The 118,039-nt window shown below is 36.3% G+C and overlaps 1 protein-coding gene and 1 pseudogene across 3 annotated transcripts; one reads left to right on the forward strand and one right to left on the reverse strand.

Moving 5' to 3' along the window:
- Nucleotides 1-439: 439 nt before the first annotated feature.
- LOC141497858 (meprin A subunit beta-like) lies at nucleotides 440-60,937 on the reverse strand. 3 transcript variants are annotated; one of them, XM_074200709.1, is made up of 14 exons: nucleotides 56,301-60,937; nucleotides 54,176-54,226; nucleotides 54,044-54,087; nucleotides 52,521-52,596; nucleotides 42,158-42,275; nucleotides 37,845-38,023; nucleotides 32,412-32,630; nucleotides 30,971-31,123; nucleotides 28,130-28,345; nucleotides 24,760-25,200; nucleotides 21,004-21,189; nucleotides 14,049-14,184; nucleotides 9,378-9,582; nucleotides 440-2,923 (listed from the first exon to the last, which is right to left on the reverse strand). In XM_074200709.1, the coding sequence occupies exons 1-14, from the start codon at nucleotides 56,353-56,355 to the stop codon at nucleotides 2,906-2,908; spliced, it is 2,097 nt and encodes a 698-aa protein (XP_074056810.1). In that variant the 5' UTR covers nucleotides 56,356-60,937; the 3' UTR covers nucleotides 440-2,905. The 3 variants fall into 3 exon arrangements, with proteins under 3 accessions (XP_074056810.1, XP_074056812.1, XP_074056811.1); XM_074200711.1 differs by lacking the exon at nucleotides 54,044-54,087; XM_074200710.1 differs by lacking the exon at nucleotides 54,044-54,087 and having other exon boundaries at nucleotides 54,176-60,937.
- LOC141500608 (ras-related protein Rab-5C pseudogene) lies at nucleotides 43,601-44,249 on the forward strand (annotated as a pseudogene).
- Nucleotides 60,938-118,039: the final 57,102 nt, after the last annotated feature.

Here is a 118,039-nt window from a genome sequence, read left to right on the forward strand (position 1 = left end):
AATAAAGGCAAATAAAGGTATTCACTCTTCCTTCCCTATCCACCCCCCTCCAATAATAGAAGTTTGATATTAACAATTTTAAACTTTGACCTAACCACTAACTAGAAATTTTTAGTTCCTGGAATCCATATAAAATGAATTGATAAGAATTCATCAGTGTTCACATATATGCCTAGATATTCTGTTATGGGTACATTCCTATGCAAGAAACTGGAAATCTTTTCTCTTGTGGTCTTAGAACCTGAAATTTAATTCCCAAATATCCTCTCTTTCTCAAGTTCAAGTTGGAAATTACTGAATATTAAGCAATATACATACATATATATATATTTATATAAAGTTGAAAGTTGTTTTCATTTTTATTTGTATTTTTATTCTCATTATTTTTGTTTATCAAAAACCATACTAGAAGAAAGCAAGTCTAAACCCAGGGCTCACAAATAAGACAGTGAATTCTGCATTAGCAAATAAGGAAAGCACTCTAAAGCACTAGCCCAACTCAATTAGAACTGAGCCACTGAGAGTATGGGAAAAGGGATCAGGGAGAGGTCATTTGGGGTAAATGGTTCTAAGACAGGTTGTTTCATCTCAGTTACAGTTGTCAAGGAAGAAGGGGTGACCTATTCCTTTCTTCTCCTCTCCCAGCAACCCCTTCACCTCTTCTATGAAGTGGAAAATGAAGATGGTGAGCTCTGGACTCTACAGATAGGGAAGTGTATCATACCACCCCTCATCAGATTTTGGCACCTGAGACAAAGTTCCATTACCATAAAAGAAAAACTGGAATTTAAGAATATCTTAAGGAATAAGTAAATTTTTGTGTTAACAGATGGGTCTGGTTCTTGTGTTTAATAAAATGTAAGCTCTTTGAGATTTTTGCCTTTGTATCATTGGTCCCTAGCACAATGCCTGACTTGTTCATTGATTGATTGCTGTTCTGTAGTTACAGTTGAGGATATATGTGACAGCCAATCCTGGATCCTAGACTTCATCCTGATCCTGGGTCACACAGCAAGCATACTACCAGCCTAAGAACTGATCAGCTTTGTCCAAGACTTCCGACATATTGAGACCATTAAGTGATCGATTATCTTCCAAGTTTGTGTTCATTTGTACCTAGGAATAATAGTAAGTTACTCAGCTCTACATCTATATGAATATGCCAATGATTAAGAACTCAAACATACAATCAATAGGTTTATTTCCTTTGCCACATTATGGATGCAGCTGATAGATGTATACATCATCTGGACTTTTTCTGTCAATGACTCCCTAACCCTCAACATGGAGTTGAGGGGAAAGTCAAGCCTGTGTAGCTGGCACTGATCTGTTCCTTAACTGATGACATACATAATTGGAGAGACTAAAGATACTGATGAAAGCATCTTTTCTTAAACTTCTTGTCCTGAAAACAACTAAGACATAATAATAGGCAATTCCTAATAAAATACTATTGAGGTACACACAGTAGTTTCTTATACTTCAAAGTTTCTCCACAGAGAGTTTGACGAAAGACCAATTGCTCTGATCTTTTTATCAGGAATGCTTAGAAGTCCTCTATTTCATCAAAAATCCATTTTTGCTTGTATCATTATATTATACTCAAGTTTGCTAGGTAAGTTATTCTTGACTATAAGCCCATATCCTTGCACTCTTGGAGATCATATTCCAATAATGATAATTGCTAAGTCATGTGCAATTCTGACTATTTCCTGGTACTTGAATTCTTTCTTTCTGGCTGCATGCATATTTTTTCTTTGACAGGGAAATACTGCATTTTTGGCTACAATGTTTCTGAGTGGTTTTTTTGGAATTTCTTTCAGAAGAGTATTTATGGCTTCTTTCTACTTCCATTTGGCACTCTGATTCTAACAGATCTAGGCAATTTTTTAAATGATTCATTAAAATATGATGTCTAAGCTCTTGTTTTGGTTGCAGGGGTAAGGTAGTTTAATAATTCTAAAATCCTTTTTTTCCCCAATATTTTCCATGTAGGTTCTTTTTGCCGAGATATATCTTATACTTCCTTCAGTGTTTTCAGTCTTTGATTTTATTTTAACATTTCTTGACATCTCATGAAATAATTGGCTTCTATATGATCAATTCTAATTTTCACATTTGTTTCTTGAGTAAGGTTTATTAACTCTGGTGCCAAACTATGAAATCTGTTTCTAATCCTTTCTTCTGTACTTCTCATTGCTTTTCTAGGCTTAAATCCATGCTGGGGCAGAGTGAAAGAAGATGATGAAAAGAATAAAAGAGATTTTGCTGAGGTGATTTCTACTAATTGGCTATGAGATGGAAGAGAGTATAATACTCTCATTCTAAAACTAAAAAAAACTGAGGTCCCCAAAAGTATTTGCCCAAATTATAAAGAGAGTAAAATAGCAGAGCCAGGATTCCAATCCAATTCTCTGAAACCAAATTCAGGGTTCATTCCATTTATTGTTAAATCTAATCCCAAATCCTCAGCCAGAGGGAGATAGGCTTCTTCTGATCAAAGGTGGGTCAGAAGATGATTCTAAGTAACTGACACTGGAGTTGTGAAGAACAGCCATACGAGTAGGTGACTTAATAAATCAATTCTAACGTTTGAAAATTCCAATGATGGGCAGGAAGTTTCCTCGTGAAATGAGTATTTTGTATGAGAAATAGCAAGGTGATTCTTTTAAACTCATCAAAGCAATTGAAACACACTGAAATTGAATGACTTTATAAAAAAAAATCCATTGACAATACTTTCAATTATTGACTGAGGGCATGTTTTCAGCATATAACTGATTACAAAAATTGCCTATTTTCCCAGCTGAAATTTGTTCCTGGATGAATCCATGAGGAGGTAAGATATATTCCAATTTCTTTTTATTTCCAGGGTTGATACTGTTTAATATCTTCAAAACTGTTTTCAGAAAGATGTGGTATTCTAAAAAGAGAGAGGGCAAAATAGGACATAATTCATAAATGAATGAATTTGAGGAAAATGATCTAATTTTTAAATGAAGCCCTTATCAATGGTTTTCTAGAATCATCATGGCATTTAGCATTAACCACAGCTTCTGAGATTCACCAAATTCAATTAATTGATTTCAGGGCACATTTCTTAAATCTTATGAGTCAAGGCAATATGCTAAGCACTAGAGATACAAAGATGAAAAAAATCATGCTGTCTCTACCCTCAAGGACTTACAATCTTATACAATATATAAGAAAGATGTATGATATGAAAGGGACAAAGAAAAGGTAAAGAAAAGAGTTTTAGGGGGGCGGAGCCAAGATGGCAGCATGAAGGCAGCATTCCCGACAACTCAGACCCCCCAAACCCCAAAAAAACAAACAAATGAGGGCTATAGCCAAAATTTAGAGGGGCAGAACTCACAGAAAGACTGAGTGATACATTTTCCCAGTCCAAGATAACTTAGAACCTCCACAGGAAAAGTGTGCTTCACCAGGACTTGGGGTGGGGGAAAAAAGCCACTGCGCAGCCAGCACAGCTCAGCAAAGCCCAGTCCAGTGCAGCGCAGAGATCACCAGCAACAGCTTGAAGGGGAGAGGAGAGAACTCTGCTGCACCTGGGTGAGTGTGGAGTGAGAAGCACCAACCACAGAACCTGCAGCGAGAATCGGGAGAAAGCATCCTGCACCCCCCAGAGAAGGTAAGGGAAGTCTGCAGAGATCTCTCTGCTCTTCCTGGGGCAGGACTCTGCTGTTTGCCTACACTCAGACTCAGGGTGCAGTTTAGACTTCCATCCTAGACAGCTGGATCCTGCCTTATAGCCTCAGGGCAGAGGACAGTGCTGTGGTCATCTACATATCAAAGCACAAGCTAGAGAGCTTAAGACCTTGGAGGAATAAAGGTCCCAGTGGGGTGCCCCCCCAAAAAAAAAACAATCCCAAAGCCTTGGAAGTGCTGTAAATTAGCCCGGGGTTGAGGAAATAAGTAAACAACAGAAAACGAAAGATCTGACCATAGAGAATTACTTTAGTGCTATGGAAGGTCAAAACACATACTCTGTTTCCAAAACCTCCAAGAGAAAGAAAATGGGCTCAGACTGTGGATGAGCTCAAAAAAGACTTTGAAAAGCAATTCAGAGAGGTAGAGGAAAAATTGGGAGGAGAAATGAGAGCAATGTGGAAAAATCATGAAAACCAAATCAAAAGCTTGGTGAAAGGAATACAAAATAATACTGAAGAAAATAATATGTTAAAAACCAGTTTAGGCCTAATGGAAAAAGCAAAACAAAAGGCAAATGAGGAGAAGAATGCCTTAAAAAGCAGAATTGGCCAGCTGGAAAAGGAGATTTAAAAAGCCTTCTGAAGAAAGTAACTCCTTCAAATGCAAAATGAAACTAAAGGAAGCTGATGACTTTGCAAGAAATCAGGAAGAAATAAAACTCTTCCAAAAAAAGCCAAAAATTAGAAGAAAATGTGAAATATCTCATTGGAAAAACAACTGACCTTGAAAACAGATCCAGAAGAAATAATTTGAAAATTATTGGACTATCTGAAAGCCATGACCAGGAAAAGAGCCTAAACTTTATTTTTCAAGAAATAATACAGCAAAATTGCCCTGAGATCCTAGAAGCTGAAGGTAAAATAGAAATTGAGAGAATTTACCAGTCACCCCCTGAAAGGGATCCCAAAAGAAAAACTTCCAGGAATATTATAGCCAAATTCCAAAACTCCCAAATCAAAGAGAAAATTCTAAAAGCTACCAGAAACAGACAATTCAACTACCAAGGCTCCATAGTCAGGATTACACAGGATCTGGCAGCATCTACATTAAGGGCTCATAGGGATTGGAATATGATATTCCAGAAGGCAAAAGATCTTGGTTTACAACTGAGAATCAATTACCCATCAAAACTGAACATCCTCTTTTCAGGGGAAAAGATGGATTTTCAATGAAACAGGGGACTTTTAAATTTTCCTAATGAGACAACCAGAGTTGAACAGAAAGTTTGATCCCTAAGTACAGGACTCTGGTGAACCATACAGGGGTGTGGAAGAGAAGGGCTAACTATGAGGAACTTGATGATGTTGAACTGTTTGTATTCCTGCAAGGGAAGAAGATATTGATAACTCATATGAACTTTCTCATTTATAAGGGCTGTTAGAAGGAGCATATATAGATAGGACATAGGAAGGAGTGGAATATAATGGTATGATGTGGTAAAGGGATGGAGTCAATGGGCAATGGGGGAAAGTACTGGAAGTAAGGGGACGGAGATGAAGAAGAAGCTGAGAGATCTCACGTAAGAGTCAAAAAAAAGCTTTTTCAATGGAGGGGAGCGGGGAAGGCAATGGGGAATGAGTGAGCCTTCATTCTCATTGGAAATGGCTCAGGGAGGAAATGGCATACACACTTAATAAGGTGAGGAAATCTGTGTTGTCCTAGAGAAGGGAAGAAAGGGACAGGATGAGGGGAAATGGTGGGGGGGGGGGGGGGGGGAAATAGGTGACAGAAGAGAGGGCAGATCAAGGGAGAGAGTACTCAGATGCAACATGCTTTTGGACAGAGCCAGGATGAAAGGAGAGAAAGAATAGAATAAATGAGAGTGGGGAGAAAGAGTGGAGATACAGCTAGTGATAGCAACTGTGGGGAAAATATAGAAGCAACTTCTCTGGTGGACTTATGATAAAGAAAGGAACTCACCCCACAGACAGAGCCATTGGAATCTGAACACAGACTGAAATACAATTTTTTTTCTCTCTCTCTATTCTTGAGGCTTCCCATCTTCTTGGGGGGAGGGGGTTTATGTTTATTCTTATGTTTACACTTATAACATTCAATTTACATCAATGTATGGCATGGAAACAATGCAGAGACTGTCAGACAGCCTTCGGGGGGAGGGAAGGGAGGAGGGGGAAAAACTGTAGAATTCAGAGCCTTGAAAAAAATGATGGGTATAATTTACTATTGTATATAACTGTAAAACAAATAAAATGTTTTAAAAAAAAGAGCTTTAGGGAAATGTGAGACAGGAGAGATTGCCCAAATGATTAATCTGACCTGCTGGATTCACTTTAATTAGATTATGAAATGTTAGGGTAGGCATAGGTTTTGGCAGATCACTTTAAAGTCTGCTCTGTTAATAATGAGATGGCTATGAAAGTTTAAATATTGAGGTAGATTTAAGATGGCCCTTCACTTGTAGAAAAATTAAAGGATACTTTTGTTTGACAGGATAGTTCTGGATCTTGACTTAGAATCTTCCATGAAATATCCCCCATAATTTCCTTTATAATACATTTCATTCTTTCCAGGCCCAATTTACTCATTAAAATAAGGATATTAGTACTTATATTGCCTTTTTTAAGGTTATTATAAGAAAAGACCCTTGTAAATCTTAAAGCATTACATAAATATAAGTTGCTATCTATTCTTTTTTTTAATTATTTTCACTTAGTTGCAAAACATATAATCATAACACCTACCTTGGAGGGTTATTGTGATGATCAAAAGGAGATGGCATGAGTTAAGTGATTTTTCTATCATCAATAACTATATCAAATCAAGTCAGCAAGTATATATTAAACACCTACCAATTACATCCTATATACAAATGAGACAAATGCAAGAAAAGTTTATTGTAGTCCCTGATGGAAGGCACTAGCATTAAAGAAGGGAAAGGTTTTTGATGAAGGCTTTTTATTGGGGAAGGCTTTTAGTTCACATTTGAAGGAAGCCAGGGAAGCCAGAGACTGAGATGTGGAAGGAGAGTTCCAGGAATGAGGAACAGCCAGTGAAAATGAAGAGTTAGGAGATGGAGTGAGTATTTTGTATGAGAAATAGCAAGGTGTTTAGTCACTGGATTGCAGAATTCTAGGAGGGAAATGAGGTCTAATAAGATGGGAAGGGTTAGAAGGGGCCATGTTATGAAGAGCCTTTAAAGCCAAAGGATTTTTCATTTGATCCTAGAGGTGAGGAGTCACTTAAATTTGTTAAATGAAGGTGGTGAGTTATGTGTGATATGGTCTGACCTGTGCTGACAGCTGCCTGAGTGGGGAAAGATTAGATACAGGAAAATCAATCAAAAGGTTATTACAGTAGCACAGGTGTCAGTTAAGGAGGTCCTGATACAGGGGAGTGGCAATGTTGGGATATAGGTGAGATATTACAAAGGTAGAATTTTCAGGACTTAGAAGATGAAAGTATATGGGGAGTAAGAGAGTGAAAAGTTTAGTATGGAACCTAGGTTCTGAACCCGGATGAATGGAAGAATAGTGGCCCCTTCAAACAGGGAAATTATAAAAAGAAGAGAATTTAGGGAGAAAGATAATGAGTTCAGTATATATACATTCTGATGATGATGATGATGATGATGATGATGATGATGATGATATCTATTTTATTGCCTAGACTAGAGCCTTTTCATATCTTAAGTAATGCTTTCTTACTAGTAAATGTCTTAGCTTAACCTTTCTGCAGCTTTGATTCCATTAAATCCTATTGACCTTCCAACCTTAGTTTCAGGAAGAAGTTTCAAGATATTTACTCACTTTTTCCAGTATCAGCATATATAAAATCTCTTGGCATAGGATTTAACATCCATAAAGGAATTTGTAGACACTGTAAAATTTTTATCTCTAAGACAATAAGCCTGTCAACTAAAAAGATTGTTTTGCTATGCCTTGCTTTTTGATAAGCTTAGAAATATTTTCTGACATAACTTTAGATAAATCAACTATAAAATGGGATGTGAAAAAAATGACTCTCTTTCTGGCCAATGTATAATTGCCCCCTGAGGAGCTTCTCTCTCCATATTCTTTTGATTCTCTCTAGTTTCTATTATCTAATTTTCATTTCTGTTCAGATGACTTCAAATACACATATATATGTATATATGTGTATATATATATATATATATATACATATACATATGTATTTAGTATTATGTTAAATAACTTGCCCAGGGTCATTATAGCAAATACAGAGCTAGAGAAGAAATAGAGAGTTGGACAAGAAAATTTCAAATGGAGGCAGCTAGGTGGCATAGTGGATAAAGCCCCGGCCTTGGAGTCAGGAGTACCTAGGTTCAAATCCGGTCTCAGACACTTAATAATTACCTAGCTGTGTGGCCTTGGGCAAGCCACTTAACCCCATTTGCCTTGCAAAAAAAAAATTTCAAATGGAGTCATGAAGAGTCAGATACAATTGAAAAATGGCTAAACAACAATTTCCCAACTCCAAATCCAGGACTTTATTCCACTGTACCACGGTAGCCAACTTTCACTTGGATTTTTGCTATGACTTCCTAATTAATCTTCTTCCCTTTATTTTTCTTCCTTTTTCAATTCATTAACCATATGATTTTTAATTTATATAGCTGCCAACATGTAGACTAAAAATCACATGCTGCCTCCTCCCACTCAAAAATTTTCTATGGCTCTAAGTTAATGCTTTTAGTCATTTAGTCATCTGACTCCTGCCAAGTCTCCAGTTTCATTCACAATATTCTCCTTCATGAAATCCCTATTATAGCAAAGTGGTCTGCAAACTCTTCTACATATGTGATTCATACATGATGTTCTTTCTGCTACTTCTGTACCTTTCAACAAATGGTCCCTTGCACCTGCCATATTCCTTATACTGTCTTAGAGAATTCCCCATTTAATGTAAAATCCAATTTAGGTGCCATATCTTACAAGTCAAGTAATAACCTGACTTGATCAATATCCTAGGCTTTTTTAGCTCTATCTCTTTCTTCCTTCCTTTCTAGTTATATAATATAAGCTGGTCTTATATGTTTAAAAACAACTAAGTGGTCCAGAATATAGTACACTGAGTCGAGAGTCAGAATAATCTGTCTCATTTCCTTCATTTGTAAAATGAGGATAGTAATACCCACCCATCAAAAATTCTTACAAATAGGAAGGAAAAAATTCTTAGAAGCTAGCAAGAAATTCTGGAAACCCTGTATTTACAATCTGTGTCCTTTTTTTTTTAAGTTTTTGCAAGGCAGTGGGGTTAAGTGGCTTGCCAAGGCCACACAGCTAGGTAATTATTAAGTGTCTGAGGCCAGATTTGAACTCAAGTACTCCTGACTCCAGGGCTGGTGATCTACTGCACCACCTAGCTGCCCCAATCTGTGTCTTTCTTTTTTAAAAATAAGTTCCATAGATGAATGCTTTCAATTTTTTTGATAAATCTCTTTCCTTCCAACACTGAACCCTCACTTACAACAAAGAAAAGATATCATGTAAAAGCAAACACTATAATAAGTATTTTTTCTTTCCCCTTTGTCCCAAACATCTGGGCCAAAAGGAGGAGGCAGATACATCTTTACCTATTCCCCAAAACTAAGATTATACTTTATTATGACTCAGAGCATGGTTTCTTTTTAGCATTTTTATTCTTTTACATTATTGCATACTTACATTTTCTAAGGTCATATTCGATGTATTGATATTGTTCCTTTTTTTGTATTTCCTTTTCACACAGTAGACACTCACAAGGGTCACTATCAGCATAGCAGCAAATACAGCTGCAGTTGATGAAACTGCTATAACTATAGTGTCTTTGGTGGAGCCCTTAGTCTCACATTTTTCTCCAACATACCACCAGTCTTTCCCTGATTGACACCTAGAGATTAAGAAATAGACTCTGAAATATTTTAACAAGATATACTTAAAAGTTATTAGGTTAACATTCAACATGCTCATTTTCAGAGTATCAATAACTCAGCAGAAAAGACTACTGGGAAAACACATATTTGCTAAGTTGAAATTGTTTAATTGGTTTATATCTGACTATGATTTTGAAAGCCTAGAAAAGAGAACTATGTATTATTCCATCCCTGATTTGTGGAAAGATGCAGCAAGTTATAGGATGCCAGGGCCTATAATGGGAAAAGTAATAAATAGATCTGAACCTAAATGTCCATAGCTTGGGTTCTGTTATAGAAACCATAGAGAAGCAATGAATCAGAGAGAATAAAATTACTCTCCAGTTGGTACTAGAAAAATTTCAAGACTCAAATAAAATTAGCAAATGAATGGAACTGCTATCTGTAGCAAACTCTGCAAAAACATTCTTACACACACGTACACACATACACAAACATATCATGCTCTACAGTTGTGATCTTTTCTCGTCAAGGAAGCACAGTGTGGTATACCCAAAAGAGCTCACTCTGTGAGTAGAATTAAGAATTTTGAGCTAAAAGGGATTTTTGATTCTCTATTTCATTCCTTTTTTTAGCAAAAAAAAAAAAATTCACAGAAATTTTGTGAGCTTTTTTTTAACTACTTTGTAACTGTGTGACTTAACAGGTTGATAAATACAACTCTTAAAAGTTTCATCTTTTTCAAACCCCCCCCCCGAAAAAGATTCTCATTTCATAGAGGAGGAAACTAAGTCCCAAGGGGTTGAAATGGCTTCTCGAAAGTCACATACTCAATAAATAAATCAGAAGTATCCTTCTTTCTCCCTGCCTCATATCTTCCACCAGTACATCCTACTTGCTGCTGCCCGAGTAACTTTCCTTAAGAGTAGACTATATGACGCCCATATTTATCCAAGTGCAGTGGCTTCCTGTTGCCTTTGGGACACATTATAAACTCCACTGTTTAACTTTTAAAGGCCTGCCCAGTCTGGCCCCAGCTTTTCTTTACAGCTTCATTAGATGGTACATCCCCTCCTACAGTGTGATTTCTAGACAAAATGACAGTGCAGTGTCCCACCTCTAGGCCCTCTGAATGGTCATTCCTCATCCCTGGAATGCTCTTCCCCCTCATCTCTTCATAGAGTTCCCCTGAATGAAGTTCAGGCCCTATCTTCTACATGAAACTTTTTCTGATCTTCCCAATTGCTAGTATTTAACATTTGCATGTATTTATATTTATATTTATTCATTGTATATTTCTTCTATGCATATTTTTACATACAGATATTATTTCTACTATTAGAACAAAAGCTTATTAAGAGTAGGGATTGCTTTATTATGTGCACTTGTATACCTAGCAGAGTCTGGCATATAGTAATGCTTAATACATACCTGTTGATTGATTTATTGATCCTGATCTCTGAGAACATCTATCAATCTTCCTTTTTGACAAGGAAGTACTCATCTTTCTAAACTGCCTTAGGGTGATGTGCCCTTTTTTATTAATATTGAATTATATTATTAATATTGCATAAATGTGTGTTTGGATGCTTTTTAAAATTATAATTATACTTTTTAGAATAGGGATAGTGACTAACCTTGGTATTCTATTGAAAAAAAAGTCTCAATCAGATAAAGAAGCTCTCTATAATCCAGGTCAGCTTCCTCCAGAAGTTAGAGTCTTAGAGAGTTATCTAGACTCTAGACTCCTGAGAGGTCAAATGACTTACCAAGGGTCATGTAGCCAGTATTCATCTGAGACAGGATTTGAAATAATTAAGACTTCCTAACTTTAAGGAAAGTTCTTTATCCATCATTGCTCTAAACATGCTTTTTCCATTTCCCTTTGGGGTGATTACCCATTAGAAGTCAAGACTGATACTGTGGTTCAGAAATTGGATTTCTGAGAGAATGATGTCATTCATGACAGTAATGAGAAAGTTGAACCCATGGGATCAGATGAGCATACCAAAAGAGATAGTATCAAGGAAAAAGAGAAGAGGGCCCCTTGCAAGGTTAACAGGGCCACTCATATTTAGGGACATCTACAGTTGCTGGGCAAGACATAGGGGAAGATTTAGCAAAGATGTCTGAAGAGGTAAAGGGAGTTAAGCTTCTGGACTATACTAAGTCACAATTTTGTATTAATTTTATTTGAGGAGGATTTTTTTAAGCACATGGGATTGTGATGCTATAACCCTTTTATTCCCCCAAAAAAAGTAATTTCAAGGAGAAGAATTTTTTTTAAAACAATATGACATCACCTTTTATGTCTAAATGTAGCCATTGCAACCTTATCTTGGTATAGGGTATGAGATGTTGGTCTATATCTAGTTTCTGCCATACTAATTTTTAGTTTTCCCAGAAATTTTTATCAAAGAATAAGTTTTTATCGAAGCTGGAGACTTTGGGTTTAATCATACAGTAGATTATTATAGTCATTGACTACTATTTCTTTTGCACCTAATCTATTACACTGATCTACCATTCTATTTCTTAACCAGCATCTAAAAGTTTTGATGATTGCTGTTTTACGAAATAATTTTAACTCTGTTACAGCTGTCATTTTCATTTGCATTTTTATTAATCTTTTTGATATTCTTGACTTTTTATTCCTCCATATGAATTTTGTCACAATTTTTCCCTAGCTCAATAAAATAATTTTTAGTAGTTTGATTGGTATGAATAAATAATTTAATTTAAATAGAATTGTCATTTGTATTATATTAGCTTGATCAAGCCATGAGCAATTGACATTTGTCCAGTTATTTAGATCTGATTTTATTTTTGTGAAGTGTTTTGTAATTGTTTTCATATAGTTTCTAAGTTTATCTTGGCAGGTAGACTCCCAGGTATTTTGTATACAGCTACTTTATTTTTTTTCTTGCAAGGTAGTGAGGTTAACTGACTTGCCTGAGGTCATACAGCTGAGTAATTATTAAGTGTCTGAGGCTGAATTTGAACTCAGATCCTCCTGTCTCCAGGGCCTAGCAATCCCTCTACAGTTACTTTAAATAGAATTTCTCTTTTTATCTCTTGCTGCAGTGTTTTGTTGATAATAAATAGAAATGCTAATAACTTATGTAAGTTTACTTTATATCCTGCTACTGTGCTAAAGTTGCTAATTGTTTCAAGTAATTTTTTAGTTGATTTTCTAGGAGTCTCTAAGTATACCATTATATTATCTGCAAAGAGTAAGAATTTTGTTTCCTCATTTCTTTAATTTCTTTTTCCTTCTCTTATTCCTAAAGCTAACATTTCTAATACAATACTGAATAATAGTGGTGATAATGGACATCCTTGTTGCACCCCTGACCTTACTGGGAATGCTTATCCTTTTACATATAATGCTTGCTGATGGTTTTAGATAGATACTACTTATCATTTTAAGGAAAACTCCATTTATTCTTAGGCTCTCTAATATTTTTAATAGGAATGGGTGCTGTAGTTTGTCAAAAGGTTTTTCAGTATCTATTGAAAATATCATATGATTTCTGATAGTTTTGTTACTTATATGGCCAATTGTGCTGCTAGTTTTTCTATTAAACCAATCCTGTATATCTGTTATATTACCTAACTGATCATATTGTATTATCATAGTGATAACTTGCTGTAAACATCTTGTTAATATTTTATTTAAAAATTGTATAACAATATTCATTAGGGAAATTGGTCTGTAATTTTCTTTCTCTGTTTTGACTCTTCCTGGTTTTTCCCTCTCATGATTCCCCCCCCCTTCTTTTTCTGATTCTTCTTTCATAACATGATTAATGTGGATTTTAATTTAGCATAGTTTACATTTATAACCTATATTAGATTGCTCTCTGTCAAGAGGAAAGGGAGGGAATAGAAGGAGGAAGAAAACTGTGAAACACAAAGCCTTAACAAAAAAATGATTGTTGCAAACAATCTTTACATGTAGTTGGAAAAAGAACTAAAATAATTTTTAAAAAGCAATATTGGCAAAAATGACTATTTTATTTAGATAAGGGATAAATTTTCTTCATAAAGGAAAAAATAAAACTTAATTTGAATTAAAACTTGGACTATTTTTCATTATTTCATAAACAATATTATTCTCTTCATTATTAACCCCTGGAGGACATAAAATGAATTAAGTACAATGGTACCTGCAATAGACAACATACTGTATTTGGATTCAAAGGATTTAGCTTCAAATTCTAAATCTGCATCTTTGACCTGTGTGACTTTTGGGGGGCCTTAGTTTCCTCATATATAAAATCAGAAGGTTGGATTCAATGACACCTCCAACTGTAAATCTGTGATGTTAAGATTCTATGAATATTATGTGGACAGCATTGCAGGGGTTATAGACATGGAAGATATCTTGCATTAATTTCCAAATATCTTTTTTGCAACTGGACACTCCACAAAGAAACCATATTAGTCAAAGTATACCTAGAGATACAAGCTGTCTTTTTACCTGCATTCTGCTTTGTCATTGCGGATAACACAAATGCCATCATTCTGACAGTTGAAGTTTTCACAGAGATCTGCTTGAGGATTTGTTGGAGTTATCATTGAAGGTGATGGCTCAGTAGAAATAAGATTTGATATATCTAAAGGAGAAAAGGGTTCATGAATAGAGTTGGTTTTTATTTCTATAACCATGTAATCTTAAGTTTTCAAATTATAGTTATGGTAGAACACTCAGATCCACTGAGAAATTGAGGAATAGTCAATTAGTCAACTTGCATTTATTAAACATATACATATATATATATATATATATATATATATATATATATATGCCAGTCTGCCAGGGAAATAAATAAAAGGAAATGAAAAATGTCCTTACCATCAAGGAGTATACATTCTTTTGGAAAGAATATATAACATGCAAATAACGAAATACGTAGAAGAAATGAACAACATCAATAGAAGGTGATCAAAAAGATCACTAACAACTGAATTTCCCAACACTGGGGGTTTTTCAAGGGGTAGCTAGATGACCATTTGATGAGGATATTATAGAAGAGATAGACAGACCAATGCAGAAAGTTATGATGTGCTTCAACTAAAGTTAAAAAAAAAAAAGAGGGAGCAATCCTGATCTCAGACAAGGCAAACACAAAAATAAATCTAATTAAAAGAGATAAGAAAGGAGAAAGACATTATAAATCTAAAGTTAACTAATAGATGTATTTGTGAAAAATATTCTTTATAATGTCCATCAATTGAGAAAAGGTGGCACAAGCTATGATATATGAATGTCATAGAGAACTATTGTTCTGTAAGAAATCAAGAACAATAGGATTTCAGAAACACCTGGAAAGACTTGCTTGAACTAATGCTGAAGGAAGTGAACAGAACCATAAGAACATTGTATATACTAACAGCAACATTGTGAGATGATTAATTAAGATAAAAGCAACTTCTCTTAGCAATTCAGGGATCTAGGACCATCCTGAGAGACCTGTTAAGGAAAACTCTATCTACATCCAGAGGAGAAATTATGGAGTCTAAATGCAGAGCAAAGATATTATGTTCATTTATTGGAACTTCTTTTATGTTTTTTCTTTCCTTTTTTAGATTTTTGCAAGGCAATGGGGTTAAGTGGCTTGCCCAAGGTCACACAGCTAGGTAATTTTTAAGTGTCTGAGGCCAGATTTGAACTCAGGTACTACTGACTCCAGGGCCAGTGCTCTATCCACTGAGCCACCTAGCCACCCCTATGTTTTTTCTTTCTTTTTCACAGTTCCTCCATCCTTAGTTCTAATTCTTCTTTCACAACATGACCAATTTGGAAATATATTAACACAATTGTACATGTACAATGTATGTGATTGTTTGCTACCTTGGGGAGGAGGAGTGTGTTTCAGGAGGTTTCAGAGTAAGGAAATTGGCAGAGATAAATCTGTGCAAGCTCAAAGCTAATACATTTTACCTGCTTTTATTAATCAACAAGAAAGAAACTGTTTCTTAAGCTCCAACTATGTACCAGCCAACAGGGATACAAAGATAAAGTTATAAATGTGCAACTAATAAGAATTTATGAAATTGTCACTTTCATTGCCTGTACTAAAATATGATCTCTCTCCAGAAGAATAGGACAATGCTAAGGGATGCATGTCAAGGAATATATGAAAAACGAAATACTCCCAACGCTTTGAACTGAGCCACTTGCTATCACAAGGTCTCTTCTTATCAATTCTTAAGTCAAAAAGATCAAAAATTAGAATATGTTAGAGCCAAGAACCTTAAATAATAGAAAGTCCCATCTTGCTCATTTTACAGATAAGGAAATTGAAACCCAGAGAAGATATAAGGCAAGGTGGGTGTTTTGGTATAAACTTATAATTAGAGCACTGAAAGGTTAAGGATTTTGCCCAAGGTCATCTGGCCAGGATGAGTAGGAGGTAAGAGTTAGATCCAGGTCATCCTGACTCCCATGTCTGTTCTCTATCCTTTGTCATGCTGTTTCCCATGAGTTGTTCACAACATAAAAATTACAATATATATAAAATTATACCATATAAATTTTAAATAAATTATGGATCTAATTAATAAAATATGAGAATTATTGATATTGAAATATGAAATATATTCTCATGCCTCATCAAACCAAGGTAGTTAAAGGCAACATCAATAGAGTACAAGCTCTGACAGATCCAGGAGTGGAATGGAGTCAGTAGAAACAAGCTCATAACGAGTGATTGTTAAATTTTCATTATAAGCATTTACACTTCAGAAACAGCAAATGCTTCAGATCAGGACTTGATTTATGGTTTTGTTGATTGTATATCTTTAAAGAGTAATGGAGAAATGTTAACCATTCAGATTAAACTTAAAAACATGCTTTACATTCATTTATTTATTTTCTGAAGTCAGTTGTTAAACATCGACTACCCACCCAGCTAAAAAGATTACCAGTGAGTCCATTGCCCAAGTCCAGTCCTAAACTTGGAGAAGTTCAGCATCAGAAGACTAAGTACCAAGTAATAATTTTATTGGGAACAGAAGTTATAAGATACATAAGAGGGTTACAACTCATATCATTGGAGATGATATGAGCCTGAAATCATGGATCTTTTGATACTGATATACATTTATCAACTGGCAAAGCTCAAATGTTTCAAGAAGTAAATGGATTTTTTTTATTAGAAACATAGGCAAAGAAAAACACAGAGATATATATGTGTGTGTGTGTTTATTGTTTAGTCATTTTCAGTTGTTTTCATGACCCCTTTTGAGAGTTTTCTTGTCAAAGATACTAGAGCAGTTTGCCATTTCCTTCTCCAGATCATTGTACAAATGAGGAAACTGAGGTAAATGATGCTAAATGGCTTGCCCACCTAGATGGAGCAATGGATGGAACACCACCATCAGGAAGATCTGAGTTCAAATGTGACCTCAGATGCTTACTAGCTGTGTGACCCTGGGCAAGTCATTTAACCTTGGTGGGGTTTTTTTGTTTCATCCTCTATAAAATGGGGATTCACTAGAAAAGGAAATGGCAAATCACTAGAAAAGGAAATGGCAAACCACTTTCTTTATCAAGAAAATCCCATAGACAAAATTACATGGGGTCACATAGAGTCACACATAACTGAACAATAACAACTATATGTATGTGTATATGCATGCACATGTATATATGAATGTATATGTATTTATAGCCATATACATATTATAGGGCAGCTAGGTAGCACAGTGGATAGAGTCAGGAGGATTCAGGAGGACCATAGTTCGAATGTGACCTCAGACAACTGACACCAACTAGCTGTGTGACCCTGGGCAAGTCACTTAACCTGATGGCCTCACATCCAAGGTCATCTCCAGTCATCCTAATTCATATCTGGCCACTGGATCTAGATGACTCTGGAGGAGAAAAATGAGGCTGTTGAGATTAACACAGCACCCTCTCATTCAAATTCAGTTCATGTGTTGTCATAGCATCACCTCCCTGATGTCATGGTCTTCTTCAAGAATGAAGGGCAAGGGCGGCTAGGTGGCGCAGTGGATAGAGAACCAGCCCTGGAATAAGGAGTACCTGAGTTCAAATCTGGCCTCAGACAATTAATAATTACCTAGCTGTGTGGCCTTGGGCAAGCCACTTAACCCCATTTGCCTTGCTAAAAAGAAAAAAAAACACAAAACTCAAAAAAAAAAAAAGAAAGAAACAAAGAGTCCAGCTATTGGGATAAAAACTCTCTCTTTGATAAAAACTGCTGGGAAAATTGGAAGTTAGCATGGAAGAAACTTAGATTAGACAAACACGTCACACCCTTTACCAAGATAAGATCCAAATGGTTACAGGATTTAGACATAAAAAACAATACTATAAGCAAATTAGAAGATGAAGGACTAGTTTACCTGTCAGATCTGTGGAAAGGGGAGCAGTTTATGACTAAGGAAGAGTTGGAGAACATCACCAAAAACCAATTAGATGATTTCAATTACATTAAATTAAAAAGCTTTTGCATAAATAAAACCACTGTAACCAAGATCAAAAGAAATGTAGTAAATTGGGAAATAATCTTTACAACTAATAATTCTGACAAAGGACTCATTTCTAAAATATACAGAGAACTGAGTCATATTTTTAAAACAAAAAGCCATTCCCCAATTGACAAATGGTCAAAGGATATGCAAAGGCAATTTACAGATGAGGAGATCAAAGCAATCCATAGCCATATGAAAAAATGCTCTAAATCATTAATTATTAGAGAAATGCAAATTAAAGCTTCCCTGAAGTACCACCTCACACCTCTCAGATTGGCCAATATGACCAGAAAGGATAATGATCATTGGTGGAAGGGTTGTGGGAAATCTGGGACACTATGACACTGTTGGTGGAGCTGTGAACTCATCCAACCTTTCTGGAGAGAAATTTGTAACTACGCCCAAAGGGCAACAAAAATGTGCATACCCTTTGACCCAGCAATACCACTACTGGGTCTATACCCTGAAGAGATAATGAAAAAGGGTAAAAACATCACTTGTACAAAAATATTTATAGCTGCCCTGTTTGTGGTGGCAAAGAATTGGAAATCAAGTAAATGTCCTTCAATTGGGGAATAGCTTGGCAAACTGTGGTATATGTATGTCATGGAACACTATTGTTCTATTAGAAACCAGGAGGAGGGACGGCTAGGTGGCGCAGTGGATAAAGCACCGGCCCTGGAGTCAGGAGTACCTGGATTCAAATCCAGTCCCAGACACTTAATAATTACCTAGCTGTGTGGCCTTGGGCAAGCCACTTAACCCCATTCGCCTTGCAAAAATCTAAACAAAACAAAACAAAACAAAACAGGAGGAAAGGGAATTCAGGGAAGCCTGGAGGGATTTGCATGAACTGATGCTGAGTGAGATGAGCAGAACCAGAAAAACACTGTACACCCTAACAGCAACACGGGGGTGATGTTCAACCTTGAAGGACTCACTCATTCCATCAGTGCAACAATCGGGAACAATTTTAGGCTGTCTGCAAAGGAGAGTGCCATCTGTATCCAGATAAAGAGCCATGGAGTTTGAAAAAAGTTCAAAGACTATTCCCTCTAATTTAGAAAAAAAACTGATATCTTATTGCCGGATCTTGTTATTTCTTAGACTTCTTGTCTCTTCCTTAAGGACATGATTTCTCTCATCACACTCAATTTGGATCAGTGTACAACATGGAAACAAAGTAAAGACTGACAGATTCCTTTCAGTGGGGGGGGGAGTAAGATTGGGGGGAAAATTGTAAAACTCAAATAATATCTTAAATAAAAATAAATTTAAAAAAAGAATGAAGGGCAAACATTATTATATACATATATATATATATATATATATATATATATATATATATATATTGTGCATAAAAACTTCCACAAATAGCAATGCTATAAAAAAACAAAAGGTATCACTAAAATAAATTTACTTTTTTTTTTTTAGTTTTTGCAAGGCAGTGGGGGTTAAGTGGCTTGCCCAAGGCCACACAGCTAGGTAATTATTATGTGTCTGAGGTCACATTTGAACTCAGGTACTCCTGACTCCAGGGCCAGTGCTCTATCCACTGCGCCACCTAGCCGCCCCTAAAATAAGGGAATTGGTTTTTTATAAGTTTTTTTTTGCAAGGTAATGGGGTTAAGTGGCTTGCCCAAGGCCACACAGTGGTTGAGGTTGGATTTGAACTTCAGGTCCTCCAGACTTCAGGGTCGGTGCTCTGTCCGCTGCGCCACTTAACTGCCCCATAAATTTACTTTTTAAAAAATAAATTAATGTTTTGGACTATGGGTAACTTAACAGATAGAAAGTTTTTAACCTTTACCATGTCTCAAATTCCTCTGACAGTCTGATGAAGCCTAGGAACTTTAAACCAAGACTTTAACCTAGTTAAAAATGAGCATGTCTCTAGAAATCTCCTAAAAAAGCAATTTCAATGATGGGAATTACGATGCTCAGTGGAGAAGATATTTTGAGATAGGGATTTTGGTATCCCTTCACCAACTCAAGCTATAGAGTGGGTCAACAGTACAGTAACAATCTTCACACATCTGGAGTATCTACATAGGATTACAAATTAAGACGATTACATTAAAATCCAGCTATCAAAGTTTTTTAAAAAAGATTTAGATACATATATATCTATATTTATATTTTCATATATATATATATGTATGTATATAAAATTTCAGGTTTGTTTGTTTGTTGCAAGGCAATGGAATTAAGTGACTTGCGAAAGGTCATACAGCTAAGTAATTATTAAGTGTGTGAGGTAGGATTTGAACTCAGGTCCTCCTGACTCCAGGGCTAGTGCTCTATCCACCATGCCACCCAGCTATCCTAGATTTCAAGTTTTTTAAGACAAAAATATCATTTATATATATATATATATATATATATATATATATAATATATGCATTGTCTTCTTTTCTTCTTAATTTTCCTACAACAAACCTAAGACAACCAATGCTTTTCCATCTTTATGTTTAATTAGCTAGAGGTAAAAAAAGATCTCAGAGATAATCTAGTCCAATTTTCTCATTTGTAGTTAGGGAAACTGAGGCTGAGTACTAGAGTACTACTAAGTCACACAGAGAATTAATAGCAGAGCTGAGATTAAAACCCAGGAGTACCAACTCTCAGACCAGGGGTCTTGCCTACATGCAGCCCTGTCTCCCAATTTATTAGCTGCAAGATCTGTGTATGTTGAACACATTCTTTCTTGCTCTAGGAAACTCCACTGCACTATAATTGAATTATTTGATTCATACTATAAACATCTCAAGAAGGTCCAAAAATGTCTTCTGTCCTCCCCTCTCCCACCCCTGTGCCTTTTTCCAAAAACACATTTCATTCACCTGAAAATAGAACATAGAAACTACACTGTAAGTCATTTGTGGCACATAAAGAAAAACATTCTTTTCAGGAGTCACCTTGTACTGACATACCTTCCACAGTTAGAAGCATGTAAACATCATCTCCTTTAATAAAATCTCTGCCTCTCATCCTTTGGTGAGTTATGTAGACACTGGTTCCATATTCTGTACCTTTCCAATATGATGTTCCATTAGGGAAAGTTGCTGTCACTCCTACTTTGGAGGGTTTGTCCCACAAAAAAGTTTCATTATTACCAGCTGAAAAAGCAATTCATATTTATAGGTCATGTTCAGTAAGGCCAGATTTTTGCATCTAAGCAATAGGTTAGGTGGAGTCAAGCAATTAAATGGAGCTTACAGACTGAGATGCTCCAGATGTGTGGAGGTTGTTACTATACTATTGACCCACTCTATAGCCTGAGTTGGTGAAGAAGTAGCAAAATCCCTATCTCAAAATATCTACTCCACTGATCATTGTAATTCCCACCATTGAAATTGCTTTTTTTAGGAGATTTCTAGAGACATGATCATTTTTAACTAGGTTAAAGACTTATGATAGCTTGGTAGAATAACATATTAGTACAGATTAATTTATTTTGTTTAATTAGTCTGATTGTCATTGCTAGGGAACTAAGTTACGAGGGAATCTGACAATAAGAAAAAAGAACAATATGCCAATGAGGAGGCTTAGATGGAGAGGACCCAAGTCATCTAGGAGTATTTATAGAATACTTGGGTGGAACCCAAAGGAACCAGGGAAGAAAAGAATGGAAGCGATTATCCAAAAAATGAAATTTTGCCTATGATGGTACTGAGTTCCATCTTCCCCAATATGATCTCAAAAATTAAAAAAAAAAAAAATTTAAACACAGAGTCCAGTGAATCCTATGAAGTCTACTGAAGGTAGAAAGATGAAAGGAGACATTTCCTATTTGTACCCCTGTTAATAATCCATATGAATAAAATTCAGAAAAATATCCTGATACTCAAAAAAGAATCAACTTTTTTAATTTATTTTCTCTTTATTCTGGTTGGATCTTTTTTCAAACTGAACCAGTCACACCTATATTACTATAGCATGTAATATTTGTGCTGTGACTGTGGAAATAACATAATTTTCCCAGGATCATACAGAGAGTATGTATGTCTTAAGTTCATTATTTCCATTATGAATTAAGTTCTGATCCCAAGATGATTTGGGTTGAGAAAACACAGAGAAATTAATACTGAGTCCGTGGAAGATAGCTTCATTCCTTTCTCTGTGGCTGTAAAGATGGCATATTCTGCTGAGATTTCCAGCTCACCCTCCTCTTGCCCTGTCCTGAGTCCAGTGTTCAGTAACATTGGAGTATGAGAAAAATATGGGGGAGGTACTGCCCTTGGAAGAATGTACCACTCAATATCTCTGGGTCATTCTTACATGTAATTTGGGGAAGAATGATTTTTCAGTTTTTTTTCAGAACATTTTATCCTAAAACACCTGAGCAATGGTCATTTCACTCCTATCTCAACTATCTATCCAGATTTCTCTATCTCCTCCCTAGTTGTCTTGTCTGCTTGGTAGATCTTTCTTCTCCCATCCTCACTCTCTAATTTGTCTTTCTTCATTAGAATGGAAGATCTTGTTACTAAAGACTTTTTTTACATTTCTTATATTTGTATACACAACACTTGCCATTTGAACATAATAAGGGCTTATCTGCTCACTGTTGATCTACCATGTGCAGATTTCTGCACATGGGTTCTGTGCAATTATCTCTCTCTAACATTATTATGCCTTTTACCTTCTCTATCACAAAAATCCAGCTTTTTTTATAATAAAGTTCAAAATTTTAGCTTAACAGTAATTCTTTGGGATACCCTTCCTCTTTCTCATTCTGAAGTGTCCATAAAATAGATAAAAATAATTAAGTCAGATTATTCCTGAAAATGATGAGTTTAGGAACTACAAGAAAATCTCAACATTTCCCTCTAATCAACTTTAAAATAATTTTTCAAATCTAATTCTGGAGTGACAAAGCCAACAAAGTGAGACATTTTTCCAGCCCGAGACAACTTAGGACATCAAAAGGAGATACTGGATTGAGAGACAATGCAGAGCCCACATGCAAGCAACATTAGCTATGGGACTTGAAGGTGGCCTGCAACATCAGTCACCAGTATCAGAAGCTCTCAAGCTGGAGAGGGTAAGAGGATCAGGCACCTAGTCAGAAGGAGATTGCATAGGACCCCTTCACTAGCATTAAGCACTGCACCAAGTGATGTTTGGTAACTTCAGTGACCATACTCACTTCACAGTTCCAGGGTGAAAACATGGCCCCAAGGGAACAGGAGGCCTAAGAAGCGGTAACACTTTCAGTCCCAAGGGATCAGGGACTCTAAGAATTAGTACTGCTTACAGTGACAATGGTAAGAATAATGCAGTTCAGGAGGGTAGTAACTACACCTCTCCCCAGACCACACCACCTTGGAAGCACAAAAAAATTCTAAAATCCCAGAACTATCTCTGAAAACTGTCCTTTGAAAAAACCCAAAGCATGGGAAAGTGCCCCTCTCCCTAAGAACTGAGCCCAATTTTAACATAAATTTCAATATCAAGAAACAGACTATAAAATGTGCAAACCAAAAGAAAAAATGATATCATTAAAAATCTACTTTGGTAATAAGAAAGATCAAGATACAAATTCAGAAGAAGAAATGATATCAAAATAACTATGAGAAAAGCCTCAGATGAGGGGGAGGGGGAATGGGAAATGTAAATTAGACAAAAGTCCAACAGGAATTCCTAGAACTAAAAAGCAGTATTCAAAATTAATTAAGAATGGTAGAGGAAAAATTATAAAAAGAAATGGAAATTGCAAGAAAATTATGAAAAGACAATTAACATAGCAAAACAAGCACAAAAAATGCTAAAGTAAGTAAAATCTTAAAAATAGAACTGGCCAAATGATAAAAGAGATACAAAACTTCACTGGTGAAAATAACTCCTTAAAAAAGCAGTCTTGGCCAAATTTGGGGGGGGGGGCGGGAATTGGAAGAAAGGGGAAGAACAAAAGTTCACATGAGAAAATAATTCCTTGAAAATTAGAACTGAGCAAGTCAAAGTTAATGATTCTATGAGACAGCAAGGAATAATAATGTCTAAAGTGAAAAATATAAAAAAATGTGAAATATCTCATCAGAAAAACAACTACCCTGATAAATAAATCAGGGAGAAATAATTTAAGATTTATTAGATTACCTGAAAGCCATGATCAAAGAAACATCATATTTCAAGAAATTATCAAGGAAAAACTGCCCTAATAATGTAGAGGATAAAATAGAAATCGAAAGAAAATCACCTCTTGCAAGTGATGCCAAAATTAAAACTCCCAAGAATACTATAGTCAAATTTCAGAGCTCCCAGGTAAAAAAGAAAGTACCATTAAAAGGAAATCATTAAAATGCCATAGATCTACAGTCAGATTACATAATATTTAACAGCTACCATATTAAAGAAGCAAAGGACTTGGAATATGATAATCTCAAAGGGAAAGAAAATAGGATTACAACCAAGAATAAACTACCAAGAAAAACTTATTATAATCCTTCTGGGGGAGTAGAGGTGGATATTTAATGAAATAGAAGGTTTTCAAGCATTCCTAATGAATAGAAGAAAGAAAAATAGAAAATCTGACTTTCATTTACAAGATTCAAGAGAAGCACAAAAAGATTAACATAAAACAGATTCATTTTCAACCTTTCCTCCCTCTTTTCTTTTCTCCCCCCCCCACCTCCTCAGGCTAAAGAAAATGTTGTATCAGGAATAAAGAAAAAATAATCACAAACCAAATGTCTCGAATGGATCCGTAGTCACACTCCTCTGGTTAGACATGCGTTGACGAATATCAGGATTTTGATCCAATAGTGTCATTGTAGCTTGCTGCCATGGACATGGCCATTGTAATTGGTCATCATTGGCTCCAGAGATCAGGGAGAAATATATTCCTATATTAGTCTGACTACTTACATCTAACCTAACCTGAAAGGCATAGCCTAGATGAGAATAAAACGGAGGGCTAATGATGTCATTACTTGAGCTACTGAGTTGTGTAAAATTGCTTATCTTCCATGTGTAATGAGGACAACGTGTTTCTGAAAGGTTGATGTCATCGATGGAGAGACCACCAATTGATGAACCAATACCTCGTGTTCCTTCAAACACCACCCTGAATTTGGTGGTAACTGCCAATGATACATGGTAAAGTTGCCAGCTCCCGATGGTTGCATCTGTAATAGAAAAGAACAGTCAGATTTTCAAAGTTAGACAATTACAGAGTCGTATACTAATGACTAAGAATAGTTCATAACCTCCATGACTAAATGTTAATTCAAAATTTCCAAACTTCCCTATGCTCATGCCAGATTATATGACCTGAGAGAATGCTTGAGTATATTTCTAGCCATCTATGAAGTTGCCTACCCTTTTCCAGGGTTACAGAACTAAATAAGAAACTATATTCAGCAATAAAATTTTACCTCTGTTCTTCTTACAAGAATGTAAGAACTAATACTAATAACAGCTAGAATATAAATAGCACTTTAAGATTTCCAAAACTCTTTACAAATAGCTCATTTGATCCTTGGAGGTAGGCATTTATTATTCTTCTCATTTTATAGATGAGAATATTAAGGAAGACAGAAACTATATGCTCTACCCATATTTACACAGCTAGCAAATATCTGAAACTGAATTTGAACTCGGGATTTTGAACTTCCAGACTGAGAGCAATGGTCCTTTTGCTTCCTTGTTCACAGACACATCAGAGATTATGTCAAAGAAGTGTTCTAATAGGTTCATATATTTAGAGTTAGAAGATCCATTCATTTTATAGATCCAAAAGTTAAGGCTCTCAGGAATTAGGTTTACCCTTAACTATCAACTAGTAAGTGATAGTGTCACAATTTGGACCCAGGTTCTCTGATCAGTAATCCAACACCATGTTATTTAGGTCCTGTAACATGCTCTTCAAAGTCTAGTGATAGGATCAGAATATTCCTGGTTCTCTTTTTGTGGTCCTATCATGTCCAAAATTAGCTAAACAGGCCATGAGACTGTTTATATTTTGGGTCAATATAGGACTCTAAGATGCTGCTAACTTTCAAGTTCTAGAAATTTATGAATTACTAGGGAAAAAATTTAGCAGTACTACCAGTTACTCAGTGATAATAATTGATTGATACCAGTCCTTACAAAAACTACTTTCTGAAATCTTTTTCCCAAGAAATTCATCTCAATGTCTTGATATTTGGGCAATTTATCTGGCCTACTACCACAAGAAAAGGGGGGAACAAGCATTTATTAAAGATCACTATGACGCCTTGGAAGTAGCTACTCAGACCTATTTTATAGCTATGAAAAATGAGGCAGCTAGAGGTTAAATGTGGTCAGGGTGACACACATATAAGTATCTGAGATTGTCTTCCTAACTAGTCTCAGTGTTCTATCTACCATTCCATCCCTTGCTCTAACTATGTATATAGAAATAGATATCTTGATAAGGGTGCAGTGAGGTGGTGTGAAATATAGATTGTAGGAACTGAAGTCAGGAAGATTCATCTTCCTGAATTCAAATCTAACCTTAGATATTTAACTCACCCTAACCCTGGGTAAGTCGCTAAACCCTGTTTGCCTCAGTTTTCTCATCTGTAAAATGAACTAGAGAAGGAAATGGCAAGCCACTCCAATATCCTTGCCAAGAAAAATGGGGCCATGAAGAGTCAGACACAACTGAGATGACAGAACAATAACAGCAAAAAAAAAAAAAAATCTTATAGAACTATAAACAGAATGAGAAAGAAGATAGAGGTCTTCTAGCCCAATCCCTATCCAAATCATTAATTCTAGCTGTTGCATTCTCCAAAATGGTCATTCAGTGTCTGTATTGATAGGGTGCTTACTGTTTGCCCCTTCTCTCCAAGTCAGTTCAATCTATTTTTGGACTTTCCTAATTATTAAAAATTAAAATTTTTCCTTTAACTTTTCATAAAAGCAATCCTACCTTGCTAGGGTTCTATGCCCAAGTCCCTTGAATATCACCACACATTATGCCTTCTTACCTCATTCTCTCTTACCACTTCCCCAAGAGGAAGAAGGAAAGGGTATAAAATAAAGGCCTCCAAGAAATCCATAGTCAATCACAAATTGAACTAAGGAACTCATGTTATGAAGCAGTAAATAGAAAGGACTACTATAAAATGAGTGGAAAGGGAAAGTATGGCATTTTTAGCTACAGAGCCAGCCTTGATTTCAAGGCCTGTCTTGAACACATACTTGTTATGTGGTCCTGGGCAAGTCCCTGAAATATGCCCAGGCACCTCAAGATAAATTCAGTGCTGTGGCTGATTTGAATTGATGAGGGAGAGGAGGATTTCCTTATCAAAAGTCCCTGACAAACGGGTGTCCCTGCACCACAAGTGCAGAGTAACATAAAATAAAGTATCAGACCTGGCATTTGGTAAGATGCTTGACTGATCAGACAGATTCCCCTCAACTATAAGAAATCACTACCTAGGGGCAGCTAGGTGGCACAGTGGATAAAGCACCAACCCTGGAATCAGGAGAACCTGAATTCAAATCTGGCCCTCAGATATTTAATAATTACCTAGCTGTGTGACCTTGGACAAGTCATTTAACCCCAATGCCTTGCAAAAACTAAAAAAAAAAATACTACCTAGTCATACTCTATCCTAGACTAAAGGGTTTCTGGAGTCCAGCAGGTTTCAGAGAGACTGAACCCTGAATTATTCAAGAAGTAGCAGTTTGAGATCTAACCTCAAACTCTTCAAAAGAACTTGAAAGCAAAATAAATTTTTAATAAATAAATAAAAGTTCTTGAAAGGTTCCTTTAGTCTTTGGTTAATTGGCAGATCTTTTGGTCAAGTGTTTGTTCTCTGATTTGTAAAAAATAAAGATGCTTGGTATAACAAACCCAAGCAAGGAAAAGAGAAGACAATTAAAAAAAATGAAAGTCCTAGATCAGATAATCACTAGGGTCTCTTCCAGTTGAGAAGCCTACATGTATCTCAAACTATCAGAAGACCAAAGCACATTATTATAAAGGAGGAAAGACCCAGGTATTGGAGAGAGGTAAGCAAAAAGCTACAGAAGGTCTCAAATCAAAGTCAAGCATAATTATCTGAGAATTAAATCTCATACCTTTCACTTCATCCACCAGAGTAAGAGAGCTAGTCCCATCTTCTGAGATATACTTCCTAATATAGATCCTGAGCTGGTCATCTTTGTTACCACTGTTGTAGTAATAAAACTGCAAGCACTGAAAATCTCTCTTGGGATAAAATATTCGGCTTTCCAGGACTGCACTTCCCCCCTCCGTCACAGAGTTTCTATCAAAGTGCATAAAGAAACCAGAACCTGGGAAAAGATAAAGAAATTAGATTAGGCCTTGGCTTTAGAAGGAAAAAATTCACTGGCGGATGTTTAATATTAATACATGAAACCATAAAAGGGTCAATATTTTTTCATATCATACAACCTAAGCTACAGTAAAGCCTTGAAAAACTACCTCATTGAGTCGATGTTAAATTAAATATTAGTAACATGTGGAAGAAAAGACATTTAGAGTAGCAAAACACATGACTCTATGACTAATCACATTTGGCAAGAGGGGAAACTGAGGCAAAAGATAATCACAAATACCAACAAGTAGTCAGGCAGAGTGGGGCAGGTTCAGGTATGTGCTGATAAATTGGGAGTTTGGGGGGAATATCTTGCATAAATGACACATTTTTATATTTAATCTGAATTAGCATTTTTCCCATTACTTTTTTAAGTCTAGAGTCTCTCTGAAAGGACTCCTTCCAAATCTGCACTCAAACACACACCTTCCTTTCTCCACAGAAGGAAAAGAAGTGCTCTGGGAATGTGCCTCTAAGGGTATACATCAGGAATATAAAAAAAATAAGAAGAGAAATCAAATCAGGAAAGGGACTCCAGAAGGTTCTAAACTGCATAAATTGCTTCAGTTTCTGAGTCTCCGTTTTCTTATTTGTAAAAATTATCAGTTTATAAAACCTCTAGATATTCTCAAAGTTCCTTTCCGTTTTAATATTCCATCATTGGGACTTCTGCTCAATATGGTGGAGAAAAGACAGGCACAGTACTAAGTCTCCTGATCTTTAATATTCCATCATTATAATTCCTAACTACTCAACCTTCTGAGTAAAATTTACCTCAGGGTGATTAAGGGGCTGGTCAGAGTGGGTTATTTGCTTCTTAATAGCTACTTATGGGTTTCTTCATTAGTTTTTGTTCAATACCAGCTATGTTCAAAGTGAAGAATGATAGCTCTAAAATATGCTTCCTGTCCTTTATAAGTTTACATCTTATGGCAGAGATAATATAGTTGTAGAAGGAAAAATCAGTCCTATCACATTATCTCTGATTACAAGCAATAACAATTCTCAAGCAAAAGAAAAAAACAACCTTGAGTTCAGTTACTTGCTTCAACCTGCCCCACCTTCCCTAAACTTCTTTACCCCTCCACACAAGAACAATTTTCCCTTTCATTTGTCATATTCTCCCATTATTACCCAAAGATCATTCCCTAACAAGGTTAAGAGTGGGAGCTCCCAAGACCCTCTCCTTAGATTGCTTACAATTTATAATTATATATAGTAATTACTTAAGACTTTACAGTGGAAAGAACATTGGCTCAAAAGCCAGAGGCAGATTCAAATCCTACTTCTGACACTGCCCCGTGACCTTGAGCAAATCCATTACTTCTGAACCACAGAAAACTCAAATGTAAAATGAAGATGTTGAACAAGATGACTTCTGAGACTGCTTCTAACTCTGAACTTATAGTCTTAGGAGTCCTGACCTAACCTTTTGAGCTAGCTATTATACTAGTTTTAACATTTGGTTTTATTTGGGTTTTTTTTTTAACATTTAGAAAGACATCAAGTAAATCTATGACTTGTAATGTGGTATTTTAGGACCATTTTACATCAAACCAAACTGCAATGGGAAACATGAAATAAATAAATAATTGGGAAGTCTTCTACCAAGATTTTTACCTAGCTTTGATCATCTGAGGTCAGATTCTTCAAGGATAAAAAAATATATGCATTCTATTCTCTTTCCCTCTCCCTCTCTTCCCTCTCCCTCTCCCTCTCTCTCTCCTCCCTCTGCCTCCCCCTCTCCCTCTCTCTGTCTCTCTGTCTCTCTCTCTGTCTCTCTCTCTCTCTCTCTCTCTCTCTCTCTCTCTCTCTCTCTCTCTCTCTCTCTCACACACACACACATACACACACACACACACACACACACACACACACACACACACAAATATACTTGCTGAAGACATCTCAGGTTAGTAATCTGAGATCTGAAATATAAATCAAAAATCTAGACCCCTGAAGGCATCAAAGGTTTAAGTGACTTATAGATAGTAAAATCACAGGGGGATTTGAATCTAGAACCTTCTAAAATCACTGTTCTTTTGGACTTACCATAGTCCTAACTCAATGAGATTTTATATATATATATATATGTATATATATATATATATATTTATGAGGGCTAAGGAAAAGGACCTTAAATCATCTTAATTTACTACAATAAGTGACACTCCCAAACTGCTCTTAAATATGAACTTAAACAAACTTAATAATGCTTACAAAACTTTGAAATAAAACCTCATTCTGTCTTTAGTCAACATTCAGCCTCATCGTTTAGGGAAGCAGTCTGGTATAGGAGATAATCTTGGACTGGGAATCAGGAAGACCTGAGTTCCCATCAGGCTTCAGGCATTTGGTATTTTTGTGAAAATGAGCATGTCACCCAAACTTTGTGAACTTCAGTTCTCTCATTTGCAAAATGAGGAAGTTGAATTAGATGCTCTCTGAGGTCATTTGCAGCTCCAACTTTACAATCATATCATAGATATATCAAGAATGATATGCTAATAAAAGCAAAGACTGAGAGGGTTACTGAAGAAAGAAAAGCAAAAGTCATTTGGTCCCCCACCATGGTAGCTACCTTTGCACTTGCCCATGTTGGATTGATCAGTGTCTGGGCCACCAGGCACCTGTGAAACCCTCTGCCAGTCTGTTTCATCTTCTGAATTTTGAATCATGCCACAGATATTTTCCAATTCAAAATCACATGAGTCCATAAAGGTTAAGGAAGATGCTAGAGAAGACAAAAATCTTTGAATGACTCATTAGTCTGGGAAAAATGTTATTCTATTTTTTAAAATAACTAAAACTATTTTTAGTTCATTATATAATTGAATTGAAGAAGAAGGAAGGCAACCCAGCAAGTCTTGGGTAATGAGTGCTCAAAAGAGTTTGATTAATGCCAGCCTAAACAGCCAAAATAGAAAGGCATCCCACAACTAGGTAGAGTTGAGCTGTTCATTAAAGGATGTGTTGAATCAAACCATACTTCCTTCAATCATTCTCAAATTACTGTGCTGCTGAGCCATACTTCAACTTCTTTCATTACCCCTCCTTAGGAATATATGCATTTTGCTGTTATTCAGGTACTGTTTCAAAACACCTTCAATATGTCAAATATACCTATTCCTGGTCTTGAAACAATCCTTTAGAAATCTGTCTGATGAATCTTGATGTCAAATTTACATTTGCAAGAGAAATATAAATCTATAGCCCACAAAGCTCCAGATGTGTTTTCAGATCATAAAGATCTATTTAGAAGAAAACCTTTTGAGTGACTACTTGAAGTCACATAATGTTTAAGGTAGTCAGTGCAACATAGTGGCTAGAGAGTGAGTTTAGAAATCAGGAGTATCTATGGTCAGTCCTGCTTCTGACACACAAAACTTGTGTTAGTCAATCAATCATCAGCTGATTGCTATGAAGCAATGTTTGAAGCATCTGGTCCATAAAGACAGGCAAAAATCTCAAACATTAACTGATCTCATCTAATGGATGCTACCTTGGGCAAATTATTTAACTTCTCAGTACCCCAAGACAGAATTCTAAGACTATATAAATCATAGAATAAACATCAAGCTTAACTAGTAGTCTTCCCACTGAGGGAGTTCCCTCTGCCAATGAAATCTCATTCCAATAATGATGGTCCAATAATAGCTCACCGTTATGTAGAGATTTAGAATTTATATAGCTTTTCTCACAACAAATCTATGAGATTGCTGGTACAAATATTATCTCCATTTTATAGAGGAGGAAATAGAGGTAAATGATTTCCCAAACTGATATAGTTAATAAATAGCTGAGCCACAACTTGGTTCTTGGTTTTCTGACTTCAAGTCCACTGCTCCAAACTGCCTACATAAAACATTATGTATTTATAAAGTAGATTTAATTCTTATTATTCTTTCCCCATTTTATATAATGACTAAACTTTTTCTAACTACAAGAACCAAGCTGGTTGACACTTTTCCTTTCTGAGTTGGGGAAAATATCCATGGTTCCCTAGAGGCCAAGATACTAACAGCAATTATAGAGTCGACTCAATTTTTCAAGGTCGTATTCACTGAAATCCATTCGTTGTCCAATCACATCCAAGAAATCAGGGATTCTTGTCACAATCGTTGGTTCTGTTCCATTTTGGAAGGCTGTTTTGCTGTAGTGCATCACAGATGTGTAATCATAGGGAACATTCAGAGAATCTGATACTTTATCATCATAAGTATTGAAATTGTGCTCTTTGCCTAAAATAAAAATAGCATAAATAACATAAAATATAAATAATATGAAATTGTTAAAACAGAGTTTATGAACCTTAAGTTATCCTATAGCAAATGTAAGACAGCTGTGAATAATATTCTCTTACATTGTTCTATTGGTACATGCCTCTGATTTCATCAGTGTGAGATGCTTCCAATGAAAAAACTCCTCTCACTTGGGTAGATCAGCAACCTAAATCTACTTTATTTCCCTAAGGAATTACTTGGAGGCACTGAGAGCCTCAGTGATTTGTCCTTGCTCATAGAGCCTGGTGTGTTTCAGAAATTAATAATGAATTCAAGTTTTCCTGACTCCCAGGCCCACATTCTACCTACTATACTAGGTTGCATATACTATATAACATAACATTTCAAAGTGTGTGATATGCACCTGCACTTCATATGTAATACAACAGAAATGTGTCTTGCTTGATTGGACCTATTTGTTTCCAAAGTATGATTTTAATTGGAGTTCCTCAAGGGTAGAAACTACCTTTTTTCTTTTCTTTGTTTCCACAGTGCTTGGCACATAGTAGATGATCAATATATAGTCATGAACTGAGTGAAGTATTGTAGAAATAGTGAAAGTTGTAAGGAGGGCAATGATAATGTTGCAAAAAAAGGAAAGGAAAAATCAATGAACATTTTTTAAATATTCAGAAGAGAGCAAGGGATAATTCAAAAAGGGAATATAAACAAGGGCAGAATTTTTACTACCAATGTTAAATAGAATGTATACTTTAAAAAAAACAAGTTTTTTTGTTCTATGCTTTTTCTTTTTCTCATGGTTTTTTTCCCCATTAGTTCTGATTCTTCTTTAACAATATGACTAATATTTTTTCTCTTAAGGATATGATTTCTCTATCATCACATTCAACTTAGATCAATGTATACCATGGAAACAATATAAAGACTAACAGACTGCCTTCCATGGGGGGGTGGGAAGAGAGATTAGGGGAAAAATTGTAAAATTCAAAATAAATAAAAGAATCAGGATTTGAAAAAAACAATATGACTAATAAAGAAATATATTAAACATGACTGTACATGAATAACCTATATCAGATTACTCACTATTATAGAGAAGAGAGAGGGAGGAAGAAAAATACAGAACTGAAAAGCTTACAAAAAGATGAATGTTGAAAAATATCTTACATGTAATTGAAGACAATAAAATGAAATAACTTTCAAAAGAACACAAAAAGTTTTACAGATTTACATTTTAAAATTAAGATAAGCTGAGAAACAAGGATATGATTGTGATTAACTTATTAATGAAGCTAACAGGAACCAATAAATTGTGTCAATGGACTTGCTTAATGACAAAACACCCCAAGTAGGACTCACCAGTATTAATATAGGTTTGTAGAGTAAAGAATTAGTTGTAGGATAGATAGTATTGTGGAGTTAAGGACAACATGATTGGTTATTTTAGAGGAAAGCAAACTAGCACACTGGTGCTAGCAACCACACCTTTCTGACAAATCAAGAATGTTCATCAGTCTCCTCTAGGCTTTATTAGTTGACCTGAGTAAGCAGACTCACTGGCACCTCAAAGGATTTGTTATGAAGATAAGAATGATGCAAGAATGGGCAATATACCTTTTGGGATGATAACAAGTTAACTTGTAACTAAGTCAAAGAAGCTCACTGGGGATGTGGAAATGTGGACTGAGCAATTATATACAATGGGGCCGTAATATAGAATAGGGACAATTTACAGATTATTATAAATTATTAAATGATACAAAAAATTTTAATTTCTCAACATATATTTATGGATTCATGTGTAATCCTCTTTTTATGCCCTCTGAATATAAAAATGTTCATGTTTCTTGATAATTATGTTTATAATTTAAAAGATTATTTAAAAATTAAAAATTCTATATAATACAAATACATTATGAGATATAACTGATATCTTTATTGTGCCTTACAATAAAGAGGACTTTAAGTACATTATTTCATTTGGATCCTCAATGGCTAACACAGTACAATATATATTCCCAATTTTATAAATCAGGAAACTAAAGTTCTGTGTAATTAAATGACTGCTGGAGATCACAGAACTGTAAATTTGGAAGGGGCCTCAGTGATCATCTAGTTCAACCCAGTGAATATTATTTAGCCATACAGTGACAAGTCTAAGTCTTCTGATTCTTAAACTAATGATCTTTCCATATTATCACTACCACTCTCAGGTCATTTCTAGCTCTGAAATTTTATGATTCTTATTGTTCCATATACTTTCTGTCATACCTCCCAAAATAAAATCCTAGACTTGGAATCAGTAGGACTTGGGTTTAAGAACATTGTATATATCAATGGACAAATCCCTTAAACCCCCAATGTTCCCTGGCAACTCTCTAAGACAATAAGTTGTAGACAAGTTACCTATCTGCACTGATAAATAAATTTCCCTACAATCGTAAAATCTGACCAAAATAAAAATCTTATAATTTTATGTAAACCTAGGATTATATAAAGTCGAGAATTGTGGTGTTATGAGGATATGTTGACTTTCATCACACTTCAAGTCTAAAACATCATCTTTTGACTCATAAATGAATTATATTAGAACAGCTCCATAAGTCATTGTGTGGCAATAAAGTTACTTAAAACCCTCAGGAGTGAAGGTGAAACAGTTCTAGAAGTAGTGAATAAGCACAGAGGTCCATCCTTGATCTTCAAAGCTATGTAGATTCTAATATCTCTATCCTTTCTTTCCCAGGAAGTACCTATCCTATAGAAGGAAAGCAAAAGATGATAAAGAAGTGGATTTGGGGGAAACATAATCTTGAAAGGTGCAAACAATTGAAAACTGAAAAGAATATACTGGAAAAGTCCTTTTGAAAAATTTTGGATCACTGGTAAACAAAAATGTATATGAGAAGGCAGTGATAGGATAAGAGAAAGTTGAATCAGAAAGGAATGACAGAATCAGGAGAATTTTGCAGTGAATAACAGTTTCTGAAATATGAGCTACAATATATTTACTTCAGTTCTTCAATGGGATTTCATTGGTGTAGATTCTCCCTCTACCACTATAGTTTACAAACCCACAACTATCTAAGCAAATGATCTTCAAGAGCAAACTTAGTTTAAAAAAAATTCATCTCCCAGTGGTCAACCTTCTGATGATAACTTAGCTCAGATGCTCCATGGGTGACCCAATTCATTGCCAGGGATATATCTAAGTTGATAGCCCTTGAATCTTGCAGAGCTTGTGGTCCAATAATGTAGACATCAAGAGTCCAGTATAAATCCCACATCAAAAAGAAGTGTGGAAGTAGAATTTTAGTAACATATAAAAATATTTAAAATTAACCACATTTGGATAGGGATTCAGTTGTCCAAGATCTTAAATTCTCTAAAATGTGATTTATTAAAATCTGACATACAATTTTTTTTATTTTCAAATTCTAAATCTTTTTTATAAGGGTTACCTCCTATAACAGCCAAATTAAATGAAGGAAAGCTTCCTCAGAAACAGAACAGGCAGAGGCCTAAGGCAGTAGTCTCTAACATAAAGTTAAATATTCATCTCACTAAGCATATTATTTAGAGTCCTAGTCCCTATTCTCTGTCTCCCAGTAGGTCAATTCTTCCTGCCAGCTGGGCCAAAAAGACAGGAATATTTCCACACAGTGTATATTCATTACATTCATCTACTTAATATTCACATTGTATACAATATTATTATAAAGAATATATGTTATACTATATAAAGTGTGATACACAAACATTATATAGATATTATCTACATATGACAGCATGAAATAATAGAAAATGTCATAATTGGTTTCTAATTCTGTCTCTGCCATTGACTAGTGGGCTATGTGCCACTGAATATCTATTAAACTTGCTGAGATTCAGTTTCTTCATGTCTCCTCACAGCTGTCCAAATGAATTTTTTAACCTCCACTCTCTCATTAATCTTCCATTTCTTCCTGTCAACCAGATACTTCCCTGCAATTTAAAAACCATCTATATCTCACCCTTATGTGATCTAACTATCCTCACTAGCTCCTATACTTCTCCTATACACTCTTTCTTTTTTGCTGTTAAATATCTTTTAAACTTTTCCTTTGTTTTCTCTCCTCTCACTCTTTTCTTAACTCTGAAGTCTGGATGACCTCATCATTCAAATGAAATTAATTGCTCTCTCTAAAGTTACCAGTGATCTCTTAATTTCCATATCTAATTTTTTCATCAATTTTATTATTTTTTACTTCTTTAAAGCCTTTGATACTACTGATCATCCTCTATACTCTCCCCTTTCGAGGATTTCATAAGGTTACTCTCTCTTGGTTCTCCTCCTGCTGATCTGACTGTTCTTTATTAATCTCCTTTGTTGTACTATCATCCAATAATGATCATTGACACTGAATGTCCCCAGAAGTCTCATATTCACTAAGCAGATGATTCCCATATTTATTTATCCAGGTCCCTATTACCCATGGAAGAATATAAAATCCTTTATTTGGCTTTTAAAGTTCTTTGTAATCTGACCTCTTCCTACTTTTACATCTTTTTCTTATTCCCCTTCATATTCTCCATGATCTATCAATGGTCTTCTTATTGTTCCTTAGGTAATTATTAAGTGTCTAAGACAGGATTTGAACCCAGGTACTCCTGACTCCAGGGCTGGTGCTTTATCCACTGCGCCACCTAGCCGCCCCATCCTTCCATGCCATTTTACTTGGAATACTCTTGGAATACTATACCTGGAATACTCATCCTCCTTATCTCAGCTTCCTGTTTTCCCTAGCTGTCTTCAAGATTTAGCTCAAATCATACCTTCTCTAACTGGTTTTTCTCTTCATCACTATTACCTTCTTGATTTATACTAAACACACACACACACACACACACACACACACACACACACAGATAGATGATAGATAGATAGATAGATAGATAGATAGATAGATAGATAGATAGATAGATAGATAGACAGATAGATAAGATAACCTACAAATAGTTGTTTACATGTCATCTCCTCCATCAGACCTTCAGGGCAGGGACCACCATTTTGCTTTTCTTTGATTGCTTTACATAATCCTTGACCCATAATAAGTGTTTAACAAAGATTTGTTGATCCACTAATGACAGAAGGAAGGTAGAACCATTTGGCTTAGTCTTAAACTCTTAACAAAAAAAAAAAAAAAAAAAAAAAAACAAGCCAGAAATTCATACCTTCCTGAATTCTGTCCTTCATTATCATGACATAGTCATCTCGATCTGAACGGGACTGCTCATGCCAGAATCCCAGGGCATGGAGGAACTCATGTTGAATTGTTGCTATTCTATCACAGTTGGCTCCTATGGAAAGCATCTGTTTGCCAATACGTCTATTTCCTACTGAAGAATAACATCTAAAAACAAGGTACAAAGTGGTAAGATGATTGACACTAAAATGCAGAGGTTACATATCTGCTGAAGATGACAGTAAAAGTTATGATTATTTGGTGTGATTAAGCACCAACAATTTAGCCCCCCCAAAAAAGTTCATAGACAGATTAATCATACGGCCATAGACAATTCAGAGATAACTATGGCCCACAAAGTTCTCCATCTTAAAGGGAACAAGAGCATGGGGCTCCCACATTAAAACTAGGTCAGGCCAGGTGCCCAGATTTCAAAGTTCCTAATTCTCTGTCCTGAGATGTCAAAGAAAGTCATGAAGATTCAGTACTCTGAAGGAGGACCTGAAACCTCCTCAAGTTAGTGTGAACATGAGTGTAAACACTATTTGAAGGTGAAGATCAACCCAGGAATCCAAGTGACCCAGATTGAGACTTATCAGAGTGGATGATCCCAACAAAACCCAAGTAAAACTGACAAAAAGTGGTAATTCAGGAACAAAGGCAAAAATAATAAATTAACAGAAGACACAGACCACAATAAAAGTACTATATAGATCCAGATATAACCCCAAATCTACTCTACAAGGAGAATGTATCTGTATAAGAAATGTTCAAAGATAAAATGCATTTTCTAGAATGATCACATGAATGCCTAGAAGAAAGGAAGACCAAGATAAAAGATGAGATGAAAACTCTGGAAGAAAGAATTAGAAGAACTTTATTTTAAATGAGAATGTGTTAAGCCATAAACTTGTAACACTCTCTGAAAATTAGAATAAACCAAAAAGAGATCAGTGACCCCAGGAAGTAATAAGAAAATAATGGAACAAAATCAAGAAATTTTTTAAAAGAAGAAAAAAATTCAGATACCTAATATTAAAAAAAACTGATGGGGAAAAAAGTCAATTAAATATAATTTAAGAATCATTGGTGTTCCTGAAAACTATGACAAAAGGGGGTGGAGGTGGCCAAGCACTGTGTTTCAAGAAATCATAAAAGAAAACTGCACAGATCAAATACTGATAGAAAAATGATAGATGAGATATAAAGGAGAAAAATCTTTTAACATGGATACTATATAGATCTGTTTTGATTAACTGTGCTTATTTGATGCAAGGGTTGGATATTTTTTGGTTTTAAATGGTAAGGGAAGAAGAGAACAAATACTAATAATGGTGATGCTAAAAGAAAAAGAAAATTAGAAAAGAAAAAAAAAAGATTAATGAAACATTTTTAAAAGGACCCAGAGGAGACCAGCAGGGAATTCAAAAGGAGGCACAAACAGGTAAGTTTTAAATATAAGGTACTGAATTTAATACATACATTTTTAAGAAAATCAAGAAATATGGAATATATAAATTTATGGTTTCATATAAAATCATTTTTGATATATCAAAATGTTTAATTTGAGGGTATTTGTTAAGTTCAGGCTTAAAAAAGGAAAATTTTTTGAAAGGATAAAAGTAGGAAACTAAGATTATTTTAAGAAGTTCCTAGATCAAGGTCTTGTACCTTATGGACAATCAATAAACCTTTGCTTGATTAAATGATTAAGTCAACTTTACAGAGTAAACGAGTAAAACTTGTCTAAATTTTAAGAAAACATTTAATAAAACTTTCTGATGGCAAATTATCTTTTGAGAAATAAGTGGTATCAGGGCAGCAAGGTGGCACAGTGGATCTTGCACAGACCCTGGATCAAGAGGACCTGAGTTCAAATCCAGCCTTAGATACTTAATACTTACTTAGCTATAAGACCTTGGGCAAGTCACTTAACCCCATTGTCTTTCAAAAACAAAGAAAGAAAGAAAGAAAGAAAGAAAGAAAGAAAGAAAGAAAGAAAGAAAGAAAGAAAGAAAGGAAGGAAGGAAGGAAGGAAGGAAGGAAGGAAGGAAGGAAGGAAGGAAGGAAGGAAGGAAGGAAGGAAGGAAGGAAGGAAGGAAGGAAGGAAATAAGTGATATCGAGTAGAAATAGAAATGAAAAGAATCACCCAGACTTAAAAGAGTTACCAAGATAGTTAAAGCTCAAAACAAAATGAGTCTTTCAAAAAAAATCAAAGTAAATTAGAGAGTTTGGATAAAGAACAAACAAAAGTGAAACTCATTGATTAAAGTGGAGAGAACAGATGCTAATAAATAACAGGGAAAAAGAAACTTTTTTTTCTATTATAGAGGCTAATCTTCTAAATGAAGAGAATAGAACAAAAATGGATAAAAAGAAGTTAAATCTCAAGACAGGCAAAATTACTATGTGAGATTAGGTGGAAAACTGAAAATTTTTGCAGATGTGAGTGATCAACATCTAGGAGTGACCTTTGAGAAACTCTCATAAACCAGAAGAGATGACAAGGGACTAGAAACAAACCATTATCTTCTCTTTTTCAAAGGGATAGAAAACAGATGCTGAAAACTATAGAATAATGAACTGAAATCAAGATCAACAATGTATGAAGTTCTAGAATGAATTATTAAATGTGTGGTCTGAAAGAATTTAGGAAAACTTTATTGAATATGGACCAACATTGGCTTATTACAAACAAGAAACACAAGAATAAACTCATTTCTTTTTTGACCAAACTACTCTCTATTTTCCGTCTATTTTCCATCCAGCTCTGATTGTTTGAACCTGTGCAGAGTATGTCCCTTCTTCCTTCTGAGAATAACCTTCTCCCATTTGGAGAAGGTGGAGACCATCTTTTCTTTTTCTTATTTGTTTCCCCAGAACTTAGTACAGTTTTTGGCACATAGTAGTTGTTTATTGTTTATTGAATTAAATGCTTTTTGACTTGACTTTCAGCAAGTCATTGGACAAAGTCCCTCAAATAATGCTTGTAGGAATAGGAACTGTCCTCTTTTATCTAGGGAACTCTCAAATGAGGAAACTCTTTTCACCAATATGGGTAGAAACAGAGGCCACTAAACCATATATAAGGGGGCAGCTAAGTGATGCAGTGAATAGAGCACTGGTCCTGGGGTTAGGAGGACCTGAGTTCAAATCCAACCTCAGACATATAATACTTTTTAGCTGTCTAGCAGTGTGACCTTGAGCAAGTCACTTAACTCCAATGCTCCATACTCTCCAGAAAAAAAAAGTATTCTTGACTTACAAAACATATTAGCTATCCATATTTTATTATATCTTGATTTAGTTAAATCTTACCCTAATACATTTTAATCTGATTCAAGTTAGACTGGGGATGTTTGAAAAATATGATGTTTGAAAATTTTGAGCTAAAGGACTCAACAGTTAAGTGAATTTGCCCTGTGTCTCACAGCCATTAGCAAAACTTGAACCCTGGCATTCCTGGCCTCAAGATCAGTTCTGTAGTCAATATATCATATTGACTCTTGTAGACAAAATTTGAAAAGATTTCATTTGGTTCAAAAAACAATTATTGAAGTTAATTGAGGATTTGGGCTGATTACAGTTATGTGGTATGTAATTCATTAAATGACAAGTCATAAGAGTATTGTTTAATGAAATAATGTCAGACTTCATGGAAAGATTCCATCCTCATTATCTTTGCATCCTTATCATGTCTAACATAGTTCTGTCCACATAGTACGTGCTTAATAAATGGGCAAAATCAGATCAGAATGAACATCTATAGCAGTCAAAGACATAGATATAGATATAGATAGATACATAGATACAAAAAAGAGAGGAAGGAAAATTCCTCCTTCCCTTGGGTTTTGGGACTATAAGTATATAATAAACCTCAGGGTTTTCTTTGTTCAGGCTTATTGTTTTCTGTTTATTAGTTTGTTTTAACAAAATCTGTGCCATCTCCTCCTTACCTATCTCCCTGCACTACTTTCCAAATACAAGCCAAACACTTTGTGGTTCAGTTGAATCTGACTCCTCATCACCCCATTTAGGCCATTTTCTAGATGAAAACTAGGACAATAGGATTAAGTGACTTGCCCAAAGTCACACAGCTTGTAAGAGCCTGAAGTCAGATGTGAGCTCAGAAAGATGAGTCTTCCTGACTCTAGTTCCATAATCTATCCACTATGCCACCTTGCTGTCCAAGTCAAACATAGGTAATGCAAAAAGGATCTGGGGCTAATCACTCTGATTTACAGCATGCTAAAGATCTTCATTTTTTAGGAAGTTCTTAAAATGTCAGAACTTTCTCTTACCCACTTCCTTTGAATACTGAAATATAGTTGTCTTCCCCTTCCCAAGGCTTAAAGTCAATGCAGGTTTTTAAACGGTACCGTTCAAATGCATTCAGGATAACTCCTTTGGCATTTATTTCTGGAGGGGTAAAAAAAGAGAGGAAAAATAAGTAAATTCCAATAGAATCCTGGATTTAGAGGGGACATTCCCCCCCAACCTCCCCACCAATGACCAAATCCAAAGCTCCATTTTCAGTTCTCATCTTTCTTGAATACTCTTTAGTTTTTGATACTATAATGATACTTCCTTTCTCCTCCTTGGTTTCAAAGATACCATGTCCTCCTAGTTTTCTTGCTATCTCTAACCTTTCTTTCTCTATCTTCTTTGCTTGTTCCCTACCCTCATCATAATACTCTAACATGGTTATTCTGCATTAATCTGTCCTTGGACCCCTTCTCTTTCTCTCCTTTGGCAGACTCATTAAGTTCCTTAGCTTCAATTTCTTCCTGTTAGGTAGTTTGCCGCTAAAAGTAGCCCCCCATCCTTTATATCTAGAAACACCCCTCCATCCGTTTTGCAGCTAGCAGACTCCTCCCATGGTGTGTTGTTAGAAACAGTAGCTAGAAACCCTCCAGGCAAGATGTGTGGTTTGCAACACTCCATCTCCTCGTTGCCCAAAGACAACAGTCTAATCCATCTCCCATAGTCTCTGTAGGCAAGGAACTTTCTCTTGACCAGCACAAGCACAGCTGCTCTCCCACCTAATTGATATTTACCTTTAAGATGTTTCGCCCTTCATTAATATATCATTATATCCATGCTTCCCAATTACTGACTCATCCAGGAACTAGAGTTGGACACACCCCATTCAGTCTTCAACTCCTCCCCTGGGTAGAATTTCCTTCCCCAGTGTCTCCCTTGGGGTGGAGTTTTCATTTCTCTTCCTCTTTCAAGCCCATAAAAAAGACCATCACTCCTAAATTCACCAACCATCTACCTTGGTTTTCCTTTGATTTTTGCATCAATAAAAGCCTCACTCACAAGTGAATTACCTCTCTGCAATTCTTACCATCAAACCAACTCTCCCACTGCACTGGTAAATATTTAAAAACCAGATCTCCCACAGCCTCTACAGATCAGTCCTAAACATTATCATCCTCATTTATATGGTCCTTCCTACAATACTAAGCAACCTAGTATACTGCGCTAAGCATTTTCACGATTTTCTCATTTGATCTTCACAATATCCTTGCGAGATAGGTGCTTACTGTGATCATAAATTGACAGTTAAGAAAGCTAAGAGAAGGGGAGAGGAGCGGAACCAGCCTGCAGGGCCGGCCCCAGCAGCCCCGCCGCCCCGGAGCCTCACTGGAGGCCTCCTCTCCCCACTAAGTGCCTCTGCGCTCAGTGTTGGGCTCCCAGCCCAACCCCACGCGCACTGGTGCCACTGCTGTGGGACGGCCATGGCGGGTCGGGGAGGCGCAGCACGACCCAATGGACCAGCTGCTGGTAACAAAATCTGCCAATTTAAACTGGTCTTACTGGGGGAGTCAGCTGTGGGCAAGTCAAGCCTCGTCCTCCGCTTCGTCAAGGGACAGTTTCACGAATACCAGGAGAGCACAACTGGAGCGGCCTTCCTCACACAGAGGTCTGCTTGGATGACACAACGGTCAAGTCTGAGATCTGGGACGCAGCAGGACAAGCGCGGTATCACAGCCTGGCCCCCAGGCACTATCGGGGCGCCCAGGCAGCATTGTGGTCTACGACATCACAAATACAGATACATTTGCACGGGCCAAGAACTGGGTGAAAGAGCTGCAGCCGCAGGCTAGTCCCAACATAGTCATTGCACTCGCGCGCAACAAGGCTGACCTGGCCTGCAAGAGAGCTGTGGATTTCCAAGAAGCACAAGCCTATGCAGATGACAACAGCTTGCTCTTCATGGAAGCATCAGCAAAGACAGCAATGAATGTGAATGAAATTTTCATGGCAATAGCTAAGAAGTTGCCCAAGAATGAGCACCAGAATGAACCTGGTGCCCCGGGCCGGAATCGGGGTGTGGACCTCCAGGAAAACAGTCAAACCAACAGGAGCCAGTGCTGCAGCAACTGAGCACCCACTTGCCCGCCCACTGCCCCCCACCTCTGCCTGCCTGAACAACCTGGCTGGAATCCACTCTAACCAACGGCACTTAGAGAGAGCGAGCCGCCGCCCTGGGGGGGCCTGCCGTGATTTCTCCATATATTTTTTGATCATAGGCTGGAGGGAGCTATTCCACCCGCACCTTTCTGTACAAATACTAATTCAATTTTAAGTCTTAAGTCACTTTTTTAATATATATGAACTTCAGCTCTTCCTACCCCTCCCCTCATTCTTTTCTGGTGGTAGCTGCATGTCCCAATTCTTCTCCCTACCCTTGTATTTTTTAGGGGTGGGGGGGATAGGGAAGTGGTTACCCTTCCTGGCCCTTTTGCTGATTGGGAGAATTGTTGGTAGCACCTCAGTCTCATATCCTCACCCACCACCTTGGAGTGGGTTTTGTTTATCTTAGGTTGAAGGAAAGCCCTGGGTGGGGAAGGGGACTAGGAGGGTTTTCCTTCAGCTGGTTCTTATTGGGGCCACCCTACTCCTTTACCCCACCCAACTGACTCACAGCCCAGAGAGAAACAGCATTATTATGGCAGCCGAGAACCCTTTTCCCAAATCTCCTGCTACCACCTGGACCTCTGGCTTTGAGCCCTATTTTGACCAAATCATAATGATGAGTATTTGGGGGGTGGGGAGAAGAGAATGGAACCAACTTTTTTCTGTATTTTGTATTGTATGTTTTCTTCAACATGTAACCAATCAGTATCTTGTCAATATAGTACACCGATCGACCTCTCACTTGACTCTTTTATTGTTCTCTCTTATTTACAAAAGATCCTAGTAGCTTCTGAGATGAAAAGAAAACTAAGAGAAACCAAAGTTAAGTGACTTGCCCAAGATCACCTAGGGACACATTTGATTTCTTAGATAAAGAATTCTTCATAGATAAAAACTCATATCTCTTGTCTACAGGCTCTCCCTACTTGAACATTTCAATTGCATCTCAGATTCAACCCATCCAAAAATGAACTTGTCATCTTCCCTCTAAACCTGTTCCTCCTTTTTACATTATTATAACTGTCAGCAGTATCATCACCTATTTTTTTCCCATTTTGTTACCTTGGGATTAACTTTGATTCTTCCTTCTCCACCTCACAATTCTCATTTATTCAATCATTTCTGACCCCATTTGGGGTTTTCTTGTAAAGAAAGTGGAATGGTTTTCCATTTCCTTCTCTGGGACCTTTTGTAGATGAAGAAACTGAGGCAAATGAGGTTAAGTAACTTGTCCAAGGTCGCACAGCTAATAAGTATGAGGCAAGGTAGCTGCCCCTCTAGTTCGAGTCCCACTTGAGAAATAACTAAAGGCCCTTGAACAAGTCACATAGCCTCTCAGTGGTCTAATCAATTCTCTAAGACTAAATTGCAAAGAAAGTAACAGTTCCTATAGAGGGAGCTTCATAAATTGGAAATTCTCTATACCAATGAAATCACAAAAAAGAACAGAACCCTCCGGGTTGGAGGGGCAGCCCACCAGAGGGGTGGTGCACCAGAGCAAAAGAACTTCAGCCTCCGGGAGGCAGCCCCAGGGCTCTGGGAGCTGCAGCTCACAACAGTGGGGGGAGTCTCCTGAGCTATGCCCCGGGGAGCTGCAGGCACAAATGGGGGAAAAGCTGGGGGCCCTTTGCCAGAGTGAGCAGGTGAAGTCCAGCCCTCAGGGCACACAATGAGCAATGTGGCTGCAACAGCCCAGATCCAGGAAACAGAAGTGAGCAGAGGCAGTAAGCAGTTATTGAGGAGAAGAATGCTTTAAGGAGCAAAATTGGCCAGATGGAAAAAGAGATAAGAAAACTCTGTGAGGAGAACAAATCCTTCAGACAAAGAATAGAACTCAGAGAGACTGATGAATTTATGAGAAATCAGGACTCAATACTTCAAAACCAAAAAAATGAAAAATTAGAAGAAAATGTGAAACATCTCATTGAAAAAACAAACAACTGATATGGAAAACAGACTTGGAAAAGATAATTTTAAAATTATTGGAATACCTGAAAGTCATGATCAGGAAAAGAGCCTTGACATCATTTTCAAAGAATTACTACAGGAAAATTGCCCTAATATATCCTAAAAGCAGAGGGCAAAATAGAAATGTAGAGAATCCACCAATCCCCCCGAGAAAGAGATCCCAAAAAACCAATCCCTAGGAATATTATAGCCAAATTCCAGAACTCCCAAGTCAAAGAGAAAATATTACAAGCAGCCAGAAGAACACAATTCAAATATCATGGAGCTGCAGTCAAGATCACAAAGGACTTAGCAGCAACTACATTGGAAGCTTGTAGGGCTTGAAATATAATATACTGGAAGGCAAAAGAGCTTAGAATGCAACCGAGAATCAACTACCCAGAAAAATTGAACATCCTCTTCCAGGGAAAAAGATGAACTTTCAATGAACCAGGGGAATTTCAAATGTTCCTGTTGGAATGGCCAGAGCTGAACAGAAGGTTTGATCTTCAAATACAGGACTCAGGTGAATCATAGAGAGTGGAGGAGAAGGGGAAAATATGAGGAACTTAATGATGATGAACTGCATGTATTCCTGCATAGAAAAATGACACTGATAATACTCATATGAACCTTCTCAGTTAATAGAGCAAATAGAAGGAGCTTTTATAGTTGAAGCACAGGAGAAAGCTGAATTTGAAGATAAAATATGGTGTAAAAATGGAGTCAATCAAAAAAAGGGAAATGTAATGGGAGAAAGAAAAAGGAGAGGAGGAATAGGCCAAGATATTTCATATAATAATATTTTTCTGTATTACAGTGAGCTATTGCAATGATATGGAAGGGGGAAGGCAAGGGGGAATGAGAGAGTCTTCGCTCTCATCAGAGGTGGCTAGGAGAGGAAACAGCATATATACTCAATGGGGTATAGACATCTGGAGTCAGAAGAAAAGGGGGGCATAGGGGGAAGGGGGGGATGTGAGTGATGGAGGAGATGATGGACCATGGGGGGAGAGTTGTCAGATATAACATATTTTCTTTTTTTACTTCTTGCAAGGGGCTGGGATTGGATGGCCTGTCCGGGACCATAGAGCCAGGTGAATGATGGGCCTAAGGGGTGGTAGGGGGGCTCGGGTCCTCTTGGCCCCAGGGACAGGGATCTGTCTGCTGCGCCACTCAGATACCCTACAGCAGAGTCAGAGTGAAAGGAGAGAGAAAATATAGTACATGGTAGTGGAGAAGTACGAAAGGAGGGAGTCACGATCAGCAATGGCAACAGTGGAAAAATATGGAAGTAACTTTCACGATGGACTTATAAAGAATATGATCCACCCACGACAGAGTTGGTGGTGTTGGAACAAAAACTGAAGCACATTTTTTATTATTATTATTTGGGGGCGGAGTGCAGGGCAAATGGGGCTGGGTGGCCTGCCTGGGGCCGTATAGCAGGGTGATCATTGGGTGTCTGAGGCCACATTTGGACCCAGGTGCTCCTGGCTCAAGGACCAATGCTCTGTCCTCCACCCAGTCACCCCTACTATTATTACTATTTTATTTAATTTTGGGTCTTTTTTGCTTTTTTTTTTTTTTTTGGTTTTTGCAAGGCAGTGGGGTTGGGGTGGCTTGCATGGGGTCACACAGCTGGGTTAGTGTTGGGTGTACAGGGCCAGATATGGGCTTGAGTGCTCCTGGCTCCAGGGCTGGTGCTTCGTCCATTGCTGCACCTGGCCATACCTACAATTATTACTATTATTTTTTTTAATTTTAATTTTTTCTCTCCCCTTTACTTTATCGCTCAAGTGAGTCTGTATTTTTTGGGGGGAGGGGTATTTTGTTTACTCTTAAACAAGAATATTTTAATCGTGTATAAAAAACATTATTTGTACAAAATGAGAATAAATAAATATTAAATATTAAAAAAGACTCAAGTTTTCAAATCCAACATTTGTAAGAGACCTTTCTAAATTCCCCACCCCACTCCCAATCCATCCAATTCAAGTGACTTCTCTCTAAGATTACTTTCCATTTATACTGAAAATATCTTGTATGAAAATTTATTTTGGCTATTGTGCCCCCCATTAAAATGAGAGCTTCTTGAAGGCAGGTATCATATTTGTATCTTTCTTTGAATCATCAGAGTTTAGCACAGTATGTCTCTCCTTAATTCACCCTACCTCTACTGATTATTTCAAATATATCCTGCATAGAGTTCAATTGTGCATAGTTCAATTCGCCCCCATTCTTCAAGTCATACATTTATTTTTCTTTGTATCCCCAGTGGCACAATACCTTACATATAGCAAGGATTTAATAAATGTTTATCAACTTACTGAAACATACTTATTGACTATTATTAAATTCTCCATTGCCTCATTGAACAAAATAGATTTAGCATAATTAAAAATATATAGTCCTTAATTCCTAATGATTATATAGCTATTACATGTATACATTTTAGTTACTCTAATCTATATAAATATATAGACCCATAACAATATCCTTTCATTATAGCTATTCTATTCTATATAGAGAATAGGTAAAAAATTGTATTTCTCTCCTCTTTGCAGGGGAGAGGCAAGGCAGATTTAGAATGTTGCTTAAACTGTTAGACAAGGTCTATGTGTTGATTGGTTCTGTTTATTAATTTTTCTTTGGGGGAGGTACTCATTGTGAATGATAAGGAAGAAAATCTCAGAAATAATAATGATATAAAAAGAAAATTTATCAATAAAAAATTTAGAGAATTTTAATTCCAATGCAATTCCTGGAATAATAAAAGAATTAAGCTATTATTATTTTTAAAAATCTGATTTGATCTATATATATATATATGAATATAATTCAATTCATTAATATTACATAGGGTTAAAGATGGTATGGATAATGCTTTGCTTAAAATATTATTTAAGTCTTATAGAATCCTATTAAAGTTCAATTTGCCTCAGTTTTTCTCATCTATAAAAATGGGAAAAAAAATAGTACCTATCTCCCAAGACTGCTGTAAGGATAAAATGAGAAGTTATTTGGGAAAAAACCTTGGTAAACCCCAAAATACTATATAAATGTCATATTATTGTTATTAAAATTAAGAATTACTAAAAATATTCTGAGAAAAGCTGAATACTATAGCTTTCTAAAGTTAAATTTTCATCTCCAAGCTACAGGAAGAGACTTAGTAAAATGCCTCTTCGTGGCATGGAAAAGGCCCTAAGTTTTGGGAATGGAAAATGATAAACAATGGAACGTGAGTACTGGTATGATGTACAAGCGAGAAAAATATTTGCTATAGTAATGGAAACAAAATGTGCTTGTCTATGCACCAGATTGGCTGAGTAATCATCACCAAGTTGGAACTGGACATGGCATCTCATAAAACAAAGAAAAATACAAAATGGCTCTTCATCCTGAGCCAACCCCTTCCCCTTCTCTATTGAAGGTGATAAAGGGCAAAGAAGAAGATAAAAGGTAAAAATAATCACAACTTTTAGAAGATTCACAACAGCTTAAATCTAACTTGTTAGAAGTCTAAAAAGGAGACTTTTGTCATTGACCACTAAGTTGATGGACTACTAGAGAAACTGAACATCACTGTGAATTAAAGTAGAAAATATAAAGAAGTCAGAGCTAAATGAAAGGACTACTCACAGATTCTCCAGCAGCCAGCACAGTGATCTCTTTGCTGAACAGAAAGACTTGGTAACCAAGGATAAAACACTTTTGAGTATGTTCATTTGCAAAATATGATAAAGTCAAATAAGATAAAACTTAGAGCAAAATGAAAACAAACCCAAGGAAGTTTGGAAATTCCAAGATTAATTTGGAGGAAGTACAATATATGGATGCCACATGGCTTTGACAATATTCTCTAATATTCTATTTCATGATCGTTGATGGTAGACCCACCACATTTGAACTCTAACAATTCATACTCAATGTGACATATGAAGAATAGTACTTAAGAAAATAAAGTCATGAAGAGTTTCTGAACTGGACAAGATGTATTGAGAAGAAATTCATGCTGAACATAATATCATTTTAAAAGCACTTAGTGGTTGATATTCAATATATCTCAGATGGGAGAAAATTTGAAAAGAAAAAAAGATTATCAAAAGTATTGTTACACACACACACACACACACACACACACACACACACACACACACACACACACTCCCCCAAAGACAACCAAGTAGATAGCAACAGTTGGATCATGTTTACTTTCTCATTTCTATGAAATCTTTATAAAAATATACTATGCTCCTTAATGATATCCTTAATAGAAATATGAAATGGGCAAAGGCAAACTTTCACAGATGATCTTCTACAAGAAAAGTACATCTTCACAGCCTCATAATAGATGGAAAGGTGAAGATATTACATGATCTTGCTTTGTTTATTGATTATCAAAAATAATTATTCTACCCACAGTTGGTAATGCAAAATACAAACTTAAAGACTCTCTTCTAGCAAAGAATCTCACATTCAAAAATTACTATAAAACAAAATTCCTTGACATATGGATACAATGAAATTTATGGCTATTCCAAAAAGATCAGTTATTGATTTTTACACAAGAAAAAATCAGGGGGAAAAAACTATATATTAATAAGATAATGACATGGAATTAAATTTAAAGCTTAATGCAAATGGAAAATGAGTTGAGTCTAGAACTAAAGAAGACAAAGATCACAGACTGAAGATTTGGAAGATTATACAGTACTTTAAATTATCTTAAACCTCTCCCTGACTCTAAAATGAATATTTTGGAACCACAATTTTTCAGCATCCAAGTGATGCTAAAAGCCTAATAAATCATGAAGGATCATAGTCTCCAACAAATCAAAAGATAAAACGTTTGGGTATGTGGGCTGCAATATACAACCAGTAATGACTTATGGACAAGATTTCGCTTAAGATACATCAGCTAGAAGATATTCATTGGAAGAGGAGGATGATTTGTCAGATATCAAAAAGAAGATATAGTATATAGACAGCCCAAGAATTGCACTTACATCTATACAATGTTAAGAGATCTAGAGGAAGTCATCTAGTCTCCAGAGGATAGCTTTTTCATATAATACTGAGAGGCCTTGGAAAACAATCCCACATAATTGGAGGAAGTAGAAAAGTTAACATTCTCACAACAAGGAGCTCATGGGATCTAAACTATGTTATTTCTTTTTTTTTTTTTTTAGTTTTTTGCAAGGCAAATGGGGTTAAGTGGCTTGCCCAAGGCCACACAGCTAGGTAATTATTAAGTATCTGAAGCTGGATTTGAACTCAGATACTCCTGACTCCAGGGCCAGTGCTCTATTCACTGCACCACCTAGTCTCCCCTAAACTGTTATTTCAATCAAAAAATAATATAAAATATCAGATTACTTGCTGTCAAGGGAAGGAAGGGAGAGATGGAGGGGAAAATGTGCAACTCAAAATCTTATCAAAAAATGAATGTTGAAAACTAAAAAAAAAAAATGGTATAAAAGTACCATCCCTGGATTGACCAAGCCTCAATATAAATTCCTCAGCAAAATAAATTTTTATTCCTTGCTTTCTTTTAATTTCTCTAAATTCCAGCATTATGAGATAATACTTGTAAATCAGATTGCAAAGTTAAACATAACATATAAATGGTAACTACTATTGCCCCAGGTCACACAAGCAGTAAATGGCAGAATCAGAATTTGAACTCAAGTCCGTGGATCCCTATGAGTTCAGTATGCTTTCCACTGCACTATACTGATTTCTGATGTCCAAAGGAAGAAGAGGAAAATTTTTACCAGCTACTCCAATTTTAAAAAGTTCTTTCAATAATAATAAGCAGATAGAAGTTCCAATAGGCTCCTCTGGTAGTTGCTTTGAAAGAGTAATAAAAAAAAATTTTGTTAATTTTAAATAGAAATACATTTGTAGTTATGCTTCTCGGTATTTATATCCAATGTACCTGACCAGTCAAGTCAGGCTTCCACTTAACTGACTTTAGAGAGGAGCCATATATCTTATAAGTCATAGGATTTAGAGATCTCAGAACTAAGAGGGACCAAGGCAATCATAGCTTCCTTTTATAAAGCCAAATAACAGACACATTTATGTTTTTTATGCCTGTCTCCATTTCTCCTCAAGTACATATTCATTCTGAGATGAAAAAAAAAAAGTCTGTTAATCAACTAAAGGAAATCTGGGTTCAACAGCTTCTGTGCTTCTGTCCTCTACAGTCTGGAGTTTGAATGAGGTCAGAGACAGGGATAGAGATTGAAGGGACAAGAACTCTACCCAAAATGATATACTTACCCAGACTGTCTTCAAGGACATAAGGGATGATGTGAGGCCATCTAAATTGATCACCAATAATAGAATTCCTGTCTCTCTGAAAAGTAAAATTAACATAGAATGTATTCAGGAAAAAAGACAGTTTAGGAATCTCTCAAACACCAAGAAAAACAAATCATCCAAGGATGTATGAATGAATGTTGTTTTCCAGCAATTGGTAAGAGTTCAGGAGTAGAATAATGCATCTGTTGTACTGATTTTGGGGAAGAAAGTTTGGAAAAGCAGCAAGCAAATATCTAGTAATTATGGGAGAAATCTAATCACCATTGGCAAGAAAATTGCAATGAGGTTTCTTGCACCCAGTATAATTAAAAAATTATATGCAAGTAGTAAAAGTACATTCACTTGAGCTACACTATTTCAGGATTCAGGATGCTTCAGACATAAATATCTGAGTTAAAGTCTATCACTGTACTGTGAAAATAGAATTTTCTAAATATATAAATATTTAAAAGAGAGAGCTATATGTTTACATTGGTTACAGAAATAAACAATACTCAAGCACTCTTAAAACTGTTATGGTTGCTCCTATTTTTATTAAACAATGTGTCAATTACTGATTGACTGACTATTATATTTCTATTATTCATGACTATTCATTATATGGATCTGATAGGATCTCTACGAAGCAATATTTTATTAGCTTAGTTTTTGTTATTGTAGAACATAAAATTCTTCAGGGTAGAGACATTTTCATTTTTGTTTTTATATCCCTAACTCTTGGCACAAATATAGAGATTAGGTAATGATTGCTGATTGATAGACATTATTGAAATTAATAATCTATGCCCTTTCAAAGTATTTTCATATTTAGACTTTTTAAAAAATTATTTTAACTGACCTTTCTTTAATTCATCTGAATTGGTATGGTTTTACTATATAATTAAAATCTTCCGGGTTGAGAAACTGATATAATTATACTAAGCTTATATGTAATTATGACTAAGATGCTTGGTCCTGGAAAAGAGTTGAGAAAATATATGGTTAGTTTTGTTAAATTGCTTTTTTCCCCCTCCCTCTTTTTTCTTCTTTGTTACAAAGAACAATGGGCAGGGCAAGGGGGAGAGGTATATACACACATATATATATATATATATATATATATATATATATAGATATATATATATATATTTGGAAATGAAAGCAATGTAAAAATACAAATTATAAATAAAAAAATTTAATCCCATCAAGTCTAGATCAATTTAGTTCTATTGCATATGTCTAATGGTATTGGAAATAATTTACAGCAAATCACAATAAGGAAAAGATGATGGTATTATGATGAATCAAATCAATTTTCCCAGAATAATATACTTGAAAATCTTGTGCAAATGTACTACTAAATGATTCCTTTTGATACTGCGCCACCCAGGATATTTAGGGTTAAAATACCCCCCATATTGGTAGATTAGCTTCAGAGAAGCAGTATTTTAGCTTGCATTGGCCAATAGAAACATTGATATGACTACATTATGCCAACTCACCCCATGAAGATTGATGTCTCCCTCAAAAAGGTTCAGTCCCAAAGCTAAGTGGCAAGACAAGACCTGACATTAGCAAATGGGTAGAACACTACACAAGCATGTGGGATTTTCAAAGGAAAGAAATGCACAAACCTTCATTGATGTCAAATATGTCATTGTCCTTGCCACCATCTACATCTATTACTAAAAAGACAAAAAAGAAAAATAGAAGAAAAAAGATTAATCTTGGTTTACATGTTTAAGAGGAGAGAAAAATCTTGTGGTCACCTCCCATAAAATTCTGTCTCATCCTACTAGGGTCAAAGCATGTACTCTAGCTTGTCTTACTAAGGACAAGTGATGTACCCTGTTTTCCTATTTCCCTAGAGTATTAACTGACTCCAAGAATAAATCAATAAAGTTGATAACAAATGGGCCCCTTTGGGCAAGATGGAAGTCTGATTTGGAAGAGGTTCCATTGACACAAATAGACTGTTGGAACCAAATGCTGGGGGGGGCTGATGCAGTCAGCCTTGACTCGTCCATATGTGAACACTTCAATACAGACTGGAATTTTTAGTAAATGGCACAGACCAAAGCTTGCAGGATAAGCTTGAATTGCCTTCTAAATTTCTAGTGGGGGAAGCAGTTTTTCTGATGACTGTATATGAGTACAACTGAATAGTAATGGAATGCAATATTTGGTCCATCTAATCCAACAGAACCATCTTTCCAGCATTTTTTTTCCTGTGGAGGAGTTTGAGTGATATAACTGTCCAACAAACTCACATACTATTTAGAAGCTACAAGAAAATGAGTTATCATGATATACCATGATATGCCAATAATTTTAAGGGATTGCATAGTATAGTAGATGGAGCACGAGACTTGGAGTCAGACAGTCTATATTTAAATATAACCTCACACACTAGCTGTGTGACCTTAGACTAGTTCTTTAACCTAAGTCTCAGTTTCCTCAATTGCAAAATAGGGATAATAATATCTTACAAGTAGGACAGGTAGTGGAGGACCTGGAATTGGGAAGACTTATCTTCCTGAGTTCAAATTTAACCTCAGACATTTACTGGCTTTGTGACTCTGGGCAAGTCACTTAATCCTGTTTACCTCAGTTTCCTCATCTATAAAATGAAGTGTAGAAGGAAATTGCAAATCACTCCAGTATCTCTGCCAAGAAAACTCCTATTGGGGTCATAAAATGTCAAACGTGACTGAAACAACTGAACAATGATCACAAAATAAGTAGATATGATAATAGCATCTAATTTATAAGTAATCATTAAATACACATGATACTTATTAAATTATAATATTTATAAGATATTTACACAGTGCCTAGCATAGTATAGGCTCTAGATAAATGTTTAATCCCTCTCCTTTGCCCCTACAAGATTGTTATGAAGATCAGATGAAATAAAATATATGAAGTACCATGCAAACCTCAAAATGACATAAAAGTACAATTTGTTGTTATTATTATTATTATTATTATTATTATTACTATTACTATTACTATTATTGCCTCAACTCAGTGTTTTGATCCAATCACCATTCAACCACAATCATGTGTCCCTAAATTGTTAATACTTACTGCTAAAGTTCTGGTTCATAGAATGGAGTCATTCAGCTTTGTGGTACAGTATTTAAATGTTCATGAGGAATGATGTTGGTTATAATGAAGGAATTATTTTCTTTTTCACCTAACATAAAAAAAGACCAGAACTCCCTCAACTTAACTCATACTCTGGTGTCTCATCATGTTCTAAATGTGACCCTGGGTTTTCAATGCTTCTTTGTGATGGACCCAGCAGTCTGTGATCTAGCTAAGTATGGAGAGGCTTCTGGACATAGGATTGTCCTCTGAGTGATGAAGTTTGGGACCCTAGGTAACACTGAAGTTATTCACAGAGTTGTTTCAACATGTACCAGTGGAGGAATAATAATAATAATAATTTTATTATTATTATTATATTTACATAATTCATTAAGTATTATAAAGTGCTTTACAGATTTTATCTCACTTGATTCAACCTCAAAGCAACTCTAGGAGGCTAATGAAAATATTCCCATTTTACAGATAAGGAAACTGAGGTTAAAAAAAAAGGTTAAGTGACTTCCCCAGGGTCAAACAGATAGGAAGTACCTGATAAAGTAATTGAACTCATTTTTTATTCCAAATCTAGTATTCTACCAATTGTACTATCTAGCAGCCACACTGTCACTGGAAGTACTGAAGAAGAGAAATCAATTCATGACTCACCAATGTTTTCTGAGATTGACTGAGGAACAAAAAAGAGAAAAGAACACATTATCATGATATATAAGATTTATCAGTGCTTCTCTTGATTTATTGTTCTATATAGTACTAAAAGCATTTATTTTTGTTGCCTTTGACATCTAACCTTAATGAAATTTGAGAACCTAACATGAGTTTTTAACTTTAATGATTGTCATTAAAAAAAAAATTTTAACCATGGGGTACATTAATGTAAACTTGATGAGTCCAGCACTTGATGCAACCATTCAGGAAAATAATTTGGAATAATTTGAAAGTAGAAAAAATGTCTTATACCCTTTGACTCTGGCATATAACCAATAGACCCCCACATATATACACCAAATATTTAAAGCAGTATTTTTTAAAATACCAAAGAACAATATTAATAATCATATATTGAAAAAATTTTGACCACATCATAGCATAAGAAAGTAATGGAATATTGCTATTCTCTAAAATCTTTTAATATGACTATAGACAAATGTAGGAAAATTTCTATAAACCAAGAATAATATTCATAATTCTTATCAATATAAAATCACAAGAGCCAAAACATTTGAAACTGAATGCTGTAAAATTATAATGATGAACCTCAACCTCAAAGAAGTGAGAGAAGGTATACCCTCTTTCTTTGAAGAGGTGGGAGACTATGGGTGTAGAAAACTTCATTTAACATCATAATTTTTTATTTTATTCAATGTTGCTAAGGTGATTTTTTTCTTTTTCTCATCTTTATTCTTTATTAATAGGTAGTGTCTCTCATGGTAAGGGAAGAAAATACAAGAAATGCAACATAGAAAAAAGACATAGCAACAAAATATATTTTTATTTGGGCAAAAATCGAAATTAACTTTCTACATTAAAAAGAATCTCATTTAGGTAAGAATGAGTAAACAACAAGGGGGTGATAGCTCCATTTTCATTTTCTCTTGGACACCATTTGAAGTTCAGTTAGAGGTATACATTTTAGGAAGAACACTGACTACATAGAGAGATTCAGAGGACAATGACATTAATAGTGAAAGGTCTGAAGATTATTATTCAAGGATTGATTGAAAGACATGAAAATGATTAATCTGAGGCATATCTAAAGAGAAAAGGAGGGCGGCTAGGTGGCGCAGTGGATAAAGCATGGGCCCTGGAGTCAGGAGTACCTGGGTTCAAATCCGATCTCAGACACTTGATTACCTAGCTGTGTGGCCTTGGGCAAGCCACTTAACCCTATTTGCCTTTAAAAAAAAAAAAAAGAATGTAAAGAGAAAAGGAAGAAAATTTGCCTTGATTTGAAGAGCTGCAATATATAATTCAAATTAGATTTGGTCTGCTTGGTGTTAAAAGCAGAAATATGAGCATTTGGGAGCATCTTTCAGTTAATTCAAAAACAGACTTCCAAAAATAAGAATTGTCCAAAAACAAAAAAAATCACTTGAAGAAGTGATAAATTCATACTGGGAGGTCTTTTTTCAGAGGTTCATGTAAAGCTAAATAATCCAAAAAGGTTCATTCCTCAAATGGAAATTACAGTGGTGGACTATTTGTGCCCAACTCATGAAAGATTATTCAGAGATCATATTGGTCTGATCAGCCACAGTCAGACATACTGTAACTTGTCTCTAACATAGTTCTTTAACATAATTTTAGTCTTCTTTGACAAAGAATGACAAGAACAACAAGAACAGGGTGAAAGAACACTAAATGTGGGGCTGCTAGGTGGAGCAGTGGATAGAGCACTGGGCCTGGAGTCAGGAGTACCTGAGTTCAAATGCGGCCTCAGACACTTAATATAATTACCTACCCATGTGGCCTTGGGCAACCCACTTAACCCATTGCCTTGCAAAAAATCTAAAAAACAAAAAACAAAGAAAGAACACTAAATGTGAAGACAGAAAACTTGTAATTCTGTTACTTACTACCTGTGACACCTTGGGGATAAATCACAACTTTTCTGAAGCTCAGTTTCCTAATCTGTGAAACTGGAATAATGGAATGATCTTTACAGGGAATAAACAAAATAAGGTACATGAAAGAGTTTTGTTATCAGCAAGTTACAAAACAAAAGAAATTAACTCCTATTTTTTTTTAAATATGCTGTGCAGGGGTAGAGCCAAGATGGCTGAATGAAGGCAGGAATTCTTGGAAACTCATTCCCAAAAAACTCCAAAAGCTATCAAATTATTGCTCTAGCCAAAATTTAGAGGGGCAGAACCCACAGAAAGACTGAGTGAAACAATTTCCCAGTCCAGGAAAATTTAAAATTTCCACCGGAAAAGTCTATTTCACCAGAACCAGAGGTTGGAAAAAAGCTGCAGCTGCAGCGCAGCCACAGCATAACTGGGCCCAGTGCCTAGATCCCTGGGGATGCCTAGGTCCATGGCAGAAGGAGCAGTTTCCAGACCTCCTGGCCAAGGGATCACTAGAACAGCTTGAAGGGGTGGTAAGAAAACTCCACCACACCAGGGTGAGTACAGAGCCCGTGCAGACCTCAGAGCAGCCTTGCAGCAAGACCCTGCAGCAGGAACTCAGGAAGCCAGCCTGCACCTCCAGAGTACATCCCACAGACAGTAAGAGAGTCAGGGGAGACTGCAGAGGCTCTCTCTGCTCTCCCTGGGGCAGGACTCTGCTGGTTGACTGCACTCAGATTTAAACTGCAGTTTGGGCTCCCTTATCATCATAGCCAAGCAGGGACCCTCCTCACAGATCCAGAGCAGAGGGGAGAGCCTGTGGTCATCCACATACCAAAGCACAGAGCAGTCAAAGCCTACCATAAGACCTTGGAGGAATTAAGGTCCCTATGGGTTGTTCCAAAAAAAAAAAAACCCAAAGCCTTAGAAGTGCAGTAAATCAGTCATAGGCTGAGGAAATGAGGAAACAAAAGAGAAAGAAGAATCTGACCATAGAAAATTACTTTGGACTCATGGAAGATTCAGAAGATGACAGAACCAAAGCTTCTATATCCAAAACCTCCAAGAGAAATAGAAAATGGGATCAGGCTATGGATGAGCTCAAAAAAAAGGACTTTGAAAAGCAATTAAGGGAGGTAGAGGAAAAATTGGGAGGAGAAATGAGAGCAATGTAGATAAATCATGAAAATCAAATCAGCAGCTTGGTGAAAGAAATATAAAAAAATACTGAAGAAAATAGTATGTTAAAAACCAGTTTAGGGGCACCTAGATGGCACAATATAGAGTATCAGCCCTGGAGTAAGGAGAACCTGAGTTCAAATCTGGCCTCAGATACTTAATAATTGCCTATCTGTGTGACCTTGAGCAAGTCACTTAACTCCATTGCCTTAAATAAATAAAAATGTAAAAAAAAAAATTAGGCCAAATGGAAAAGGAAACACAAAAGGCAAATAAGGAGAAGAATGCCTTAAAAAGCAGAATTGGCCAGCCGGAAAAGGAGATAAAAAAAAGCTCTCTGAAGAAAATAACTCTTGGGGCAGCTAGGTGGCACAGTGGATAGAGTACCAGCCCTGGAGTCAGGAGTACCTGAGTTCAAATCTGGCCTCAGACACTTAATAATTATTTAGCTGTGTGGCCTTGGGCAAGCCACTTAACCCCATTGCCTTGCAAAAACCTAAAAAAATAAAAAAAAAATAACTCTTACAAATGCAGACTGGAACTAAAGGAAGCCGATGACTTTGCAAGAAATCAGAAATAAATAAAAACTATTCAAAAAACCCCAAAATTAGAAGAAAATGTGAAATATTTCATGGGAAAAACAATTGACCTCTAAAAATAGATCCAGAGGAGATAATTTAAATATTATTGGGCTACCTGCAAGTCACAACCAGGAAAAGAACCTGGACTTCATTTTTCAAGAAATAATACAACAAAATTGCCCTGAGATACTAGAAGCAGATGGTGAAATAGAAATTGAGGGAATTTACCCATCTCCTCCTGAAAGAAATCCCAAAAGAGAAACTTCCAGAAATATTATAGCCAAATTTCAAAACTCCCAAGTCAAAGAGAAAATACTAAAAGTTCCCAGAAACAAATAATTCAACTACTATGGCTCTATAGTCAGGATTACACAGGACCTGACAGTATCTACATTAAGTGCTCATAGGACTTGGAATATGATTTTCCAGAAGAAAAGATCTTGGTTACAACTGAGAATCAACTACCCAGAAAAACTGAACATCCTCTTTCACGGGAAGATGACTTTCAATGAAACCAGGGACTTTCAAACTTTCCTATTGAAACAACCAAAGCTGAGCAGAAAGTTTGATCTCCAAATACAGGACTCAGGTGAACCATAGAGAGGGCAGACAAGAAGGACTAACTATGAGAAACTTAATGATGTTGAACTGTTTATATTCCTGCATGGGAAGAAGATAATGATAACTCATATGAACTTTCTCATTCATAAGAGCAGTTTAGGAACATATATAGACAAGGCGCAGGAAGGAGCTTAATATAATGGTATAATATAGTAAAAATATGGAGTCAATGGGTGATAAAGAAAAGTACTGGGAGGAAGAGGAAAGGAAAGGAAGAAAGAGCTAAGATATTTCACATAAGAGTCAAGGAAAAGCTTTTTCAATGGAGTGGAATGGGGAAAGGTGAGGAGAAATGAGCCTTCATTCTCATCAAAAATGGCTCAGAGAAGAAATAACATACACACTTAACAGGGTATAGAAATCTATCTTACCTTAGAGAAAAAAGAATAGAAAGTGATGGAATGAGGGGGGGATGGGGGAGGGGGGAGGGAAGGGGGAGTAGGTGATAGAAGAGAGGAAAGATCATGGGAGAGGATACTCAGATACAACACACTTTTGAACAGGGACAAGGTGAAAGGAGAGAGAGAGAACAGAATGAATGAGAATGGGAAGGAATAGAGTAGAGGGAAATACAGCTAGTAATAGCAACTATGGGATAAATATTGAAGCAACCTCTTTGGTGGATTTATGATAAAGAAGGCAACTCATTCCAGAGACAGAGCCATTGGAATCTGAACACAGGTTGAAGTACATTTTTTCTCTCTCTCACTATTCTTGAGGCTTCTCATCAGGTTTATGTTTTTTTTCACAATAAGATTATTGATTATTGTAATAATATAAAATAAATAAACAAAAAATATGCTATGCATAAAAAAGTAATGAATGTCTCAAAACCTACTACTCAATAGATTTTACAGTCATGTTTTCTTCAGGTCGCTTTAGACAATCCAATTTTTTTTAATTAATTAGTATCTGAAGAATAAAATGAAATTTTTGAAAACAGGCTCAAAATGCCAAATCAAAATCAGACTCCACAAGAGATAAAAATCACATTAATTGAAAAGATGTTTTTAGCATTATTACATTCATCAATCAAATTTTAAAAGACAAGGGACATGTTGGCAATTGGACTACCTTCCTAGAGCAGAGGAGACGAATGTTCATGATGTCAAATAATAAGACAGAGAAATACAGGAGGGAGAGAGTGTGGTGCTTACTTTAATAATATCTTAGCTAATCTCATTTTCTTATTTGAGAATATGCATTCCTCTAGCATAACATAAACTCCCTGAGAGAAGGGCCTGTTCAAGCTTTTGCCTTTATGACTCTCATGGCTAATGTGTCTGTGTTATACTTAGTTGAAGTTTAATAGACATTTGTTGAATTGCATTGGCTTTATAGACACAGAATTTTCCAGGGTGGGACAGTAAGATGGGTCTTTTATCCCCACCTAATCTATCCTACTTGTCCATCTACTTTTTACTCCTTCCCATTGTCTTCTTTCTTACATCCCACTTTTCTTCTTCCATTTTCTTTCACCTTCAAATTTCCTCCCTCTCCTTTCTCTGAGCCCAGCATCATTCAAAGAAAATTTTCTTGCTAGCATCTTCGTGTTCACTCTCCAGATGATCCAAAACAACATCAACATCAGTGACTTCACCCAACTGTTGTGGTGCAAAAAAAGGGAAATAATCCTCGAATTAATGGAAGTGGCAGAAGCTGAACAAGCCTTGAAGGAAGACAAAATCACTACCATCATAAGCATTAGTGATGAAAGTAGTCTGAATCCATTGATGAGAAACAAAAGATAGGAACTCAAGGAAGGTCTGAATGAAATCAAGGGTGACTGCTGTTGATATCTCCCATTCAGTCAAGAAGACTCCTACTCATACATTTTATGTAGCCCAATTCTTACCACAGGCTTAAATCAAAACCAAACCCATCAGGTTCTGGTGCATTTGAATATTTTTTTGAGTACTGTACCACAATTAGCTTGACCACGAATCAATCAGTCAGTTGTTGAGATGTCCCAAAATAACAAATTGGTTATGCCTCAGTTCATTTCTTTGGTTCATATAACCATGATATGAAATATAAAATCATTGTCAATCTGTAGTTATTTTAAGAAAAAGAAGAGTTGGCAGTTTTGGCTAATGTTATAAAATGACTCTCCACTGCACACAATATATCATCACATTTGACATTAATATGTTGTCTTACCCATTCATATGTGTATATATAGAAATATACAGCTGCACAAATATACATATACCATATGTGTTGAATAGTTGGTTTTGAGGAATTCGGTTCCTTTAGATATAGCATTTCTTTTAAAAGAGAGAATAATTTTATTATATTTATATTATGCTTTACCTTTATACAAACAAATACACTGGAATTCCAATCCATTCCATTTTTTAAATGGCTACCATATTTTAATTCCTGCTTATGTTCTTAAAAAAATTCATTCTTCTCAATTCTTGAGTGACAAGTTTTAGACTGTGAATTCTATTTGTTAATTTGGCTGCTATTTTAAATTGTAACTACAGACTTCTCTCCAAACCTTTGAAATATAATTTAGTACTTAGTCCATATTCATCTGGTACAAGGTGCCTTTCTACCTCCACATCAAACTAAAAAGCTAATAAGGGAGCAGAAAAGAATTCTTACTCTGCTGGACTCTTCATAGTCTTGCAGCCCATACACTCAGATTGAGATTATTAGTCAAGTAATGTTAAAAAAAAAAAAGAATGTAAATCATCCATCAATACCTTAACAAAAATAAATTTCCCCCTTTTCCCCCCATATTAATAAAAACTAGTTTTGAAACAGGGAAGCAAAAACAAAACCAGCCCATCACACCAAAGTTTCTTAGCCCCTATCTCTCTCGGATCTTTCCTTTTCTCCAGTTCCCTGCAATTAGTAAATTTATTCTCAATTTTCCCTACTAACCCTGAAAAAATCATTAATTTCATTAAACCTGCCTGATTCATATGAAAGAAAACCAATGATTAAACAAGCTTTAATAGTATCATCGCCCCATCTGCCCACCAGTATGCTTATTAGTTTTGCTTTCCTTTCCGAACGTATAGCTTGAAGTTCATGACTTCTGATTGCTTACCAGGCCAAAGAACACAAAGAGAACCTCACCCAGCAGAAGCCAAGGCAAACACCATGAATGCATGTTGCATTCCTAGCTGAGAGTTGCAAACTACAAAATTCCAAATGGATTTTAGTTATAAAGAGGCAAGCATCATAAATCAGAACCTTTGCCCTCTGTAAGGCATAATGTAGATTAAAGTCCATCAAACTTAGCACTGTTCTGAAGGTGCATAGTTTATCCCCTTTCAAGAGACAAGTGCTTTGGTGATACCATCCTGGGAGGCAAGATATCTAATCTTTATGTCCTGGTAAATGATAGTAAAACATATGTGATAAAAAAAAAAAGTCAGCAATTAATTTTAAACTACATATCTATCTTTAGTTCAGCAAATCATCAGTATTGATCAGTGAAGGGTCCAATAAATAATTGTTGACTGACTAGCTGATGATCATTGGTTGATTGTAAAGCTAATAAAAATGTAATGCATGGCAAATCTTGGTGACTTAAGCCAAATGCAAGTCCTTATCTAATCAAGGTGAGCAGATAGTTTCAAATGAATCCCATCCTCTTTGCTTCCTAGGTTCTTTATTCAGAGAGATCAAAGGAATGCTGAGGAGACTTGGAGAGACATATAAACAAATTTACATTTACAACAAATGTACAGCCTTGGCCCCAAGCATCCTCACATAATTTATCTGCATAACCCAAGTTTGTTTATCAGTTCCCCAAGTTCCTAGTCTGCTTCTCCTGTTGTGTATTTACTGGCTGCTACTGCCTACACTGCAGGGTCTGCTCCCTAACTGCCCTGTAGCTTGGACAGTTATAGGAACAGAGAACAAAACTGGCATCATCCAAGTCTGAGACTTACATAAGTATCATCAACTTATGTATCAAACAAGGTGGGTAACTGGTTCTATGCCCAAATAAGGATTGCACATCCAGACTAATTATATAACCATATATTGACCTTACCGAGCCATACTGGGCCACTGTGATTAAGGGAAAATCATATTCCAATTCTGACTGAATGATTTACTTTACATTGATATTATAGAGGAGGTGAGTCCATGAGGGACTTTTTTTTATATCATTTTATAGAAACTATACAGATCCACTGGGGGATGAATTACTTACCTTGTGGTGTGGTGTGTGCAGTCATACACATTGCTTTTTTTAGACTTCCTTTGTGCTGGGCTTATAAAAAAAGGAATCAACTGAAGAGTTGACCTTTCTTTTTTTTTCCTTTTAAGGAAGAGGGAGAGAGAAATGAAATCAAAGGCATAAGAAGGCAAAAATTAGAGGGGGAAAAAAACTTATGGGTCAGTCCAAATGTCTCATTTCATAAGCTTGGAAATTAGACCCAGGGAGTTAAGAAACTTGCCCAAAGTCATACAAATAATAAGTAGCAGAGTTGAGGCTCAACCCAAGTCCACTTACTCCAAATTCTGATCTCTAGATAAAGAGATAGTTATAGGGAAAGAGAAGAATGAGATAGAGAATAAAGGTAAAGAATGACCAGGTGATTAAAAAATGTATCTGTTGCCTCTGTACAAGTTTTGTGCCACTTGTTACCTATGAGAATTTTCAGAAATGAAACGTTATAATTTTCTATCCCACATTCTTAAGTTCTAGAGACCCATTATGTCATTGTATAAACATTTTTCAAAATATAAAAACCGTTTGATATTATGAACAGAGTACTTTTTTAAAAGGGTCAAACAGAAAATTCCATGATCAATTTAATAGTGTTATAAATGGGAGAACTTTTGTTTGAGACTTTGATCTGAATATCCCTGTGTAGGTCGCATGGATTAACTCAGGATAAATTGGTTGGCTAGAGCTGTGGTGGGCCAGAGCCATCTCTTTGCCCTGGGCCTGTAAAAAGTAGAATAAAATCCTGTTTACCTTTCTTGTCCTTGTTGGAGAAGATCCTCAGGGGAAATGGGACCAAACCTGAGGGTGGACTTAGTCTGAAGGGGATTATCCATCCCCTTCACCTTAATCCCAGAGACAGCAACAGATAAAAACAATGGTAGAATGAATGTTCCTATACCTTGCACCCAGTCATGGAGAGGTAGCAATTGAGATCTATTGCAGTTGCATATATAATCAACCATATGTCCCAGGATGAGGAAACCAAGTGGTCAAAAGGTTGGAGTACTTAAACTCTAGCCTTTTAGATAAAGAAGGGGTGGAATTTCTTAGTAGTATCAACTCTAGAGAGACTTAAGTCCCATCCTTCAGTTTAGAAAAGGAAGACTACTTGGATAAGACCAATCTCTTAGAAGAGAATACTGGGATCCTAGTCTTCCAGGGAGGGAAGGAGGAGCTCCTTGAACAGGAGCAGTCCTTAAATGTACAAAGCTAGACACCCAAAAGCAGTATAAATATACAACTACTATTTATCTCTACCACTACTATTTATCTCTGCCTATATCCATGGTTGGATGCAGGAACTGTAAGATTATTATTACTATTTTATAGTCAAGGAAACCCAGGTACAAATGTTTTAAGTGATGTGGTCAGGATCACATAAGGAGTAAATAACTGAGGCAGGAGTCAGATTCAGATCTTACTGACTCTAAGTCTAACACTCTATCCATTGTGACTCCAAGCTGCCTCTCTGCCATGATGTGGGCATCTCCCCACAAACCAAATACCCAGTGCCCTGCCAGATCCTTCCAGAGGGAAAAAGTCTGACTCTGTAGCTGGTCCTCCTCCCCCTCTTTATAAGCTCTGGCTCACAAAAAGTTTTTTTTCCTTCCTTTTTATAAGCTTGAGCTCACAAAAATGCATACCAGTTAATTCACCATAGATACAAGCACACAGCCTCCACAGGGATAATCTATCCCACCTCTTTGTAACCTCATCAAGTTGAACTGAGAACCAGATCAGTCCCATCTATATGCACCTACTGTATGCATAACACTGCAGTTTTGATATTTCCAATTATGTTCATTACTTACTCAATGAATAATTCCCAATGAGTCAATAGAGCTTGAGAAGATAGGGTAACAAATGGCAGTATATTTCATTTCTAAACATTCCCATTGCACTGCTGCAGACACAAAGACATAAATTCAAGGCAACTAGTGAATTTTCCAAATATCTAACAATTCATCCCTTTATTCTTTACCTCATCTTTTTCTCTTTGTCTATTATTATTCATCTTTTAATTCAGATTTTCTAACTCCTTTGGAAGTCTGGTAAAGTTTCTGAATTTCTATTCAAAGTAATTCTCTTGAAGCAAATTTTTTTAAAAAATTAATAGATATAGGCAGCCAGGTGACAGAGTGGATAGAGCACTAGACTTGGAGTAAGAAGGATCTGAGTTCAAATCCAATCTCAGATTGAATACTTAGCTGTGTGACCTTAATCCATTGCCTTGCAAAAAAATAAAGTTAATATATATCCCAGGTAAAGAATCCCTACTTTAATTCATCTACAATTACCTTAATTTAATGAGTTCACTCTCTGAGTTGAAGAAAACTAATTATATTTTTGACCTGGAAAAATGCCAAGAGGCATCAGGGAGGATGACAAGAAGACATCCCTGTGATATCTTAAATCACTAAAAAGAACTAATGACAAACAGATATGAACTTTGAAATTGTTTTAACCTTCTATACACTGCAAAACCATAGAGAGATTGTAGGTCAAGCAAATTCAAAAATAAAAATGCTATTGAAAGACTGAGATGAACTATGATCTAAAACCAAAGTATAATCATGTTATGGTGCAATGATTAAAAGGTTTACTCAATGTTCATTCCATTTAGAGTAGATAGGAAAGCAGTTTATTACTAATGGAAAATCTCAGTCCTCCAGAAGCCATATCTACTTCATCCAAAATTCGCTTTATATTTATCCTGATACTTGAACACATTTAGGGATCGCTAAAAATCTCTACGTATGGGCTACTATGGAGTCCATCAGCTTCCACAGCACCTGTGATTAGGTAGCAATGGTTGCTATGGTTGGCTGCCAAGTTAAAAAGCCATCTCTGATCTTAATCAACAAGCTTAGATACAAGTATGGACAGGATGGCAAACTCCATGGCAAATCCACTGTGCCACTCTGGGAACTGCCCAATCTGCCAGGGGAAAAAAACAGTTCTAAGCAAACCTACAGACTTTGATTCAAATAAGCTGTGATATTTCATGGGGAAAAAAAAAAAAAAAAGATGTCTGACTTTTAAATGAGTTTCAGTCAAGTAACCCAGTGAAAAAGAGACAGGGACTGGACCTGTGATTTCCCTGATTACAGAAACCCATGGAGGCCCTCTACAAAGGTTGAAACCTTTTCTGGGATTCAGAGTTGCCTAGAGCAGAAGTGTCAGACATGCTGCCTAGGGAACAGTGCCAAAAGCAAAACTGACCAGCACTAGATAGAAATGTAACCGAGAAATATTTAACAAAATAAATAGAAGTCAGTATGCAATCCAAAGGGATCTTTAGGAATGATTAAGTGGGTTGTTTCTGTTTGCTTTTGACACCAATTGAGAGATTGTGATTAAAGACTTGAAACCAAGCCTTGCTAGCTCTATATTCACTGTCTTTCTGCCTCTCTGACATCATAAAAAAAGAAAAGTGTCAAAGGACTTCCCAACCTTCTCTCAAATACATTGTCATTCATTCTTAACTTTATACAAAAAAAAAAACTTTGATTCTAGGTGAATTTCTGCATTTTGAGCTTCCCAATACCAATTATCTTGCAGAAAGAATTCTGTTTCTTGGGGAGATTCCATAAATGGAAACTGAAAAGAAGCAAAAGTGAATCTAGGACAGAAAAAGGAGCCAAGATCGGAAACAGGCATTTCTTTTTACTTCACAAGACTCAGATTCTTCCCCACAATGAAGACCAGATCAAGGTCAAATCTGCTAAGGAACCTAATGGAATAAAGGAGAGAAAAATTTTGGAGTTCCACTATGAGGGAAGACAGGAGGTTATATCAAATGTGGTAGGTTTCTTAGCCATGGACTTAAATTTATTTAATTAGTCCCTTCCCCAGACTTAAAGCACAAATCCCCCAGTTCTATCCCTGAGTTCCAATATCTAATAACCATCATCAAAACTTGCCTTCATCTCCAAAAATATAATTGTTTCCGTAACTTGCTTCTCTCTCTTTTTTTTTTCTGGGCATTACAGATTTCTCTGTTTAAGTAACTAGCCCCTGGGCTCCTAAGAACTGTTTATAAAAGGAATCAAGACAACTCCACCCCCAAACCATGGTGTCTACATGCATACTATTCACCAAGCTCTCTGTCCTAATTCAGATCTAGGAAAAATGACCCCATGGAAGCCCCTCACCATGATATAAAATAAGCATTAAAAAAATAGTTTCCTATACTCTGTGTACACCATATGTCCTTGGCTTATGAGATCATAATAAGATAATAATCATATAAGATCTAATAAGAATTAGAAAGAACTTCAGATTCCTTTTATTAATTTTAAATATTCAGGGCTCAGGGTCATTCCTCCTACAATTTTTAGTTAACCAAAAAATTATCTTTTGTTAAAGTTAACCCTACCTAACCACAATCTGATTTCTGTAATAATGATAAGGGAAGGTCAAAGTTATTTCCCCTAGATGAGAAGTAGTTGAGAAGATTGAAATCTGTTCCTTGGAATGTGAAAATTTACTTGGGGCCTTAAGCATTTCTTAGATAAAAAGCCAGAGGAAAATTCTGAATTGTATCCAGAAATTTGGCAGTAGAAAAATCCCTTCTCCCTCTTAGAATAATTGTGAACTCTCTAAATGTAGTTTAATCTATAATTAGATTTATTTTATCTATATAGTCCCTTTAACTATGTTTACTTGGGAGATGTATGAGATTATGACTTGCTTAACTAAGCTCATCCAACTTTTATGACAAGGGATTATGCAAAAATTTATGACATGAGAGGAAAGTACAAGATTAGTATATGTAAAAGAATTATTTCTCTCACTCTGACATAATTTTGTCTTTGAGAAGCCTCTTTTAGATCTTAATTGAGGCTCAGTTTTTTTTCTGAGATCTGAACCTATGTTTAAGAATGAGAACCCTACATTTTTCTTAGTTTTATAACTTCTATATTGTCATGAATTTATTTTGGCAGCACATGAACTCAAAGAGAAGATATTTCTTCCATAATGGATCAAATCTCCACATTCTACTTATGAGCAAACTAAGGCCCAAGGAATGACTTTGATCAAAGAGGTAATAAGCAGGGCAGCTAGGTGGAGCAGTGGATAAAGCACTGGCCTTGGAGTCAGGAGTACCTGGGTTCAAATCTGGTCTCAGACACTTAATAATTACCTAGCTGTATGGCCTTGGGCAAGCCACTTAACTTCATTTGCCTCACAAAAACCTTAAAAAAAAAAAGAGAGAGAGAGAAAGAGAGGTAATAAGCATTAGAGGTGAGATTTGGACCCAGATCCTTTGACTACAGAGCCAGTCCTTTTTGCACTACACCATGCTGTTGTCTTCCCTCAATTTTCATGTACTATGTAAAATGATGAAACTAAAAGCAAGGCATATTTATCAGAGTGGGGCACATATTATGAGAATTGACTGCAAATTTTTTTCAATCAGAGTCTGGCCTTGGGGGGGGGGGGGGGCCAGAAGGGACCCTGAAGAGCACCTCTTGATAATGGAAGCCTGCTTCTTAAAATGCTCACTAAAGAGGGCAATTATAGAAGATTTCTTAGGCCATGATAGCACTGAACATATGTAACTCCCTTTTTAGGATAAGCATATATTGCTGAATTAAACACTTATTTTTGGTTTTTGTAGATAAGGGTAAGAGGAAGATTAAGTTAGACCTATTAAAGGGAACCCATATTCCAGAAGGTGAATAAATTCCTTAGATAAAACTTGCAAAAAATTATATAAAATTTTCAAAATGATACAGAATCTATCTCAAGGGCCCTTATTTAAGCCAATAGAATAGCAGCAACATTTGACAGGTTTCCATAACACTGAGAAAGCTGCTGAGATGGACCTACCAGACTTCTGAAATCACCTATCTTATATCCACATTTTCCACCTGATGCTCATCTCATGAATGAGGTCTCTTCGAACTATGGCAAGTGAAATTCCACAAAAAGGTAAATTGAGAAATGATTCTCCAAACAAAATGGCAAAATAGGGAGTGAAGCTAGGAATGAGTTCAAAGACAAACGTTACTTAAGCAATTACAGGACAAAATCAATTAATTAAAATAGGATCCAAAAAAAGATACTATTAATTTTAATCTTCTCACAACCCTGAATATATTTTTCCATAAAATGAGTAACAGATAATAAGAACAGAGTCAGAAAGTTGAAATGATTTAGTCAAGATCACAGAAGTATTAAAATGACAACCACTAGAATTTGACACACCCCCCCCCAGTTCTTTCTTTCCAAATTCTTTTGACTATATTCGGCTTATTTTTGTCTAGTTGATTAGATGAAATAAGGTGTCCTGAAGTCATAAAGAATGAAAAACCATTCATTTGTCACTCCTGGAGAGAAGAAGGGGGTAAAATTGGTAGGAATAGGAACAATATCTCCTGCTTCCACCTAAACCTACTAGGAAGTTCCAGGTTTGGATCTGTCACCCCAAAATCCCTTTTGTGAATTTAAAGGATATTTTATTCCATCAGATGGAAAGTATCATCTTGACAGGGCTCTGCTGACACAAAGAGAAAGGTAAAGAAAAGAACATAATTCAAAAACAAAAAGACTGGCAGCTGTCTACTTCACCTGCTTCCTCCATAATCATAAACCCTGCCATCCACAAACTGCTCTATACTTGGACCTCTAAGATGGAAAAGGAAAACCTTAAAGTATGTACTAAATTTCATCATTATATAAATATTTTCCACAAGATAGGTTATAAAGTCTCCAATTCCCCAGTGAAGACTAGTGTTACTGTCACTGCTCTGGCCTGAGGTAGACCTCAGCAATGTGTGTAGGAGGTAATTTTATAGCACCTTTACATAGAAATATTTATGACAACTACCTGCCTACCTTCTCTCCCTCCAACAATTGCACAAGTACAGTCAATAATTATTGTCATTTCTATCATAAATTATTACTTACCACAAGCATCTGAGATTTTACACAAGGTTAAGTCACAAGGGATTGTTTTCAGCTTCTGGAACATAACTCCCAGCTCCCACATTAAAGAAGACCAAAGACTAACAAGACAGCTCTCAAAGTTCAGTTTCTAGATTGGAATGAAATTAAACACTTACATCCCATCTCAGAATTAGAAAAAGCAGGCTTGTTTAGGCATAAGCAAAAGGAAAACTGTTTGGGGGGGGGGGGGGTAACCAGGTTGATTAAACTGAGCTCAGTTTTCCAGCATCAATATTGGTCATGCTATCAATCTCTTAGTCAGAAGTCTGAGGGTAGACACAGGTGACTATATACTTGTCCCTAAAGCACCGGAAGCTATATCAGCTATAACTGCCCAAACCTTTAGTGTCTTGAGACAATTCAACCTCAAAACAGTTTCAATACATCTTAAGGGGGAAAAAATCAGTTTAGCTCACATGGTGTGGGGACTTCAAAATTTATTCCCCATACCACAAAGGTATGTAGAACTAGTTTTTTTTTTTACTTATACAAGATCATAAATTGAGTGCAGTAGTACATGTTCACCTCAAAAAAGGAATTACATATGTCATGGCTTATGAAAGCCTCCACAATCTCTACCTTTAGTAATCATTTTAAGAAATATCTTTCCTTAGGAAAAAAAAAAAGACTTGTGGTGTCATTCCCTTTGGCCAACTAAAATCAACATGTGAATCCTCAATTAATACAATGCAAGCAAACTATGATTGACCAGGAATGTGTCCAACAATTAACATACATTGTTTTCAACTACATCCTTTCACATAAACTATGTCATTTAAGTAAAGGTGCTTTTCTAAGCATTGGGAAGTAGGAAATGATCTTGCCTTGATTTTAAGACCTAAATTCAAATTCTGTCTTCAATGTCTGCTCCAGTCACTTTCAATAGCCCTTGGAACAATTTTCTCTCATCCAGTCATCTCTTCTGGAAGTCTTCACATGCTTGGGATAGACATTTCCCTAACTCACTGAAGGAATTAGGGCTTGTTAATTACCCTCAACCTGGTTTAACCCATCTATTGAATAGTTTTAGCCACTATGCATGCTACAGCTTCTTGGAGCCACAGATGAGAGTTGGATGGCAAGTGAACATTAAAAGCGGATGAGGAGGCGGAGCCAAGATGGCTACATGAAGGGATCGAGTCTTAGGTGCTCTCTGATAAAAACTCATAAACTAAGGACTCTAACTAAACTTTCAAGAGACAGAACCCAGAAAGGGACCCATTGAGGCAGTTCTCCTACTCAAGGTAACCTGGAAAAGAGCAGAAAGGCTCTGCTCCCCGGGGTCGGAGGGGCGGCCCACCAGAGGGGTGGCCCACCAGAGCCAAAGAACTTCAGCCTGCTGGAGGCAGCCCCAGGGCACTGGGAGCTGCGGCTCACAGCAGCGGAGGAGTCTCCTGAGCTGCACCCAGGGGAGCACCGGGAACAAAGTGGGGGAACAGTGGGGGACCTCTGCCAGAGTGAGCACCTGGAGCCCAGTCCTCAGGGCACACAGCTAGCAGCTTGGTCTTTAGGCAGCCCAGATCAGGAAACAGAAGCAGGTGGAGCCAGTAAGCAGGAGCCCCCAGGGCATGAGCCCATTGAGCTGAGGGAGGGGAGTGAAGAGAGACTGCAGAGCTCTGTCCTCTGCCCCTGGAACAGGACTCTGGGGCTCTGACCACATTCAGATCCTGTTCACAGTCTAGGCCCCCCCATAGAAAAACAGGGACCCCCCACCTCAGCCCCGTGGCAGAGGGGGGCGCTTATGGTCATTCACAGACCAGGAGGAAGGACAGAGCCTCACACACTGAGACCCTTGTGGGAGTGTCCCAAAAGCTCAGGAAGCACTCCAAAAAACAGGCTTAGGCTGGGAAAATGAGCAAGCAAAGAAATAAGAGGAACACCATTGAGAAATATTTTGCAAATGAGCCCAAGAAGGATCAAAATACTCAGTCTGAAGATGAGGAAGCACAAGCTCCTGCATCTAAAGACTCCAAGAAAAAACAGAAATTGGGCTCAGGCTGTGACAGAGCTCAAAAAAGACTTTGAAAATCAAATGAGGGAGTTAGAAGAAAAACTGGGAAAAGAAAGGAGAGAGATGCAGGAAAAACATGAAAATGAAGTCAGCAGCCTAGTCAAGGAAATCCAAAAAAATGCTGAAGAAAATAGCATGCTAAAAACCAGCTTAGGTCAAATGGATAAAACAGTTCAAAAAGTCATTGAGGAGAAGAATGCTTTAAAAAGCAAAATTGGCCAGATGGAAAAAGAGATAAGAAAACTCTCTGAGGAGAACAAATCCTTCAGACAAAGAACAGAATTCAGGGAGATTGATGAATTTACCAGAAATCAGGAATCAATACTTCAAAACAAAAAAAATGAAAAATTAGAAGAAAATGTGAAATATCTCATTGAAAAACAACTGATATGGAAAACAGACTTAGGAAAGATAATTTAAAAATTATTGGAATACCTGAAAGTCATGATCAGGAAAAGAGCCTTGACATCATTTTCAAAGAAAATTGCCCTGATATTCTAGAAGCAGAGGGCAAAGTAGAAATGGAGAGAATCCACCGATCCCCCAGAGAAAGAGATTCCAAAAAACCAACCCCTAGGAATATTATAGCCAAGTTCCAGAACTCCCAAGTCAAAGAGAAAATATTACAAGCAGCCAGAAGGACACAGTTCAAATATCGTGGAGCTGCAGTCAGGATCACACAGGACTTAGCAGCAACTACATTGGAAGCTCGTAGGGCTTGGAATACAATATACCGGAAGGCAAAAGAGCTTAGAATGCAGCCAAGAATGAACTACCCAGCAAGGCTGAATGTCCTCTTCCAGGGAAAAAGGGACTTTCAATGAACCAGGGGAATTTCAAATGTTCCTGTTGGAATGGCCAGAGCTGAACAGAAGGTTTGATCTTCAGATACAGGACTCAGGTGAAGCATGGAGATTGGAGGAGAGGGGGGAAATATGAGGGACTTAATGATGATGAACTGCATATGTTCCTGTATAGAAAAATGACACTGATAATACTCATATGAACCTTCTCAGTTACTAGAGCAGGTAGAGGGAGCTTTTATAGTTGAAGCACAGGAGAAAGCTGAATTTGAAGATAAAATATGGTGTAAAAATGGAGTCAATAGGAAAAAAAGGGAAATGGAAGGGGAGAAAGAAAAAGGAGAGGGGGAATAGGCCAAGATATTTCACATAATAAGATTTTTTTTATTACAATGAGCTATTGCAATGATATGGAACGGGGAAGGCAAGGGGGAATGAGGGAACCTTTGTTCTCATCAGAGATGGCTAGGAGAGGAAACAGCAAATATACTTAATGGGGTATAGACATCTGGAGTAAGAAGGAGGGGGGGAGCAGGGGGAAGGGGTGGGGATGTGAATAAAGGAGGAGAGGATGGACCATGGGGGGAGAGTGGTCAGATATAACACATTTTCTTTTTTACTTCTTGCAAGGGGCTGGGATTGGAAGGCCTGCCCAGGCCCATAGGGTTAGGTGGCTTCTGGGCCTAAGGGGTGGTAGTGGGGCTCAGGGTTTCTTGGCCCCAGGACCAGGGATCTGTCTGCTGCACCACTCAGCGACCCTACAGCAGAGTCAGAGTGAAAAGAGAGAGAAAATACAGTACGTGGTAGTGGAGAAATATGAAAGGAGGGAGTTGCAATCAGCAATGACAACGGTGGAAAAATATGGAAGTAACTTTTGTGATGGACTTATCATAAAGAATGTGATCCACCCATGAAGCACATTTTTTGTTATTATTATTTGGGGGAAGGTGCAGGGCAAGTGGGGCTGGGTGGCCTGCCTGGGGACACATAACAGGATGATCTTTGGGTGTCTGGGGCCGGATTCAGACCCAGGTGCTCCTGGCTCAAGGGCCAATGCTCTGTCTGCCACCCAGCCACCCCCTACTATTATTACTATTTTATTTTATTTTGGGTCTTTTTTTTTTTCTTCTTTTTGGTTTTTGCAGGGCAGTGGGGATTGGGTGGCTTGCATGTCACATGGCTGGATGATTATTGGGTTTACGAAGCTGGATATGGACTCATGACTCCAGGGCTGGTGCTTCGTCCATTGTGCCACCTGGCCATACCTACAATTATTACTATTATTTTTTTTATTTTAATTTTTTTCTCTCCCCTTTACTTTTTTCACCCAAGCAAGTCTATCTATATTCATGGGGGGAGGGGTATTTTGTTTACTTGTAAATAAGAATATTTTATTTATGTAAAAAAAAACATTTGTACAAAATGAGAATAAAAAATAAATTTAAAAAAAGCGGATGAGGGGGACAGTTAGGTGGTGCAATGCAGGGAGCACAGGCCCTGGAATCAGGAAGACCTGAGTTCAAATCTGACCTCAGACATTTGATACTAGCTGTGTGAACTTTGGCAGGTCACTTAACCCCACTGCCTCAAAAATAAAAACAAAAACAAAACAAATCAAAAATAAAAGATGAATCAGCAACTCTGAATAATGCTCAGCAAGCCCTCAAAACAGAAGTACTAGTCCTCTCTGAATTCCCCAGACATACCCTGTCAGATAGACAGGCCACCTATAATTATCCTCATTTTATATACATATGTATGGGGAAACTCCAGAGGTTAAGTGATTTATCTGGATGTCACTGAGTGATCCGTAGCCCAGCCTGGGTCAGAGCTAAGGTAAATAAGCCCTTTTAACCTAAGAGCAATGTTCTTTCCACTATACTACACTGAAAGAGTTGGAAAGTAAATTTCCTTTTGCCATAGTCTTAGTTTCAGCACTTATCCCATTAATAAATGTTTATTGACTGACTGGCAGACTAGTTTCTTGTGGAAATAAATGTGCAACCTCCCTTCCCTTCCCTTCCCTTCATTGCAGAGATAGGACCATGAGTATTGAACTGCAGTTATCATCAGACATAGTCAATGTGGTTTTTTCCTTTCTTTTTCTCATAATCATTACAAGAATTAAGTTGCTAAGAAGGGGAAGTAGAGGAACAAAAATGATATAATATAAAAATAAAATATCACTAAGTTTGATTTTTTTAAATAGTGCTAGAAATGATTTTGTACATTTTTTTCATGTTCCCATTCTATATTTTTTCACAGTAACTTCCAATACATTTCTTTCTTTACCAACATGTTTATTCCCTAATTTCAAACTAAAAAAGGGTCATCTCTTCTAAATAGTTCACATTTACAATGCATTTTTATGGTTTGCAAATCCCTTTCCTCACAACAGTAGGAAAAAATATTGAAAAGTTTCTCTGATAAAAAATTCACTTTTCAAATATAGAGGACTAAGACAAATCTATAAAAAAAAATAGAGCAATTACTCAATAATAAATGATCAAAAGAGATGAACAGTTTTTAGATGAGGTTATCAATGTTGACTATTTAAAGTACATGTGCCAACTCACAATTGACAAGAGAAATACAGATTGGAACAATTCTGAGGTGCTATATTATACCTATTGGATTGGCTAATAGGACAGAAAGAGAAAATGACAAATGTTGAAGGGGATGTAGGAAAAATGAGACATTAATGCTCTGCCAGAGGAATTGTGAATGGATTCAATAATTCTGTAGAACAATTTGAAACTATGACCAAAGGGCTATAAAACTATGCCTGTTCTTTGATATAGCAGTGCCATTACCAAGACTTTATTCCAGAAGAGACAAAAAACAGGAAGGAAAAGGACTTATACATAAGGATATTTATAGCAGCTCTTTTCTTGTGGCAAGGAACTGGAAATAGAGGGGATGCTCATCAGTTGGGGAATGACTCAACAAATTGGAGTATATGATTAAGATGAAATGATGAACAGGATGCTCTCAGTAAAAAACTTACATAAGCTTGGTTCGGTTCTTGTACTTCATTATTGAAGAAAACCAAAATGGCACCACTATGTTTGAGACAAATTACAGTGTGTCCAACTATGGCTGATCAGACCAACATGAGCTCAGAATGTTCTACTACAGGTTGGGCACAAATAATTCATGTGAACACCTGGGCTACTTACTTTAAACTTACAGATGTCACATTTCCTTTGAGCTGTTTCAATTCTGCCTTCTTCATAGAGCCTAGTGCCCTCACTAATGAGGGCATGCATGCCATGCTGAGCAGTCCTGTGCCAATGTCTCCCATGATGCACAATCAATTCTAAAAGTTTTCAGTGAGACCTTCAGGGTGTCCCAATATCACTTCTGACTCCCTTGTGAGCCCTTGCCCTGTAAGAATTCTCCACAGAACAGCTTTTTTGACAGCCTTATATCTGGCATTCTAACAACATGTCCAGCCCATCATTGTTGCACTCTCTATAGTAATGTGGGAATGCTAGACAATTTAGCTGGAGAAAGGACCTCAGTGTCTGGTATCTTCTCCTGTCAGATGACCTTCAGAACCTTCCTAAAACAATTTAAATGGAAGTGATTCAGTTTCCTGACACAGCGCTGTTAGATTGCCCAGGTTTCACAGGCATGTAGCAACTTTATATATATATTTTTTAAGTTTTTTGCAAGGCAAATGGGGTTAAGTGGCTTGCCCAAGGCCACACAGCTAGGTCATTATAAAGTGTCTGAGACCAGATTTGAACCCAGGTACTCCTGACTCCAGGGCTGGTGCTTTATCCACTGCGCCACCTAGCCGCCCCCACAGGCATGTAGCAATGAGGTCAGCACAACTCCATAGACCTTCAGTTTGGTAGTCAGTCTACTAATACCTCTTCTCTTCCATACTTTCTTTCCAAGCCTCCCAAGTACTGAGCTAAAGCATAAGCAGATGCAATGGGAAATGTACTATAGACAAAGTAACAGCATCAGTAATGAATGACTTGCTATTTCTTAGTAATGCTATGATCCAAAAGAACTCTGAAGGACTTATGATAAAGAAAACTATCCATCCCGAAACTGATGGCGTCTGAATATAGATTGATGTACATTTTTTTAACGATTTTTTCCTGAGGTTTCTCTTTTATTTGGGGAGGAGAGGAATTCTGTTTAATTTTTACAACATGATTTTTGTGGTAATGTTTTAAACTATATCAAATAACTTGCTTTCTCAATGAGGGGAATTGGATTCAGAGGAAGGAAGAGAATTCAGAACTTTTAAAAGAGAACGTTGAAATTTGTTTTTGCATATAATCAAGGGAAAATAAATAAAATAAAATGCAAATCCTCTCCTCACAATTGCCTTATAGATCCCTGTTCTTACTACCCCATTTCATACATGAGTAAATTAAGACTCACAAAGCTTAAGTGACTTGTCCACAGTCATACAGCAGGAAAACATCCCAACTGAGATTCAAGTTCTGTTCCTATAATTTCAAGTCCAGGGTCCTTTACACTGATGGTTTCAAATTCAAAAAGAAACTGCAGTCACTAAACCTTTCAAAAGAATCCCTTTGACCCAGAGATTGACTTAGGAAACCACATGTTAACATTATCTGTGTTCTATTGTATTTTACTTATGCTGTTTTTTAATGTTTTTAGCTGTTTTTTACTTATGTTGCTTTTTAATTATATTTCAATCTAATTCAGTTACACTCAGGAGTGCTGTATTGGAGTCGTTAGATGGTGCAGTGGATAGAGTACTGACCCTGAAACCAGAAAAATCTGAGTTTAAATCCAGCCTCAGACACTTGATACTTGCTAGCTATGTGACCTTGGGCAAGTCATTTAACTCCATTGTCTTACAAAAATAAAAAGAAGTATTTTATTTCCATATTTGATTATACTATAACCATCATGCTCAAGAAGAAATAATGAAAGAGAATGAAAATGCACAAATTTGTTACTTTTAAAGGTATTACTTACACCAGCAACTTAAAAATGTCTTTAAAAAACAAACATCTAAGCTCGGTCACCTGTATTTGAAAAATTGTGATCGCATTAACAAGACTTTCCATGAAAAGACAGTAGGTTATTTGATTATTATTTATATGTGGAATTTGGAAGGAGATGATCCCCATAAGGTATGGGGCCAAAGAATACATCTTATATTAAACATAGAAGGACAACTAGGAGGCACAATGGATAGAACACTGGGCCTTGAGTCAGAAAGAATCGTCTTACTGAGTTCAAATTCAGACATTAGCAGTATGGCTCTACATAAGTCATTTAACCCTGTTTGCCTATGATTCCTCATTTGTAAAATGAACTGGAGGAGGAAAAAGCAAATCACTTCAGGAACTTTGCCAAGAAAACTCCAAATGGACACTATTACACTGATGGTGGAACTGTGAACTCATCCAACCTTTCTGGAGAGAAATTTGGAACTACACCCAAAGGGCAATAAAAATGAGCATACCCTTTGATCCAGCAATACCACTACTGGGTCTATACCCTGAAGAGATGATGAAAAAGGGTAAAAACATCACTTGTACAAAAATATTCATAGCAACCCTATTTGTGGTGGCAAAGAATTGGAAATCAAGTAAATGTCCTTCAATTGGAGAATGGCTTAGCAAACTGTGGTATATGCATGTCATAGAACACTATTGTTCTATTAGAAACCAGGAGGGATGGGATTTCAGGGAAACCTGGAGGGATTTGCATGAACTGATGCTGAGTGAGATGAGAAGAACCAGAAAAACACTACACACCCTAACAGCAACATGGGGGTGATGTTAAACCTTGATGGACTTGCTCGTTCCATCAGTGCAACAATCAGGGACAATTTTGGGCTGTCTGCAATGGAGAATACCATCTGTATCCAGATAAAGAGCTGTGGAGTTTGAACAAAGTTCAAGAACTATTCCCTTTAATTTAGGGGAAAAAAACAGATATCCTATTGTCTGATCTTGTTACCTCTTAGACTTCTTGTCTCTTCTTTAAGGATATGATTTCGCTCTCATCACACTCAATTTGGGTCAGTGTACAATATGGAAACAAAGTAAAGACTGACAGATTGCTTTCCATGGGGGTGGGGGTGGGGGAGGGAAGTAAGATTAGGGGAAAATTGTAAAACTCAAATAAAATCTTTAATAAAAAAAAAGAAAATTAACAAAAAAGAAAACCCTAAATGGGGTCTGAACACTCAGAAACAACTGAAAAAAAAAAGACAGAACAATGTTGTTTCCATATGGATGTTCTGTTTTCTGAGAATTACTATAGTTCAATGGAATTAGCACCATTCTTTGAGTGAGAAAAACCTGAGTCCTGGTTCCTAATACTTAATAGTTTTGTGGTCTTGGGCTTCAGTTTTCTCATTTATAAATGGAATTGTATCCATAAGTCTCAGGATTTTCTTAAGGAGAGACATTTATAAACTTTAAAAAATCTATATAAATGTGTGCTATTGATATTTTGGTTCCTGGGGAAATACCCAGAAGCCTAGTGTATGAATTATAATTTTGTATTGAGGGAAGGGTGTGCCTCTGGCAAACATTAGCATTCCTACAGAATCTTAACATTCCCTAGATTTCTTAGGTGAGTTGATTAAAAAAAAACACAGGTGTACTAAAAGGGAGGGCCAGATCTTGGGAATTTTAACAGCCTGAGTCAAAACAAAGCCATCACCCAACACAGGTCATTCTGAAAGTGCTGACGTGTTTTAACAGGTGCTGTTCTGGGTGATATGGCTTCTAGCTGTTGATCTTGCTCTTTGATGGAAGAAAGATAAGGAACTCATTCAACAAAATGTGTTTCCTGCCTCCTATGTGCCAGATACTCAACCAAAGATGACATAAGGATGAATGTTGGTTTGCTAGAAGAAAATAATGGGTCAGATAATGACAGATTCAAAGCTGAAAAGAGACCCTAGAAATCATGGAGTCCAGTCTTCTCATTTTACAGATGAAAAAATCAAGTCATAAGTAAGGTAAGTGATTTTCCCAGAGTTTTGAGCCAGGTGGGTTTTGAATCCTGGTATTCCTAAATCCAAGTTCTTTGTCCAAACCATAATACCACACTTCTCACAAATTGTCCATGAAGCTACTTCTGGGACTACAAAGTAGGTTAAATATTTCCTTTACTTTCATTCTAAAGTCAGTTATGGTTAATGAGTTGAAAGTGTTATCTCACTTAGTTGGCGGAAAGATCTTGTCAGTAAACTCTAGACTTAAAAAATAGTGACCGGATAATGATCATTGTTGGAAGGGATGTGGGAAATCTGGGACACTATTACACTGTTGGTGGAGCTGTGAACTCATCCAACCCTTCTGGAGAGCTATTTGGAACTATGCCCAAAGGGCAACAAAAATGTGCATACCCTTTGACCCAGCAATACCACTACTGAAGAGATAAGGAAAAAGGGTAAAAACATTACTTGTACAAAAATATTTATAGCAGCCCTGTTTGTGGTGGCAAAGAATTGGAAATCCAGTAAATGTCCTTCAATTGGGGAATGGTTTAGCAAACTGTGGTATATGTATGTCATGGAACACTATTGTTCTATTAGAAACCAGGAGGGATGGGAATTCAGGGAAGCCTGGAGGGATTTGCATGAACTGATGCTGAGTGAGATGAGCAGAACCAGAAAAACACTGTACACCCTAACAGCATTTTTCTTATCAATAATGATTTAGAGCATTTTTTTTCATATGACTGGATAGCTTTATCTGAGAATTGCCTTTTTATATCTTTGACCATTTATCAATTGGGGATTGAACAAGTCATCCTTTCTGATAGCTGTCATTCCTACTACACCACTTTATGTAATTAACACTATTAGCAGCTTTTTCAGTTAGCAAATTAAATTGCTATATTTAGTTGGTTTTAAAAGCTCCTTGATTTTTAGCCCCTTCTGCCCCTTTTCAGCTACTCTGTCATCTTAACTGCAGAAGAGTAAAGAATAAAAAGAGTTGAAGATCACTTTATATTTTGCTTTTCTTTATCAGTTGACATGGCCACCTGGTAGACAAATTGATAGTAGTGGACCTATGCATTTTGGGTTGGTCCTAGCAGTTTTCATTGCGACTGTATGCTAAGTCCTTCTAGCTGGTCGTTAACTCCAAGGGCCTGTTTTGTGGGTATAACCTTCAAGTATCCAGGCTCAGTTCGACATCACAATGAGGCACTGGTAAAAGACTTTTGTCCTACATTTTGCACTTTAGTATGATATAATTTGTCAATTCTTATCTAAATGACAAGGTAGATTTGAACACAGACTTTAATGAGTGGGAGAAGACAGAAGTGTACTGAGTGAACATATGTCTTCAAGAAGTGGTGCCAGAGAAAAGATATGAGAGGTGCTGAAGTAAGAACCTGAATGAAAAGGGAGAAGAGGATCAAGGACATAGTAGAAGGGTTAGGTTAGGAAAGGAAGTAGGTCGCTATTTTTTTTTAAATTTTTATTAAAGATATTATTTGATTTTTACAGTTTCCCCCCAATCTTGCTTCCCTCCCCCCACCCCCACCCCACAGATAGCACTCAGTCAGTCTTTTTACTTTGTTTCCATGTTGTACCTCGATCCAAATTGGGTGTGATGAGAGAGAAATCATATCCTTAAAGAGAACAGAATTCTCAGAGGTAACCAGATCAAACCGTAAGACATCTGGGTTTTTTTTTCCAAATTAAAGGGAATAGTTCTTGTACTTTGTTCAAACTCTACAGCTCCTTATCTGGATACAGATGGTACTCTCCTTTGCAGACAGCCAAAAATTGTTCCCAATTGTTGCGCTGATGGAATGAGCAAGTCCTTCAAGGTTGAACATCACTCCCATGTTGATTTAAACAACTCTAAACTACAACTCCACATCTATCAAATTGGCCAATATGACTAAAAAGGAAAATGATCAATGTTGGAAGGCATGTGGGAAAACTGGGACATTAATCATTGACAGTGAACTTGTGAACTGATTCATCCTTTCTAGAGAACAATTTGGAATCACATCTAAAGGGCAACAAAACTGTGCATACCTTTTGACCCAATAAAACCACTACTAGATCTGTATCCCAAAAAGATCACAGAAAAGGATAAAAAAACCCACAGATACAAAAATATTTATAGCAACTCTTTTCATAGTGGTAAAGAACTAGAAATTGAGGGGATGCCCAGCAACTAGGGAATGGCCAAACAAATTGCGGTATATGAATGTGGCAGAACACCATTGTTCTATAAGAAATCAGAACAGCCTGGAAAGACTTTCATGAACTAATGCTGAGTGAAATGAACAGAACTAGAAAAACATTATACACACTAATAGCAACATTGAGTGATGATCAACTATGATGGACTCATTCATTTCAGCAGCCCAATAATGAAAGATAATTCTAGAAGACTTGGGATGGAAAATATCATCCATATCCAGAGAAGGAACTATGGAGTTTAAATGCAGACCAAAACTTACTATCTTCAATTTTTAATTTGTCTTAAGTATTGTGTTTTTTCTCTCTGGTTTTTTTTTTGTTTCAATTTGATTCTTCTTTCACAACATGACAATATGTATCTTTGTTTAACATTGTTATACATGTATAGACTATATTAGATTGCTTTCTGTTAGGGGGAGGGGAAAGGAAAGGGAGGAAGAAAGAAAAATGCAAAACTCAAAACCTTACCAAAAAATGACTGTTGAAAACTACCATTGCATGTAGTTGATAAAATATTTTTTAAAAGAATGATTTGTAAGAGAAGACTTGTATAAAGGTCACTGACCTTATAATATTATTTCATTTTAAATAGTAATTCCTTGTGTTCTCATAATCATACTATGCTATAAGTTTCATGAGAGAAGGATCTCAAGTTGTGTTTCCTTTCACAGTGTTTAGTATGTTGCTTGTTATACAGGAGATTCTTAATAAATGGTTCACAACTGAGGAGTTATCCTTAATTTTTCACTATCTCTCACTGCCCCCCCATATCCAATCTGTTCCTAGAACTGTTCTTTTCACCTCTACAAAAACTCCCAGATATGCTCCCTTCTCTACTCTGACACTGCCTTCCCTTAAGCGCAGGTTTTCGTTACTTCATGCTTATATCATTGCAATAACTTGCTGGTGGGTCCGCCTGCCTCACTTCTCTCCTTCCCCCTACTCCCAATCCATCCTTCATTCAGCCATTTCAAGATTCCTTGAAAAATGTGACAAGAAAAAATTTTATTTGACATCATTAATAGCATATGAGATATAGAACAGTGAATTGTTTACCACCAACATAGAAAAGATCCATCACAGAGTCAAGTTAAATAGGTATTCTATATGGATGATGGAATCCTCCATATGCTCCTATTTGAATTTTAAGCTCCATAATTTTGCAGTTTCCTGGGAAAGATCAATAATCACTCAAAAATTGACTTAATTATACACACAGTAAAAAAAAACATAGAGAGAATTCTTTGTCTAGAATTTAATACACAGTTACATGGACAACATATATATTTCATTAATTTAAAAAGTTATCTAGGACAGATACTAAAAATGGACAATTAATTGGTCCCTAAATTAGCAGGAGAATAACAGACCAGATTTCCATCAGGAAATTATAAAATTGCTCTAATGAAGGCAAACTTCTTCCAGGTACAAAGGTCCATATTTTTTTTTATTAAAGATTTTATTTATTTTGAGTTTTACAATTTTTCTTCTAATCTTACTTCCCTCCCCCTGCCCCCCCACAAAAAGCAATCTGTCAGTCTTTAACGTTGTTTCCATGTTGTACATTGAGTGTAAAGAGAGAGAAGTCATATCCTTCAGGAAGAAACATAAAGTATAAGAGATAAGATCAGACAATAAGATATCAGGTTTTATTTCTAAATTAAAGGAAATAGTCCTTGGATTTTGTTCAAACTCCATAGTTCTTTCTCTAGATACAGATGGTATTCTCCATTGCAGACAGTCCCAAATTATCCCTGATTGTTGCACTGATCAAGGTTGATCATCGCCCCCATGTTGCTGTTAGGGTGTACAGTGTTTTTCTGGTTCTGCTCATCTCACTCAGCATCAGTTCATGCAAATCCCTCCAGGTTTCCCTGAAATCCCATCGCTCCTGGTTTCTAATAGAACAATAGTGTTCCATGACATACATATACCACAGTTTGCTAAGCCATTCCCCAATTGAAGAACATTTACTTGATTTCCAATTCTTTGCCACCACAAACAGGGCTGCTATGAATATTTTTGTACAAGTGATGTTTTTACCCTTTTTCATCATCTCTTCAGGGTATAGACCCAGTAGTGGTATTGCTGGATCAAAGGGTATGCATATTTTTGTTGCCCTTTGGGCATAGTTCCAAATTTCTCTCCAGAAAGTTGGATGAGTTCACAGTTCCACAAACAATGTAATAGTGTCCCAGACTTCCCACAACCCTTCCAACAATCATTATCCTTTTTGGTCATATCGGGCCAGTCTAAGAGGTGTGAGGTGATACCTCAGAGAAGTTTTAATTTGTATTTCTCTAATAAGTAATGATTTAGAGCAATTTTTCATATGACTATGGATTGCTTTGATCTTCTCATCTGTAAATTGCCTTTGCATATCCTTTGACCATTTGTCAATTGGGGATTGGCTTTTTTTAAAAAAAAAATATGACTCAGTTCTCTGTATATTTTAGAAATGAGTCAAAGGTCCATATTTTTAAAACAAATATTATATAAGAAATATTATATAGCTATGTAATATATTTTTCAGAGAATTTGAAATGTGCATCAATCAGAAGCAATGGAGATATAGCAGATATTAGAAGACTGCAATAAAGAAAAGCAGTAATGACAAAAAGGCAATACAAAAATCATTCAATCAACAACTATTGCTTATGGACCTAGTCATTCTTCCAGGCACTAAGCCTACAAATGTAAAGCAAAAAATAATCTCTGCTCTTAAAGAGATTACATTCTAAATGGATATATATATATAAATAAAAAGATAATAAATACAAATAGCATAAATACAAATAATTACAAGATGGAAAAAGAAAATACTAGCTGTTGGGATGATCAGGAAAGATTGAGAAAAGTTTGAAAAAAATCTAAGGGGTTTAGTTGACTACAACTTAAATATCATTCAAAAATTGATGACATTGGTATGGTAGCTAAAAGCCCTAAAACAATTATTCATTAAGAAAAGCATAGTGCTCAACATTACAGAGGTAATAATCACACTGTCCTCAGCCCTTATCAGAGTAAGTCTGATGTATTACATTCAATTCAGAAACTTATAGTTGCATACCATATTTAGTAAAACACATGGCTCCGGGGCGGCGAGGTGGCAGCGCAGTGGATAGAGCACCAGCCCTGGAGTCAGGAGTCCCTGAGTTCAATTCTGGCCTCAGACACTTAATAATTACCTCGCTGTGTGGCCTTGGGCAAGCCACTTAACCCCATTTGCCTTGAAAAAAAACTAAAAAAAAAAAACATATGGCTCAAATCTTATTTGTAAGAGGCTATTCTCATTGGTCAAGATTGATTATTCAATACTTTGTATTACTACACCAGAGACTCTGGGAAATGTCCTCACTCTGTTGCTCCCAGTGAGAGAGATCAGGAATCCTGTTTATTGCCTAGCATACATTCTCATATGAATACTTTTTCTGAGTTAAGAGTTAATCAGAGTTAAGTGACTTGCCCAAGGAGACATAGCTAGGAGTCAAGTGTCTGAGGCCAGATTCATGCTCCTCCTGACTTCAAGGTCTGTGCTCTATCCACTGCCCCTGAGAGTGCTCATAAAAGTTTTATGAATGAACAAATGATCAGAGATAAAAGTAGAACTTCCATTATAGATAGTGCTATAACACTTAGCACCTTGGAGTCATATTTGACTCAGTGTCCCACCATATCCAATTAGTTTTAGTTTTGTCAATTAAATTTCCATAGTTTCTAATATAAGGGACCTTTTAGATCATGTCATTTTCCCACTCAAAAATGCCCAAATGCTCTCCATTGTCTAGTTTATAAAAATTCAAACCTTTTTACCTTAACATTTAAGGCTATTCTTAGTTTGGCTATTAATCTTTCTGGAGTCATACTACTCATATTACTACTCAATCTACTCAACATTATGCCTAACCTAAAAGAACTACACAGACTCTGAACACATCACACATTCACCCATTCCTTTGCTCTAAACCAAAAACATCCACCACAGCTCTTCCTCTCCACCTGCTATTCTCTTAGCCATCTTTCCCAATTCAAATGTCACCTTTTTCATGGAGCCTCCCTGGATCCTAAATTGATCATCCCTCTTCTCGGTTCTGAGAATGTCATGTTTTTTATGTACTTCTTATATGCTAATGTGTTTTATATTTATTTGTGTACCTGACTAATCACCCCCTATCAGAGTATATATTCCTTAAATGTTTTTAATGACTTACCCGTTGTCCACATTTTCTGCTTTTGCATTGCAGGGTTCTTTAGGCTTCTTTCTCTCCCCATTTTTTTTGTTCTTTGGTTCTCTGGCTATTCTTGGATTCTTATAATGATATATTCTTGCATATATTCATGTAGTCATTTCTGCAAATCACATTCTTTCTCACACACTCAGATAACCCCAACCTACCTGTTAACATCAGATCACTTTTTAAATAGTACAATTCAGGCAATGTCCTCAGTCATATCATGGTTTTGATGTGCCACCTTGTGGTTATTTTTTACAAATACCAGCAGTATAAGCTTGAACTGCTTTGATGTAAAAACATTTCTTTATTAAAGCCAAATTAATAAACATTTATTTAAGTGCTGTCCTTGTTGAAGAAAACACTAAGTAAACCTTAACACAATATGTAAATGTGAACTCTACTTATTTATTATCTTGGATGAATTTACTCACTGGACCTTCCATCCAAGAGCATATCATATCCTGAACAAAGGACATCCTTCACCTACCAGTTTTTTCCTTAAGATTAATAAGCCAAACTCTTTTCTGTGACTGTGGATCTCATTTGGGAGGTTCTGTAGTATCCTGGGTTTTATGTAATCAACACAATGTCATCTTCAAATAGGAAAATCCAGAAGATTTTGCTATTCATGTATAATCCCTACTCAATTTGAGCTCAGCACCAAATATCCTTCATTGCAGTGGAAAACACCTTTGGTAAATAAATCCATTTTGATCTTTACTTAAAACTGTCAAAGGATTAACAACGCTATATTTGTTGTTGCATCTATTATGGAATTTTGTATAATCTTAACATATTTATGAGAGACATTTTAAATTGTTTTGGTTTTATTTATTCTATTTTTATTTTATCAAATAAAACAAACATTTCCATAATATAAAAAAGATTGTACATTAAACTGCAAATCTATTATATACAACTTGCTATTCCTTTTAAATATATAATAAAGTTATCATGTAACTTTATTTTTTCCCTTCCCCTACCCCATAGATAGCTACCTTTAGACACAAATAGGTACATATATGTGAACTATTTATATGTAAAATAATTCTATGCATACTTCTTTTTATCAGTTCATTCTCTGGTTGCACATAGCAGCTTTCTTCATAAGTCTTTTGTAGTCAATTTGGGTATTTATAATAGTCAAAATGATTTATTTGCTCAAAGTTGTTTTTAAAGCAATATTAATGTTACTATATTCAATGTTCTCCTGCTTCTGCTCATTTCTCTCTTCATTGCTTCATACAAGTCTAGCCATGTTTTTCTAAGATCATCAAGCTCATCATTTCATAAAGTACAATAGTAATCCATCACAATCATATACCATAATTTGTTCAGTCATTCCCCAATTGACAAGTATTCCCACAATTCCAGTTCTTTGATACCACAAATTACTGCTATAAATATTTTAGAACATATAGTTTCTTTTCCTTTTTCCTTAATCATTTTTTAGAAATAGACCTAATAGTGATATTGCTGGGTCAAAGGCAGTTTAATATCTCTTTGGGCATAATCCCAGATTGTTCTTCAAAATGGTTGGGTCAGTTCACAATTCCACCAACAATGAATCAGTGTCCCAATTTTTCCACATCCCCTCCAACATTTGTCACTTCCCACTTTAATTATTTTAATTTTCCTCTTGAAGGAGGACCTCTAAGGTTGCATATTATTCTATCCCATCAAAGGCTTTTAATAATCCATATGTAATAAGAATAACAGTATTCTGTGTTTTCTACATCTTTCAATGTGACACATTTGAAAATGTGTAGTTTAATATAGAAAGTTATTTTCAAAAGCTTATTATCTTCTCATGCTTCTATTAAGATATTCTTTATATGTGTATAGATTATTCTCATATTTTGTAAAAATGAGAAAATAGACAGATGGCTCAATGATTATTGATGTTCTTTTTTGTTGATAATAATAGCACTTGTGATTCACACACACATACACACAGACACAATTCATTTAATAGCTTCCCTAGTGGTTTAAAAATTAATACTTCAGTGTCCTTAAAAACATTGCCTCCAGTATAGACATTTTCTATATATTCTTGGTCTAGTTCAGCTGCTCCAAATTTCATGGGTCCCTTGAAGAAATGAAGAAAATAGTTGATGAAGAAAATAATTGGTCATAGAAATGCTGAAATATCATTTCAGTTTTCAGTTGTTATCCTTCCAGTTTCATCTTTAAGTACTCAAGAAAATCTGATTCAACTTGGTATCATTGTCTGGCTTTCTGGTGACTCATTTTTCCTTCCAGTCCTGGCAATTTTTTTTTAACATTTATTTACTTATTTTTGCCAAATTGTGTTCAACTTATTAAAAGATACTTTTCATAAACAATGATGGTAATTCAGGAAGGACATGGGCTATAATTGGCAACAGTATACAACAAATTTCAAACTCTCCTCTACAGACTGCTAAAAACAGTTTAAAAACCCAATAGAGCTTCTATTTCCCAGAGCAAGTCATTGTAACTCTCCAAAATAGTCATAAATTAGTGCCCCCGAACAAGTTCTTGGTCAGCAGAAACAGCAAGGGGATGGGATGAAACAATCTTTTACCCCAAGAAAACTTGGAAGAGCTGCAGAAGAGGTCAGTCTCATTCTGGTAGGGTTGGACATGAAGGTGGAGAATGGAAGTGGGGGAGAGGAGGTCCTAGAAAGCCTCACCACAACAAACCAGAAGTTCCTGAATCCCAGTATGATGGAGCAGACAAACCCCAACAGGAGGACACCCCATATCCACCCCACACACCTTAGCATACCCAAGGGAACTGGTGAACTGCAGCTCAGAGAATCATCAACAGCTTAAGCACAGCACTAGGCAAAGAAAGGGCTGTACATCCTACAGTGCAGCCCCAGGGCAAGGAAGAAACAGTCCACTGGTCCTCAGTACACACAAACCACCACTACTAAAACTCAGCCCCAAGTCAGTTGCCAGAATCCTATAGCCTCCAACAGTCACCCCCAACCCCAACCCACTCCAGCAGTGCAGCACCAGGCACAAGGATCCACCATGGGCCTCAGACTAACATCAGTGCAGCACCAGGTAAATAGTTAGGACCTGCAGTCACTGAATTAAGACGCCCCTTCCATCCTGAGAGCAGAGCTCAAATTTTTTTAAAAGGAAAAATGGTTTAAAAAAAAAAAAGATGAACAAAAACCAACAAAAAAGAATATGGCCATGGAAAGTTATTGTGGTGACAGGGAAACCCAAGACACAAGTTCAAATATGAACAAGGTTCCATAACACCTATGAGCAAAACCTCAAAGAAAAATGAAGTGATCTCAAGCCTAGACTCATGAGAGGGCTCAAAAAGAAGATTAAAAATCATTTAAGAGAGCTAGAAAAGGAAAAAAGAAAACAACTGTTTAAAAAGTAGAATTTGGGGGTGGCTAGGTGGTACAGTGGATACAGCACTGGCCTTGGAGTCAGGAGTACCTGAGTTCAAATCCAGCCTCAGACACTTAATAATTACCTAGCCGTGTGGCCTTGGGCAAGTCACTTAACTCCATTGCCTTGCAAAAAATAAAAAAGTAGAATTTGTCAAAACCCAATAAAGAATCTTAATTTTTGTGGAGTTTAAACAAAGACCAAAGACTTAATTTAGAAAAAAAAATCTTATGCAATTTTTCTATCTCTTATACTTTATTTTTCTTCCTTAAGGATATGATTTCTCTCTCATCAAATTCAACTTATATCAGTGCATACCATGGAAACAATGTAAAGACTAACAGACTGCCTTCTGTGGGGAGGGGAAGGGAAGCAAGATTAGGGGAAAAATTGTAAAACTCAAAATAAATAAAATCTTTCCTTAAAAATTATTTTAAAAATTTTCAAAAAAGAATATTAATTTTATATTTGAAACAGAAAAAGTGAGAGTATACATTTTTACACTGTGTTAACTTTTCATGAGTCTATACTGACATTAAAGAAACAAAATGGAAAATACAATACTCAACTAAAAAAATCTCAATATGAAGGGGACTACAACTGTTTTGAGGAGGTTGTATTTAGGCCATAATTCATGTCCAGATTACCAACAACACTAATAACCAACGCTGATTGATTTGGTTATGCGGAGAAGGAAATGGGGGCAGATCCTGTTAATTCCCTGTATTTGGAGGCAATAAAATAGAAGCTTATGACTGGGAAGAAGTACACATCTTTGATATTATTCACTCCTACCTCAACCAGAAAGGTTGAGGGTATCCATGTTCATATCAATGTATGTGATATGCAGCTGGGGTGGGGGATGGAGAGGTGGCATGTGGCACTGAGGAAAGGTAATATCAGGGAACCTCTTTTTGATAGTAAAAAGGAGTCCTCTCAAAAACTTTATCCTTTATCCTTTTCTTTTATAGTTGATTTTTTAAATTTTTTATTTATCTCATTCTGAACTTAAGAAATAAAACAAACATTTCCATAACAAATATAGTTGATTTTGATCTTGGTTTTTACATGCTGATAGTTCAACTAAATACAAATAGCTGTCTTGAATATTCCTTAGTAACCAGTCATTTGCTATCAAGATATATTTTTTTATGATCATGTCCAGTGCTACCTAATTCTTGTTGAAGAAAATATTCATGATGCAAGGTTTGAGGCTTCCTGATAGTCTCTAAGCCTTTGACCACTTTCTTTAAAATAAATTAATTAATAAGTTTTTTTATTGATATCTTTACATACTACTTAGATTACCACCTCTCTCTCTCTCTCTCTCTCCACCCCTCCTATCCCCCCTTTCTACCAGAAAGCCTCCATTATAATGAAGAATTATTTTTAAATAAAAGAAAAATATCAGTAAAACCATCCAAAATATCTGACAATATGCAATTTTTCACACAAGTGAATCGCCTCCTCTGAAAACCAGTGAGAGGATATAGTTTCTCAACTTTAGTTTCTATCATATTTTCTAACACATTTTTTTCACCATCTTCCTTTATTCCTTAAATATTTAAGTCAACAAGTATTAAAAATGTGTTCATTGAAATTAGAGGGTCTTATCGAGTTTTTCATGGAATTTCTTCATTTCCTTCACATTAACCATAGTTACCTTTGTAGTGATCTTTTTAATAAAAAAAAAAAATTAGTGTTCAAAACAGGCCCAAGTCATCTGGATATCCCAGCAGGGAATGTTGGAATAGGACCCACTTCTATTTTGTTGGGACCATGATTAAGAGGGTTCTATTTTGTATTAAGAGGGACAGTGCGGGGGGGGGGGGGGATTCTCAGAGGGAAAGCATTTGCCAAGAATATTTTCATTAATCAAGAACAAAAGTTGGAGGTTCAAAGACAATTAGATACTATCATAATTCCAACCATAGATAATGCTGACTAGCAATTGGGTGGCATTATTCCTATGAATAACCAGGCAACTTCCAGGAAACCAAAATCTTTGGATTCTGGGGGAGTGTATTTTCAGGTCTGAAAGGAAAAGGTGATGCTGACCATCGAGAGTCAAATTTGGATGTATCGTGGTATCGCAGCCTGTCATTGTTGGAGTGCTATAGTGCCTTATTATTATGGGAGGGAAACCACATTCAAAAGGGCAAAGACTCTCAACAACCAGATTATCACCAGAAGTCCTGTTTCAGGCCATGGAGTGAGATGGTTCTGGAAAAGGAAATGTGGAGGATGTCTTTGTACAACATTCCCTTCATGATAATAAACATAATGCATACACCATGTCAAGATATTACATGATACTGTACACCCTAGCAGTAACATGGGGGTGATGATCAACTATAATGGACTTGCTCATTCCATCAGTGCAATAATCAGGGACAATTTTAGAGCATCTGCAATGGAGAATACCATCTGTATCCAAAGAATTGTGGAGGTTAAACAAAGACGAAAGTCTATTACCTTCAATTTTTTCTTTAAGTGTCTTATGTACTACATAATTTTGCTATCTCTAACATTTTATTTTCTCCTCAAGGAATATTTCTCTCCCAACACATTCAATTTCAATCAATGTATAGCATGGAAACAATGTAAAGATTATCAGACTGCCTTCTGTGGGGGAATGGGGGAAGGGAAGGGAAGGTGGGGGAATTAAAAAATTCAGAATCTTACAGAAAATGAAAATAGAAACTACTAATTGTATATAATTGGAAAACAAATAAAATATTAATAAAATTTAAAAATTTAAATTAGGAAAAAGATATTATATGATGACATAGTCCTCTTCAATTACAACTTCAAAATTACTACTATTTATTTATATATTCATTATCTAATCAAGCAAGATGATCAGGCATATCAATAACACTTTCTTGTTTGCTTTTAATTATGTGGAGTGGTAAAAAAAACACTGATCCTAAGTGGTAGACCACTGACTTGAGTTCAAATTCAATCACACTTACTAGCTTTGTCATCCTGGGAAAATCACTTAACTTCTGTCTGCCTCAGTTTCCTCATCTATAAAATTAGAATAATAATTATAATAATTATAATTATAATTATAATACCACCTACCTCCTAGGGTTGTTGTGAGCCTCAAATGAAATAATGTTTGTTAAGTGCTTTGCAAACCTTAAAATGCTATGTAAATGCTATTATTTATTGTGCAGCACATAATGAAATCAACTCCAACACTGCTTTCAGCTTCCTTATATTTTCTGGTTTCAGCATAGTAAAAATGTCAATATTTAGATAGACCAGTTCCTTAAAAGGAAAGGAAGGAAAGGAGGAGAAAAAGAAATGAAGAAGGTAGGAAGGAAGGAAATGTGTTCCAAACAATGTGCTATATGAGAGAAGTATCTCAATTTTCTCATCATTGGAAAAATATTTTATATTTAGAATATAATCAGTTAAATTAATAATTATAAGTGACCCAAAGACAAAAGGATAATCTTTAGTACCCTTTGTTTACTTTTCTGCCACTGTCATTGTCATTGAAGAAGCCTAAGGAGGCCACTACCATATATATATAATTTTTCTTTATTTCTTGATTTACCTTGATCAAAGATTGCATCACTTGATAGCTAATCTACTTCCAAATAAGCCTCTCTGTACTCTGTTAGATGATCTTCAATGAACAGACATGAATATGTTATAGAGTGTTCATTACTGTGTTAGCTTTCAGGAACCTTGGAGTCACCTCCACTCCATGATGAGATACTATAGTAAAAAGGGATTCTTTTGTAAGATTTAAAATTTTCTTTTCATTGATACTGGTTTTTTACATACCTTCACTCTGAATAAATAGATCTTTTCTCCCCTAGGGAGTGGGCTATATCTTGTAACAAAGATTCGAAAGTGTAATGCTGTCTTCCCTGTCCCATACTATATGAAGGTCATGGATGTTATATCTCACCCTTTCCCCAGGGTTCCCAGTACCCTTAAGTGAGACTGAATATTAAGGCACTTTGCAAATGATTCTAGGTTCCCCAAATGGTATTTCCTCAGTAATTAAAGAGTTAATCTCTTATACCCTAGTTCTACTGAGCCACAAAGAGTAATACTGGATTTAACTAGAAAATATTTACTTGGAAAGGTTTGATCATAGTGTACTTATCTTTATCCTAATCGCCACCCTCCTTTAAGTAGAAAGGTAGTGACCTACACTCAATAAGAAACATATCCTTCATATTCAAGTGATTGAATAACTATAGATTATCATCCAAATCCCAATTCCTAGTCTCTTGCTCCCAGTTCTTAATTCCCATCATGCTCAATCCTCCCATTCAATCTTTCCACTGTACTCTCTGGAATACCTGTTACATAAATAATAATCCTTCTTTCATATTAATTCTTTTCCTCAAGACAGCTAGGTGGTGCAGTGTATAGAGCACTGGCCCTGGAGTCAGGAGGACCTGAGTTCAAATCCAGCCTCAGACAATAATTACTTAGCTGTGTGGCCTTGGGTAAGTCACTTAACCCCATTGTCTTAAAGAAATAAAAAAAGTTTTAAATCTTTTTCTCTCCCACTCCTGCCTTTGGTCTCATACTGAAATATGGCTCCCCTCTGATTATACAGACTCCCTGGCCATCCTTTCTAGTACTGGCTACACCTTCACTCAATTCTCCTCAATTCTCAGTTTTAGGAGAAGGAGTTGCAATACTCTCTCCATTGCTACTTCCAGGTTTTCCTTCTTTCTCCATCACTCAGTAACATCTCTTCCTTTATGGTTCATGTTGTTCATATTTACCACCAAACAAAATCCTGTTAACTACTGTCTATAGAATCCAGGTCACTCCACTTCCTTGATGAATTCAATACCTGGCTCACAATTTTTCTCTCTTCTTCAATTCTTGGTCTCATACCAAGGGACTTCAGCATATAAGATAGTCATGATCCTGCTATTACCCACAAATATATCACATCCATGTTCAAGAATTATGAAATCCCTTATCTAACCAGATATTTATTGACTTTATAACCTCTCCCTTTATCTCTCCCTTCCCTTATAAAACTCTGCTCTTTCACAAAATGACCTCTCATGCCTTGACCTTCAGTTCTCTCCCAGGTCATCCCCCTGCACCAGACATTCTTCTCTTCTCCCCATCTTGACCCCTTGGTGAACTAATTCAACTCTATACTGTTCACTCCTTTGAATCTCTAGCCCCTAAATTATATTTCTGAATATGCCCAGAATGCCTTACTTAGCCTTGACTCACTCCCACAATTAACTGTCTTTACTCCTATTCAAATGCAGCTGTACAAAGAGAGAAATTCATGCAAACATGTTGACTGGCTCCTCTACAAATTTATGTTACACAATATCAAGTTGGCCAGCATTGCTTATCAACTCATTATCCCATTCTTCACAATGATTCTTCCATTTGCCATGGGCTCCTTCTCCCTTCTCATTAACTCCTTTATTTTTTTGCCAGAATTTCCTTTCTCTCCCCAGTCTTGCATGTCTAAGTGGCTTTCCTTTTTACTGAGGGTACTTGTTTAAGCAATTCCATTCTATTCCATCTCCCCCCCACAGATTGCCCCTCTGTCATCCCAACTCATTTAATTTCAATTTCTTCCTATGTAATGGTTTATATCCTATTGGCTACAAATAAACCTGTCTAGCCTCTTTTGAAAAACCCTCATTTGATCTTTCCATTCTTTCTTTCTTACTATTGTCCTATATTTTTTCTGCTCTTTGTAGCTAACTCCTTGAAAAGACCATCTATAATAACTTGCCCCATTTTCCCCTCCTCTCACTTTCTTCTTAACCCTCACAATTCAGAATCCAACCCCATTATTCGATTGAAAATGTTTTCTTTGGGGGGCAGACTCAAGATAGCAACAGGAGAAGAGCCTCTCTTAGGGGCTTTCTCTCTATAATATTTCAAAACTTATAAAATAAGGACTCTAACTAAAATTTTGAGAGACAGAACCCACAGAGGGATCCAGTGAGGCAATACTCCAGCCCAAGGTAACCTAGAAAATAGTAGAAAGACTCCGCTCCATGGAGTTAGAGAGGCAGCCACCAGAGTGAAGGAACTTCAGTCTCCTGGAGGCAGCCCATGGCAGCAGGAGCAGTTTCCTGACCTACACCCCAGGGAGCACCGGGTACAACTTGGAAGATCAGTGGGGTACCTCTGCCAGAGTGAGGGCATGAAGCCCAGCCCTCAGGGCACTCAGTGAGCAGCCTGGTCATAGCAGCACAGATCCAGGAAACAGAAGCAGGCAGAGCAAGTAAGCAGGAACCCCCAGGCAAATGAGCCTTGAGTGCTCAGCATACCCAAGTTAGGGGAGTGGAGAGAGACTTTTGAGGTCTGTCCTCTGTACCTAGAACAGGACTCTGGGGCTCTGATCATATTCAGATCCTGATCACACAGAAGAGCAGGGCCCGCCCCACCTGCCCCATGGCAGAGGGGTGCTCTTGTAGTCATTCACAGAACAGGAGGGAAGACAGAGCTTCACACACAGAGATCCTTGTGGGGGGGGGTGTCCCAATAATATTCAAAAGTTCAGAAAGCACCCCAAAAGCAGGCACAGACTGGGAAAATGAGTAGAGGAAAAAAAAGAGGAACACCATTGAGAAATACATTGTCTATGATCCAAAGAAGGATCAAAATATTCAATCTGAAGATGAGGAAGTATGAGCTCCTGCATATAAAGACTCCAAGAAAAATGGAAATTGGGCTCAAAAAAGATTTTGAAAATCAAGTGAGGGAGATAGAAGAAAAATTGGGAAAAGAAATGAGATGCAGGAAAAACATGAAAAAGAAGTCCCCAGCTTAGTCAAGGAGATCCAAAAGAATACTGAAGAAAATAACATGTTAAAAAACAGCATAGGTCAAATGGATAAAAGAGTTCAGAAAGTTATTGAGGAGAAGAATGCTTTAAAAAGCAGAGCTGGCCAGATGGAAAAAGAGATAAGAAAGCTCTCTGAGGAAAACAAATCCTTTGGAAGTAGAATGGAACTAAAGGAAGCTGCTAACTTTATGAGGAGTCAAGATACAATACTTCAAAACCAAAAGAATGAAAAATTAGAAGAAAATATGAAACATCTCATTGAAAAAAACAACTGATCTGGAAGACAGATTCAGGAAAGATAATTTAAAAATTATTGGGATACCTAAAAGTCATGATCAGGAAAATAGCCTTGGCATTATTTTTAAAGAATTCCTCAGGAAATTGTGCAGATATCCTAGAAGCAGAGGGCAAAATAGACATTGAGAGAATCCACCGATCTCCACCAGAAAGAGAACAAAAAAAATAAAATAAAATAACCCCAGGAATATTATAGCCAAGTTCCAGAACTCCCAAGCCAAAGAAAAAATATTACAAGCAGACAGAAGGACACAATTCAAATATTGTGGAGCTGCAGTCAGGATCACACAGGACTTCCCAGCAACTACATTAAAGACTCATAGGGCTTGGAATATAATATTCCAGAAGGCAAAAGAGCTCGGAATGCAACCAAGAATCAACTACCCAGCAAAACTGAATATCCTCTTCCAGGGAAAAAGATGACCTGTCAATGAACCAGGGGAATTTCAAATGTTCCTGTTAAAATGGCCAGAGCTGAACAGAAAGTTTGATCTTCAAATACAAGACTCAGGTGAAGCAGATAGAGTGGAGAAGGGTAAAAATATGAGGGACTTAATGATGATGAACTACATGTATTCCTGCATAGAAAAATGATATTGATAATACTCATAAGAAACTTCTCGTTTAATAGAGCAGGTAAAAGGAGCTTTTATAGGTGAAGCACAGGAGAGAGCTGAATTTGAAGATATAATATATTGTAAAAATGGAGTCAATGGCTAAAAGGGATATTTGATGGGAGTAAGAGAAAGGAGAGGTGGAATAGACTAAGATATTGAATATAGTAAGATATTCTTTTATTACAATGAGCTATTGCAATGATATGGAAGGGGGGAAAGTAAGGAGGAATGATGGAACCTTCACTCTCATCAAAGGTGACTTGGAGAAGAAACAGCATATAGATGTACTCAATGGGTAATAGACATCTAGAGTAAGAATGAGAGAAGGGGGACAGGGGGAAGGGGGGGGGATGTGAGTGATGGAGGAGAGGTTGGACCGTGGGGGAGAGTGGTCAAATGTAACACATTTTCTTGTTTATTTCTTGCAAGGGACTGGGATCACAGGGCCTTAGGGGTGGGCTTGGGGTCTCTTGGCCCCAGGGATGGTGATCAGTCTGTTGCACCACTCAGATACCCTACAGCACATTTAAGAAGAGGGACAGAGTGTAAGGAGAGAGAAAATATAGTGTATGATAGTGGGGAAGTACGAAAGGAGGGAGTTGTGATCAGCAATAGCAATGGTGGAAAAATATGGAAGTAGCTTTTGTGATGGACTTATCCTAAAGAATGTGATCCACCTACAACAGAGCTGGTGATGTTGGAACACAGACTGAAGCACAGCTATTATTATTATTATTATTATTATTATTATTATTATTATTATTATTATTATTATTATTAGAGGGCAGTTTGGGGGGCAGATAGGGTTGGGTGGCTTGCCCAGGGCCACACAGCTGAGTGATTGTTGGATGTCTGAGGCCAGATTTGAGCCCTGGCTCCTGACTCCAGGGCTGTTGCTCTGTCCACTCTGCCACCTAGCCACCATTATTGTTGTTGTTGTTGCTATTTTTATTTTATTTTTTTTTTTATTTTGGGGTTATTTTTTTTTGGTTTTTGCAGGGCAATGGGGTTGGGGTGGCTTGCCCAGGGTCACACAGCTGGGTGATTGCTGGATGTCTGGGGCCGTATTTGAACTTGGGTGCTCCTGACTCCAGGGTCAGTGATCCATACACTGTGCCACCTAGCTGCCCCTATTATTATTTTTTTATTTTAATTTTAATTTTCTTCCTCTTTACATTATTGCTCATGAGGATCTATATTTTGGGGGCAAGGGGGTATTATGTTTACACTTAAACAAGAATGTTTTAGTAATGTATAAAAAAAACAACATTTGTACAAAAATAAAATAAATATAATAAAAAATGCTTTCTTTAAAGTTATTAATAATAGTTGCCAAATCCAACAATTTTCTCTCAATCCCCATTCTTCTGGACTTCTCTGTAGCATTGATACTATTGATCACTCCCTTCCTTGATGCTCTTCTCTCTAGGTTTTTGAAACACTTGCTTTTTCCACTTACCTGTCCTTACTTTACCCTTCTTCTCTCTTTCCTCTACTGGATCCTTCCTAAAAATCAAAGATGCCCTTCAGGGTTTTGTCCCAGACATTCTTGTCTTAGGCCTCTACCATTTCACTTAGTAATTTTATCAGGTCCCATGAATTCAAGCATTTTTATACTGAGGATTCTCAAATGTACCTATCCTGCCCCAAATTCTCTTCAGATCTCCCACATTGAATCTCCAACTGCTTTTCAAACATCTCAAGTTAGGTGTCCAGGAGGTATCCTAAATTCAACATGTCCAAAACCAAATTCATTATCTTTTCCCTTGAACCCTTCCTCCAGTTCTATCTTCATTGGGGGGGGGGGCTGGCAAGATAATTGGGATTAAGTGGCTTGCCCAGAGTCACACAGCTAGAAAGTGTTAAGTACCTGAAGCTGAATTTGAATTCAAGTCCTCCTGGCTCCAGGGTCAATGCGCTATCCATTGCAGCACCTAGTTGCCCCATCTCTACCTTCCTTTTGGTGTAGTGGGCAACACTGTCTTTCCTTTCTGTCATACTTACAAACTAGGAGTCACCTTGAATTCCTCACCATCTCTCAGCTCCTTTTCCAATCTGTTGCCAATACCTGTCAGTTTCACCTCTGCATCATCTCTTAAGCACATCCCTTCCCCACACACACCTGGACCATCACAGTAGCCTACTGGCGGATCTGCCTGCCTCAAGTCTCTTCTCCATTCCAATACATTTTCCATTCAGTCAACTGTAATTTTTCTAAAGTACAAGTCCAACCACATCACCCACCATACTCAATCAAATCCCAGGGGTTTCCTGTCATTTTCCAGATCAAATACAAAACACACCCCTCCTAACTTTCCAGACTTCTTATACCTTATTCCCCAATACATACTCTTTGATACAGTGACACTGGTTGCCTGCATGTTACAAGATCAAAACCCTCCATCTCTAATTCTAGGCATTTTCTCTGGCTGTTCCCCATGCATTGAACTCTACCCCTCCTCAGCTCCATCTTCTGACTTCCTTTAAGTCACAACTATAATACCATCTTTTACAGAGTCTTTTCCAACTTCTCTTAATTCTAGAGATTTCTGTTATTTCCTATTTATACTGTATGTCATTTACTTTATCATGTGTGTGTATGTGCATGTGTATATATACATATATATGTATATATACACATGATTACATGTTGTCTCCCTCATTTGACTGTACGCTCCTTGAGGGCAGGGATTGTCTTTTGCCTCTTTTTGGATCCCAGACAGTGCCTGACACATCAGTAGCCACTTAGTGTTGATTGACTGTTACTTCAATTTGTCATTTTTGTTCTTCAATGGTAACACTCATAGTCATAATACTGTAGATGTGGTCTGACCATGACTGAAGTAGTAGTGTTACTTTCATGGTTCTGGATGTAATTCAGAGTGACCTTTAATATAGCCTGAGACTGTATTCATTTTAAAGTTGCCGTGTCAAACTTTTGACTTGTATTGAGTTTATCACCAATAAACGTCTAGGATTTTTCAAGTAATCTACTTTCCAAATGTGGGTCCTTCATTATTTCATTCAATACTTGTCCAGTATTTTTTTTTGAACTCTTGTAAAATTTTACATGTCTCTATTAAGTTTGATCTAATTTGGTTGAATGATATAATTGATTGCCAAGATTTATTTAACCTGATTCTAATATCCAATGTGTTAGCCCTTTCAACTTTTTGTCCATCTACAAATTTGATAAACATACTATTTATGTCCTCATCTAATAAAAGAAATGTTTTCCTATCACAAAATACTGGACATAAGCTTAGAACTTTGATCTTTTTTTCAAGAGAAAAAGAGAATAAAGTATTATTCCTCCAGGTACTGGAATAAGCTAAGCACTCAAAACAAATGTCTCATTTGACCCCTTATAGCATTCCTTGCCTTATAGTTGAGGAAACTGAGACACAAAGAGGTTAAGTGACTTTCTGAGGGTCACATAGCTAGTATGTATCTGAGATTGAATTTCACCTCAAAACTTCCTGACTTTAGGCCAAACACAGCACTGCCTCTAAAACATCAAAAGATCTGTGATTTTCACTGATCTGTTTTAATCTCCAATGGTATCACTATAGAGGTGATAGTTGCTTCCTTTCCAAAATTATGTACCCAGAGGTTCTGGTATTTTGCTGAGATTGGGGTGGGGGGGATGCTGGAAGGAATTGAAAGTTGAGTTGAAGTTCAGAGATCATGTTCACTTTTTTAAGTCCCAGGATTAATGGTATCTGTTCTTATCTACAGAGATTCTGAAAGATGCTACTGATGTGGCTGGTGACAAGTTAGTGCATCGAGTAGAACAAGTTTGATGAAATGACAATATTCTCATAACTCCAAGTCTAAGAGAGAAACAGCAACCATCAAACAGCCCCTCTCTTCCAAAATATTCATTTCTCACCCAACTACTCTGCTTTTCTGGACTGTATAATAATCTCCAAAAACTCATTATCCTGTATAATCATGTCAACTCTGAAATTTACACCTCCTCAGCACCCTTGTCCCTTGAGGCAATTTTCTCTCCCTCTGATTGGAAAAATGGAGGAGGGATTTGGAGAATTCTGCCAGATCCTCCAATTAGGAGGATGGCCAGGGTAGCCAATTCATCATGTCCCACCAGGTTGCAGGATTTCATCATCACACAAAACCACATTAGGGGCTTTCCCTTCCTACCCTACCCCTTCTCAGCTTCCTTTCATTGTCTTTCCCCATTAGACTGTGAACTCTTGCTTTCAATGATTAATAAATGTTTACTGACTGGCTGACTGTTGCTACAACACTTCCTCATTAAAGGAAGCCATTAAAGCAGAAAGAAAATAATTCCTGTTGCAAGTAACAGTAACCAGTGCTAATTTCAATTATCTTCAGACTACCTCTTTCTGTACCCTTTCTGTTCTTTTCCTCACTATCATTTATTGTCATTATTATATAAAGAAAAGCCATTACTAGCCCTTGTTGCATAAGCAAATGGATATTTGGGAAGAATGGGAAATTCAGAAAAAGTGGGAGACACATTGTCTAACATAAAACATGAATGGTGGAGTGATGTTTGCCTATTCAGGTAACCATAAACTTTATAGTCATGTTGAAATCATATTGCTTAGTCAATTCAAAACTAATTTAGAGACCATGAGAGATAGTAGTAATCTGAAGTGAGTAAAAAGCCCCCAGAAATAGTGGAAGATGTTTTGCAAGTCAATCTGGACCTGGTGGGGATAGTGTGTTTTATGTGTGTAATATATGAATCCCCATTTGACTTTCTATATCAATGTTGCCATTTCCCTAGACCTACTCCTATTCTTAAGCAAGATACTAATGGATGAGCATTTACAGTACAAAAAAATTCTCTCCACTCACTCTCATGCCTAGGGTCATCTCCCTCAAGCTTACAGTGCACTTATTTACTTACATTCATGCTTAATTCTTGAACATGATGCTCCCTCAACTAATGAAGGCCACAATCTTTCTGCGCCTTAGTGGAGAGTCATCATAATTTTTTATGGCCAAAAATATAAATAGCATCTTGATTAATGGCCAGTTCTGGTGAAAAGTCTCTCTGAATTGAGTTGATAGTCTAAGTTGCTATAATAAATTAAAACCTTTCAAATTTGATAATAACACTTTGGCTCCAATTCATGTCCTTCAACTCAATCAAGATCATCTTTTTTGCCAAGATGAAACTTCTAACTAGGATATTATGGAAGAAAAATTCTTCATTTCCCATAGATTAATAAAGTTTTCTGATTTCTTAAAAGCACCAAGCAGTTTAGAGTCACTGAATAGTTAAAATTTAGAGCAGAAGTTGAGATCATCTAATTCAATTTCATTTTAGAGATGAATAAAATGAGGTTTACAGAAATAAAATTCCCAAGGTCTCATAATAGCAATAGAGGCTTGAATTCCATAATCACAAAGGCAATTAAAATGAAGTGCACAATATAAATTTTTGTTATTCCTCATGCTTCTAATTCTATTTAATTAAACAAATTTTATTAAGTATCTGCTAGGTAGCATGCCTCCTCATGCTGGTGAGATGACTTAAGGTGCTGGAGTCTCAGTCAATGGATTACAAGCTCTAACAAGTCCAACTAAACAAGGAGCCTCTTGCATTAGACCCTGTCATCCAGGAATCAGCCTACATTAAGCTATAAAAGGCTTGTCACCAGTAAGAAACAATACATTATGATTTTTTTTCAACCACAGCAACTCATTAAAACTATCTCTTAAAGTGTAGATGGAATAAAGGGAATATACATGCAGAAGAATCATAAATCCTTAAAATATTGAAATAATTAGTAGGCACGAATTCTAGTCCCATTGAAATCTCTAAATTGACATCCATTATGATAAAGATTTCCTTTATACCCCAACAGCAACACATGGGAGTGATGATCAACCTTGAAGGACTTGCTCATTCCATCAGTGCAACAATCGGGAACAATTTTGGGCTGTCTGCAAAGGAGAGTGCCATCTGTATCCAGATAAGGAGATGTGGAGTTTGAACAAAGTTCAAGGACTATTCCCTTTAATTTAGAAAAAAAACAGATATCCTATTGTCTGATCTTGTTACCTCTTAGACTTCTTGTCTCTTCTTTAAGGATATGATTTCCCTCTCATCACACTCAATTTGGATCAAGGTACAACATGGAAACAAAGACTGACAGATTGCTTTCCGTGGGGGGGGGGGAGTAAGATGGGGGGGGAAATTGTAAAACACAAATAAAATCTTTAATAAAAATAAATTTAAATTTAAAAAAATATTTCCTTTAGTCCCTATCCATGTTCTAGTCACTCTTTTTTAATGAAAGAGGCTTCTTCATAAAGCAAATTCCTGGTATTATGCATCATATGCTGCTTAAGTTAACTATATGTTGTTGAGCATGTGTAGCAACAGAAGCTTCTCTCTTAGACATGTGGTCCCCAGACAAACTTCCATTAACTTGAATGCCACTTCAAAACAATTTGTTGACTGAAAAAAATTTTTTCATAAACTTCAAAAGTTAGTGATGAATTTATGCTAGGGAAACACTCTTCTGCTTTTCAAAGTCAAATCCCAATATATACTTCAATCTGGAGACCATATGTCTAGGAAAACAGTTCTTTGTAACTCAGGTCACACTAAACAGTCTTATCCAATCTCCTTTATAGTATTGCCCAACGTGCCTCACAAATTCATTGTGTTCTTCCTCTTTACTGATCCCATGCTGAGACTTAAAAAGAGAACTGTGAAAGAAAATTAGATGGAGCCAGCCAATGCTGAAAGCAGTACAACCTTTTATTTGGTATCATAAAAGGAAGGCCTTGTATTGCTGGGGTCAAAGGATATGATCAGTTTTATTATTCTTTGGCTAGAGTTCCAAAACAATGCACTAATTTTGAAGATATTCACTTGCCACCTGAGTTAGGAAAACAGGTGCTGCTCTAGTAGCTTTCTTTTGTTTTCTCTGTCTTCTAAATCTGTGCTCCCAACTTTCAATGTCTCCAGTTAATCAACAGGGCCTTCCCTTAATGATGTTAAAATTTTATTATACTCAAAGAACTTATTAAGATTCCACAATGTTCCAGGTATTGAGAAAATGATAACTCTTCATTTTTATATATGAAAATCTTAGGGGCAGAACTAGAATCAATGGACAGAAAGTACAGAGACCGATTTTCATTCAAAATAAAGAATAGTTTTCCAACAATTAGAGAACATATTACCATGGTCTATTCGACTGCCATAGGAAAAAAATGTTTCCCAGCACTAGAGAGCTTCAGCCAGAGATTGAAGGACTCCTCATGGTAGAGGGAATTCTCATTTGGGTCTGAGTTACACTCAATAGTTCCTAGAGGCCCATCCATTTCTACATTTTTGTGAGGGGTAGTCTGTCCACAAGGACAGAGTTGGAACTAAAACCCAGGTCTTCTGATACCTGGTTGCACTCCCTCCTTCCTAATTTAGGGAGTCTGTTATTTGAGCAAGGTTTACTAATTTCTTTTCTATTTGTTCCAATTCTTTTCAATAGAGCTTTTATTTTATCATTTCCTTCATTTCTTCTAGGTAGTCCTGCAGTCCTTGTGGAAAATCCAATTTTCCCTTTGAGTAACTGCCTTACAGTTATTACAGTTACTTTAGAATCACAATATCTTTTGATACTACTCCACTCTTTGGTTTTGTTTTTATGTGGGGTTTTTTTTTCATCTCTCCAACTTTAGAGTCTATACTGGGAATTTGTGCATGAGTCAAGGTCTGTCTTTGTGCTTTTTTAGGTCAGGTGATCTCTTCTTCAATATTTTTAACTATGAAAGGATGATTTATGAAAGCTGAACAAATTGTGGCATTTGAAAATCACAGGTGAGGGGCAGCTAGGTGGTGCAGTGGACAGAGCTGCAGTCAGGAGTACCTGAGTTCAAATGCAGCCTCAGACACTTAATAATTACCTAGCTGTGTGGCCTTGGTGGCAAGCCACTTAACCCCATTGCCTTGCAAAAAATTAAAAGAAAAAAGAAATCATAGATGAGCAGACTTCAGAAAAGCCTCCAAAGACTTCCATGAACTGACAATGAATGAAGAAAGCAGAATCAGAAGAACCTTATACACACTAACAGTGTGATGAACAGTTATAACTCTTCTCTGCAATACAAAGATCAAAGACAATTCTAAAGGACTTGATAGAAAATACCATATTCACCAGTATAAGACACTCCTATAAGACACACCATAATTTTCAGGCCTGAATTTGAAAAAAAAATGCACTACATAAAGTATTGAACTCAAGTTGTATCCATCATGAAAGTCACAGACCTTCTGGTCAGTTTTCAGGCATCTTCTAGACAAGTCTGGTGCGTGGACACACTCTTTGAACCTGAAGCACTAATTGTGTCCTTTGAAATCAGGAATTGTTTTTCATCAGCAATTCTTCTTGCCTCCTGCTGAACCATCTTTGTGGACACAGGAATTCCAATGGCCCTTTGTTCTTCAATCCATCACTTCACTTCCCTCACCAGATCAGACCATTTGGCTGACTAGCCTTGAGAGGTTTTCTTCTACCAGGATTATTTTCAGTAGGATTTCTTCTTCCCATAGCCAGTCTTGTTTTCTCAGTTGGAGGAGGACATTCAGCAGCACAATTTCCATTCACTTTTGCAAACTGGATCACTTTGAACTTGAATTCAGCACTGTACAAAAATCTTTTCTGAGTCATTTCTGGGTAGAACATGGCATAATGCAACCTAATATACCAGTAACAAATGCAAACAATGAGCACAAAGACAACAATCTTGGAAAAAGCAGGAAATGCAAGTAAAAAAAATCTACCACCACTGTATAAAACACTCCCAGTTTTTAAACCTCAAATTTTTCAAAAAAGTACATCTTATACATGGGGAAATATTGTACTATCTTCATATAAAGAACTATGGACTGAATGCAAACCAAAACATACAATTTTCTATTTTTAAAATTTGTTTTGTTTTTTCCCCTCATGGTTTTTTCCCTTTTGTTCTGATTCTTCATTCACAACATAACTAATATAGAAATGTTTAACATAGTTATACACATATAACCTATATCAGATTACAACTTGTCAAGGGGAGGGAGGGAGGAAGAAATGTGGAACTCAAAAATCTTACAAAAAAGCATGTTGAAAACTATCTTTGCATGTAGTTGGAAAAAACTAATTTGGGAGGGAAATGAGCATTTTAGGTCTACTAGAATAATGTAACTGAAAATTTTAAAAAAATTTGTGAAAGGATACAGACTTCTAAGAAACCCAGTTCCCCTACACCTATGACAGCAAGAAGCTGAAAGACACACCAGACCAAATAAAATAATGACCAAGAAATCCAACGAGATACTCTTGTTATTTCTTCCACCCCAGGATTACAAAGTTGACCAAAAGTTTACCATCAATAGAAAAGGGGGTCTTCAGCAAAACTAGTTAGGTACATGCAAATAGCCCATAGCTTTCTGATGACAGAACAGGGCACAATCAAGGATGTGTTGGAACTTTTTTGTATCCTCTCAAAAGAGCAGATTGCTAAAGCTATCTATAATTATATGAAAAATTATTCTACATCATTACTGATTAGGGAAATGCAAATTGAAACATATCTGAAGTACTACCCTCACACCTCTCAGACTGACCAATATGACCAGAATGGACAATGATCAATGTTGGAGGGGATGTGGGAAATCTGGGACCCTAATACATTGTTGGTGGAGCTGTGAACTTATCCAACCTTTCTGGAGAGCAATTTGGAATTATGCCCAAAGGGCAACAAAAAATGTGCATCCCCTTTGATCCAGCAATACCACTACTGGGTCTATACCCTGAAGAGATGATGAAAAAGGGTAAAAATATCACTTGTACAAAAATATTCAGAGGAATGCTGTTTGTGATGGCAAAGAATTGGAAATCAAGGGGATGTCCATCAATTGGGGAATGGCTGAACAAATTGTGGTATGTATATATATATGTGAAGGAACACTATTGTTCTATTATAAACCTGGAATGATGGGGATTCAGAGAAGCATGGAAAAACTTGCATGAATTGATGCAGAGTGAGATGAGCAGAACCAGAAGAACACATTACATCCTAACAGCAACATGAATGTGATGATCAATCTTGAGAGACTTGCTCATTCCATCAGTACAACAATCAGGAATGATTTTAGGGTATCTGTGATGGAGAATACCATCTGTATCCAGAAAAAGAACTGTGGATTTTAATTTTGCTAAATCTGTTATTTTCTTTCTCAAGGATTCATTTTTTTTCTCTCAACACATTCAATTTTGATCAATGCCTATCATGGAAATAATGCAAAGATTACCAGATTGCAGGAGGAAAGGGGAAGGAAAATTGCAAAGTAATCTTACAAAAATGATAGGTAGAAACTACTATTGTACATAATTGGAAAACAAATAAGACAGTTACATAATAAAAGAGCTGATTGATAAATGTTGGGGGTGAGAATTTACGCCTCAAAAATCAGCAAATGCTACTTGATTTGACCCTAATTCTATCTTCCTGAGAGTGATGGAGAAAACATTTATAATGCAGATTAAAATTAAGTGTTTCATGTATTTTTTTTTGGAAGTCAGATGTCAAACATTTGCCAACATGTTGCTGCATGGGGTCCATCTGGTGGCAGCAAGATAGGAAGGTGCAAGTCCCAGTGATTGTAAATCCATGGTAGTGAGCCTTGGGTTGCAGAAACAACCAGTGCAAACAAGGAACCCACATCTTTATGGCACATATTTTAGTTCAAAGGAGTCTAATCTCCAATCATTAACACCCTTGAAGGAACTGATTCTTTGAATTTGCTGTTACTTTGGAAGGCAATGGGATACAGGATTTATTTATGATGGACAATCTTATCTTACTCCAACTTTAAAAACTTAACTAGGTGGGCAAGTTTATGTGTCCTTAAATAGGATGACAATTTCTCTGTGCCTTACTTTTATCAACTGTAAAATCAGATCTGTCCTATCTTAGAAGACAGCACAGTGCAATGAAAAATATGCTGAATTTAGTGTGAAAGGATTTGGGTTCAGGGGTAGCTAGGTGACATAGGGGATAGAGCACTGGTCAAGAGGACCTGCGTTCAAATCCAACCGCAACCTCAGAAACATAATAATTGCCTAACTGTATGACCTTGGGAAAGTCACTTAACTCCATTGTCTTATTTTTTTTAAAAAGGACTTGGGTTCAAATCCCAGCTCTACCATTTATAACCTGTGTGATCTTATACAACTTATTCTCTCTAGGACTTTCCTTATCTGTCAAATGAGATTAGATTAAGTGGCCTCTAGGGTCCCATCCAACTCTCAATTTTTGAGATAACATGATACAACAGCAAGGAAAAAAACCCAGGTTCAAATACCAGCTGTCATTGACCACCAGTGTGCACATGGGGATGGGAGTTGGACTCTACTGTTCCTAGAGTTCCTGTTACTTCTAAATCTATGATGTTATCTCTAAATCAATGATAATATCTAAATCTATGATACTATCTTAAAAGGTTGCTAAGGGTTTCACATAAAGTTTAACAAGTACTTTTCTCATCCCATGTGAGTGTGTAATACAAATGAGATTATCCCAATGCCTGTAGGTGGGTCTGTGTGTCATGCTGGGACGGAGGCAATGAAGAACAGTAACATAACATCTGCACTTGGGATGCAGCCTCTTTACCACACTACTCCTGAATAAAAATTCAAGGGAAAAATGGATATAAAAGCTCTTTAGCTACATAAAACAGTCTACAAATATAAGTATTAAAATCATTGCTTTTCCTCTCCTTATTTATGTTTCTATTCTTTCTCTTCTTTAATATTTTGGGTATTTTTTACAAAATTCAGTATAACTAGGTTGATATTCACTCATTATAAAATACTTAATAAGGGCAAAATTTCTTAAAATTATCAATAATTTTGCTGAGAAATTATTTATCTTTATTCCAAAGTAGTTTGTATCCAAGTGTCCTGTACTCTGCTCAAACTAGAACCAATTGTTAAGTGTGAGCAATTTACCCTTTGGAAATCTGCAAACAAATCAGGACTATTGCTTTAATTGACTAGAATTAAGAAAGTAATGAGGGGTGGCTAGGTGGTGTAGTGGATAAAGCTCGGGCCCTGGAGTCAGGAGTACCTGGGTTCAAATCTGGTCTCAGACACATAATAATCACCTAGCTGTGTGGCCTTGGGCAAGCCACTTAACCCCGTTTGCCTTGCAAAAACTAAAACAAAAAAAAAAGTAATGGAGAAAATGTTAAATATACAGATTAAACTTAAGTGAGTCGTGCACATTTTTGAGTTACTTACCAACATATCCCTATTTGTACTTTTATATTTTGCTTGTACTATAATTATTTGTGTACATGTCATCATGTCTACAAACTTATAAATTCATTGTTTCAACTTTTTAAGAACCTTTTTATATAGCAGGCACTCTATAATCATTTGTTATATATGAACGTCATTTGTTTCAAAGTGGTATGAACAAATTTAGGCATGGGAGTATTTCAAAAGGAAGTTAAACTATTTTGTCCAAAAAAAACTAATTTTTTTTTTAGGTTTTTTTTTTTTGTGTAAGGCAATGGGGTTAAGTGGCTTGCCCAAGGCCATACAGCTAGGTGATTATTAGGCGTCTGAGGTCAGATTTGAACTCAGGTACTCCTGACTCCAGGGCCGGTACTCTATCCACTGCGCCACCTAGCTGCTCCCAGAACAATCTATTTTCAACAATGCCCAACCAGTGTTTATAAGATAAGGACTTTTTAAATATCAAAACAAAACTTCTGGGTGACATGATGAGATATGATATGGGATTTGGCCCATATTTCTGGAAAGTAGTAAAGTTGAAGCATCTCCTCTTACTCCAAGAAGGGTTTTTGGCTAGAATTACATCTATCTGCCACTCAACAAATACCTCTAATCTAGAGATATGAGTCTGAGTTCAGAATTAAAGTCACTTCCTTAAATTACTCTGAAGTAGCCCTTAACTTATACTCATCAGTTAGCCCCTAATTGGTTATACAAAAAAAAATTAGTACTAATAACTAGTAAACCTGTTTATCAAAGAAAATAGCAAATAGAAATTGCGCTGTCATACAAATCAAAACACACTTAAAGAATACAAAGGAATAAATCAGTACTTCAAATAAGAGTAAAATAGCTCAATTCAAACATGGAGAAAAGAAATACTCTCAAGGAAAAATTCCTTAGAGGGATATAATTCAAGATATACATATAAACCCAATATACCATTATGTATATCTTTTGGGGCTAGCAGGACACTACTAAGATTTGTATCCAAAAACATACCTCATCTACTGTTTATTAATTCATGTTACTAAACAATACAAATATCAACTGCTCTAGGACAAAACCACCAATTTGACTGCTACAGGTCCCAGTGGGAGGATATTATAGTAGTGGGTCATGATAATGTTACTCTAAGTCCTGCCAGAGGTCATAGGTCTAAGGCAATGTTCTGGAAAATCTCCCTAGTGAACATATATATTTAAATTCTATGAATGCAAGGAACACAGGAATGAGTGAGACTTCACTGTCATCAGAAACGGCTCAAAGAATAACATACACACTTAATAGGGTATAGAAAGCTACCTTACCCTAGGTGAAAAAAAAGGGATAGGATAAGGGGGGAAGGGGGGAGTAGGTGATAGAAGAGAGGGAAGATCATGGGAGATGGTAATCAGATACAACACACTTTTTAACAGGGATAAGGTGAAAAGAGAGAGAGAGAGAGAAAGAATAGAATAAGAGTGGGAAAGAATAGAGTGGAGGGGAATACAGCTAATAACAGTAACTGTGGGGAAAATATTGAAGCAACTTCTTTGATGGACTTATGTTAAAGACAACTTATCCCAAAGACAGAGCCATTGAAATCTGAACAGACGGGAAGTATTTTTTTTTCCTCTCACACTACTCTTGAGGTTTCTCATCTTTTTTAGGGGAAGGGGGTTTATGTTTATTCTTACAACAAGATTATTGTAATAATATAAAATAAACCAAGAAAAAAAAAATTAAAGATATTGAAAAACCTACAAAGAAATTTACTAACTTTTCCTTATTATCTTAATATGAACTGAATAAACTGATATATTGAAAAAAAATTGTAAATTTTTTAAAAGTGCAAATGCTAAAAAATTACAATGACCAAGCCTGGCCCAAAAGGACTCTTTACAGAAATGAAGGATTGTAGCTATGATATGCTTGCATGTCAGACATTTTACATGTTGATTAAGTTTTCCTCTTTTTATGACATTATTTCTTAGTAAAGATCTAGAGGCCAGAGAATAGGAAACAAATTCAAAAAGAAAACAAATGATATACAAACAAAAAATGTCAACAAAATTTTCATTTTAAAAAATGTCAGGGAGCGCTAGGTGGCGCTATAGATAGGACAAGCCCCAGAGCCAGGAGGACCCAAGTTCAAATTTAGCCCCAAACACATAATAATTACCTAGCTGTGTGACCTCAGGCAAATCACTTAACGCCACTGCCTTTCAAAGAAAAATACAAGTTTGTTGAAAAGCAAGTCATTGGGTTATGTAGTCTTTTTTATAACATCTTTGGTTTTTTATAACATTTATAACACCTTTGGTTTTTTTTAAAGAATTGAGTTTAGGGGGTGGCTACGTGGTGCAGTGGATAGAGCAGAAATGTAGAGAAACCATGAGGGACTGGATAACCTGTAAAGACTTCTTGCTGAGAGATGACAGAAGCAGTACACACACACACACACACACACACACACACACACACACACTAACAAAATGGGGTGATGATCAACTATGATGGAAAGTTCATTTCAGCAGTACAATAAAAATCAAAAACAATTGATGGAATATGCCTTCCATATCCAAAGAAGGAATTATTTGAATTTGATTCTTCTTTTACATGATCAATAAGGATCTTTGCTTACCCCCTCCAGATTGAATTACCTTTTCTCAAAGGAAACTTTTGACAACTTATACATTTCATCCAAGTAGCCCATCACTTCTCTGTGATAGAAGATGAAGTATATTTCATTCTCTTTTCCAGTCTTTCATTGGTTTTTTCATTACTCAAGAGTTTAATTTCCTTTCTGAGAAACTTGTCCTTGTTCTGTTTCTTTCTGCATTAGGTCACAAAAGTCTTCACATATTTCAATTTATTATCTTTAGTGTACTTATACTTTACATATTCTCATAATATATTTGTTTCTATATTCTCAGTGAATTCCATTCATTCATTCATTCATATAAGCAATTTTCAGTCAACTTCCAATAAATGAACAGCCATTTTATTTCCACAAACTTTTCCTATAAACATTTGGGAACAGATTGGACACTAAATTCTTTAAAAGGAGAACTCATTTTATTCTTTGTTGCTATATTCTCTCAGTCTGAAACAATACCTAGAAAATAGTAGACACTAAATGTGAGCTGAGTGGAAGATATATTTTTGTCCTTGACTATCTTGGAGTATATGCCCTCCAAATGTGAGCTGAGTGCAAGATACATTTTTGTCCTTGACTATCTTGGAGTATATGCCCTCCGGTATGGGATATAAGCCACTGTCACTTTCCTTGTAAGTTTCCAAATTTAAATTCTGAATGATCACTCCACAGTGTTTGTCTTCCCAGCCCTTCCAACATCGCCCCCTTCTTTTACTATCTGAAGTGTAATATGTTATTTTTTCTTACTATTTTACATTCTCAGAACTAGTCCTTGGCACTACATCTTTGAGATAATATTCTGTATATGTTAGACTTAAAATAACCAAGGTAAACATTTTTTCCAATTTTATATTCATCTTTACTGATTTTAAAAGCAGTAAACCTTCATTAATAAAGTTTAATTTTATATACCCAGAAAATAATCAGTAAATCTTTATTAATAAACAATTTATATACCCAGTAAAACTTTTCTTTATCTTTCCTAATCTTTATCTTTTATCACAACTCTTAAGTTTTTAGTTCCATCTGAACTTTAATGATGAACTGGATATGATTAACAATAACAAACTTAAGGATAGAACAAGCTTAAAAGATGGGATTTGTCCACAACCATGCAGGTAAATAAGAGATGGGATTTTAACCTTTGATTACAAATCTAATTCTGTCATCACCAACCTACAAATGAATTAAGCCAACATGTACTTTCTATGAGGTAGACAGAAAACCAAATACGAAGTTAATTTGAACTTCTAGTACTTTTTCAAGTGCTTTATTGATCCTGAGAAACTACTCTCCCCAATTTTCTTAATGAAGTCACATTTAAGATCTAAGTAGTTAAGAAGGAAGTGTTTATCTGTTAAGTTTTCAAACAAGAGCACAGGAAATGAAAATGTGGTGGCCCTTGAAAGGATCCAGTCACACAGATTCCTAAGGGTAGTCCTTAACAAAAATTCATTACAATACATATACATATTTCCATCTTTATGGTACAGGGATGATTAGAAACATTAAGTCAGAAATTTCACAGAGAAGGTCCAATGATGAGATCAGATTGATTTGCATACTATTTACAACTAAACAGTAGCCTTAAGGGTTTCTCTATAAGAACACATTAAGGATATTTATTGAGCTCCTAATTTGAACTTCACATGGTTCCTTTTCAGGGAATTGTATAGAGAGAATTGGGAATCAACTGAATAGATAATTGATGAGGGGGCAGAGAGAGGAGAGAGGAGGAAGATAAGGAAGGAAAGAAAAAAAATGATAGTAATTTTGGATTTTTTTTTAGTAAAATCCAACACCATAGAGAGGAATGACAACTATCCATTTCTTTCCCCCAAGATAAATAAGAAATGAAACTTTTCAACTTATTTTAAGGAAGGTTATATAAGTCATTTTGCCATCATTGTCTCTAGACAAGTTTCAATGAACACCAGCATAGAAGGGGAAAAAGCTTTTAATTGAAAAATAAAGTAGTACATCTCAAATAAGACTGTTTTACAACATACAATGTAGTTGGTTGAAGAGAATGGTTTTTCCTAAGTGGTATGGTGAAATTTAAGCATTTCAACTTGGGCATCAACAGTAGCCACCAACCCCCTGCCCCACTGAAGTATAAACTGTGATAGACTTTCACTCTAAACTTTCCAGTAAACCCATTGGCCCTAGTCCTTCGTTAATTCATTAACAAATGGAAGGCATTATAATACTAACATTTCTGAATGCTTCAGTACTTTTATTCCCAGTCTTAGAATTTTTGTTCCATCCCCAGAAATTTTGTGTACCTGAAACCTCCTAGGGTAGAGACATTTTTAGCTCTGTATTCTCTAGGAACCTAAGCCATTAATATCATGTTAGTCTAGTAGATATAAAATATCAAGGTCACCTCAAACATTAAAAATATTTAACTGAGTCACAAATTAAACAGGCTACAGTACTTCAAAAGGCAAGTCTATCAAATGAACTACTAGCCTCCTTATACACCATATCCAGGTGACCTTTGAAGTTCTCCAAGCCTTTAGTACATTTAAATTATTCAATTACTTAACTTATTGCTTTAAACTGGAAAAAAAATTAGGTCAAGTTTTTTTTAAGTTATAATTGTAATTCAAAGGGTATGTAAGCAAAATAATAATGTTCAAGTATGTAGTTAACTTTTACTCTTTGGAATGACAGAACAGAGACTATGCTCATTTACGTGTATGGCTTCCTGTGTGATTATTGCAGACACCCATTCATTAAGTTACTCGTTTGACTGAAAAATTTTTTTACAAAATACCACTTCCAAAATTAACATCTTTATTTAAATCAGTTAAGAAATGTTCACTGTAGAAAAGTTAACATCGAGGGTTTTAACAAAACCAAAATAGACTTTTTTTTTTTTTACACAATATGTATATTAGCAGCAAACTACTTTTGAGGTTTCCATTTTCTGCTGTTTTTAAGATAGCGTAAACAGTATACATTAAGCATGGAATGTCAGAGTCCACTCTTGATCCTAATTCTCTGATTTAGGCCTTCCAGTGCAAGATAATTTATGATGCATGTGCTAGCACTCACTCCCAAGAGAAAGTAAAAATGCACAAGGGTAATAATTCTGTCACTACAAAGTCCTGAGACAGACTTTCTGGTCACTTTAGTCTCACCTCCTCCTTATGACATAAACTACAAGTGCTACACATGCATGTAAACTCACCCTTCTCCTCCCTCTCCCACAAAAAAAAAATTATATATATATATATATATATATATTAGTAGCCAAGTGGACAACCTGGCATTTGGTTTCTGAGTGGGTTTTTGGAAATTTGGTGACTATACAACATTAACTAGTTCAATAAAAACCCTTTGAACTCCATATTGCTTTTCCTTTTTTTTTCCATATCTAGCAGATAACAGTGCATGTATATCACCTTGCAAAAGTGCCAAAAATATGTAGCATACACCTTAGCCTTTATGAATAAAAGAAAATTTCTTATATACATAGAAGAGGATACACCTCATTTAAATACCTGTTCATCAGCATGTAATATACCATCAACTTGAAAAACTTTCCATTAAACTCACTGCTGTCATAACTACTTAGAATCACTACCATTAAAATTCTGGGACCAAGGGTTGCTCAAGTAACTGTTTCTTCAGTGTTAATGGTCATTGACAGTCAAAGCTTAGGATCCCACTTCTAACTGTCCTCCACAAAAATAAAACTTAATTTTCCTTTGATAATAAGCATATAATTTCTTCCCAATGACAAAAAGGAAGTCACACAGCTATGCAATACTCCACATTTTTAACATAAGGAAACAGAATAGTAACATTCATTTTCCTTTCTTTAAATGTTAATATTACTAAAGAAATCTTACTACTCTTCAAAATACTAAAATCTATAAATATAATTTTAAGATTAATTTTTCTGCTACAAATCACACAAAAAAGATGACTTTCCATTTAATTCTCAAAATTTCCATTTTGATAGTAGTAATAACTGGCT

This window comes from Macrotis lagotis, chromosome X (genome assembly GCF_037893015.1).
Source record: "Macrotis lagotis isolate mMagLag1 chromosome X, bilby.v1.9.chrom.fasta, whole genome shotgun sequence".
In the NCBI taxonomy this organism is placed as follows: Eukaryota; Metazoa; Chordata; class Mammalia; order Peramelemorphia; family Peramelidae; genus Macrotis; species Macrotis lagotis.

Excerpts from the sequence above, each read along its gene's own strand:
- LOC141497858 (XM_074200709.1), bottom strand. The coding sequence starts at position 56,355 with ATGATAATGTGTTCTTTTCTCTTTTTTGTTCCTCAGTCAATCTCAGAA. Across the intron at positions 38,024-42,157 it reads TCAGTATTCAAAGGAAGTGG|ATGTTATTCTTCAGTAGGAA; the intron begins GTAAGAGAAAGT and ends CCTTGTTTTTAG. Across the intron at positions 31,124-32,411 it reads GAGTCGACTCTATAATTGCT|CATCTTCCTTAACCTTTATG; the intron begins GTTAGTATCTTG and ends TGTCTTCTCTAG.